The following is a 118,262-nucleotide window of genomic DNA, read 5'->3' as shown; positions in this document are numbered from 1 at the left end:
AAGGGATTTGATTTAGATCATACCTGCATGGTCTAGTGGTTTTCCCTACTTTCTTCAATTTAAGTCTGAATTTGGCAATAAGGAATTCATGATCTGAGCCACAGTCAGCTCCTGGTCTTGTTTTTGCTGACTTTATAGAACTTCTCCATCTTTGGCTGCAAAGAATATAATCAGTCTGATTTCGGTATTGACCATCTGGTGCTGTGCATGTGTGGAGTCTTCTCTTGTGTTGTTAGAAGAGGGTGTTTGCTCTGACCAGTGTGTTATGTTGGCAAAACTCTATTAGTTTTTGCCCTGCTTTTTAGTACTCCAAGACTAATTTGCCTGTTATTCCAGGTATCTCTTGACTTTCTACTTTTGCATTCCAGGCCCCTATAATGAAAAGGACATCTCTTTTGGGTGTTAGTTTTAAAAAGTCTTGTATGTCTTCCTAGAACTATTCAACTTCAGCTTCTTCAGCATTACTGGTTGGGACATAGACTTGGATTACTGTGGTATTGAATGGTTTGCCTTGGAAACAGAGTTCATTCTGTCATTTTTGAGATTGCATTCAAGTACTGCATTTCGGACACTCTTGTGGACTATGAGGGTTACTCCATTTCTTCTAAGGGATTCTTGCCAACAGTAGTAGATATGATGGTCATCTGAGTTCAATTCACCCATTCCAGTCCATTTTAGTTCACTGATTCCTAAAATGTCAATGTTCACTCTTGCCCTCTCCTTTGACCACTTCCTATTTACCTTGTTTCATGGGCCTAACATTCCAGGTTCCAATGCAATATTTTTTTTTTTACAATATCAGAGTTTACTTCCATCACCAGTAGATCCACAATTGGGCACTCTTTTTGCTTTGGCTCCATCTCTTTGTTGTTTCTTGAGTTATTTCTCCACTCTTCTCCAGTAGCATATTGGGCACCTATCCACCAGGAGAGTTCATCTTTCAGTGTACTATCTTTTTGCCTTTTTGTACTATTCATGGGGTTCTCAAGGCAAGAATACTGAAGTAGCTTGCCATTTCCTCCTCCAGTGGATCACATCTTGTCAGAACTCTCCATCATGACCTGTCTGTCTTGGGTGCCCCTACATGACATGGATCATGGTTTCGGTGGGTTTAACAAGGCTGTGGTCCGTGTGAGCACTTTGATTAATTTTCTGTGATTGTGGTTTTTATTCTGTCCAGCCTCTGATGGATAAGGATAAGAGGCTTATGGAAGCTTCCTGATGGGAAAAACTGACTGAGGGGGAAACTGGGTCTTGTTCTGATGGGCAGAACAAAAGCTAGTGGAGGTGATGGAATTCCAGCTGAGCTATTGCAAATCGTAAAAGATGATGCTGTGAAAGTGCTGCACTCAATATGTCAACAAATTTGGAAAACTCAGCAGTGGCCACAGGACTGGAAAAGGTCAGTTTTCATTCCAATCCCAAAGAATGCTCAAACTACTGCATAATTGCACTCATCTCACAGGCTAGCAAAGTAATGCACAAAATTCTTCAAGCCAGGCTTCAACAATACGTGAACTGTGAACTTCCAGATGTTCAAGCTGGTTTCAGGAAAGGCAGAGGAACCAGAGATCAAATTGCCAACACCTGCTGGATCATTAAAACAGCAAGGGAGTTCCAGAAAAACATCTATTTCTGCTTTACTGACTATGCCAAAGCCTTGACTGTGTGAATCACAATAAACTGTGAAAAATTCTGTAAGAGATGGGAATACCAGACCACCTGATCTGCCTCTGAGAAACCTGTATGCAGGTCAGGAAGCAACAGTTAAAACTGGACAGGGAACAACAGACTGGTTCCAAATAGGAAAAGGAGTATGTCAAGTCTGTATATTGTCACCCTGCTTATTTAATTTGTATGCAGAGTACATCATGAGAAACACTGGGCTGGAAGAAGCACAAGCTGGAATCAAGATTGCTGGGAGAAACATCAATAACCTCAGATATGCAGATGACACCACCCTTATGGCAGAAAGTGAAGAGGAACCAAAGAGCCTCTTGATGAAAGTGAAAGAGGAGAGTGAAAAAGTTGGCTTAAAGCTCAACATTCACCCTCTTACACTGTTGGTGGGAATGCAAACTAGTACAGCCACTATGGAAAACAGTGTGGAGATTCCTTAAAAAACTGGAAATAGAACTACCATATGACCCAGCAATACCACTTCTGGGCATACACACTGAGGAATCCAGATCTGAAAGAGACACATGCACCCCAGTGTTCATCGCAGCACTGTGTATAATAGCCAGGACATGGAAGCAACCTAGATGCCCATCAGCAGATGAATGGATAAGGAAGCTGTGGTACATATACACCATGGAATATTACTCAGCCATTAAAAAGAATTCATTTGAATCAGTTCTAATGAGATGGATGAAACTGGAGCCCATTATACAGAGTGAAGTAAGCCAGAAAGATAAAGAACATTACAGTATACTAACACATATATATGGAATTTAGAAAGATGGTAACGATGGCCCTATATGCAGGGCAGAAGAAGAGACGCAAAAGTACAGAACAGACTTTTGAACTCTGTGGGAGAAGGTGAGGGTGGGATGTTTCGTAAGAACAGTATGTATATTATCTATGGTGAAACAGACCACCAGTCCAGGTGGGATGCATGAGTCAAGTGCTCGGGCCTGGTGGGCTGGGAAGACCCAGAGGAATCAGGTGGAGAGGGAGGTGGGAGGGGGGATCGGGATGGGGAATACGTGTAACTCTATGGCTGATTCATATCAATGTATGACAAAACCCACTGAAAAAAAAAAAAACATAAAAAAAAAAATAAAGCTCAACATTCAGAAAACTAAGATCATGGCATATGGCCCCATCACCTCATGGGAAATAGATGGGGAAACAGTGGAAGCAGTGTCAGATTTTATTTTTGGGGGCTCCAAAATCACTGCAGATGGTGATTTCAGCCGTGAAATTAAAAGACGCTTACTCCTTGGAAGAAAAGTTATGACCAAACTAGACAGCATATTAAAAAGCAGAGACATTACTTTGCCAACAAAAGTCCCTCTAGTCAAGGCTATGGTTTTTCCAGTGGTCATGTATGGATATGAGAGTTGGACTGTGAAGAAAGCTGAGCACCCAAAAATGGATGCTTTTGAACTGTGGTGTTGGAGAAGACTCTTGAGCGTCCTTTGGACTACAAGGAGATCCAACCAGTCAATCCTAAAGGAAAGCAGTCCTGAATATTCATTGGAAGGACTGATGCTGACGCTGAAACTCCAATACTTTGGCCACCTGATGTGAAGAGTTGACACATTGGAAAAGACCCTGATGCTGGGGAAGATTGAAGGGGGGAGGAGAAGGGGATGACAGAGGATGAGATGGCTGGATGGCATCACCGACTCGATGGACACGAGTTTGAGGAAACTCCGGGAGTTGGTGATGGACAGGGAGGCCTGGCTTGCTGCGATTCATGGGGTCCCAAAGAGTCAGATGCTACTGAGCGACTGAACTGAACTGAACTGAGTGACTGAACTGAACTGAACTGATGGGTGAGGATATGCTCTATAAATCTTTAATCCAATTTTCTGTTGATGGGCGGTGCTGTGTTCCCTCCCTGTTGTTTGACCTGAGGCCAAACCATGGTGGAGGTAATGAACATAATGGCGACCTCCTTCTAAAGGTCCCATGCAGTCACTGCTGCACTCACTGCCCCCAACCCTGCAGCAGGCCACCACCGACCCACACCTCTGCCGGAGACTCCTGGACCCTCATGGACAAGTCTGGGTCACTCTCTTGTGGGGTCACTGTTCCTTTCTCCTGGGTCCTGGTGAGCACAAGGTTTTGTTTGTGCCCTCCAAGAGTCTATTTCTCCAGTCCTTCGTAAGTTCTATCAGGTCTATGGTGGAGTTGACGGTGACATCCTCCAAGAGGACTTATTCCATTCCCAGGTCTGTTGCACCCAGAGCCCCTGCCATTGCGGCCGGCGTCTGCTGACCCATACCTCTGCAGGAGACACTCAGACAGTCAAAGGCAGGCCTGGCTCAGTCTCCATGGGGTCTCCTGGTGCACACAAGGTTTGTTTAAGCCCTCTGAGTGTCTCTGGAGGGCATGGGGTTTGATTCTAAATGCACTTCGCCCCTCCTACCATCTTGCTGAGGCTTCTCCTTTGCCCTTGGATGTGGGATATCTTTTTTTTTGGTGGGATCCAACATTTTCCTGTTGGATCCCACCAGGATCCAAGCAGCCCTTGGATGTGGGATATCTTTTTCTTGGTGGGATCCAACATTTTCCTGTTGGATCCCACCAGGATCCAAGCAGAACCTTGTAGTTTTGGAGCTCTCGCAGGAGAAGATGAGAGCATGTCCTTCTACTCTGCCAACTTGTACTTATTATCTATTGTGTGCCAGGCACTGTTGTGAGGTGTGCGAGATCCTTCAGTTCTCCTGATCCAAAGAGCTTAGAGACTAGTAGGGAAACAGGCAATTAATAAATTCAATAAAAGCACAACGAAGCTTTTATTGAGGGCCTTACCCCATGTACTGGGAGTGGATAGAAAAGATTCCTTTCTAATTTAATGAGTCAGGCAATAGTTTTAACTAGAGAAAGAATTTAACTAGCTTTGCATGTTAGGAAGATAAGTCTGACTGCAGTGTAGAGAAACAATTGGAAGGGGCCCTGGGAGGAAAAGCAGTGAGGAGTCTGTGGCAGTGGCCTCACCTGAGGGAGAAGCAGTGGGGATGGAGAGAAAGTGGACACCACAGGACTTGGTGATTGAAGGGAAAGGAGGAAGCAGTGATGATTCCTGGGTCTCTAGCTCAAACAGTTGAGTAGATGGTGGGGTCATTTATCAAGATGGGAAAGTCTGGGGAACAAACAAGTTCAGGGAAAAAGGTCATGATTTCTTGGACTTGTTGAGTCTGAGGTGCCAGGAAGACATCCAAGCGGTGAGGTCTGTTACAGAGTTTGTTACATATTTGGGGTGTTCAAAAGACGAGTATGGGCCAGAAACACTAGGAGTCTTCAAAGAAGATTATATTTTAAACCAAGGTGGTGGATGACATCACACAGGGAAAGGGTGTGTGTATGAAGAGGGGAGGGTCTACAACAGACTCCTGAGAAACAATGTTGATGACTGTGTTTCTCAAATGTGGGCCATGTACTAGTTAAAGTATGTACAACTATCATGTGAATGATTGTGGCTTAAAGCAAAGATGTTCATTAATTTCATGACATACAAATTCTGCTGGTCATGCTACCAGAGTTGGTGCAGACTCGGAAGCATCATTTTAGAACTGGGTTCTTTGCATTTTTCTGTCCTGCCACCCTCAGTGTGTTGACAGAGGGGAGCCTTATGGTTGCATGATAGCTGCCATGACTCCAAGTACCACGAGCAGACTGGGTGGTGTGTGTATGTGTTAGACACCCATTCGTGTCCGACTCTTTGTGACCCTATGGACTGTAGCCCGTCAGGTTCCTCAGTCCATGGGGATTCTCCAGGCAAGAATACTGGAGTGGGTTGCCATTTTCCTCTCCAGGGGATAATACCAACCCAGGGATCGAACCTGGAACTCCCACATTGCATGTAGATTCTTTACCATCTGAGCCACCAAGGAAGTCCCAAGATTGGGTGGGGATGACTTCAAAAGCTAAAAGAGAGGGAGAAAAATTACCAAGAGAAAAAGGGGATTGGATTTAGGAGATTGGAGATTTACTTTGAGTCTGTTTATTGGGTGAAAGTTTATATTTAAAGGCTGTCTTATGCCTTTAAATACAGGATTTGAGTCTTGTGTGGAGAGTGGCTAAAAGCAAAGGCACAGATGAAGTGGGTGAGGAAAACCCCAGCCATTTGTTTGAGGTTCGGCACTGATAATTTTGTGTTTTTTTCCCCTCCTTTCTTTCCTCTTTTTAGACATGAGGACAACTTTAACAGTTCTAAAACAGCAGAAGGGACAGAAATGAAAGCTTCTAGGACTAAATGTTAACTAGAACTTCTAGGTGCTAAGAGTCAACTGCTCTCTTTTCGGGTGAATTTAGGGTAACTTTGGCATTGTATAAAAGGCTGTTTCCAAAAGACCCCATAAGGGGATTGAAGCTACTAAAGTTTCCAGTAATTTTCCCCAAAGCAATCTGTCTCAGTATTTGGAATGGAGGTGAATGAGGCCAGAATACCAACAGTATAACCAAGTATAAGCTGAATAAATGAATGAGAGAAACAGTGACTTAACAATTCACACATCATCAAAATTAGTTTGCACATTGGTTGGGGAAATGGGCACCATCTTCTGTAACACTGCAGACCTCATGAAGTGGCAAATGTGATCAGCTGGTGATCATTTACAAGCTTCCTTCCCATTCATGTAGCTCTGTTTGGTGGCTATAAGAGAATATTCCCAGTGTGGAAAAGTCAGTTACTCTTAAGGAACTTGCCATTATTTTCATTTCTCTTTGATCATTCCTTGTCTTTCAAGATGAAGGGTGCCAAGCTAAATCCCAGAGACTCATTCATTAATTTCCGAATGACCCCTAGGCAGGGAGCCACAGGAATCAGGCACAAGCCTGCAGAGCCACCGTCACACCTAGACAGGCAGGCCGCTGTCCTGAGCCCTGGACTTCAGAGGGCTCTGTATATCACAGGCAAGACAAACACCTAACTTTGTTAAAGGGCACATGGGCACTTGATCTTGAACTCAGTTTTGGGATAGCGGGACCTGCAACCCTAAACATCCACTCTCATCATAAACATCGTCAGGACCCAGGGGAACGCTTCTAGCCATCTCTTGCCCTTTATCTTCAGAACAAAAGATGCCTGTGACCACATGTTATAAATATTTCTGGGTTGTTCTGCTGCTAAGGTCAGAGACCCTGCTTTGGAATGCAGAAAGGACTGGGGCAAGAGCAGTGAGGTGAGAGGAAAGGGAACTTGTTAAAAAACTCTTAGAAAGTTTGAATGCTTGGATTCACCCATAATGAGATACTGTTTCCCAGTGACGCTGAGCATTCATTTTTGCTTCATGTTTTCATTTGTAATTCCACAGGTGCTCATATATTGGAGTGGTACTTGGCAAGAACTACATATTGTGGCTGAAGAGCATTTTGCAGTATGGGTTCCGATTATCTGTAAATATATTTATGTATGAAGGTCTAAATGGAATGCAAATGAATCATGGTGCGAATTGTTCACATTATTGTATGAATTTTGTGGTTGCTTTAAGAGATGGTGAAATAGCTGCAAAAGTGGTAGTGAATTAAATGAAATCAAAATACTTTGTAATTTTCTGGCCCGTTGTACTGCTTGAATATGATGTGAAATTCTTGCTTTTAAACAATTTTGCTGAGAAGGTAAAAAAAATTAAGTTTAACAGAATTAAACTTTTAAACATATTTGACATTTATACTTTTTTCTCTAACTCCTCACATTACCTTTGATGTGCTTCACTCACACTTCCTTATGCTGAAGAATAAGGAACTTCATGCCTGACAGTTGTGTTTTGGCATCTTTGGCAAACCTGCCCAACATTTTTTCATTAAAAAAAAAAATTTTGGAGGGGGGGCATTTTAGCCTTACTTCATAAAAACTAATGAAAAAAAGAAAAAAGAAAAACCAATACTAACATAACTCAAACATATAATAAAAACAGAAATGAAAGGCAACAGAATGCTGAAAGCCTCAAATCTTTAGCTTTAGTTCATCAGGTTTTTGAACTTCAAACACATCCACTCATAATCATTTGTGAAAGAAAACACAATCAAAGATGCTTGGAACATCACTAAATTATCTATCAAAGAAGTGGAGACTGATTTCTCACAAAATGCTCATATGAGCTTTAAAAAAATATAGCAGTTAAAATGTGACAGAGAAAAAAGAACATCAAAGAATCTTTTCTATTAAAATCGAACAATTTTCAAATTTAATTTCTTGGAAACACTTTCTAAATAGTTAAGTATCAGTAGTCAGTTGTGGACCAACATTAATGAATTGCTTCATACTTCCTGAGTTTTTTCAAATTAAGGATCTGCACATCAACAACTTTAGGTTTTATTTTTCTGTTGCTGATGCTTTGCTGAGGAAACAATATGGTTATTCTATTTAAAAAAATCTAAGAAAATACAGTAATATCTGTTTACTAACTCATGACTATCATTGGTTTGGCAAATAGAGCTTGTTCTCTGTACCCAAAACAACATAACAGAAAGGAAAGACTTCATGCAGGATTATCTGTGAAAAGAACTGGGACAAAACCACAGAAAGACAAAGGAAAATTTAAGAAGATACTCATGTTTATTATCTGATTTACATTCGACAAAGCAAAGGTAGGTGCACAAAGAGCTGTTTGACCAAGTCAAGCCCCAGATATCACAGTACAGTATCTCGCTGGCAGCCACCGCGGGCCCCACGCCACTCACTCCGGGAGAGCTGTGAAGGCAAAGCAGCCACTCAGCGCCGACCCTGCTGTGATGCGCTCAGGATCCAGGCTCACGCCTGTACAGGATGCAGGCATCTGCTATCCGGGGAGTGGGCCACTGAACACCAACAGCCCTGGTTCCAGATGTCAAGAGTCAATGTTTGAACAACAAGTACTAATTAAGTACCAGAAAAAATAACAGGCTTTGAATACTGTATAAAAATACACCTTCTCTAGAGAACAGGCTCTTGTGAGCTGCCAATAACATGCCTCCCTTTGTCAAAGTCTGTTTATTCAGGTCAAATCAAGGACATAGAGTACAAAAATTTTTTTTAAAAACTCCTTTAACAATGGTCATTAACTTTTTTCCCAAGACCCATGGGTAAAGCTATTTACATAAGATTTGGGATCATGATAATTCTGGAGAACTTTTAATTCTGAGTTCACAGGGGAGGTATCCCTCCTAGTAGGCAACAGGATACTCAGAAATACCTGAGGTATAATCATTGAGAACCTTCAGAAGAAAAAAGAAAGACTGGCATTTTCCAAACTGGAATTAAAGTACCTACACAGTGGATACAGGAAAATTAAAATGTGAACAGTGCTAAAGCATAACAAATAAATTAAGAAAGAACTTGCTTCAAGGCTCCAGTTCTTACTGTCCTTTACACACTATTTCATTATAATAGAGAGTCTCAGGCAGTATTCAAAAATGATTTTAGATGGAAATTTCAAAAATAACAAAACCCAATTTCAAAACGGGATTCATTTCTAGAGGCAAGCAAGCATCACTTTTTAATCCTCGTGTTTCTGGTGGAAGAGCAACATCAGTTTAATTTTCAAAAACCAAAGTCTGCTTTTCTTTAATCAGACGGGCTTATTTGGCTGTGAATACACTCTTGCCCTGCCTCTAAAGCGATCATTTTAGCATCAGTTATTTTACAAGTATACTAATTATACACAACATGCCCAAATCTTGCTTAATTTATAGCTGTTTATATAATATACATAAACTCTGATAATTTAACACTTTGTACTACTCTCTGGCCCTATATTTTTCTAGATTCTGATGTTTCTCGGCAACTGGCAACAGAAAGATTACTTTCTTAGAGAATAAATAAAAAGCTTAAAGAATTGTCTAAAATAAGCACCCCAGAGTTACTTTATGAAGCAGAAACTCAAATATTATCATTTAAAATGGGAATATTTTAGAAATTGAAACATCAGGAATTCTTCTGGTTCACATTTGGGACACTGACATTCACTTACATACCAGCTGGAATCCTTTCTGAACATCTACATATACAGTCTTCTGACTTCAGAAGGACTGAGCAAGGGGGAGAGAATAGGGAGAGGACACTCTCACTTTTTGTTTTTGAGAAATTTACTTAGAAAAGTCAATTTAAAAGATCTTTAAAAAGCACAGAAAACTCACACATTTTACTACTGCATGTGTGTTTTGAGCACATGAAGCAGCTCGAGAAGAGAGAAGGCCCTCCTCTGGTCTGTAACAGGTGTGCAGATGGGAGCCCCAGGAGCAACACTCCCATCAAGAATTCTTCAGAAAATGGCCTTTCACTTTAAGTCAGAACAAAGGGGCAAAACATCTGCTCATGAAACACTGAAAAGACCAAGTAATATGCCTCCCCTTTTCAAAAATAACTAGCCCCCTTCTAGCTTCTCTCCATTATGCCTTTCGTGTGATGGCATTTCTTTCTGAACTGCATGGTCAAAATAAAGACCGTGATCAGCAATACTCAAAAAACAGGTCTGTTTCTTCCTAATTCACAGCCTTGCATCACACTGCTGGAAGCTGAAACCTAATCCCGAGTTTCACTTTGCCAGGTCACATAGTTAAAAACAAAAACAGAATCCCAGAGAAAAAACAAAAGCTTTGACTTTCCCATTAAAAAGTTCATTCTCTAATTCTACAGATATCAAGAAAAAGGCAAATGTGTCTTAATTTTATTTTATATTAAAAAACAATCTCAAAGCAAGCACCTGGGTTTTACTTCAGTTTATAATAATAGACTGTGCCTGAGAATTTTTGTGCAAATACATGTCATCCTTCATTTAAAACATGCATAGCATATTTTGGAAAAAGTTTACTTGCAATCAACCTTCCTTACAAAAAACCTTACAGACATAAATACACAACATTCTCAAATTCTTATTGATTGCACTTCTGGTTTAACCCTTTCAGCCTCCAAGGAAATTTGAAAGACATGTAACTATGTTCATATGCCTTGGTCATTGATTTTATTCAGAAGAAATACTCTGAAAACGAGATTCCTTGGTTCCAATGTACCCACACTTCCCTTCTTAAAATAAATTCTCCCTACCCCCATCTCCAACTCACACTGTTTGAGGGGGATACTGTATAAAAATACAAATTAAAAAACTGAACACTTATTAATCACAAATGCAAAAGGAATGTGGATGACATTTGGGCTCCCAGGGGTTCAAAGGCCTGAAAACAGAAAGCAAAAAGGGAGTCTCCACTACTCTGATCTTATGAAAAAGGTGAAATTCCTTGTTTGATAATGCAGTGAGCTTACTTTCTGATGGATGTGTAATTTAACCAGACGTTAACGGGGGCCAACATAAAAGCCATATCACTGTCGTCTCAGTAACAGACCGAGTTTACCCCAGAAACCTTCTGGAATAGCCTTCTAAAGGCAGTGGTCCGAGCTGCTCCTTCTTCTATCCCATCTCCTAACCTAGGTTCTTCCTGCTTACGCTCACCAGAAGTAAGTGTACTAGGAAGTTCAGTATTGCTGCTGTGTCAATATTACTGGATTTATTTTCTAGTCACTTTTTTCAAGACAAGAAAAACCAACTGAAGGACTACATTCAACCTTTCTTCTTTCCCTAGCCTCCAAATACTCATGGACCATTCATTTATACTTCCAAGTTATCAGACAGACCTCATGCTAATCCTGTTTCCATTCTTCCACCCTCCCCTTTCTACATTCACAACCCCTCTGCGACATTCCTTTGCTCTCAGACAAGACTACACATAATCAGTGCAAATTGTTCCTTCATGTGCTAACTTGATAGGAGGTCGGTCAACTGCTGAACCTCAAAGCTCCTTCAGGATATCCATTTTGGGGGATGATGTGCAAACTGGGGTGCTGAAGCTACCCATCATGACTGGAAGACTCTGATTCCTTCTAAGTCCACTCAGTAAATTGCTCCCTGAATTTAAATAGACAGCAGAGTTTGGTCTTTGAAGACTATTTCCTGCCTCCTGGCTTCTTCCATCTGCCTGGGCCTTGGGGGTCTTGATCACTCTGGCTATCCCCAGTCTCTTCAGCCTGTCCACTAAGTTCATCTTCAACTGGCCAACATCAGGGGGGTTTCGGGATGGCCTCAGCCCATACATCTCTTGGAGAAATGTTTCCGCTGGTCGGGAGGCCAAAAAATTTTCAGAGAGATGCACTCGAGGCTCCACGGGCAAAGGAGAAGGGCAAGGGGAATGAGATGGTGAATTTGGTGGTGTGGAAGGGGTAGACAGGCCTCGAGGGAGGGGCTGGAGCAGGGGGTTCTCTGAAATTGGGCTGTGGTACACTTTAGCAGAGATGCCTCGCTCTTGGAGAAGTTTGGCCAAGCTCATGGTGCTGCTGAAGGTTATGGTGGAATCGCGTCGGTTGGTGATAGATTCGCCAATGCTGAGCCTGTAGGACATGGCAGGAGAACTCACCACCGTGCTTGATGAGCAGGTACCACTGCTTCCACAGGATAAGGAAGGGAAGCCAGAGCTTTACAAAGAAAAAAAAAAAAAAAAGCAGGAGGGAGTGCTTAAGAATAAAAAGCAATCCAAAGTGAGCATTTAAGGTAATTACAGTTATCCATAGCAAATGCAGAGGAACAAATAACACATCAGTATCTGAGGAATGAAAATTCTGATGTGTTACTTCAAAGATTAGTTATTTGCAATTTAGTCATTAACTAACTGAAACATATTGTCACAGAATATGAAAAAGTTTACTATACTCTTAGATAAATTTATTCTTGAATTTTAACTCTAAAATGTGTTACCTGTGGAAATATAACTAAAATTTATGATTAAAAAAATCAAACAAATTTAAATACTGAAGAAAATAAACTTTAGAAATTTTTACTAATATATTCATTCTGTAAAGCAAAATACACCAAAAGATGATAATCCACAGTTAAACAATTCTTCAACCCTTTAGAAAATACAGTTTTTCAAAATTAAATCTAAGATGCTCATTGAAGGAGAAACTTAATTCTTCATAATATTTTAATTATTCTAAATAATTAAATATTTTTAAATTATTTTAATAATTATTCTTCTATACTTCTAGTTAACATTATCCCTGCAATGTTCTAGGTATCTCTGGAAACTACCATAGATTCTTTTGGGAATTGGTAGGATAGAAACTGCAGCAATACTGCTTATTGTTCTAGCCTGTGTAGTACGTGATTTGGACTGCCCAGAAGTTTCTGCCTTTGCCCTCAGCTTCTGGGAGGTAATCTATGCCATGTTTGCTAGAAGTATGTTTGTTCAGGAAGGAGGCTGGCCACACTAGCTAGATGTTGGGGTGGACTTGGTCACAGCCTATAGTTGTAGGGTGGGGACTGGCCATGCCAGGAAAGCTAACCCTGTGATTCAGAGTCGAAGCTTTGGGTCAGTGGACCTGGAGGTGAGTTATTATACTTATAGTGAGGTATAACTATATGGGTAGTCAGTCACGCCTTACACAGTGAAACCTCAGTAAAAATCTGGACCCTGAAGCTTAGGTGAGTTCCCTGGTTGGCAGTACTCTGTGTGCACTGTCAAACATCAATTCCAGGAAAGTAATGAATCCTAAAGAAGCTTCATGGGTATAGTCTTCCCAGACTCTGACCTGTCAGAGTCTCTTCCTTCAGCTAATTTTATCCTGTAACCTTTCCCTGTAATAAACAGTAACCACGTGCATGAGAGCTTTGAGAGAGTTCTGTGAGTCCTTCTAGAATATCAGTCGAACAAGAGCATGGTTTCGGGAATCTCCTGAACTTGCAGGTGGCATCAGAACCGGGGGCAGTCTTGTACGGAGAACCAGGTCCTCCAGCTGTTCTGTTTGGCTAATTCTCTGTATGGGCTCAGTTGGGTCACTTACTGCCTCTCTATCCTTGAACCAGTCACCCAAACGTTCTTCGCCTCACTTTCTTCATTTAGGCACTACATACTTGCTCTTTGTGTACTTCAAAGAGTTATAATCATCAAATGAGAAAATACAATGTGAAAATATTCTAAAGGCAAATTATCACAGAACATTAAAATTCTAGGAATTAAAATGACAGTAATTAAAAAAAGAAATTTAGTAAAACATATTTGAAGAAAGAAGTAAGGACTCCAACTGCCCAGCCCTCTTACCTGGGGGTAACCTGGGTGATATCAGAGGGATGTAATATCCTACAGTTGGTGAAGGTAAATGTCGAGTTTGTGCAGGACAGACACTTGCCTGGGTTTGAGGTTGCAACTGAAGTGGAGAATTTTAGGGAATCAAACACAAAATTGAAAGACTAGGTTAATAATGTAGAAAGTTCATTATTAATAGTACAACATTTATCAACTGTTCTTTTATACTAAAATTCCACAATCTAGAAATGAAATGTACATACTGTAATAGTATCCACTGATCAGTACATAGCTGAATCCTTCAATAATTTGAAATTGTAATTCAAACGGATTTAAAACAGCTTAGAAACAAGAGAAAAACACATTCTGAAAAAAAAAATTAAAATCAAACCAAGAACTAGTCATCCAATCTTTCTAGCCAAACTACTCCAGTGGTTCTCAACGTGTGATCTGCACCATGTTATGGGGTCCGCAGGTCAGAACTACTGTCACGGCAACACGAAGGCACTGTCCGTCTTTCCTACTGGGCTGGCACTTGCACTGCTGACGCAAAGGTGACAGTGGGTGAAGCTACCGGCTCCTGAGCACAAAGCAGGGCAAAAGCACCAAGTGGTACAAGCATCTCCCATTGCTGTCCGATTATGGTGGCAAAAAAAGGCCAAATTCACACAAAAATGCCCTTGATGAAGAAGTATAAATTTGTAAATCTTGGCCCTTGAATCTTTTTAATATTCTGTGTGATGAAATGGGAAGTAAGTACTTCTTTGCAGTTTACAGAGATACAATGCTTACATGAAGGAAAAGCACAAGTGCAGTTAAGTTTTATATTTTTTGACAGAACACATTTTAACTTGAAAGAACAATTAATATAAAAACCACATTTATTCAGATTTGAATATGTGGCAACATTTTTTTTTTATATTGAGGAATACCCGACTAATAAAGTGAGAGTTTCAGGTGGAAAGCAAAGGGACTCAGCCAAACATATACATGTGTCCATTCTCCCCAAACTCCCCTCTCACTCAGACCATATAACACTGAGCACAATTCCCTGTGTTATACAGTATGGCAACATTTTCTTGAAAAAGAATGTAGTGAGCCTGTCTCTTCAAGAAAATAGCTGAAAGGATTTGCTGCCGGTGACAAAATTTGAGCTTTAAAGTGAAAATGACTGTTTTGGTAGACTTGAACCCACCACTGAGAGCTTGAAAACTTCCTAGTACTAAAAGACTTACCCAATGAGACAGATGGGTAATATTACATGATTTTATTGTATTATATAATGGAATGTGTCAACATTTGGAAGATCTACATAACTTAGTGAACCAATATTTTCCAAATGACCAGTGCATGATGTTATAAAGCATGCATGGGTAAAAGATGTATTCAGAGTATAGAACAGACTAGTAGATTTTAATGTTACAAAGTATGAAAAGTTTTAAATTTACATTGTTATAAACCTTAAAGAAACTACCACTTATCAAGTTTTGGTGTAATATTCACAAATATCTGAAGAGTCTGTTAAAACACACTTTCCTTTTCCAACCAGATATCTGTGTGAGGCTGTACTTTCTTTTTTTAAACTTTAAGTTTTTTTATTTTATTGAGGTATAGTTGCTTTACAATGTTGGGTTAGTTTCAGGTATATAGCAAAATGATTCAGTTACATATATAAACATACATTATCTTATACCCTTTTCCCTTATAGATTATTAAAAAATATTGAGTATAGTGCCATGTGCTGTAAACTTGGTCCTTAGGTCCTCGCTGGTTATTAATTTTATAAAATAGTAGTAGTGTGTCTCTGTTAATTCCAAACTTCGAATTTATTCCTCCCTCCCTCCTTTCTTTTTTGGTAAACACAAATTTATTTCCTACATCTGTGGATCTATTTCTGTTTTGTATATAAGTTCATTTATATTAATTTTTTAAAAATTCCACATATAAGCAATATCATGTAATATTTGTCCTTCTCTGTCTTGCATACTTCCCTTAGTATGATAATATCTAGGTCCATCCATATTGCTGCAAACACCATTATTTCATTCTTTTTATGGCTGAATAATTCTGTTGTATTATGTAATATATATGTATCACATCTTCTTTATCCATTCATCTGTTGATGGACATTTAGGTTGCTTCCATGTCTTGGTTACTGTAAACAGTGCTGCAGTGGATACTGGGGTGAATGTAGCTTTTCAAATTACCGTTTTCTCTCTATATATACCCAGGAATGGGATTGCAGGATCATATGGTAGCTTTATTTTTAGTTTTTTAAGGAACTTTCATACTGCTGTCCATAGTGGCTGTACCAATTTATATTCCCAACAGTGTAGGGTTCCTTTTTCTCTGTACCCTCTCCAGCATTTATTATTTGCAGATTTTTTGATGATGGCAAGGTTGTATTTTCTTCAAGTGTAGATGCTCAGTCACTTCAGTCATGTCCAACTCTCTACGATTCTATGGACTGCAGCCCACCAGGCTCATCTGTCCATGAGATTCTTCAGGCCAGAATACTGCTCCCCTCTAGAGGATCTTTCCAACTCATGGATCAAGCCCACATCTCCTGTGTCTCCTGCATTACAGGTGGATTCTTCACCCCCGGAGCCAACTGGGAAGCCTGTATTTTCTTCATACTCTCAATCAAAACAACATATTGTAATAGACTGAATGTAGATGCTGACACAAGAATCCTGCTATCTTCCATTAATCTGTAAATTAGGGACTTGCAAAATTATAAAACTAAACCATTTTTCTCACTACTTGAAAAAATACAGCTGTTTTTCATAAAATATATTATTTGTGTTAATATGTAACTACTTTAAAATAATGAGTTAATAAATATTTTTATAATTTCTCAGTTTTTATTTCTAATATGGTAAATTATGAGTAGATACAACCCACACAGACATGCTCTCTGGAATTCTTCATGATTTTTCAGAATGTAAAGATGGGATGGGGAGGGAGGTAGGGGGTATGTTCAAGTGAGAGGAGACATGGGTTAACCTATGTCTGATACATGTTGATTTTTGGTAGAAACCAACACAATACTATAAAGCAATTATCCTTCAATTTAAAAAAAAAGAAGAGTGTAAAGAGATGCTGAGTCCTAAAGGTTTGTGAACCATTGACTGAAGTGCTCTCTCCTCTCTGCCTGATGATCTATTTATGCAGGTTGGCTAAGACATGCAGAGAATCAGAAGGGGCACTTATGCCTTTAGAATAGGGCATATCTACTACCCTATTTTCAAGATGAGTACACTCCAGTAAGACTTAAGTAGAGGCAGTCAGCTGACCATACAGTGATGCAGAAAGCAAAGTACTACTGGCTACAAGCTATCCTCTTCTCACCTGTAACTGGACCACCAGTTGAAGTCATGGGTGGCAGGAAGATTCCTGTTACTGGTTGGGATATTGATGTTTTCTGTTCCACTTGAAGAGGTTGCTGAACCTGAAAAGTGATACCTTCCTCTTCATCTTCTTCTAAATCTGAGAGGTGATAGATGGCATCCTTGGGCAACTGGGTAAAGCCTTTAGTGATGACACCTGGTCGTGGGTCAAGAATGGTTCCTAAATTTGGTTGAGCAAGTTGCTGCCATTGATGCAGAGTTTGTGATCCTGAGTATGCAAACAAAAATAAGGAACATATTTTGAATTTCTCACAAATATTAAATCTTGAAAGAAGCTAAAATTACATGTGTAAAAAAGTAATGATAATAATAAAATTGCTTTTTCAGTCTTACTATTTTGGTAAAATTTGTACATTGAAGTTCTCTGTGGAAAACTAACAAGATACTAAAGGTAAGAATAATCATCTTTTTATTTCAAAAGTTAACTTTAAAAAGGACATCTAAAGCAGGGGTGAAAAAACCAACTCAACATGCTTAATAGCAACTAGGATGCTGAGGCAGTGATGAGAAGAAAGATATGTACAATGTGGGGTTGTGTTCTTCTAGGTGACAAAAGTCAATATTCTTTTGTTTTGGAACTATGCTTACGAACTTTGAACTCAAAAGCTAGGCTCCTAGGTTGGAAGGCATCTTGAATTACAGTGATTTTTTGAATACTTCTCCACTGTGTTCATGTCCTTTCACTAGGATCTCAGGGAGAGTAGGAAAGCGAAGGAAATGATAAAAGGAGGACATATCCCCACCGTTTCTGTCTGCAAATGCAGATCATCCCAAATGCCTGCACCAGATGCAGTTGCTACTTGTCACTGAGAGTCATTTAACCCTAAAAATAGCTGCAAACACCTGCACTGACCATTAATAAAGAAAACCAAAATAACACCTTTGAGTTTGAGAGGGCCTTCTAGGTTATCAACTCAAAATTCTGTCTAATGCAGACTCTTTTATGGTAACAGCAGAGGACCATTTGAAGATTGTCAATATTCCATAAAACAAAGAAATCTATTTTAAATTCAAGTTCCATTTTAAGAGAGAATAGAAACTGACCTAAAATTAACATTTTCTAACTGAAAAAAAGAAAAACACAGGCGCACACACCTCCAAGTAAAAGACACTCTTTGGGTAAAGACCTCTTTCTTGAAACGGAAGGTAGAGATGAAGTATTCCGTCTAGATTATTTTTATTTATCTGTCATATCTCATTTATCTTATCATGAAAACTGCTATCAAGGATGTGTGCATGCATGCTAAGTCACTTCAGTCATGCCCAACTCTGTGCAACCCTAAACACTGTAGCCTGCTAGGCTCCTCTGTCCATGGGATTCTCCAGGCAAGAGTACTGGAGTGCCCTCCTTCAGCGGACCTTCCCAACCCAGGGATTGACCACACATCTCTTACATCTCCTGCACTGGCCGATGGGTTCTTTTCCACTAGCGCTACCTGGAAAGCCCCACTATCAAGGATATTCCTCAGCAAAGGACAAGAAAAGATTACTTCTCCTCCCCCAAATTTGTATAAAAACAACATCTGTAGAAGAGAGCTGACAACTGATGGCGTGGAGAATGCAAATCTCTTCATTACTTTTCCACAAAGTTCTGCAGTGCATGGTCACATGAACAGTGAAGATTTAGGGATAATAAAGATAGCTCCTGCACATAGAGTTTTTATAATTACAAGAGACATTTCATTTCCAGGGGAAGGCAAAGCCATCAGCAACATGGCTTAGAAATGGCCCTCATTTATTACCTTCAAGGGGCTTAACAATTTGTAATTTTTCAGGCATAAAACCTCGAAGGCAGCTGGCACTGCTGAGGTCTGTGATCTCCGACTGGTCAGTGCAGAGGGAGGCCAGGCTCTCTGTGGGTGTGCCACGGCCACTGCCCTCTTCTTTCTGGTCAGCCAGAACTTGGATCTTCCGCTGCCATTCTTCTGCAAAGAACTGCTTCTCACTTAAGTAGTTTTGTCGCCGCAGACTCAGGCGATGAAGTGCTGTTGCCAAATCGCTCTCTGTAGAGAGTCCTGGTTGATCCATCTTCTGGATGTTCCTACGGGAAGATCACATTCACTGACTATATCTGTGAGGGTCAGAAGCACAGCAAAGAGTTCTCCTTTCCACAATGGTGAATGTTCAAGAGACTGATATTAAAAACACATATTTTTCTTAGATAGCTGGAATACAGAAATAGTAACAAACCCAAATCTCTAATACTACCTTGCAACATTTTTATAAATCATTTCTGATGACTTCAGATAGGCTATATTACATTGTATTTATTAAAATTTCTGTTCCACTTAATTTATGAAGCTATAGATAATGACCATCTATAAATTCAGTTTAGGTAGTCAAAAAACTAAATATTGTCTTATTTCACGGAATCTGTAAACCATTGAAGGCAAGAGGTACCATTATTTTATGTATTACTAAGAAATTAAAAATGCTACTCATTATACTATAACACATCATTAGCTGCAAAAGATAAACAATTTCAAAAATAGTAAAATGTGAAAAAATTTAGGTTATAGAATCCTCTATGAATACTGCAGACATTTAAAAGAAAACAAGATTCATAAATACCGCATTTTCATAGCTCTGCAACACACAGTTTTTCACTTCTCAAGATTAAAAAAATCAGAGATATCTTACAACTGATACCAAAAGTAAGAGTAGTACGCCAAATTTTAGGCATTCCACGTGTGAATTCACATAAACGTTCTTGTTAGATCTTTTCCTAAGGTTAACTGTGTACAGTGATAAGGCTACCATGGGTACAGAATCTAACCCTAAGACCAGACAATACAATCAAAAACCAGGGTAATGGATTTCTGCATTAGGAAAGACTTCTCTCAGGTGCCAAACGTCTAATTTTCAAAAACTTTCAGTTGACTTTCCAATAATTCTCTTTAATTTCTAGTTAAACAAAATTCAATGAACTGAATTAATAAAAAAAAACAGAAATCTCAATTTAAACAAACAGGAAATTAAGAACAATCTAGTTTTCCTTAATAGGTATGCAAGATTATTGTTTATCGTAAAGGCAACAAAGAAGCTGAAATCATGCTATGCATAACTGCCAATGACCAAACGATTCAAACAAATTTGATTCTGAACACAAAGATATAGACTCAAATTTTGCCAAACCAGAGAAGAAAGAAATAAAGAATTTTATAGTTCAATGCAAACTCCATTTTGAATATAATTAATTAAACCTTTTCACTCCAGTGATCCATCTAACAAATAATGATACAAGGCATCATTACTGAATGAGAACTGATAATTCCTTTCAGTGTAGTCTTCAGACAGCACATAACAATGCTGGAATCTGTGCGTGAATCCATGTTTCTTACCCTGGATCCTCCTCCAAGTTACTCTTCTGGGTTGTTTTGCCCTCTGTTGGTTCTAAGCCAGATTCAAATGGTTTTGCTGTCATGATGACACTTGAGCGATTGGAGCCTGGGATGGGCAGTAGAATCGGGAATGGGGCAGAGCGACCCCGGGTGTCATTGGCAACCTTGACAGTATCAAATACCCGTTTCTGTTGGGCTCTGTCAAAAAAGAAGTGTTCATTATTGCCACTACCTACCACTGGAGCACTCTAGAAAAGAGGCATGTAAATGCAGCTCATTAAAAACAAAGCCACCCTGAAAAGCCTCTCAAGTTTGGGAGAATCATTAGAAAATAAATTTCAGAACAAGAGAATGCTCTCACAGATGGGAGCACCATCAGGAAAGAACTGAATGGTAAGAAGATATACTACTGAAACTCATAATACTGGTCACTTTGGATTGCAGCTTCTTTTCAATTTTCATCCCAATGGTCTAGTAACAACACATGCAATCTGTACTTACTTTTGTTTAAAGAGAGAAGATTCCTCATCCAAACTCAACTTCTTACGCATGGTCCCCTCAATCTCAGCTGCCAGAGATTCCTAAGAAAAGAGTTTGAGGGTACTAACAGTCATTAACTAAGAAGCCTGTTAGGAGAAATAAATGACCTTTCAATTATTTAATAGAATTCCCAGAATCCAATACTTTCAGTGTTATAGTAAAACAAAACACAAGAAAATAGTCATAGGCTAAAATGCAGGGGAAGCAAAGAGACATTCTGGAAATGTAGCTTTTATACAAGAAACGACTACTTTTTCATCATATATTTTTACAGGAAGAAATGGGAAAAGCCAATTATGATACATAAAAATATTACATATACAGATACAGAGAAATAAAAGGTTTGAAAGGTTATAAACCAAGATGTTAACATTGATTCTGTGGAGGTCAGGATTGACAGTATTTAACAATTTCTGTTTGGTCCTCTGTAGTTTCTAACTTTTCTATAATGAACATGAAAACCTTTTACTAAATAAAAAAATGTTTAAAATAAAAATCAGCAATCTTCTCTTTCCCCTGGTCAAAGATGAAGATTCAATTAGCATGGATGGTAGACTCAATGGGGCTAAGTTGACAATGACTAGAATTGGAGGTACTGGTGTGAACTCATGATGTTAAATATGCATGTAAACATAAGATATGAATAGAAAGATAGATATACATGTGTTTATATGGGTGCATACATATTGCCTAGCTCTATCTGTTGAGAGGGACTGAAAGCAATGATAACTGTAGTGGCAAGGCATACCTAGCACCCAGATTTTGGATTCTAAGTATCATTCCTCACTAAAAATAACCAGAGTTCCTTGGAGAATGACTGATCTCAGGGGCTGGGCCAGGGAAAGGGCAAGAAGAGCCTGAACGGGATCCTACTGACCACATCTGGGACAATTTAAGTATCAAAATAAAAAAGAGTAATAATGGCTTATAATCCATTGATTAAAATAGGAATTCATGGGTCTATACTGCATAACCTAAATGAACAAATGAATAAATAAATGAGACAGAAAAGTTCTAACTTACAAAAGAATGCCAATTTTAAAAAGCTGAAAAAAATGATGGAATTAAAAAGTCACCATTTGGCAACTATCATAGTAATAACTGAGTCAGATACATTCCATTAATGGGTGCTAAAACTAGTGGGTAAAGATTGACGGGGAACATAATATTTAAACAGTATCAAAGTATCATCCCAAAATAGTCATTTTGATCACTTGGTTAAGGTAGTATTGACAATTTTCATCACTGCAAAGTTAATTAGTAATGTTAATTCAATTAACTTGTAATTAATTAACAATGGAAATTTTTACAGCGGGAAAAAATCTGGCAGATATTACCTTAACCAAGGGATCAAAGTTAATTAACATCATCAGTAATTCCCATCATCAGTAATGGGAAAAAAAGACAATGCGTGCCTCTCAATGCGATGCACTGAGGAGAACATGGCATTATTTCTGCTGAAAATGCATTACCTAAATCTAATTGTGGGGAAACAACAGACAAACCAAAACTGAAGACATTCTACAAAGGTCACAAATGACAAAACAAAGACAAAAGAACTGTCCCAGACTGTAACAACCCAATGCAATATATCCTTCAAAGGACATTGCTGGGACAATTGGCCAAATTTAAATGGGCTCTGTGCAGGAGACAGTGATAGTATTGTATCAATGTCAATATCCTGGAGTTGATGGTTGTATGTGGTTAGGTAGGAGAATGTCCTTGAGAGGGTCCTTTTTTTAAAATAATATACTCATTGAAGTATTAACAGGTAATAGAGTTACCTACAACCCTGTTACTCTCAAGGACCATCAAATCTTAAAGCAAGTTTCCTTAAATACATAATATTTTTCTCAGTCCCTTACCCCAGAGAAAACTCCATATGGCTGAGAGAAGTAGAGATGAGCTGCAGGGCTAGATCTACTGCGAAGTTCCTTTATTTCTTCTTGAGATTCATGTAGCATTCCCAGACACTCCATATTCCTGTCTTGTAACTCATGCAGCTGAAAGATTGGAGGGTGATTAGTGTACCTTATTATATTCCAAAGTGACAATAGGAAAAAAAATTGAGATAAGTTTAAATTTTATCCAGAGGACTAACTTTATGAATTTAAATTTTCTACAAAGACTTTGAAACAGCCTAGGCAAGGACAGTATATGTATTTCCAGCTGCCAGATTTAGAGGTGTCTTGGCCAGAATCAAAAACAAACACAGTTTCCTAAAAAGGTGAAAAGTAACTGAGACAACCATAGCTGTCAATTCAGTATTTAATGCTTCTTATTAAAAAAAAAAACTTATAGAGGAAGTATAATAGCTATGGTCAAGTTAAACATCTCTCTGAAATTTGCAAATGACAAGATCAAGTCTATCAAGTCTATAAGATGTCAGGGTGGGGGTTTCCCTGGCGGTCCAGCAGTTAAGAATTCACCCGCCAATGCTGGGGACAGCGGGTTCAGTCCCTGGTCCGAAAAGATCCCACATGCCATGGAGTAACTAAGCCCATGTGCTACAACTACTGAGCCCGAGCTCTAGAGCCCATGAGTTGCAACTATCAAAGCCCATGCTCCATAACAAGAGAAGCCAACCACAATGAGAAGCATGCAACAGCAATTTGGAAAGTAGCTCCTGCTCACTGCAACTAAAGAAAAGCCTGTAAACAGCAATCAAGACTCACCACAGCCAAAATAAATAAATAAATAAAATCTTAAAAAAAAAAAAAAGATGTCAGGGTACTCAATCGACAAACAAGTAGTTTCTTCTCCCTTGTTTCAGAAACTTTCTTTTATAGTTAGAATACATAAGCATGTTAAAACAGTACCTAATTTTCAGAGTACATTTTAACTTCAAAAATTTTTTCAAGTGTATGTATTATGTGGACTAGATGATCGGCATCACTAGGGCTAGAGGTGCTTATTAAAAATGGAGATTGCCTTATTTTAAAAACTGTTGGGTTAGTTAACAGAGGCCTGTAAAGGGGTCACACATTCCTAAAAAATCTTATAAACTCAAGGTTTCCCTGCTAAGAAGGATGTTGTCATGTTATTATTAGTTTTAGAGACAGAATTTTTAAAAAGCTTTATTTCATGGATCTCATAATTTCATTTTAATCTTCTGTGGTTATTTCAAACTTGGTAATCATCTTTAATCATTCTTATTCACAAAGAAGAAAGAAACTATTCATTCCTCTCTCCCATATTATACAAGATAAAGGCAGATCTCATTACCTCCATCGTCAATTGTCTTTGGGCATCTTTGGAAGCTTGGAGGTGAAGTCTCAGTTCTTCCTTCTCAATCACGTGCTAACAACACATTAAAAGAGACATGTGAAGCCTTCCCACGTAAAATAGAGGTTACTCTCTTTTTAAGACATCTGGAGAATGTTTTTCAGGGGATAGTCCAGAGGAATAGCAAAAGCTAACCTTTCAAAAGCCAAACTATAGCAATAAAATGGGCAGAATACAAAATCCATCAAGGTGTTTAAAGGACAAAGAACACGAGTCAGTAGTTCATATCACAACTTTCTGAGGAAAAGATAATTTCATTTACTGGAAAGAAATAATGATTTGAAAGCAGTTATTCATGATATTTCATGACAGAAGACTAAAACAGCAGTCAGACAGACTACAGCACTGCAGAAGGGCAGGGACTGTGTTTACTTTGCTGAGCACTGAGCAGAGTGCATAAGGACCAGGCCACTGCTTAACAAACGTCTGGTGAATGAATGAACCTACCTCTTTCAGTTTGTGCTGAAGATCTACAATCTGAGACAAGAGAGAGGAAATCTCTTCTTGGTATCGAATAAGTTCATCACTCTTCCCAGACAATTCTTCAGTCATTCTGGACATCTGAGCATTGGTCTCACCTGGCAAACAAAATAGGAATTTAAAAATTAATATAAATATAGGACATTAAACTATGGCCTGTGGGCCAAATCCTGTTTTGTAACAAGCACTGAGCTATCATGAATTGATTTTTCTTTAACATAAATTTAAAGTAATAAACCCAAAAAACCCAACAGAGAAAACTGAAGGTTCTTCTGAAATAGACGAATGCTGGGAATTTAATAAGAGGCACTGAAGCCAAAAAGAGAGAACTTATAAAGACAAGCAAGCTAAACATTTTGCCTCTGTCTTTTTTTTTATGAAGGATAAGACTGAAAAGAGATAGGTGAATTATACATGTTTGCAAGTGCCGAGACGTTATGTCTTTGAGTAATCTTCAGGGATATAAATAAGATCCCAAAAGAAATGAGAATCAAATTTAACAAATATAACAAAGGCTATACATTTATAGAGAGATTCAAACTTTTTCTCTAGTAAAGCTGATCATTTTCCAACTGATTGATTTTTTAAAATTTTATGTAATAATACATGAAAGCAAAATATATTCCTTTATAGAAACACAGTTTGCATTTAACAAATACTCACTGAATGTTATATTTTACACCATCATTTAAGCTCTAGTTTTGCTACTAATCAGTTTCCTGACTTTAGCAATCATATTCTCTACAGGATTATTTCTGCACCAACAATATAAGAGTTTTGGTTCCTTTCATTTTAATGTGCTGTAACAGGCAGAAATCTAGGTCTTTATTTAATGATGACAAAGATATTTCTTAAAAATACAAATGGAACTTTATTTAGAGTTGTGGGCTCAATGTTATAAACCAAGATTTTCAGCAACTATTTAAGTTGTTTCTTGACATGCTTTTATTGAAATCATTGATCTAATTTCTGAGTTAGTGATACCCTACCAAAGAATTACCCAGAGGCTATAAAACAGAACGCATTAATACTTACGAAGTTCTTTAACACAATCACTGACAAGCTGCTGTTCTTTCTCTTCATAGGTAATAGTTTCTGTCTTTATGTGACAAGCCTTCAAGGGAAAAAAATCAGTATGTGATAATATCTTCTAATTATTTTCTAGTATTAACTAAAAAAAACTTTTAATACTCACTTAAGATAATCATACTTGCAAAGGAAAACAAAAACTCATAAAGTTTTATCTATCACAAAATAAAGACTATGGAATAGGACATGACAAACATCTCCCCCTTATTCCTCGCAGGGCCTTTGCACATCTCCACCCCCAGCCCCTGCTCCCCATCATATATCTCTGATAGGCTAATCCTCAGCCTCAACTAAAATGTCACTTGTTTAAGTAGCACTGCTTTGATCCATTCTCTGACCCTCCCCCATTATATAAGCTCATGAAACATTTTCCAATACAGTTCTTACTTTGGTTGTAATGATTTAGCTATTTGTGCAAACTCCACAACATATATATTCTATGCTGCGGTTTCCCCTCTTTCACCTGTCAGCTTGCTATTCATTTTTCAGTGGGCTCTAAGTAACAGTGGAAGGTAATCAATCACCTGTGCCTTAGCTGCCACCCACCCCACCCCCATTGGAATGTCAATAGCAAGTCCTTAGTTATGCCATATTTCACCCCAATACTACCTAGACCTAAACCTGATAGCCTTTAAGGTAAAGGAGAGTGAGAAATAAGTTGACTGTGCCTTGGATCGAAGAAGCATATTCTCTTCTTCCAGTTCCTTGAGCTTTTCCTGCAGCATGTCCAACTGCAGCAAACCTTGAGATAAGCTAAAGGACTCATTGAAGCGAAGAGGTGTAGAGCAGCTGGAATCAGTTTCACTCTCTTCAGAAGCAATGGAGACAATTCGAAGCAACTCATCTTTCTTGGACAGCTCATGCTGCAGTTGATTAACCTGCACATCAAAAGGGCTTGATTTACAAAATAGTCTTTATTTTACATCATTTACAAGTAATATAGCTTCTAATTCATGGGGCAATTGTTTCTCACCATAAAACAAAATCATAAAATCAGCTTCTAGGTTCTATTGATTAAAGTAATAAGGGCTAAAAAGAGAGTCAAAAATCTCATATATTTCCTGAGCTATAATTTCAGAGCATTAACAGAATGAATACAGTTTTTTCTACAGTAGGTGAAAAGAAAAGCCAATTTCCATATTCAATATAATAGGGATATAGGAGGAAATTTCACATAAGGTGACATATTCACAATTCAAAACAAAACAGAAGAAACTTCAAAATATCAGAATAGAGCCTTACTTCAAACTCTCATTCTAAGGTTTGTATTTTTAAGCTGTGTAACTCTATATGACTTCCCAACTTTAATTCTGGGGAATTAGTACTTTAAACTCAAAGGCTTGACTGTTACTAAACACGATGTGTTTATATAAAATATAAATGAAACTAGAAAACAAATTAAAATTTTTTTCCTTTTCTTGTTTGGGTTTTTGAACAAAGATACTTTCTTTGATATCTATTACTTTGGGGTATATTTTAAAATATTAAGATAAGAAAATACAAAGAGTTTACACAAAGGAGTAAGGATAAAATGTTAGAATTTGCAACCCAATGGTCTATACAGTCCATGGAATTCTCCAGGGCAGAATACTGGAGTTGGTAGCCTTTCCCTTCTACAGGGGATCTTCCCAACTCAGGGATTGAACCCAGACCTCTTGCACTGCAGGTGGATTCTTTACGAGTTGAGCCACAAGGAAAGTCCAAAAATACTGGAATGGGTAGCCTATCCCTTGTCCAGTGGATCTTCCTGACCCAGGAATTGAACCAGGGTGTACTGCATAGCAGGCAGATTCTTTACCGACTGAGCTATCAGGGAAGCCATTAGAATCTAAACAAGATGCCACAAGTACTGTGGGTACTCAATATAGACTTTATATTGACTAAGGTAGAGTCACATGAGCACTCCTCTGCACATTAACATTTCATTTCTCTACTGGTTAGTTCAATGGATACCAACAGTTAACATGTGCTGGTATTACCTGTCTACCTATTGTCATCATTTCAGGGACACCAGGAAAGTAAATTCTCCATTTCCCAAATCTAACTGTTTCATGCTGCAAATACTTGATCCAAGACATACTTGATCAAAGGCTTGTCCCAGTTGCTCCTCCAGGGTTTCATTCTGCTCAGACAAGGCATGATTCCTCTTTAAGAGAGCTTGTCCAATTCGAGCAGCTAGCTCCAGATCACGATCCCTCTGTTAAAACACCAAATACATCTCGAGTACAAACAAAATTAAGTAGTAGTCTAGAAATCCTGTAGTCATTAAAAGCAATGTCCTAGAAAGCATCAAGGCCCATTTTAATGCCCAGATATACAAACAAATACAGGGCCTGACACACAAATGGTGTTTAAAATAGGTGGTCAAATGGATGACCACCATAGTTATAAATGCAAGGGAGTATTTCTTAATATTAAGTGAGATTTATTGATCACCCTATTAATTAGGATACAGCAACTCTATCTTTAAACTTATGACTTTGGAAACTTGGAAAACTAACATAGTCTTTAAAATTGAGGAAAGGGCCTGACACACAGTAAAAACTCAATAAATATTTGTTGAATGCATTTGTCTTTGAGCATGGTAGTGATACAGTAGGCATGCTGAAAACCAAGGCATGCTGGTCGGGGCCCTTGGCTAAGAGGAGACTCTGCCTTGGGCCCGCCGGTGCAATAAACTGCACTCCAGTATCAAAAAAAAAAAGAAAACCAAGGCAAAGTTTGTATGCATTCAGAGCCAGAGGCTCAGAAGAAAGCATAATCAAGAACCCTATTGTCAACTGGTATAAGAATCACAATATGAAATAAAATAGGGGATATAACAGACTGGACATTTCAAGGCTATAGGGTTCTTCTCAGAGTGTAGAGAAGAAGGGAGTCTGAAGGAATCGGTGGTAATGATGAAGGGAGGCCCAAGGCAAGAGTTACTCTATCTGGGTAGATGGTAATAACTTAGCAAGGGCATAGGGATTCCCGCTATATGGTGGGGGTGAGGCTTGTATTGTGTAGGATGGAAAACTATCAATATATTAAAACATCTATAAGTGCCTTATGGTATATGATTATGCTCACATTAATCACTGCAAATAAAATTAAGCTTCTTTTTGTTCCATAGTAACATGAAAACTGGTAGATGGGTTCTCTCTAAATTTTCAAGGCCCACTTATTTCATTTTCAATATAGGCTAAGTGGCATACACAAAAACATTCTGGGGAGCTGCCAGGGGTGAGGGGGACATGTGAGGAGAAGGGTATTTCGAAAAGAAAGATAATTCCCATAAGATCAACTGAACTTGAAGCATAGGGAGAGATCTCTAAGACCACCACTCGGAAGAGATACACCACATATACTAAAAATGTCATGGACAAAGTGAGCTCAAATAATAGCCTGAAGGAAAGTAGAAAAGGGAAGGTGCTCCAAACTGTTGGTGTTTATTTGCAAATGAGCTGCTTCTTGAATGGGAGCTCTGTTTCAGGGTAAGTGACAGCAAGGATTTATTTCAAAAAACATAATTTTTTTTAAAGATTGCTTTTCCAAGACAGTGAAGCCAGCCAGCATCATTATAACACAACAATAAAAAATTAAGTGCTGTGCAACTTTATAAAAATAAAATTCAGGAGCCATTCTACTTTGGAATACCAGTTGGTATGCCAGTTGTTCTAGCTGTAATAACCTTATACGAACAACCTAGGGCAAAGACATCACCGTTCTTCATTGATGTGCAAATTTAATAGCTCCTAAATGATCTTCAACATTCACATTTTGTACTGGAGAAAAAGGACACATTCCTACCTCTGCCAGGAGATGTGTAACCATGTCGATGTCATTGTAAGTTCTGGTCATCTGTTCCACCCTGTCTGTGCCTAGAACTGAGATAGTTAAAACAACTTGTTTATAGGATATAGAAATAACACAAAGTTTTAAATATTCATAAGAATTGAAAGATAACAACAAAACAAACAACTCAGACTTTTACGAAAAGTTATTTAGAATAAAAATACAGGTGAAAAAAGAAAAAGGAAAGAAATATTTCACACATTAGACAGTCAGTACAGACCAATGTACTACAAACAAAACGTATATCATACAATGAATTAAGAAAGTATCAACTGGTCACAGGGTAGTCACCTCCTGACTATCTTCTCTTTCTGTGGTAAGACTGGAATTTTGTCTCACTCATGTTAGAAGATGTAGGCCAGAGAATTAACTGAACTACCAATCATTTTATACCCTAATCTAAAGTTATTGAGGGGTGAGTTTGCGAGGAGTTATTAAAAAACTAAGATCATGGCATCTGGCCCCATCTCTTCAGCAAATAGATGGGGAAACAATGGAAACAGTGATAGACTTTATTTTCTTGGGCTCCAAAATCACTGCAGATGGTGATGGCAATCATGAAATTAAAAGACACTTGCTCCTTGGAAGAAAAGCTATGACCAACCTAGACAGAATATTTAAAAGCAGAGACATTACTTTGCTGACAAAGGTCTGTTGAGTTAAAGTTATGGTTTTTCCAGTACTCATGTATGAATGTAAGAGTTGGACCATAAAGAAAGCTGAGCGCTGAAGAATTGATGCTTTTGAACTGTGGTGTTGGAGAAGACTCTTGAGAGTCCCTTGGACTGCAAGGAAATCAAACCAGTCAATCCTAAAGGAAATCAGTCCTGAATATTCATTGGAAGGGCTGATGCTGAAGCTGAAACTCCAATACTTTGGCCACCTGATGTAAAGAACTGACTCATGGGAAAAGACCCTGATTCTGGGAAAGATTGAAGGTGGGAGGAGGAGGGGACGACAGAGGATGAGATGGCTGGATGGCATCACCGACTCGATGGACATGAGTTTGAGTAAGCTCTGGAAGTTGGTGATGGACAGGGAAGCCTGGCGTGTTGCAGTCCATGGGGTCACAGAGTCGGACACGACTGAGTGACTGAACTGAACTGAATGTATAAAGGAAATTAATTAGAATTCTGTTGTGACTATTTTGAACATCTGTGATCAGCTATCATGTAAGCTAATATCAATAATTAAGGAATAGGACTTGCAGGACTTTTTGTAGTTTTATTGTGAATCATAACCCTTTTAGCTTTAAAATTCTTTTTCTTTATAATAAACTTCATTATAGGTAGGCCCTTGCTATAAAATGAACTGTATACTGTTACATTCCTTGCATTACTGAAACCCATTATTTCTGACACTCCATAAATGCAGTAATTGCACTTGACTAATTTAGCAGTGGCCACAGAACTGGAAAAAGTCAGTTTTCATTCCAATCCCAAAGAAAGGCAATACCAAAGAATGCTCAAACTACCGCACAATTGCACTCATCTCACACGCTAGTAAGGTAATGCTTAAAATTCTCCAAGCCAGGCTTCAGCAATACGTGAACCGTGAACTTCCAGATGTTCAAGCTGGTTTTAGAAAAGGCAGAGGAACCAGAGATCAAATTGCCACCATCCGCTGGATCATCGAAAAAGCAAGAGAGTTCCAGAAAAACATCTATTTCTGCTTTATTGACTATGCCAAAGCCTTTGACTGTGTGGATCGCAATAAACTGTGGAAAATTCTGAAAAAGACAAGAATACCAGACCACCTGATCTGCCTCTTGAGAAACGTGTATGCAGGTCAGGAAGCAACAGTTAGAAGTGGACAGGGAACAACAGACTGGTTCCAAATAGGAAAAGGAGTACGTCAAGGCTGTATATTGTCACCCTCCTTATTTAACTTATATGTAGAGTACATCATGAGAAACTCCGGGCTGGATGAAGCACAAGCTGGAATCAAGATTGCTGGGAGAAATATCAGTAACCTTAGATATGCAGATGACACCACCCTTATGTCAGAAAGTGAAGAAGAACTAAAGAGCCTTTTGATGAAAGTGAAAGAGGAGAGTGAAAAAGTTGGCTTCAAGCTCAACATTCAGAAAACTAAGATCATGGCATCTGGTCCCATCACTTCATGGCAGATAGATGGGGAAACAGTGGAAACAGTGGCTGACTTTATTTTTCTGAGCTCCAAAATCACTGCAGATGGTGATTGCAGTCATGAAATTAAAAGACGCTTGCTCCTTTCTTTGGAAGGAAAGTTATGACCAACCTAGACAGCATATTAAAAAGCAGAGACATTACTTTGCCAACAAAGGTCCGTCTAGTCAAGGCTATGATTTTACCAGCAATCATGTACGGATGTGAGAGTTGGACTATAAAGAAAGCTGAGTGCGGAAGAATTGATGTTTTTGAACTGTGGTGTTGGAGAGGACTCTTGAGAGCCCCTTGGACTGCACGGAGATCCAACCAGTTCATCCTAAAGGAGATCCGTCCTGGGTGTTCATTGGTAGGACTGATGTTGAAGCTGAAACTCCAATACTTTGGCCACCTGATGTGAAGAGCTGATTCACTGGAAAAGACCCTGATGCTGGGAAAGATTGAGGGCAGGAAGAGAAGGGGACGACAGAAGATGAGATGGTTGGATGGCATCACTGATTCAATTGACATGGGTTTGGGTGGATTCTGGGAGTTGGTGATGGACAGGCAGGCCTGGCGTGCTGCGGTTCATGGGGTTGCAAAGAGTCGTACATGACTAAGCGACTGAGCTGAACTGAATTTAGCTCCAAAGAGAAGAACAGATAGGACCCAAATGATTCCACAAGCACAGTAAGCAATACCTTTTAAAGCCAATGATGCATAATAAGAGAGGAACTTTTGACTTTGGAGAGCATTAATGAAACCAATTTGTGTTTGATTTAGACTGATTTTATAATTTGCTTGCTGTGAAATGTGAAAAAGCAGAGGTTTGAAGCAGAGAAGCTGAATTCATGTATTTGAGTGAGCTTGAACAAGTCACTTACCCCTTCTGAGATTCAGATTCATATTTATAATATGGAGGTGATAGCATCTCACAAGGTCATTAGGAGGTTCAAATATGATAATTTACTAAGTAGTATTTAATAAACTGCTAAGTATTACATAACTATTCATAGCTATACTCTTTAAACACAACTGGTATGTATGAAACAGCCCCGATTTAAAATTCTCTGTAAACAATGCACTGAGTTGGCAGCACAAACGATGAGTTAAGTTATCTTTAGTTCCTTGGACCCATCTTAACACTTAAGATTGCTCAAAAGATACCAGAGACAGGTTTTACTTTAATCTAAGCCTTTAATTTTTCTTCCCAGCTTCACTGCTCAAAATGAAACTAGGGATTACCCAGAGCAAATTATTAATGACAGTCTTACTTCTAGTTAAAAGTAAAACAATGTGCTGGGTTGTCAGTATTAAGAGATTGCTGGAAAAGTTTTAAACTGAAAAGAAGAAAACTAACAACAGCAGCAACAGAAACAAAACTAGAAACATTTTTATTCCAAAAGAAGTTTTATTTACAAGTAGATAAAATGGCCCACACAGGGATAAAAGAAATAGGCTTTTGGGCCTAAGGAATCTTCACAGTTTAACTTGGTGGCATAGCTCAGGAACAAAGATGAAAAATTGAGGCAGATACATACAGTGTGTGGTCTCTTCTACTTCCTGTGTCAATAATATACGGGGGTGGGGGGGCGGAAATCAAGTCAATATAACCACACTCTACACTGCAAAAAACTAGCGAATGTTTGCAAAGACAAATGTAACACAGTGCAGTGAGTCTCAACTCCAGATTCTAACTTAGTTCATTTAGAGGGATCCCAGGGCACAAGTAGCAAGGAAAACACACCAGATATTCTGATGTGAAGCTAGGGATGAAAACCACTGAGCCAGGATTAACACTCAAAGAAAGAACCAGGAATCCTGGAAACTCAGTTAAAGACAGTTTTCATACAACTAATTTAAATACTGCAGGACATGGCTTATATTATATGACTAACAAGAGTTGAAGATGAAGTGGAAAATTTAATTTGAAGTAAAACCCGTAAATTAAGGCTGTAATAAAACACTGTGAGACACAAGTCACACACGATAAAAGGGGATTGAAAATGAAGGACCCAGTAATTACAGAAATGTCTGGAATAAAATATGTTTTAGTGAGGAGAAACTAAAATATATTTGCTATAAATGCTAACCATCTGTCATAGTCTGATAATTTCAAGCTGAACCTTAAGAAGATATTTAGTTTAATGATCTCATTTTCTTATATGAGGAGCCTTACTGAGAGGAATTATGTGACATGTCCACGATGGCAAAGCAAACAATCCAAGATATAATAAGGAGGTGATAACAGCTTCCACCTCACAAGGTCCTAAGAAAAAACCTGGGTCTGCTCATTCTCAGTGATGGGTCTTTGCACCATGTTGCTATTTCTACCTTAGTACCACCAAGGTCAAAAGGCTCTTATCTGATGAAATATTAGAGTACTCATCTGTGAACACAAGTTATAAAACAACATGGGTCCTGATTTTATTTTTAAGGTGTGAGTATATCTATACATGAACTTCCCAGGTGGTGCTAGTGGGAAAGAATTTGCCTGCCAATCCAGGAGACCTAAGAGAGATGGGTTCAATCCCTGGACTGGGAAGGTTTCTCGGAGGAAGGCATGACAACTCACTCCAGTATTCTTGCCTGGAGAATCCCATGGACAGAGGAGCCTGGCGGGCTACAGCCCATGGGGTCACAGAGTCAGACATGATTGAAATGATTTAGCATGCACTCATATCTATAAACTTCCCTGGTGGCTCAGACGGTAAAGCACCTGCCTACAATGTGGGAGACCCGGGTTCAATCCCTGGGTCGGGAAGATCTCCTGGAGAAGGAAATGGCAACCCACTCCAGTATTCTGCACTGAAAAATCCCATGGACGGAGAAGCATGATAGGCTACAGTCCATGGGGCCTCAAAGAGTTGGAAACGACTGAGCAACTTCACTTAGCATATCTATGCATATCTATACACAAGAGAGACTGAAAGAATATACATCAAAATGTTAATAGTGATTATCTCTGAGTATGGATTATAGTTGATTTGTTGTTCTCTTGTCAGTTTTTTGCTAATTTTCAATGAAGAACAAATGTTATCTTTGCAATAAAAAAATAGCAGCTCTTCTTCAAAGGCTCCGAAAAGGAAAAATGAATTTTCAAATGCTTAAGTATTTATTATGAGAAAGAAGTTAAGATAATGCAACCAGAATTCTCCAGTTTGTTTAGTCTGTAGACCACCAAGCCCAAAGGCTGGGCTACCTCAACTGCATAGAGTTGCTCAATTGATAAAGGAACACAAAGGATTCTTCTTTGCAGACTAATCAGTTCTGTCTTCTCTTCCTTAACACAATCCTCCTGATAAAGATAGGCTGTTTGGAATGATTCCAAAAGCACTCAGGGCAAGGCTCTTAAGTGTTCTCTTGGCATTTAGGCATGGTGATTAAATGCTTTCAAAGCAATAGACTAATTCCTCACTTTAATTCTGTAACCAGGAATGCAGGGCCAAAGAGACTGACTTTATTACAATTAATCCTATAAATTCTACTTTCCCTTCAGTTCTCAGAGGTTAAAATAAAAATGCGAAATGGTGCGGAAATTACCAATGCTTTGTGCTTGTTTCCAGACATGAACCTTCTAACTCTAAGAAAGAATTATTCATTAGAGAGACAATAAACATTTTTACAGAACAGCTTTGGTTTATGAAGGTTGTTAAGTAGTGTCCAGTATTTTTGTTTAATATTTGGAGAATCTAATGTTCCTGAAAAAACATGGGGGAGATGCTTTTTCTTCACTAATTCTTTTTCTTCACTGATTCTTACTTTATAACACATAATTTTACACCAACTCCCCCCAATCATTTTCAGGATGGAAAATGCCAACGTTGACCCATTTTGATATCCCTGTTATTTACATGAGATGGTGCCTGAATAGTTCTCTCAAATGTCCTTTATCAAGGTGTAGAGCTTTTACCACAGTTATTTGATTTTTAAAAGATATCTGATCTTTCATCACTCTCCAATTCTTCCACATGAAAAAACAAAAACAAAAAACAAAACGAAACACAAACACTTCCTCTGCGACAGGGTAAAAGCAGGAATAGCTCCTGATAACTACAGACAGGTTTTGAGGTTTTAACTCCAGAGAAGTGTTTTTTGCTACTATAATACAGAGAACATTTCTGCAATACAAAAAACTGCCTTCAAAAGAACCAAGATGGAACAAAAAAGAGGCTGATTATACGTATCATCTAGGACAGACTGTCTCAATGGGGTTCCAGGAGAGAATTAAACCTCATGGATAATGATTTGAGAGACAATTTTCTCACTAGTAATACCTAGATAGGACATGATGTATAAGTGATAAGATAACTCATTCTAGATGTCTTAGATGCATATAGATGTCTTAGAGCATATGACTTAATTCTTACATGGAACTGCTCAAAAGGAATTATAAATCCGCTAACCTCTACAACTAGACTTATGGTTATTGCTTCCTGAGAATTACCTGTTGTATTTCCTTCCTGCGGGTAAAGGTTTCAAAGGCAGAGCTTGAGGAAAAGTATAACTACCAACCAGAAGTAATAATCTCTAAAACTGTACTTCTCTGCAAAATTCTGCACCCTCCCTAGTTTCTCAGCTTCTCCAATTAACGTCACTGTGAAGTGGCCGGTGTTGGTGACACTCCTTCAGATCACTGGTTCTCTAATCTGTGTGCATCAGCACCAGCAGGAGGTCTTATTTAATTTAAACAGAGTAGGCTGCGCCCCCAGAGTTTCTGAATCAGTAGATCTGGGATGGGGACACAGGATCTGTGTTTTTAACAAGTACCAAGTGATGTTGATGCCTTAAATAAACTTATATAACCACCCCCCTTTCCTTATGCATTAGGAAGTGGTAAGGTGATCTTTTATTCCCAAATAAAAAGTACCCTGAAAAGCAGATTAGGTTTCTACTTTGAGCCTTCACATGAACAAATGGTACTTTCTGTCACGGTGTGACTGATTGATTGCACTGCTTGTCCCACATGTCACTGTGGGACTCTCTTAATAAAATCAGAAAACCCTGCAAGCAAAACACATTCTTTGAGTATCTTAAACTGTGTGTGTATGGCAGGCACTGCCTGTGTGCTCCGTCGCTGCAATCATGTCCGACTGCTTGTTACCCCATGGACTGTAGCCCACCAGGCCTCTCTGTCCATGGGTTCTTCAGGCATGAATACTGGAGTGAGTTGCCATGTCCTACTCTAGGGGATATTCCCAACCAAAGGATCCAACCTGCATCTCCTGTGTTTCCTGCATTGCACATGGATTCTTTACCACTCAGCCACCAGGGAAGCCCATGGCAGGGACTAGGAGGGAATTATTTTTCTGGACCAATCCACTGTTTACTTTTAAAACACATGAAAGCAATCTCTTTCTGGTTTGGAAGGGGCTTTGGAGAACAACCAGTATCCTTTTTATTCATGTGAGACAGGTTCCTATCCCAAAACTTCTGCCCGTTTCCTTCCAAATTTCATCATTTTCTTCTTATGGTACTTTGAACTTCTTTGTGTGAACTAAGAAAAAAAGTGCCTCTGCTTGGCACCTCTTTTATTAGTTGTCATAATTCATTTTAGTGAGCACATGTCTACTGCCATGTGAGGGAACTAGGGACATGAAGGGGCTGAAATAGAACCAGTGAGCTGAATCCTAGGATCGCTTGCCACTGTCCATAGTAAATATTCAAAACCAAAAAATCTTGACATTTCAGGGGGACAGAAAACAGTGGAAAAAGGTGAGAGAATGGTTTGTATCATGCTTTTTAAGACCCTGGTCAATGTGCTAAATAAAGTAAATCACTTATCTTTTACATTCATAAGATACAAATTCATAATGAAGTCTATTTATAGTTGTGTGGACTGTTAACCAAAGAATTGATAACTTTAAAATAACAGTGAAATTAAAGTACAATATAGAGAAAAAGTGGGCTTTCCAGGTGGTTCAGTGATTAAAAAGAATCTCCCTGCCAATGCAGGAGATGCAGGAAACACAGGTTCAATTCCTGGGTTGGGAAGACCGCCTGAGGGAGAAAACGGCAACCTACTCTGGTAAATCCCACAGACAGAGAAGCCTGGTGGGCTACAGCCCATGGGATTGCAGAGAGTCGGATATGACTTAGCAACTAAGCATGCAGTGACACAGAAAAAGTATTAGCGAACCAATGATAATTCTAATTATTTGCTTCATGATCTTAGTAAATCATATGTAGTTTAATTTTCAAATTGTTGAAGTGAAAACAGTACCATTAGATGAAAGGAATAGGACAGTTTTCTAGATCCTGGAAGTATGGATCTTGTAACATCCTATTAACCTCTAGTTTTAAATACACTCTTGTTTATCTATAAACCAAGTATTTTAGAATCTGTTTACCTTTTATTTTCTAGTCTTTTCATGTAAAGTTCATCCTAACAGCAGCTCCATTAAATCATAACCTAAAACACCTTTCTAGCTAGCCTCCCCTCTCTGCCCCCTCTAGTGATGTACAGAACAAAGAACATGTAAACTAAGTGCACTTTCTGTACCACTTTATGAAAATAAGACAAACTAAATTTATCCTGACAAAATTTCAGTTTGAAATTTTCTCACAAATCTAAAAACTCATGGAACAAAGGAAAATGGAATCTAAAAAGGTGCCTTTTAAAAATCATTTTCCAGAAATCTCAAGTAAGTAATTTCTCAAACTAAAAAGTTAAGCAAACCTTAAGAACACTAATTTAATATTCAGCTACTTAATAGAATAAACTGTACAGAAACAGTTTTGTTTGAGTTCCTAATTCAAGTTTAAACAAACTTTACAATTCTTTTTCTGAGCAGTAAGTAACCTGGTTGTAGGAAAGTACCATTAAAAGTTAATGATTACTATGAAAATGAGGATTTCACAACAATCATTCTCCAGCTAGAATCTTTAAAACATGGAAACACTCACTGGGCAAATATCTAAGAGCTGATGCAATCTCACATCTAATTCAAATGAAAATAGTTTTATAAATATATCAATATTGAATTCAGAGACTTACTATGTATTCTAATAGCTATTATGCATACAACATCTTTATAGTGAACACATTAAAAAAAGGAAAGCTCAGCCTGAACGCAGATTTTTGGAATAAGGTAAAAAACAACAACAAAAAAGATCACTCTAAACTTTAAAATATAGAGTTCTATTTAATTTTGTCATTTTTTAAGGGTGTGGGATAAAACAGATCTATATTTAGGACATATCTGACTTAGTTTCTCACTGAAATATTCTCTCTGAATCCTTATGTAAATAATGAAGATGACTATATAGTGTGCATGTATTTCTCCTTGGCATTATTAAAACTACTTACGTATCCAAGAACTATGTTTGTTAATGACTTGACAAGTTCCTGTGACTATGTCAGTTTAACGGACTAAATATTATATTAAGATAACAAATATAAAGGGATATTAAAAATTTAAACACGTTCACTACTTTTTAAAAAAATGTTTCCCTTTCTACTCAGTTTGAGGAAAGTATGAAGGAAAAGAGGAGAGAATTGGAAACCTCTGGGTATGCTCACAACCATGGACACTCAGATTCTTAAAAACGATAAACTTTCTGCATTCAGACACAACACAATTAGAGTCATCTCTTCATGTTGTTAAAGCAGTTTGAGTTAAAAGTAGGTACAAACTAAACAACATTTAGGGATGCCAAAAATTGTAAAAGTCAACAAGATACTCATGATCTTTAGTTCAACGGATAAATGCAAATACTCACTCATATAACGGAAAGTCTCTTCAGCAAGTACTGGAGAGAGGGTGTCAGATGCATGTTGCTGCTGGTGTGGGGACTGAGTCCAATCTTGATTTTCATAAAGAAAGAGAGAGTCCACCCTGAGCTTATACTGGGGCAGCTGTTCTTCTAGCAGGCTCACAAGCTCAACTTCAGGGACATCTTCATTGGAGCAGACATCTGAGGAGAAGATTCCATGTAAATGAATCCAGTATATTCCAATTTACTAGGCTACAGAGAAAAATCAGTGAAATTAGTTCTGTGAAAGTAAGACAATCAGGAAACATTAGTCAAGATCATGTCGCCAATGATTTTTATCGCTGTGTCCTGGAATTCCAGGTGGTCTTTCTCTAGGTTTCTTTAATATAAGAACTTCCGCAATAGAAACAATACCATGACTTTTAATTATACTCTATTTAAAATATATTGCTTAGGGGACATAACTACGTCTTTAAGTTTAGATTTTATTATTTCCTCCTTATCAATCTATTTAGTGCTGCTTAAAAGACATGTGATCTCAAATAACTCATACGCTTGAGGGAAAAGAGGCAACAAGACAACCAGCAGAAAATAGAGTTCGAAAGGAATAAAACGATATGTTCTTCAATAATAGAATTTGACCTCTGTGGAGGATTCTTCAAAATATGGAAAAGTTACATTTTACTATATTCTCCCAGAAGCTAGGTATAAAAAAATCAATATTTACTGGTTAAATGTTAAACAGTAATGTTAACATTCCAGCACAGTGTCCTACACTGGTACTAGAATAAGTACACAATCACTTCTGCTTTAAAGATGTGATACACTTAAAGTCTTGAATATCTTTTACATCACAACTCTCACCTGTACACCTCTAACTGTCCCTCTATACACTTCTCTTGGGCTTCTCTATCTTCATGTGTTTGCTCCTGGCTTCTTATTCCAAATGCTGCTCATCATTTAACACCTTCCATATTTAGCAGTTTACAAAAAAAAGGTTACCCTTTTTTAATATGCTTAAAATACTAGGGCTTAAAATACAGAAAATACAGGATGTCATCTCAACCCTCTCATCTTTTAAAGACATTGGGTATTTCCTTTGTGGGTGGCACAGAGAAACATGTTCTAACTCTGGCAAAGAACAACGAAGTTTATTTTAAGAAAATGTACCTTAAAAAAGTAAATTTCAACTACTTGACCTTAATTCAAAAATGAGGAGGTTGACATTAATCAAATATGAGGGGGCTGACCATATTAGAAAATCCTCTCCATATAGAAAGACAAGCAGTAGCTTCATAACCAAAACATGAGGTACATAATCACAGATATGAGGTACATTTAAAACCTTAAATGTGGGTCTGAAGAAGCTCCTTTCAACCCTTAGCAGATCGCTTAAATAAGAACTCCAAAAATACATCCAAATAATATTACTATGAATTATATGTGACTATTCAAATTTTTCCTGCCATGAATATATGACATACATATTATTATTGTTACAATATGTGCAGGAAGAGAAGTTGACTATCAATACATGCAGAGCTGAAAACAAACTCTGAGACACTCAAGGGTATAATGCAAATGATGAGCAAAATTAATATCCATTAAATAACTACTATTCCCTACAAATTTTCTTTTAATAAGCATTAATGAAATTCTGTGAAAATTCACGATTACCAGTTGCCTACTTCCAAAATGAGTATACACTCAAGGTTTAGTAGATTCGAATAATATCCTTCAGACTAGTGCCTCCTATTTGCTTCCCTATTTCTGATAATGTACTATTCAGTGATTTTCTAATTGTCTAGTCCTAATATTTTTATCCTCCAAATGTTCTTTTCTTGTGTTCACTTCTTTCTAGCTACACTGCCCCATTTAGACTCAAGGAAGGTCTCCTCTTGTTTCTCTTGAATATGGCCTCAAAGTGATCTGTTCTCATTACATTCATATTTTCCTCCACATCTTTATATCTTTCTTATGTTACTCTCCTATGCAAAGCTAAGAAAGGCTTGAATTTCATCTAGCCAGAGTGTAAAAACCTAATGAACAGTGTTGTTGTTCAGTCGCTCAATCATGTCCAACTCTTTGCAACCCCATGGACTGCAGCATGCCAGGCTTCCCTGTCCTTCACCATCTCCCGGAGTTGGCTCAAAGTCATGTCCTTTGAGCTGATGATGCCATCCAACCATCTCATCCTTTGTCGTCCCCTTCTCCCCCCACCTTCAGTCTTTCCAAGCATCAGGGTCTTTTCCAATGAGTCAGCTCTTCACATCAGGTGGCCAAAGAATTGGCACTTCAGCATCAGTCTTCCAATGAATATTCAGGAATGATTTCCTTTAGGATGGACTGGTTGGATCTCCTTGCAGTCCAAGGAACTCTTCAGAGTCTTCTCCAACACCACAGTCCAAAAGCATCAATTCTTCAGTGCCCAGCCTTCTTTATGGTCCAACTCTCACATCCACACATGACTACTGGAAAAACCATAGCTTTGAATAAATAGACCTTTGTCAGCAAAGTAATTCCTCTGCTTTTTAAATATGCTGCCTATGTTTGCTATACCTTTTCTTCCAAGGAGCAAGCATCTTTTAATTTCATGACTGCAGTCACTATCCACAGTGATTCTGGAGTCCAAGAAAATGAAAAGTTGAGACAATAAAAAGATCCTAGAAGGGTTGTGCCTGCTACTAGTAGAACTAAATTAATGCTAGAATAAAGCATAATGGAATATGGTCTTGTGATCTACAAACTCAGATAGCAAAGATTAAAAACAAGACTCAAAAGAACTGACCTTACCAGCAAGTAATTTAAGGACCTGCCAAAATAAGTTTTCCAAATAAGACAACAAAATTCAAACATCAATGTAACATTCAAAATATTTGATAACAAGTTACTAGAAATGCAAAGAATGAGCAATTTGTAACCCATTACCAGTTGGAAAATAAATCAACAGAAACAAGCCCAATAATGACAAAAATGATAAAATTAGTAAAGAGAAATTTTTAAAAAGCCATTATAAATATGCTCAAAGATTTAAGAGGAAAACCTAAATTTGATGAAAAGAGAAACAAAAAGTATACTTATACTTCTAAAATTCAAATAGAACTAGAGTGAAAGAAAGTGAAGTCACTCAGTCGTGTCCGACTCTGCCACCCCATGTAGCCTACCAGGTTCCTCCGTCCATGGGATTTTCCAGGCAAGAATACTGGAGTAGGTTGCCATTTCCTTCTCCAGGAGATCTTCCCAACCCAGGGATTGAACCCGGGTGTCCCGCATTGTAGGCATATGCTTTACGGTCTGAGCCACCAGGGAAGCCGCCCAGAACTAGAGTACAATACCTAAATTAAAAATTCACTGGATAACATTAACATATTAGACACGCTCCAGAAGAAAAGAAAAGTAGACTTGAAGGTACAGCAATGGTAACTATCTCAAATGAAAAAAGACTAGGGAAAAAACCCAGAGCACCAGTGACTTATGTAGACAAAGTTAATAAAACTAAGTTAAGCAAAGTTGCAGAATACAAAGTCAATACATAAATTTCATTTCTACATACTAGTAATAACACCTGGAAAATAAAATTGAATAAACGATGCTATTTATAGTAGCAGGAAAAAAACAACAATGTAGGATTAAATTTAATAAAGTATGTGCAAGACCTGTATAACAAAAATTGCAAGTACTATTTAGAGAAATTAAAGAAGGCCTAAATAAATGGAGGATTAGATGACTTAACAGTCTTAAGATGTCAATTCTTTATCAGGTTTGTATCATTCCATTCAAAATTCCATCACTCTTTTTTGGCTGAAACTGACAAACTGGTTTTAAAAATTTATATAGAAATGTGAGAGGTCAAGAATGGCCAAAATAAGTTTTTAAAAAGAAGAGCAAAGTTAGAAAATGTATACTACCTGATTTCAAAATTTACTATAGACTTCTGTACAGGAGCAATCCAAATTAATGCTTTTAAAATCCAGATTGTACTAACACTGTGTTGTCTTTTCAGTTGTTAATAACTTCTTAAATTCCAAAAAATAACAATTAGCATTGGATCATTTGTATAAAAGTTTAAGTAAAAAGAAAGAAAAGAAACAAATTAAAAATAATAATAAAATGGTTTACTATAGAGTTATAGTAATCAAAACATTGTAGTATTTATGTAAAGATAGACTTAGGGATTAAAGACACGGAATGGAGAGTTCAAAAATAGACCCACACATATAAAAATCAAATGAGTTTTCAATGAAATTACCAAAGTAATTCGACAGCATAAAAGATAATGCTTTCAACAAATGGTGCAGGAACAATTAAATATTTAATTGGGGAAAAAATCTGGACCCTAACTTGATCACATCTTCAAAATTAATTGTAAAATGGACAGGTGACCTAAACGTAAAAGCAAAAGCTGTAAAACTCTTAAAGGTAAACTGAAGAGATATCTTTGTGATTCTAAACTATGCAAAGATTTCTTAGAAATGACACAAAAAATATGAACTATAAAAGCAAAACTTGATAAACTGGGCTCCACCAAAATTTTAAACTTTTGCTCTTCAAAGGACACCATTAAGTAGATGAAAAGGCAAATCACAGTCTGGAAGAAAATAATTGTACCCCTTTACCTAACAAAGAATTTACATAGAATATATAAAGAACATTTATAATTCAATAGTAGGACAAATATAAAAATGAGCAAATGATTTAAACAGAAAACTCCAAGTATCTAGAAAGAGCTGATAAGCACAAGAAGAGACTGAAAATCATTAGTCTTCAGGGAAAAAGAAACTGAAATCACACAGAGATACCAGATACACGCCCACTAGAATGGTCAAAACAAAAACACTGATGTTACCAAGTGTTATGTTGTTGTGAAGAGGTCAGGAAACTGTGGCCCAGAGGCCAACTTTAGCCTACTGCCTCTGCTTGGCTTTATAAATTAAGTTTTATTGAAACAATTATATATGTTCCTTTATGGATCATCTATGACATCTTTATTGCTGTAACAGCAGAGTTGAGTAGTTGTAACTTGGCAATAAAAACAAATGAACTGCTGACACATACCACAATGTTGATAAATCTCAAAAGCACTTTGCTGCATAAAAAATCCAGACACAAAAGACAGATTAATTTATATGACCTTCCAAAACAAGCAAATTTTTTCTGTTACCATAGTAACAAAAAGCACATTGACTGGAGTTAGCAGTTGAGGGTTGGAGAGATCTGGATATGAGGGAACTTTGGGGGGATAATAAAAATATCTTACAACTTGATTTATACTGGTGGTTACATGAGTGTACATATTTGTCAAAACCAAACTCTACACTTAAAATGGGTGCATCTTAATACACATATCTCAGTACTGGTGAATAAATAGCAGGAAAAAAACCCCTACAGATTTAGATGCGTTTCAGAATTTTATGGAGTTTTAGAAAAGCAGTCCTGTGCATTTACTGTATGTTATATAACACCTCCAACTGGTTTTGTAGCAGTATCCCATATTTAAACACATTAATACATTTTTCAGCAAACATTCAAACAAAGTGGGATAAATCTAGAAATAACTGGACAGGTCAGGTTTTGTGGACCAGTATTTTAGAAACAAAGTTTAGGAAAAAAATTGGGTATACAGAGTTTTTAAAATTTAGTCTTGCAGATGAGGACTTACGGGGTTGTACCTGTTTTGCAAACTTATATGTCCTGAGAGCCTTATGTGCCAGATACTGTTGTTAAGTGACTGCAGGGTATAGGTAGCAACTCTGTCTTTTCGGAGATAGGAAGATGGGAATAGGAAGATAAGACAAGGAAGATAAGTATGACGCAGTTTCTACTGATCAGGGCTCACAGATATAGGGAGTCAGACATAGACAAGGATCAACACCCAAGGCAGATTTTGATAATGCAGTAAGAGGGATCCCCAACCTCTGGGATCTAATGCCTGAAGATCTGAGGAGGAGCTGATATAATATTCATAGAAATAAAGTGCACAATAAATGTAACATGCTTGAATCATCCAGAAACCACCCCCTACACCTGCCCCAATCCGTGGAAAAACTGTCTTCCATGAAACCAGTTGTGGACCAAAAAGGCTGGGGACCACTGTGATAGGAGACCTGAGTACAGAGAGATTAATTCAGAGATCTCTCAGAAGACGAGGCTGGAGAGAGAGGCTGAGTTTCATCATGGTGGGTCTTAAATGCATTTTGTCCTGTAGGCAAGAGCACTTCATTTATTAAACTGGACTCACCAGTGATGCTCTCTGAGTCTCTGTGATTGATATTCATGAGGTTTTCTTCACCCATCGGTGCTGTAAAAGTGGCATCCTGGGATTGACTCATGCAAGATCCTTTTTTGTTTTGGTTGAGAAGGATAGCTTTGGTTTGAATCAGAGTAAAGGAAATCCATCAAGCCATTGAATAAAGAAAGGTTCTGGTCAAAGGGATGTTTACTTTTAAATAGATTTTTGTATGATGAGACAAATGACATCAGGAGCAGAGTGCTCTCATGTGATTATCACACCTTGGATGGTCATGACCTAAAACAAAGAACACATCACCAAGTGACTTTAGAATTCAGCGTGCTTGTTAATAACAGCAATTCAATTACCTGGAATACATGTCTTTAAGAATGTTTTCCTAATGATACACACACCACGTGGATAAATCTCAAAATAATTATGCTGGATGAAAGACACCAGACAAAAAAGGTACATAATTTGTGATTCCATTTACATAAAATCAAAAAAAATGTAAACTTACCTACAGTGACAGACAGCAGATCACTGGTTGCCTGGGGCTGGGGAGGGATTACCAAGGGACTGGAGAAAAGTTTAGAGGATGATAAATACGCTCATTATTTTGATGGTGATGGTTTCACAAGTATATACATGTCAAAACTTATCAAATTGTATATTTGAAATATGTGCAATCTAATGCAAATTATAGGGCTTCCCAGGAGGCACCAGTGGTAAAGAATCTGCCTGCCAATGCAGGAGACACCAGAGACATGGGTTCAATCCCTGGGTTTGGAAGATCCCCTGGAAAAGGAAATGGTAACCCACTCCAGTATTCTTGCCTGGAGAATGCCATGGACAGAGGAGCCTGGTGGGTTACAGTCCACGGGGTCAAAAATGTCAGACCTGACTGAGCACGCATACACATAGAATGTATTAAAATTCATTAAAGCTGTTTAAAAAATGTAATCTACTATTTAAAGTAAAATAATAATAATATATGGTGGGGGTCTATAACATATATAGAAGTAAAATGTATTAAAACAATAGCACAAAGGCCAGGAAGAGAAAAATGGAAATTTACTATAGCAAGGTGTTCATACCATAGAGGAAATAGTAAAATACTACTCAAAGTTTTTTTTTTTTTTTATTTTTTTTTATTTTTCAGTGGGTTTTGTCATACATTGATGTGAATCAGCCATAGAGTTACACGAATTCCCCATCCCGGTCTCCCATCCCACCTCCCTCTCCACCCGATTCCTCTGGATCTTCCCAGCCCAACAGGCCCGAGCACTTGACTCATGCCTCCCACCTGGGCTGGTGGTCTGTTTCACCACTGATAATATACATGCTGTTCCTTCGAAACATCCCACCCTCCCCTTCTCCCACAGAGTTCAAAAGTCTGTTCTGTACTTCTGCGTCTCTTCTTCTGCCCTACTCAAAGTTTAACTCCAAAAATGTATACTATAAATTCTAAAGCAAACAATAACTCAAGAATTAAAGATCTAAATGTAAGAACAGAAACTATAAAACTCCTAGAGGAGAACATAGGCAAAACACTCTCCGACATGAATCACAGCAGGATCCTCTATGACCCACCTCCCAGAATACTGGAAATAAAAGCAAAAATAAACAAATGGGACCTAATGAAACTTAAAAGCTTTTGCAAAACAAAGGAAACTATAAGTAAGGTGAAAAGACAGCCCTCAGATTGGGAGAAAATAATAGCAAATGAAGCAACAAAGGATTAATCTCAAAAATATACAAGCAACTCCTGACGCTCAATTCCAGAAAAATAAATGACCCAATCAAAAAATGGGCCAAAGAACTAAACAGGCATTTCTCCAAAGAAGACATACAGATGGCTAACAAACACATGAAAAGATGCTCAACATCACTCATTATTAGAGAAATGCAAATCAAAACCACAATGAGGTACCATTACACGCCAGTCAGGATGGCTGCTATCCAAAAGTCTACAAGCAATAAATGCTGGAGAGGGTGTGGAGAAAAGGGAACCCTCTTACACTGTTGGTGGGAATGCAAACTAGTACAGCCACTATGGAGAACAGTGTGGAGATTTCTTAGAAAACTGGAAATAGAACTGCCATATGACCCAGCAATACCACTCCTGGGCATACACACTGAGGAAACCAGATCTGAAAGAGACACGTGCACCCCAATGTTCATCACAGCACTGTTTATAATAGCCAGGACATGGAAACAACCTAGATGCCCATCAGCAGACGAATGGATAAGGAAGCTGTGGTACATATACACCATGTACTCAGCCATTAAAAAGAATTCATTTGAATCATTTCTAATGAGATGGATGAAACTGGAGCCCATTATAAAGAGTGAAGTAAGCCAGAAAGATAAAGAACATTACAGTATACTAATACATATATATGGAATTTAGAAACATGGTAATGATAACCCTATATGCAAAACAGAAAAAGAGACAGATGTACAGAATAGACTTTTGAACTCTGTGGGAGAAGGCGAGGGTGGTCTGTTTCAAGAGAACAGCATCGGAACATGTATATTATCTAGGGTGAAACAGATCACCAGCCCAGGTTGGATGCATGAGACAAGAGATCGGGCCTGGTGCACTGGGAAGACCCATAGGGAGCAGGTAGAGAGGGAGGTGGGAGGGGGGATTGGGATGGGGAATACATGTAAATCCATGGCTAATTCAAGTCAATGTATGACAAAAACCACTACAATATTGTAAAGTAATTAGCCTCCAACTGAAAGAATCTGAAAAACACCATGAAATTCCCTGGCCTGTGTAAATTTTCCACTTGCGCAAAATTTTCCGTTTGCAAAATAAGGATAGAGAAATGTAAGCGGAACGTCTATAGGTTTCCCAATAACTGCACAAACAAGCCTGCGGTTTTCCGGAACCAACTGACGTCAAGCACATGTACTCACAGATAAGATACCCCCATATGATACACATTATGTTACTCATTCACTGTACTGGATGTGCTAACAATGTGGCTTCTGCCCATAAAAGTCAGCTTACACTGCTATACGGCGCGACTCTGCCTCCGAGGAGACTAGAGTTGCCCGGCTTGTGCAAACCGACAATAAAGCCTCTTGCATATTGCATCTGCTGGACTGGATTACTGAATCGCGGGAGCTTCTCTCCGGAACAGAGACCTGACGTTTGAGTCTTACACAACTAATAAAAATAAATGAAAAAAAAAATTACTTACATGAAAAAAATAAATAAAAGCCAAATCAAGGGATGACTTTTAGTGAGAGAGGGTTCTTCTGTAAGTCCTACTGAAGGTAATGAGTGCCTTGTGGGAAGTTAGGAGAAAACCAGACTTCTATTTGCATGAATAAAATCTCCATATGGCTTAAAAAAAAAAGAAACATGTATATTATCTATAGTGAAACAGATCACCAGCCCATGTTGGATGCATGAGACAAGTGCTCGGGCCTGGTGCACTGGGAAGACCCAGAGGAATCGGGTGGAGAGTGAGGTGGGAGGGGGGATTGGGATGGGGAATACATGTACACCCATGGCTGATTCATGTCAATATATGACAAGACCCACTTCAATACTGTAAAGTAATTAGCCTCCAACTAATAAAAATAAATGAAAAAACAAAAACAAATCAAAAAAGAAGAAGAAATGGAATAATATTAAGCAGAGTTTCTCAACCTTGGTGCTACTGCTATTTAGGGCTGGATAATACTTCGTTGCATGCACTGTAGGATGTTTAGCAGTGTGCATTGTAGGATGTTTAGCTGCATGCCAGGAGAATCCTCTTCCCAGACCTGTTTCCAGTTTTAACAGCCCCCTCCCCCCAATTCCAGACAGTATCAAATATCCCCTGGGCACAGGGGTAAATTGCTCCCAGTTGAAAATTACTGATATAAAAGATGCTCAACCTTACTTATAATTAAAATAAATTAAAATGTAAAGAAAATATTTTTCATCCATTAGATCAATAAGCATTGTGTTTGTTGTTGGAGGGGATATGGAGAAAGTGGTACTCATACCGTTGATAAAAGTGCAAACTGATACAAGCTTTCAGAAAGGTTATTCAGCAATGCCTACTACACTTTTCAATGCATATACACCATAATTTAACAATTTTACCATTAAGAATTTATACAATGGATATACTCAGAGTATGCTAAGATATAGGCATAAGGATGCTCGTATAGCATTTTCTTTAAAAAAAAAAAATACGCACACAACTGGAATCAAAACATTCATAAAGAAACAGTTTATAGAGGAACACAAAACAATATAATGCATTAAATACATGTGTGTACTTTAAAAAAGCCCAATTGTTGCCAATTAAAAAACTGTTTAATATTAATTTTAAGCCTAGCTTTATATCAAAAGACAGTCTCTACTAAATAGTGTCTACTTAGCAATGTGCAGCTTCTATTTATGGTTAAATCGTTCTCATGCCTACTATTTACAGGCATCATAAACACTGTGGTTTTTTTTTTTTTTTTTAACAAGAGTCGCAACCACGAAATAGAGAAGACCAAAATAAAAGCAGTAGGAGGAGACTGATAATGGTCGCTGAGGTGCCACAGACACACAATCCCAGCAAATACTAGGAAAGAGGATTTCAGAGATAGAATGGGCAAAAGAATTAAACATACAGAAATGTCAAAAAAGGTATTTGGTTTTTAAAAGGGGGTATACAGAGACCATAAAATTAACAGTAATAATCTAGAAAGCAGTCCAACCAAGAGGTTAGGCCCAAAGCCAGGCTGTAAGTAATCATGAAGAAGGTGGTAGGAATGGAGAATAGTGAGCATGCACCAAGGTCTGTAATATCCAGGCTTTCAGATTATCATGGACAAGTAAAATTTAAAAAAACTTCTGTGGTTATTGGCATAGGGTTGCTGTTTTTCTAGTTCATAAATGGAAAAAAATGTATAAGAAAAAAAACATAATAAACAATAGCATTTACCAGAAAAGTTTATAATTTTATGTTGGTATAAGAAAAAATTTCCTATACTTGAATTCAGAAAACTTTAGTAAACTTTTTAAATTCCATCTTATATAAACAATTATTTTCTTGAAACATGTTGGTCAATATAGTAATCTGTACAAGCCAGTGCAACATGAAGTAAAGCTGAAAGTATTTATTAGGTACTTTAATTTTAATTCCAGTTGTCAAAAACTCACTTTCCTATCCAAGCTCATTGCATTTGCATGCAATTTAATTATCCCCCATATGCTATCTTACTGTCCAAGCTGTCATTTCCAAATTAACCACTGCAAGGGCAATGGAACTAAAATGGGATCAAACCAATTAAGATTTACCTACACCCACCCCCTGAAGTTGAAGGAAGGAAGAAAGCACCTTCCCTGAAGAACTCAACCACCAGGAACCTGAACACAATCTCAACTAAGAGTTCTGTCCACAAAGAATCGACAACTGTTGAGCTGGCAACTGAGAATCACATGTTACGTAAGTCCTTATGGCACATGTAATTTTTATCAAGTTCTTTCAAATTACAATACTCCAGAGATCTGAATTTATAGATTATGAATCTGGTGCTATATTTAAGAAAAATAGAATGGTAATGCAAATATGAGAATAAACATGCTACTGTCTAATAGGTCATCTAGTTCAGAGTCAGCAATGTACTGACTGAATTTGACCTGCCACCCATTCCCTGTAACCTGTGAGCTAAGAACAGGTTTCACATTTTTAAACGGTTGGGGGAAAGAAAAAGTCAAAGTTAAAATGTTTCATGATGTGTGACAAATATGTGAAATTCAAATTTCAGTTTCTATGAGTGAAGTTTTACTGGAGTAGAGCCACACTCCCTTGTTTATGTGTCGTCAACTGGTTGCTTTCATGCGACGATGGCAGAGCTTAGTAACTGTGACGAAAACCTTATAGTCAGCCAAAGCCTAAAATATTTACTATCTGACTTTTTACAGAAAAAGGTTTGGACTCCTGATCTAGTAGTAAAATAATTCAGACATCAAATAACCATCTGTATACATCAATAGTTTCCTAGTTCAACTTCTGAAATAGGGAACCACCTACATTTAGGTATACTTGTAATTAGATCACTATCTCTAAAGAATTTCAGTAAGGAATAGACTTCTATTTTCTATACCTACTAGTATACTTAAAAATTATTTTCAAGTTCTAAGAAAATATTTTTTAAAACTCATAAGCTACAAATTGCTTGTGAAGAAGTGGAGAGGAAAGGGAAGGTGAAAGAAGGAAGAAAGAGAAAGAAGAGAGGCAGGAGGAGAAGGAGGATGAAAAGGAATAAAAGCAAATGCCTCTCCTATGGTCCTAATGGGTTCTTAACCAAAACTGTGGTCCTTAATCACACTGTAATCAAATACCATTGTGGAAATCTAATGATAACGTCAGGATCTTCTGCTTGCTACTCTGTTACACACTGACTGGTTTAATCTCATATTTTCATTATAATTCCCATTTTTTGTTTTTTATATTTACTATGGCACACAGGAACACAAAAAACTGTATGTGCGTGTTCACTACAGGTGCTAGATCTTCAGTCTAGAGAATTGCTTTTAAATTAGTTTTAGAGATTTTGTTAATGATATGGTCTTAACTGTTATACACAAGAATAGAGAAAACCCAGGTGAACACAGAACTAAGTCCATTTCCACAGTCATGCAGGAAGAATCTAGGTCTCCAGGGCAGTTTAGAAACCTGACCAACCTACACACTGTGCATCAGGTCAGGGGTGATCTAGAAGTGATATGTTCTTCCTGATGACTCTTTAAAACTAAGGAAACCCTTTGGACATGCCCTGGCCCAGATCTGAACTCCTCCCTAGGATTAGTTTAGAGTAGCAATTCTGACATATAGGACATATATATATATATATAGCAATATAGGACAATGTATACACCTTGGCATTAGACAAGCCTGAATTTTATCTCATTTACTGGTTTTCTGATTCTGAGCACATTACTTCCCAGTTCATAATTGTTGAGGCGGAAGTAATAATCAATTATTCTTTAGAGGGAGGGTCAAGTATGATGAGCACCAAAATGAATAACAGAAATGCCTAACTCGGTAACGGACAGGGAGTGGGCACTGAAATGTGACACCCATCCCTCCAGCTATCCCCTTTAACCTGTGCCTGAAGGAAAATGATGTCTTCTTAATATTTCTAAGGTTTCTGACCCAACAGTCAACTCTGAGCTCAGAATGGCTACTTTGTTTAAGTATGTATTAGATGTAAAGATTACCTCTGAAAAATCTTCATTTAGAAAAAGAGAAAGATTAAGCAATAAAGCAATAAGTGCCATAAAGCAGGACCACTGAAGGAGATTATTACTGAAGTTGATTCCTTCATGGATTCTGGGGAAGGGCTACTGACCATAAAAACTGTAACTAGCATAGTAGCTGCATTAGCTTCCTATTGCTGTTCCAATGAATCACCACAAATTTCAGTGGCTTAAAACAACACCAATTTATTATCTTACAGTTCTGGACCTCAAGGAATGAAAAACTTTCAGTGGATCAAAACCAAAACCCAAGGTGTTGGCAGAGCTATGCTTCCTCTTTCGGCTCTAGGGGGAAATCCCTCTCCCTGTCTTGTCCAGCTTCTACAGCTGCAGTCCTTGGCCCAGGGCCCCTTTTTCCATCTTCAAAGCCAGCATCTCCAGATCTCTCTCTCTCTGCTTCCCCTGTCACATCACCTTCTTCTGCTATCTCCCTCTTATGGACATCGATACTTTTATTTAAGGCCCAACTGGATTAGCCAAAATAATCTCCCCCTCTCAAAATCCTCAATGTAGTCCTTTCTGCAAAACCCCTTTGGCTATAACAGGTAATATTCACAGGTTCCAGGAGACTAAGGTCTAGGTATTCTGGAGGGCCATTATTGAGCCTATCACAGAAGTTAAAAACATGGATTCTGAATCCCAGTTCTACTACTAGTTGCATGACCTTGGACAAGTTACTTAACCTCATTTCTTCATTTGTAAAATGGCCTTAATAACATGTCTCCTTTATGGAGATTAAGTGAGTTACAAGAGGATAATAGAAGAACCTGCCTCAGATGGTCACTGGGAAATTCCATGAGTTACTACATGTAAAGCTCTTAGAACAATATCTCAGAATACAGTAAATGCTATGCAAATATTAGTTATTATTATTTCTATCACCATCAAATAGTACCATTTTATCACTATAATTATAATTATTCAAGCCTACAGAAAGCTGCACACACTGTAGAACCTACTGCCGATTGCTTTATGGCATCGTCTTGCAACTAAGAAGTCACATTTCCTTCCCGTCTTCTGCTGAGTGATGCTAGTGTAGCGCCCTTTGTCATTTTCTCTCTACCTCTGCGATGCATAAAGAGAAAGCCTGCAGAGTCACAGTCCTAAATGCAGTAGAAACTGAAGTCTGGCAAGCACAAACAGTACATACCCAGTGCTTTTCCTAGTTCCTACACACAGATTCAGTGCTTCCTAGAGTACTTTCTACTTGCTATGCTGGATTTATATTCATTCTTTTTAGGAACAACTTCACTGCTTTTCTCCATAAAATAATCAACCAAGCATGCATTATTTAACAAGAAGCCAGCTTTTGTAATTCTTGCACATTTAGGAGAAAATAAACTAAACCAGCCCAGTGACTTATTTTAATAACAATGAGACATAAAACGAACAAACAAAACATGTCATTGATATAAATACTGCTGGCAGAATACAACAGGCGGATGACTTAGTTTAGCCTAGCCATGGAAACTAAATGATCAACAGTGAGGGCCTAAATATAGGCCCTGTGCCTTAAAAAAAAAAATCTTGCTACTTCCTTAAAGCAGGATACTCTGGCCAAAACAGCCTTACAGGATAGGCTAAAACAATTCAGGGACACTTCACTTTGACAAGAGTGCAGAGCCTACAATACAGTAACTATAATGATGTGACAAATATTTAAATTGAAAAAATATACTTAAAACTTTTACTGTACAAATAATACTTTGGGGATTAATTTAAAATACATGTTGGCTGCTGATCTGCCTGCAGAAATGGGAACAGTGACAATCACTAATTCCAGCAGCAGCTCTGGTAGGCAGTGAGAACCTTAATCCAGACCAAAGATAAACTGCAAAATTTCAAACATAAAATAAATGTACCACGTTCTTACATTAAACAACAGACTTTCAAGAGACTCACTAATTTTCTGCTACATCAAAGATAAAACTTACTGAAAAACCCCACTATAATCTTAAAGTCAGATACTAAACTACAAAAAAGTCTACAGGAAGATTTCAGTGCTAAAAGCTGAAAAAGGGATGGCGGCGGAGGGGTGTACCCCTGAAATCCACCCTGGATAGCGAGCAACAGATCTCACAAAGGCAGAGACCACACGAGACACCAGGACCAGCTGCTCGGGCAAGCCACAGTACACCACCTCCAGCAGCTGTCAAGTTCACCCCAGGAGCTACGTGGTCCCGGCAAAATTTTGACCCCTTTTTTGTGTGTCATTCAATTTAACGACCAGTAGGGTTTCCAGAGTATAAAATACAGAGAGGCAGCTCTACTTACAAACAGGGTGAATTCCAAAAGGCTGTGAAATCCATTAGTCTAAAAGTCCAAAACTATGAGTGAGATTTAGGTTTTTGGGGTCCACATTTCCTCTGAGCTGGTATATTTTTGGCATCAAAAAAAAATAAGTGTTCTGTTTTGTTTACAATGAACATTTACAAGGGAGGCAGTCAACCCCTCCCTTCCATAATCTCCAGCAACAGAAGGGAGGGAGCCTCTGGCAGCTAAGGAATCCACACTAGAGTTTGACCTGCAGATTAGAAATGGCCATGAACCCACGGTGCCATCTGTGAGGTTTGATAAGTTTCCACAGGACCACTTTCACTCATCATACCCAGCCTTCAAGTTCTTGAACTCCAACTTTAACCTGAATTAGACTTTGACTAAACAGGCATCCCATTTTAGACATTCATATTTCTTCACCTTTGGCCGCCTGTCAACTGCACAGGCACATCCTGGGACTGTCCTTCATAATCATTTTTATTATCCAGTCATAAATTTAACATGCGTAATTTTTTAACTTTCAGTTTTTTACGCAATTTGTATTTTCATGTTGATCCATCTATCACCAGTGCTGCTTTCAGAGACAAAATGGGGCTTTATAATATTTACAAGATACCTCAAAAGTATACACATATAAAATAAACATGTTATAAATAACAATGGTTGAGTTGGAAATGATTTAATCTACTGGTGATCAGCGGAGCTGAACTCCTTGATCTGTAGCATCCATTGCCCCTATCCAGAAACTTTCAGAAGTTACAGGTTTTAAGCAGACAAGCTTATGTTTCAAAGGATTTATAAGAAAGAAAATCTACCATGCAAGGACAGGGCTCTTGATCTTAGCCAAAAGGCCGGGAAGCGATTAGAGAAATGTACTTTTAGATGTCGCTTATGCTTGACATTTGGTTTCAAGCCAAATATTGAAGAAGGTTTGAAGAAAAAATTAGTCTGCTGTCTTGTCTGCAAAGATAATGAATTTATATTTCAATAATCCAGTCTGAACTATGGCAGTAGAATGGGATACTGTTTCTCTATCCTTCCTCAACAAACAGTAAATAGCAAGAGAATGGGTGACTGCTAATAAGTATCTGATTTATCAGGGTCATCAAATCACTAAGAGCTAAAACCACCATGGTTGGATGGCATCACCAACTCGATGGACATGAATTGGAGCAAGCTCCGGGAGTTGGTGATGGACAGGGAAGCCTGGTGTGCTGCAGTCCATGGGGTTGCAAAGAGTCAGACAGGACTGAGCGATTGAACTGAACTGGAAGCCACCACAGCAACACTGAAGAAGATTTTCCAGGCAAGGAACCATCTGTGAGTCAATGGTTAATTTTACCACAGTTATACAACTGTGGTTGTATAGTCCATATAGTACCTCTTACAAAATTAGACAAACAATCCAAAAAACAAAACCACAAAACATTAGGGACTTTTTCAAGAAAGCCAGGTCTAGTCATTATTAGAAGGCTTCTGTTTCATGTTTGACACCTACATCCTCATCAAAGTACAATGACAATTATTAAAATATGACCCCAATCATGAGGAAATGTTAAATCATGCTCTCATGCCTACTCTTCAAGAAGTTAGAAAAGCAGGATTTAAAAGAAAATGTTAAGAAACAATATTTTATGGTGTTTAAATAAGTAAGTTTTACCTATCTGGAAAATTCACACACCCAGGTGTGCCAGAATAATAACTATGGCATCTTTATTCTTAACTTTTTTAAAAAATTTATTTTTAATTGGAGGATAACAGCTTTACAATGTTGTGTTGGTTTCTGCCATACAACACTGTGAATCAGCCATAAAGATACGTATGTCCCCTCTCTCTTGAACCCCTTCCCCACCCCCCTAGTTTGAACAGCTATGGCATCTAATAAAGATTACCACTACCACTGGATTTTATTTTCCAATTCTTGGAAGTATAATATTAAACACGTTAGCATATGTGCTTCCTTTTTCCATTTGGCATTTCAATGAGCTACACACACTGGTATTCAAAAGTTAAGGTCAGAAAAGTTAAATAACACCTTTCTATTTATAAAGGATTATGAAATAAGATAAATTACATACCCCATTTATTTTTACAGACTTTTCATTTGTTATCCACATTCACCAATTGCTAATATTAAAATAGTCTTTCTGTGCCTCAGTTTTCTCATTTATAAAATGGGAGCAATAATGAAGTGAAGTGAAGTCGCTCAGTTGAGTCCAACTCTTTGCAACCCCATGGACGGCAGCCCACCAGGCTCCTCTGTCCATGGGATTCTCCAGGCAAGACTACTGGAGTGGGTTGCCATTTCCTTCTCCAGGGGATCTTCCTGACCCAGGGATCGAACCCAGGTCTCCCATATTGCAGGCAGGCGCTTTAACCTCTGAGTCACCAGGGAAGCCATAGGACCTATTTTATGTGGATTAAATGGGCTAATATTTATAAAGCATATATAGTAGTATTTGGTATACAGTAAGCATTAGTTATGTGTTTAACAAATGTAAAAGCTAAATAGATATGGAGGTAGAATTATAAAATACAAATCACACCATTTCATGGTACCTGGTCATGGCACACAGACTGAGAAGAAACAGGACTCAGATCCCCTCCGCATGGTCAGCAGCCCTGGCTCTCATGAAGAACATGCTTTTATAGAAAGCATGGCTCTATATCTCATTGCTCTACATCTCTCTAGATCTATCTGGGCGTGCCACCTAGTAATAATTCAGGAATTATTAACAATTATTCTTACCCAAGGTAATCCTTTCTTGTCACTAATTACTGGCCTTAGAGGAACTGTTCTAATCCTATAAAAATTTACCCAAATAAAAAGCCCTTGGTGAGAATGCAGGCTAGTACAGACATTCAGAAGACCCACAGAAACTAGGCTGTCAAATTAAGTACCCTTCAGTCCAGCAGTTCTGCTCCTGGGTATATCTATCTCGAAGAGACTCTCATATCACCACGTAAAGAGACAGGCGTGAGACTGTTTCCTGCATTTGCTGTTTGTGATAACAAGGTGAGGGCCTGCTCCCTGGAGGGTAATAGGTCAAATGTGGACACACACCATGGAGTAACGCAGCTCTAAAATTACAGTGCTGAGTGAATAAAGCAGGATAAAATGAGAGATACCATAAAGCAATTCACATAAATTAATGTTTTCTGCACTATAAACATTAAAATGCTTGCCTTGATGAGAAGAGAGTGGGAGAATTCGGAGCAAGGTATGGAGATACAAGGGAAAAAAATTTTAAAGTCTATGAAATCCTACTGCTGTTTGGGCAGACTACTTATTGTATCATTGCTACTGCATCTCTTCAGTCCTTAATGTCTGAACATGTGCCTGGACATGAAAACACTTGCTGGAGAGAGTATATGCAGAACTAGCAATCTCTGCAATGTAAACTATGTGGGGCACAGTTCCTGACAATTTCTTAAAAGGCCATGTAACTTCTCTATTACTACCTAGCTGCTCTAAATCTGTATAATTAGATTTCAACTAAAAAAGTGGTTAAAAATACAAAGTGAGATTAAGACTTGATGTTGACATCTTCAGGTGTTTGATTATCTGGTAAAAAAAAAATTTGAAGGGAAAAATGCTTGAAGTTCAAAGATGACAAGAGTTTAAAAGTGGCATATAATAAGTTTATATTTCTTAAACAAACCTATTTACCATCTGATGAATAGCTCAAAATTACTAAATGCACACCTCAAAAGGGTAGACTTCTCACATTCACAAAATAGTCTTGATTTAGTTCTCTAAGAGAAAGAGCAACTTGATACTTAACCTCTGTCTGAAACTATCTTTTTAAGAGTGCACCATCTTTGAACCACCTGACTAAAGAACTACATAAGGTTACATACTACAATCAACTCTAACGCTGCAAAAGTCTTTTCAAGATAGGTTTTGTTATAACTTCTGTAAACAGTGGAGACTAAGTTTGATATGAAAATTTTATAAAGTTTTCTAAATGGAGAAAATAAGCTACTGGAAGAATTATTATTATCAAATTAAACCTAATAAGGCACATATTTCATCATTTTAACATACAACAGCAGAGTTCCTCTTAGGAAAGAAATGCTTTTTGTTCGGAAAAACACATGGAAAATGCACTTTCAGCAGAAGGTAAGGCCTCGTAGCATCAAAGGAAGGCAAAGGGGCTCTGCATGAGCCCAGGGAAACAACTTTATACTTTTCCCTCCTCTGGAGGGGAGAGAGAAGGGAAGGGAAAGAAGTCCCATCCAGATGGCAGTAACTCAGAGGTCACAGAACACTAGAATCTGCAGAAATCTTAGGGAAAGTTTAGGCTTCTTCATAACATAAAACTGAAGGCTCTTGAGCCGACTGTTTAGTTCTTAAAGGGTCTGTCTGGACACTCAGATGACATTTGGGTATAGATATATTAAAATATTCATTCATAAGAGCAGCTGCTGTCAGGAATTTATATTCTAGGATATTAATAATGTCATCATAGCTACCATATTTTAAATTTTTTTTTAACATAGAAAATTATGTCCTTTTGACTAAGTGAAAGTGTTAGTCGCTCAGTCCTGTCCGATTCTATATATCCATGGACTGTAGTCTGCCAGGCTCCTCTGTCCATGGAGAGGCAAGAATACTTGACTGGGTAGCCATTCCCTTCTCCAGGGGATCTTTCCAACCCAGGGATCAAACCCAGGTCTCCTGCACTGCAGGCAGACTCTTTACCATTTGAGCCACCTGGGAAGCCCTTTTGACTAAAGTAATGGCTTAAAAAAAGATAAAAAACAATTACAGGTCTTCAAAGATGGATAATGCAGAGTAAGTGGCATGATAGAGTTTGTGGTTTTCCTGTTCTCTTAACCAAAAATGAGGGGAAACACCTCAAGCAGAGGCATTTTATATAATAGATTCTGTGGGTACCAAAATATGTACAATACTTGCAGAACCAAATAAGTTCTTCCCTAACAAATCAGAAAGCATTTTCTTTCAAGGTTGACTGGTAAAATTTAGGTAGTAGATTAAATCAAAAGGTACCATCACCTGAAAATCTACAAACGTTTCACGTAAGGTTAAGAAATAAATGGAACAGATATAATCATGCTGGCAACTTAAGAATATTCCTGTATAATCTGCTCTTCCAGACTTATCTTCAAATCAAACAGCCAAGAAGACACCTTGAAACAGACTTTCATAGAGCAATGAGGTAAATTCAAACTTTAAACACAGGAACTCAAGGAGAGGTTAAAAAATCTGTCATTTCTTTTTTAAAGATTTTTACTGGAGTGTAGTTGATTTACAATATTGAGTTAGTTTCAGGCGTACAGCAAAGTGAATCAGTTATACAGATACATATATATCCACTCTTTTTAAGATTCTTTTGTGTCCTCATTTCTGTCTCCTCTGACAATAAAATATAAATTTGCCTTTGGTGGCTTTAAGATGATCCTAAATCCTTCAGTTATTTTAAACTTAAATACTTAAAGTCTTTTGAAGTAAAAAGTTTTCAAAAGCTGCCACAAGAAAAACCATAGGCAAGACAGCTCTTCAGATCAATGAAGTAATCAGTGGCACCAGAACATGCAAGCTTACTTGACCAGGAATAGGGTATAACTTAAAATAGGGGTGAGTGACGGTCAGGATAGAATATTTATCATAAACATATTTATAAACATATATAATTCTAGAATTCTGCATAACTAAGACATTTAACCACTTCAATAATATAATTCTACTGCACAAGAGACATTCAAATTATATTATGGTTTAGACATTAACACTCATTTTCTAAATCAGTTGCTACAGTCAACTCCAGGACTTTGAGATAAGATTACCTTTTGAGGGAGAACTGACATGCGGTAGATGATTTTGATTTGCTGTGAAATTCAGGAATCAAATAAGAACAAATACATTTTTTGTGGGGGGTTGACTATTGGCTATCTGCAACACAGATAGACATTAGATTCTGAGTTTGATGTGTACAGTAACTAGGTGGCTGAGGAAATTCAGTAATTCTCTTCCTCCATCTGTCTTTAATAGCCAATATCCCAAGTTCCTCAGGATTTTGATCATGAAAAAAACCCTCCTCTCCTTTATCTCCTCAGAAATTGCATCTGCTTCAAGGACTTAACTTCTAATTATACAATAACTGGTCCTGAAGGCCCTATTTTCAGCCCAAATTGGCATTTCTTAGCTTTAAACTGGACTTCTAAATATCAACTTATAATCAACATCATAAATTCACCACATTCTAAACCAAATTCATTATCCTTCTCCTATGAAATCTGCTTTTTCCTGTTTTACTAACGAGTTCATACCACAGATCCACCTGATAAGCAGAGTCAAAAATGTCAAGAATCACCTTTCTTCTCCCCTAGTCCGCACTTCCCAGTTCCTGTCAACTTATTCTCCAGGCCTATTGCTCTGGCATGTTCCAAGCCCCTCTCTCTGTCCCTGGCTACTGCAATAGCTTCTCACCTGGCCCTCCAGCCTCAGTCGGCTCTCCTCTGAGCTAGTGTGGTTCCTGGAATGCATAATACTACTCAGCCCAGTAATTTTCTGGTAGAGTCTTTAGGTTTTCTATGTAGAGGATCATGTCGTCTGCAAACAGCGAGAGTTTCACTTCTTTTCATATCTGGATTCCTTTTACTTCTTTTTCTGTTCTGATTGCTGTGGCCAAAACTTCCAAAACTATGTTGAATAGTAGTGGTGAGAGTGGGCACCCTTGTCTTGCTCCTGATTTCAGGGGAAATGCTTTCAATTTTTCACCATTGAGGGTAATGCTTGCTGTGGGTTTGTCATATATAGCTTTTATTATGTTGAGGTATGTTCCTTCTATTCCTGCTTTATGGCGAGTTTTAATCATAAATGGGTGTTGAATTTTGTCAAAGGCTTTCTCTGCATCTACTGATATAATCATATGGTTTTCATCTTTCAATTTGTTAATGTGGTGTATTACACTGATTGATTTGCGGATATTAAAGAATCCTTGCAAATATAATAAAGTTGCAGGATATAAAATTAACACACAGAAATCCCTTGCATTCCTATACACTAACAATGAGAAAACAGAAAGAGAAATTAAGGAAACAATACCATTCACCATTGCAACAAAAAGAATAAAATACTGAGGAGTATATCTACCTAAAGAAACGAAAGACCTATACATAGAAAACTATAAAACACTGATGAAAGAAATCAAAGAGGACACAAACACATGGAGAAACATACCGTGTTCATGGACTGGAAGAATCAATATTGTCAAAATGGCTATACTACCCAAAGCAATCTATAGATTCAATGCAATCCCTATCAAGCTACCAAAGGTATTTTTCACAGAACTAGAACAAATAACTTCTCAATTTGTATGGAAATACAAAAAACCTCGAATAGCCAAAGTAATCTTAAGAAAGAAGAATGGAACTGGAGGACTCAACCTGCCTGACTTCAGGTTCTACTACAAAGCCACAGTCATCAAGACAGTATGGTACTGGCACAAAGACAGAAATATAGACCAATGGACAGAATAGAAAGCCCAGAGATAAATCCATGAACCTATGGACATCTTATCTTCAACAAAGGAGGCAAGGATACACAATGGAAAAAAGACCTCTTTAACAAGCGGTGCTGGGAAAACTGGTCAACTGCTTGTAAAAGGATGAAACTAGAACACTTTCTAACACCATACACAAAAATAAACTCAAAATGGATAAAGACCTAAATGTAAGACCACAAACTATAAAACTCCTAGAGGAGAACATAGGCAAAACACTCTCCGACATGAATCACAGCAGGATCCTCTATGACCCACCTCCCAGAATATTGGAAATAAAAGCAAAAATAAACAAATGGGACCTAATGAAACTTAAAAACTTTTGCACAACAAAGGAAACTATAAGTAAGGTGAAAAGACAGCCCTCAGATTGGGAGAAAACAATAGCAAACGAAGCAACAGACCAAGAATTAATCTCAAAAATATACAAGCAACTCCTGACGCTCAATTCCAGAAAAATAAACGACCCAATCAAAAAATGGGCCAAAGAACTAAACAGATATTTCTCCAAAGAAGACATACAGATGGCTAACAAACACATGAAAAGATGCTTAACATCACTCATTATCAGAGGAAAGTAAATCAAAACCACAATGAGGTACCATTACACGCCAGTCAGGATGGCTGCTATCCAAAAGTCTACAAGCAATAAATGCTGGAGAGGGTATGGAGAAAAGGGAACCCACTTACACTGTTGGTGGGAATGCAAACTAGTACAGTAGCTATGTAGAACAGTATGGAGATATCTTAGAAAACTGGAAATAGAACTGCCATATGACCCAGCAATACCACTCCTGGGCATACACACCGAGGAAACCATATCTGAAAGAGGCACGTGCACCCCAATGTCCATCACAGCACTGTTTATAATAGCCAGGACATGGAAGCAACCTAGATGCCCATCAGCAGATGAATGGATAAGGAAGTTGTGGTACATATACACCATGGAATATTACTCAGTCATTAAAAAGAATTCATTTGCACAAAGACAGAAATATAGATCAATGGAACAGAATAGAAAGCCCAGAGATAAATCCATGAACCTATGGACACCTTATCTTTGACAAAGGAGGCAAGGATATACAATGGAAAAAAGACAACCTCTTTAACAAGTGGTGCTGGGAAAAGGTCAACCACTTGTAAAAGAATGAAACTAGAACACTTTCTAACACCATACACAAAAATAAACTCAAAATGGATTAAAGATCTAAATGTAAGACCAGAAACTATAAAACTCCTAGAGGAGAACATAGGCAAAACCCTCTCCGACATAAATCTCAGCAAGATCCTCTATGACCCACCTCCCAGATTATTGGAAATAAAAGCAAAACTAAACAAATGGGACCTAATGAAACTTAAAAGCTTCTGCACTACAAAGGAAACTATAAGTAAGGTGAAAAGATAGCCCTCAGATTGGGAGAAAATAATAGCAAATGAAGAAACAGACAAAGGATTAATCTCAAAAATATACAAGCAACTCCTGACGCTCAATTCCAGAAAAATAAATGACCCAATCAAAAAATGGGCCAAAGAACTAAACAGACATTTCTCCAAAGAAGACATACAGATGGCTAACAAACACGTGAAAAGATGCTCAACATCACTCATTATTAGAGAAACGGAAATCAAAACCACAATGAGGTACTATTACACGCCAGTCAGGATGGCTGCTATCCAAAAGTCTACAAGCAATAAATGCCGGAGAGGGTGTGGAGAAAAGGGAACCCTCTTACACTGTTGGTGGGAATGCAAACTAGTACAGCCACTATGGAGAACAGTGTGGAGATTTCTTAGAAAACTGGAAATAGAACTGCCATATGACCCAGCAATACCACTCCTGGGCATACACACCGAGGAAACCAGATCTGAAAGAGACACGTGCACCCCAATGTTCAACGCAGCACTGTTTATAATAGCCAGGACATGGAAGCAACCTAGATGCCCAGCAGCAGATGAATGGATAAGGAAGCTGTGGTACATATACACCATGGAATATTACTCAGCCATTAAAAAGAATTCATTTGAATCAGTTCTAATGAGATGGATGAAACTGGAGCCCATTATACAGAGTGAAGTAAGCCAGAAAGATAAAGAACATTACAGCATACTAACACATATATATGGAATTTAGAAACATGGTAATGATAACCCTATATGCAAAACATAAAAAGAGACACAGATGTACAGAACAGACTTTTGAACTCTGTGGGAGAAGGTGAGGGTGGGATATTTCAAGAGAACAGTATCGAAACATGTATATTATCTAGGGTGAAACAGATCACCAGCCCAGGTTGGATGCATGAGATTAGTGCTCAGGCCTGGTGCACTGGGAAGACCCAGAGGGATCGGGTAGAGAGGGAGGTGGGAGGGGGGATCGGGATGGGGAATACATGTAAATCCATGGCTGATTCATGTCAATGTATGATAAAACCCACTACAATATTGTAAAGTAATTAGCCTCCAACTAATAAAAATAAATGGAAAAAAAAAATACTACTTAGCCCACCCCTGTCCATCCCCTTAGAATACTGTTCCTTCTATTTCAAATGTCCTCCACCTCTAAAGGCACATACATGAAAAAACTTTTGGTAGCTTGGTTTCTCACGCACAATTTCCTGTAAGGGAAAAATATACTAACTGTGGGAAGTAAAACATGCAGTTTGCTATCACACATTAAGAGCAACATCCGGGTTTATTCACCATTCTTCAGTGAGGTCGCCTGGTGCGTCTTTTCCTTCAGGCCTGATCAACCCTGAGCACACTGAGAAAACTTTAGTTTCTGGGCCTGAATAATTGAAGCAGAGAAACCACCGCTCTGTGAAACTTTTCCTGAGAAGAAACTAGCTCTTTTGACACTGAAAGCAAAGACTCAAACATCTGCTAAATTCATGACTTTACTGTAGAATATACCACATGAAACTCGTCCTACAGAAGTCTTCTAAAATTGGTTTCTGTAAACAATTGATAATAGATACAAGAACTTTCTGTATTTCAAATGAAAAACACATGATAAAGAAATGTATCATCAACTGTACTCCACATTCAGCCTTTCCTACTAATAGCTAATACTGATGGAGCACTTACTAAATGCTAAGCATTGCATTAAATGCTTCATGCACATGATCCTCACAACAAACCCATGATGTGAATATTATTATTTTCACCATTTTATAGATAGTGAAACTGAAGCTTAGAGATTAAGTGATTTGTCCAAGATATTAAGAGCCAAGAGTAAAACCCAAGAGTGTTTTTCCAAAGTTGGGCCCCTAAACTCTGAGTTCTACTAATGAGAGACTGGGAGTGTGGGGGAACAGTGAATGTGTATAGTTTGAAAAAGTCTCAGAAATAGTTCTAATGCAATCCTATCTCACTTTGTGAAAACAGATATTGGTTATTGTTCTTACGTGGTTTACATTTGCTTTTAGAAATGAGTCATCTGATCCCAAAGTTGGCTGTATTTACAATGAAGCAAAATGACCTGTGTTTTCAAGTCTATTATGATTTTTTTAAGAAGACAACTCCAAATATGAGACTGATTTTGCCTTTAAATGGGCTAGTCTACAGTATCAAGAAAAGAACACAAACATATTACCATAAATTGGGAATACTTCTGTTTCTTATTCTTGGCTGCTAAAAGATAGTAAGTGGACTATAGATCAAAATAAATGCTTATTCCAAAAAATTAAGTCCACCTCTATCTTAATATCTTGCAAATGGCAGGCATTCAATAAACATCTATTAAATGAATGAATCAATCTGTAGTCAAGTTACATCCTTGCAATCTGCAGTAGGGAGAAAATGGAGCCACGTGAGAAATAGAAGACTGAGAGCATTTGAAAACTGAAGGCTTTCTTAGCCTGATTTACAAAGATCTGCATAGGCCTCTCCTGGGTTTCCGTAAGAAATGTGAGCATACAGGTAGGGCTTTATCAGTTAAGCCTATCAGTTACACTGAAGCTGAAAACATCCCCTAGAGATGGGTTTGACAGCAGTGTGGCAAAAAACCACAAAACTTTTAATACCTGTATCCCCTGCTTCTTGAATGTTGACTTTACATCACTTTGCTTTTATGAAGGACCTACATAAGTACCTGTTTTCATGAACGAAAAAAATTCAAAGAGGATTTTGCCTTTATGAAAAAAGGCATTTGTTTTCCTGAGAACCGTTCCAGAGGCAGTGGGCATCCCAGGCAGTGAGTGGGGCACCGTCCAGCTCCTTCCCAGGGAACTACACTCAGCATCTCATCTTCCAGCCACTATGGCTTTGAACTGTGTCTGTGACCATCTGTGCTTCATCCTGACTTATTCTGTGCATCTGTTAGCAAGATGTGTCCTGAGGTAACTGCTTCATGTTACTCCAGCTTTCTAAAAGGTTTCACAGGAGTGCTCTGCTTTCTGATATCAGGGAACCCTTGTACCCAACTTTCCCACACCACCCGCATTTTCTTCTCTTAGAAATATTGATAGTAAGATGTTTTCCCCCTAAAGTTAATACATGGTAATGAGAAAGGTCCAACAAATGCAATGGGCAGGGGGAAAAGTCCTTAGACTAGAATAAAATAAAAAGAATTTGATGACACAGGGGCATAACTATGACCAGCAATTTATGGTGACTATGGTGATATGTGGGTTCCCAGGTGGCAGTGGTGGTAAAGAACCCGCTTGCCAATGCAGGAGACATGAGAGATGCGGGTTCGATCCGTGGGTTGGGAAGATCCTCTGGAGGAGGGCATGGCAACCCTCTCCAGTATTCTTGCCTAGAGAATCCCATGGACAGAGGAGCCCAGTGGGCTACAGCCGATAGGGTCGCAACGAGTTGGATATGACTGAGGCGACTTAGCACGCACACACATGGTGGTATGCTCCAGGATTACGAGCTTTTAAAGACTTCTTTCTCCCAAAGCTAAATGGTCTCAAGTGGCTCCTTTTTTTGAGCTATGAAGTCCACTTCTAATTTTCTCTTCTCCCTCACTGGGAGGCTATCAACCTTTGCTGCCAGTGCGCCTCTCCCTCTCTAACCTGCTGTTGGCTGAGAAACCAGATAACCAGGTTATCAGAGAACCCAGAAGGTGTCTGCTTGAGACTGAACCCTGGGACCTGTTTTTTGACCCCTGGTTCACTCTTCAAGCACCTCTTTTTTCACCCCTCCAACACTAGGGATTTAGCTGGCTGGCTTCTCTTCCTTTGACACTGTTGCCAAGTGCTTTTCTCAACCTGGTGTTCTTTTCTCTAGGCTGGCTATGAATATGTTCTGTCTTTAATCTTTACATTCCCCTCTGAAAAGCATAGGTCCTTGTCTCTTTTGTGAGAAGTTTACTATGAATCACTATAGAGAAATACAGGAAACAAGGAGAAAAAGGTTCAGGAAATATTATAAAATCTGTATTGTGATTTTGCTCCTTAATCAGTGTTTACTGACTGCCCTACTTGGATACCCGCAGCAGATTACATGCTCAATTCTTTCCTGACTACATCATGAGCTCCCTGAATGAAGGTATTTTACTTTTGTATGCTCCAAACCAAACTGACACAGAGTAGGCTTGCAGTACATGCCCAACTATAACTTAATGATTAAAAATGTCAACACACTGAATTAAAGATGTAATTGAATGAAAGAAATTGATTATTGGTACATTTCACTCCAACATCAACTAAATGAATTGCTTGGGAAAGCAAAATCAAGCTAAGATTCAATATTTGAAAGAAAACACTATATTTGCTTTATGAAAAACTCTGTATAAGAGTTTGCTGGTAAACGGATGATTTATCATCTTCATAGCAATAACACAGTAACCACTTTCCTTGTAATAACTAAAAAGAATGAGTTGTCAATTTTGTCAGAAAGCTAAACCTGAACCTTTGACTCATTGCTTAGTTTTATCATGTTTTTCGCAAATAGCATTTGCAGCTGTTTATGAACGCATTTAAAATGAGTTCTGTATCAAATAAGAAATGATCGAGTATCTTCTTGAAAAGCCTAGCTACTAAAATAAGTCTCATTTGTAATCTTTTCAATTTTGTGACTAAAAACAAAACAAAGTCACACTTAGTGCTTTAGCCTAGAACTAGTTAAAAAGAGGAGAATGGTTGAAAGGAAATTTTATTTTTTTTAGGTTGCTAAATTATGTGCTTTAGGAACAGTAGTGCCATCTCAGAGACACTGTAGTTGGTTTCCAGTCTCCTCTTCCTTTCCTTCAGACAGAGACTGTTCTTTCGTAACCAACAAGCTTCCCTTTGTCTTGATCTATATCACTGGCTGAATAACCCCAAAGCACCACACAACATGATGCTGCGTGAGATGGAAGACTTGAAATGGAAGACTATGACTGAAAGCAATTAAGAGCTGCAGGCAGAGTTTTGGCACTCAGAACCCAAACGCATACTGACTTTCCACAAGTGATGGATTTTTGAGAAATCCATTTTCGAAGCTGACATACATATTAAATGTAAAGAAGAAGTTAAGTTCTGAAAAATCACAGAAGCTTGTGGGGAGAGGGTGTTGCAGGTTCTTCAGCTACAGGCATCACACCATAAACATGCCCTCTGTTATCCTGTTAAATAACAATTGCATATCATATCTTTCTCAGTCTTCTCTGAACCCCTATCTGTGCTCCATCTCTCTCTCATTCCTCCCACCCATAAACCCACATAGCCTACAGGAGCTGTCTCTCCAAACTCTGAGAATTTAGTACAAGCACAATGCCAATCATACATTTACACATTTGATGGCAGTACAAATTAGCAATCCTCTAACAAGAGGAACTGCGTGGCTGGAAGACAAAAGGGGGAAAGAAACATATTTTTCATCATTTCCTTCATTTCAACCCATTAAAAAATAATGAAACGTACATTACAAGTCTCTACTCCTGCCTAAACTGCTCTACAGGTTATCCCTATATGCCATTAATTAGCTTCACCTTCTTCCATGGCCTATTATCATGCCTCAAGTCTTCCATTTCATTAAAAACAGATAAAATAGAAATTTGAAAATCTCCCTTCCACCAGACTCTGGGGTCCCTTCTAGCTGCTGCCCTCTGTCCTCAGCCAAGTTTCTTCACAGAGTATTCACTCTCATGCTCTCCTTGTCTCTCATTGCTACCTCAACCCCACTACAATCTGATCTTTCCTGAACCCAGTTTCCCTTCAGTTGCCAATAGTCTCTGCTAACCAATCTAATCAACCTTCTTAGGTGTTGTCTTGGGTTACCTCTGATTCAATATTACTGACCACTCCCTCCTTGAACTTTCCTCCTGTGGCTCTCCCAGAGCTTACAATTTTACAGTGAATGCTCTTTCTCAAATGCTCCACTCATCCAGCTCCCTCCTTTGATCCTTAAATGCTGGTATTCCCCAGAGTTCCAGTATTGACCATGTTCTCATTTTTTCGTCCATGTATCTTTGTACAAACCATTCACTACCACAGATTAAACCACTCTTTCATGTTAGTAACTCCCCAACAGGCTCTTCAGGCCAGACTTCTTCCTGAGCACCACTCAGATTTTTCACAGCTGATCATGATCCCATGAACTGACCCATGGAACCACAGATACCTCCTTTCTCTCATCTTGCTGCATTCAATGAATTATCATTTCCTGTGTAGTATAATACCTATATATATATATATATATATATATATATATATATATATATCTCAAGTGCACCCACTTCTCTTCATCCTCTTCTCCACCATCCTAATTCAAGTCATCACCATCTCTTAGAATATGAAAAACCTAACAGACTCTATTCTTAATCTCCTCTGTATTCTCCAAAAGGCAAAAGAATAAAGTTTTAAAAATTAGACTCCTTTTTTTAAAAATAATTCAAGGATGTCCATAATATACAGAATAAAATTCACGCTTCAGATCTCCAAGGTCCAGCCCCGCCTGGCCCCTGACTACTGCTCTTCCCTCATCTTGCACCACTCTCCTCCTTCCTCATACTCAGCCACAGGCCTTCTGTCATTCTTTCCACTTCCTCATCACACTGTCTCCTATCTTGGGCCTTTGCAACTGTTCATGGTACCCAGGATACTCTTCCCTCTTGCTCTCTGTATGTTAACTACTTTTACCAGCTCACCTGATCTGAAGTAGACTCCCCTGCCACCTTTATTTTCTAACTTCACATTTAATGCTTCTTTCACAACATGTATTCCAATTTACTTCCTGGAAGTCCTCTTCCAGATAGGAAGGAGAAAGGTGCTATCTTCTCCCTTTCCTCTCACTCGCTGACCAGAATGGATATATAATAGCAGGAGCTCAAGCAACTCAATAAATATTTGTTGTTGAAATGAACTATTAACTGAACCTGGTGGGTGAATTCTTTCACCACTAACATGCATAACTATCAACTTCATTGTTATATAACATAGTGTAACACTCTTAAATTAGACTCTATTTTATTTGAACTATTCCTTCATTCTTCATGACTTGTCAGAAAGCTTTCTAAAGAAAAAGAACTCACAGTTTGGCAAACTGACAGAGATATATGGATAAACTTCAAAGACCTCAGTGATCTTTACAACATGAATTAGTTCCACTTTTATACCACGGGTAGACTTTGTATGCTCATTTTCTAGCATGAATAAGCCATAATACAGAGTGTAATTAATCAGAATGTCCCCAAGGTTATGTGAATCAGTAATAAAGCTACAATAAAGTCAGAACATTACGTATTAAGAAGCCAATTATAAAGGAAATTTTAATAAAATGATCACTATTAACAACTGGTCAACTAGTTGCTTATTGGACTGCTTTCAATAAATGCTTCTTGAATTAAACTATAAGTACTGAAAAGAGATAACAAGTAATATACAACAGTCTCCGTCTTAAAGGGAAGATAAAGATCTAAGAACTCTAATGGGGAGAGTTCTAATGATCTCCATGATCTAGATTAGATCTAAGATTTGATGATCTAAGAAATCTGAGAATATAAGATAACACCACCAGATAAGAAATAAGTATTTAATGAGTATTGGAACAGAACTGTTGTATAGATAGTGAGTGGGGTGAGTTCTTTTCTAGCTGAAGTGGCCTGGCTTCACACAGGAGTAACATTTAGTACAGGGTCACTCAAGGAACACAGGGTTCCTCAAGGATGGAAAGATTTCAGTACCGAGAATGGGGGTGTCTGGTAGGCAAAGGTCAAAGAAAAAGAGGCCTCAAAGCAAACAGCAGACAGAGCCAATTTGGCAGCAGTGTACAGACCAACAGAAGTGGGAATGATTATCAGGAAGGTACTTGGAGTTTTAAATTAGACTAGTTCAGATTAGGAAGTGTGAACTTGATCCCTCAGGGAACAAGTTTCTTTCTTTTTTCTTTTTTTCTATTAAAACTTTTATTCTTCCTACCATGAAACAATATTGTTTGGTCAGTTGGTCACATCTGTGTTCTAACTCTTTTTTTTAAAACTTATTTTTTATTGAAGCACAGTTGAATTACAATGTTAATTACTGCTGTATAGCAAAGTGACTCAATCATACATATATGTACATTCTTTTTCATATTCTTTTCTGCTATGGTTTATCACAGGATACTGAATATAACTCCCTATTCTATACAGTAGGACCTTTGCTGTTTATCCATTCTATATATATCTGTTTGCATCTGTTAATTCCAAACTCCCAATCCAACCCTTTCCCACCTCCCTCTGCCTTGGCAACTACCAGTCTATTCTCTATGTCCTTGATTCTATGTCTGTTTCATAGATAGTTTCATATGTGTTGAATCCAGATATAAGTGATATCATATGGTATTTGTCTTTCTGACTTAATAGGATAATCTCTAGTTTCATCATGTTGCTGCAAATAGTATTGTTTCATTACTTTTTATGGCTGAGTAGTATTCCACTGCATGTATATCTTCTTTACCCATTCACCTGTCAATGGCCATGGTTGTTTCCACGCCTTGGCTATTGTGAACAGTGCTGCTATGAACATAGGGGTGCTTGTATCTTTTTGAATTATAGTTTTGTCCAGATGTATGCCCAGAAGTGAGATTGCTGGATCATATATTAACACTATTTTAGTTTTCTAAGGAATTTCCATACTGCTTTCCACAGTGATTGCACCAATTTACATTCCCACCAACAATGTAGGTGGGGGAACAAGTTTCTAAGTGGAAAATGACATTTGAAAAATAAATTTGGAGTCAGAATACAGGATAAATTTCAGGAATGGAGAGATTAGAGACAGAAAATTAAGAAATTTTATTGCATTATGCCTGAATTATTGTAATAAAGGCATAAATTATGTATATAGAAGCAGTAAGAAGGATGTGTGCAATTTGTGAAATGATAAAATAGGACTTAACAGTTAAGTAGGGATGAGATGAACTTTATCCTCGCCTAAAAAATAATTACTTCTATTATACACCTCAATTATTTGGTTTTAAAAACCTTTATAGGTTTTTATAATTAGGTTATATATAGGTTTTGTATAATTTTTCTTGCCCCTCACTCCTTAAGAGTTCTTTCTCAGACATTTGCTGTTCTCTGCCTCCCATCCCCCAAACTGGCGTCTCCAACCACATAATGTATTCCAGCCAAAACAAAGGACTGTATTTACTAGTTCCCTAGACACACCAGGAAATTCCCAAACTAATGACTTTGTTCATGCTATGTCTTCTTTAGCGTCCTCTCCCCATTCTATGTATCCAAAGTCAAGACATTATTCACATCCGAGGTCCATGCTACTTTTCCTATCTAGCTCTCCCAGAAGCCCCAACTCAGAGCAAGCATTGCCTCCCAATACTCTTCATTTTCCTCTAAAACACTTTTTTCAAAAACCTTACACTTGTTCCTTATCTCTTCTGACAAACTGTACTCTCCATGGCAAACACACCCAATTTATTTCCTCCTCCTTTCATACATAGCTGAAGATCTTAATAAATAATACATGGCAACAGTAATGATCTTGATAAATAACATATGGCAATTATATATAGCTAAAAGCACAGACTCTGAAGATGGCCTGTTTGAGTTTGAATCTTAATACTGTCATTTATTAGCTAAGTGACCATGGGCAAGTTACTTAGTCTCTCTGTGTTTCAATATCTTTATGCATAACATAGAGATAATAAAAGTAGATCCTGGAGAAGGAAATGCCAACCCACTTCAGCATTCATGCCTGGGAAATCCCATGGACAAGAAGTCTGGTGGGCCACAGTCCGTAGAGTTGCTAGGGTCGTACACGACTTAGCAACTAAACCACCACAGCAAGAGTAGATATTTCATAAAGCTGTCAGAGGACTTGGCTGAGAATAGAATAAGTACTATAAAAGTGTCTACTAAAAGTGGAAAAATACTAAATATTCTGTGATAGGTTAGTGAAGCTTTATTTACCAAAAGCAAAATGTCAAAGCAAAGCTAGTCTCTAGGTACAAAATATGTACATACAGATTCTTCTTAAATCTTATGTATGCCCTAAGGGCTCAATTCAGTTCAGTCACTCAGTCGTGTCCAACTCTTTGCGACCCCATGAATCGCAGCACGCCAGGCCTCCCTGTCCATCACCAACTCCCAGAGTTTACTCAAACTCATGTCCATCGAGTTGGTGATGCCATCCAGTCATCTCATCCACTGTCGTCCCCTTCTCCTCCTGCCCCCAATCCCTCCCAGCATCAGGGTCTTTTCCAATGAGTCAACTCTTTGCATGAGGTGGCCAAAGTACTGGAGTTTCAGCTTCAGATACCAGTCAGAATGAATTATACCCTAAAGGTCTCATTTTAACTTAGTTACCTCTTCAAAGGCCCTATGTCCAAATATAGTCATATTCTGAGGTTATGGGGGTTAGGGTTTCAATTTACAAATTTTGGAGGAAACACAACTGAGCCCACAATAAGGCCTTCTCCTTTTCCTTGGTCAGGCTAATTCCTATTTGTTTTTCCAAGATTGGCCCAAGTCTTCCTATCCAGGCAGATTTTGTTGTCCTGTCTTTGTGTTCCCACAGTACTTCTGTGTGCTGCTCACTCATAAACACACAATTGCAATTGTCTCTTTCCTTCTTCAGACTGTATTCCTTAAGAGCAGAGACTAAATCTCTAGCACTTAGCACAGTGTCTGTCCCATTGAAGAGATTTACTAAAGATCTGATTATTTAGGGAACACAGAAGAAAGAATATGAACTTTGAATAAAGGCAAGCATGAGTTCAAATTCTGGTTCTAATATGCACCTATGATTTTAAACAAGTCACTAAATGTTGATCTTCCATTCTACATAAGGTAGTTATAAAAAATAATGACTTGATTATAATAAAAGCATCCATTTTTAGGGTTGGTACATAGTGAGTGAGTGAAGTTGTTCAGTCGTGTCTAACTCTTTGTGACCCCATGGACTGTATGTAGCCTACCAGACTCTTCTATCCATGGGATTTTCCAGACAAGAGTATTGGAGTGGGTTGCCATTTCCTTCTCCAGGAGATCTTCCCGACCCAGGGATTGAACCCGGGTCTCCCGCATTGTAGGCAGACGCTTTACTGTCTGAGCCCCCAGGGAAGCTGGTGGTACATAGCAGGTGCTCGCTAAACATCAGAGTACAGATTCTGGGATTGCCTGGGTTTGAGACCCAATTTCCCCACTTAGTAGCTGAATGACCTCAGGTATGTTAACTTCCCCTCTGCTTCAGTTGCTTATCTAGATAAACATCTCTCACTGCTAATGTGGGGATGTTTACTATTATACGATCACTTAAGATCTAAACAAATATGGCTGGATATCATGAGTCATTTAGCTCCTTCAATTATAAAGTTATTTTAAATGTGAATATTACTTAAATGCCTCAGACTTCTTACCAACCACATAGGATAGTAACTAAAGAGGTTCAAAAACTGGTATGGATGGTATAACTAAAGATAAAAATAAACATGAAATAATCAATTTTCACGTGCCTCATTCCTTATTTTAGTGTTTAAACATCTTGGGTATTGAAGTAAAAATCTTAAACAAGTTTTTCTACCCTCTGTGACTACGGATGCTAATCATTTGTAATAAAGAATACTACTCCTTGGCTCAAATTTTGAACTTCAGAACCACTAACCCTTTGAACTAGAAAGGCCAATCCTATCATGGCTTACCTAAGTAAACAGGTGGATTTGTAATGGGCTTTTAGGGTCTTAATGAAAAGCTCTGTGAAGGACAGGCATCGCAAGGGGAGAGAACACCTGGTTTAAAAGTACTTGGGACTTCCCTGGTGGTCCAGTGGCTAAGACTGTGAGCTCCCAGTGCAGGAGGCCCAGGTTCGACCCCTGGTCAGGGAGCTAGATCCCACATGCTACAACTAAGACCCAGAGCAGCCAAATAAATAAATAAAATTTAAAAAAAAAAAAGTACTAAAGCAGGGTTCATGACTTATTCTAGATATTCAAGGTATGTAGTAGGAACTAGTATTAGAAAATAATGCTGGAAAATGCTTTTTAATCATCCAACCTTTAAGGTCAGCAATTTCTGAAGTAGGTAAAAGTTATCTGACCTATAACTTTGAAGTAAGGCAGATCTAGGTATGAATCTCCACTTGTTACATAAGCCCAGTTTTAAAGCCTTAGGTTATGCAATGGGGTTATTATAGTGATTAACTGATCAAATGCACATAGAGCTCATAACTGAGATGCCTGGCTAACTGGGAGGTACCTAGCCACACAGTGACCTGTGTGGACAGTAACAAGGCAGGCTCCTCTGTTCATGGAACTCTCCAGGCAAGAATACTGGAGTGAGTATCCATTCTCTTCTCCAGGGGAATTCTTCCTGATCCAGGAATCAAACCCAGGTCTCCTGCATTGCAGGCAGATTCTTTACCATCTGAGCCACCAGGGAAGCCCCAATAGTGATTAACCGATCAAATGTACGGAGAGCTCATAACCGGTATGTCTGGCTGATTGAAAGTAATCAAAAGTTTGTCTTTCTGACACCTGTAATCATATGAATAAACACCTGTAAAATAACTTAAAACCATCTTTCACATAGCATGTATTTGCTGAGTGTCTGAGGCTTACTGAAAATGGCTTAATTTTAAAAACAAAAAGCTGGCCAGTGCTTTCCCCAGCCACCCAGGCAGCCTTCCAGCTAGAGCCCCCGCCTCCACATCTCCTCCAGAAATTGAGACCAGATCATCCTGCTCACTCTGCAGCAAGAAATCCAGACTTTCAGAGAGAGGAAGGAACATCAGACAGAAAGTCTGCAAGGACATATTCTCATCAGGAAAAACTCTCCCGAAACTGCAGAGCCTTAGGTCAGGGGGTAGTGGGTGTGGGATGGAAGAGGCTCCTCTGGTCAGTTGGGTGAGGTGAAGAAGGTAGGTGGAACTTCCAAGTTCTGGAAACACCTTGGAATCTTCCCCAAGTAGCTGTCAACGGGTCTCCCCTTCACATAGACTGCTGCTGCTGCTGCTGCGAAGTCACTTCAGTCATGCCCAACTCTGTGCGATCCCATAGACGGTAGCCCACCAGGCTCCCCAATCCCTGGATTCTCCAGGCAAGAACACTGGAGTGGGTTGCTATTTCCTTCTCCAATGCATGAAAGTGAAAAGTGAAAGTGAAGTCACTCAGTCGTGTCCTACTCTTAGCGACCCCATGGACTGCAGCTTACCAGGCTCCTCCGTCCATGGGATTTTCCAGGCAAGAGTACTGGAGTGGGGTGCCATTGCCTTCTCCGTCACACAGACAGAAGTTAACAAAAAAAGAAGTCTGCGTAATTAAAAGATAAAACAACAACAACAACAACAAAAAAGATAAAACAACAGAAAGCTGGGATAACTGCCGAGATAAACAAGTGTCTTCATCCTTGCCCTTTCTCCTCACCAGTATCCTTCACAATTTCTTCCCAAGTATCACTACACAAGCAGTAACATGCTATTTGGAGATCACTGTAGCTCAGACTTCCAAGTCTACAGCAAAGACTAGAAGACCAGGGGAAAAAAAATCACTGAAATAGATAAAACAAAACTGGAAGAATTAATTTCCTTTTTTACCCTATAATCCATTATAGCTTGATGAATTTCCAGTGAAAAGTTAGTTTTCTACGCAGAAACTGCAGGCTTAAATAAAAGGTCCTTGGGCAAGTAACTGAGTTCACAACAATTATAATGACCTTCCCTCTGGTAAAGGTAGTCTCCTAAACACTTAAAAGATTTCTAGGTCATTATAACTGTCCTTTTAAGGACGTCTGCTAATATCAATTACTTACTTACGCTTCAAACTGAAGGTAAGCGTCTTTCTTTTAAAAGACGTTTGGTGTCTGGCTCAAAATCAATCGCAAGAAAAGCCCAACTCAACACAGAAAGGGCTCTTTTCCACACCCTCTCGTCTCTCTCACATCACAGATGGTAACCAAGGGTTGAGGTTTAACATCCAGACACTAAAGCGGCTCATCGCTCAACGATGGGGCACCAGGTGGGTGCTGTCCGGCACAGGATGGGATGCTGCCAATCCTGAGAGGTGCAGCTGGTGTGAACCCCGAGGCCAGAGCCTAACGCCCATCACTTAGCACTTACACTTGGGAAACCACCCGCTTCCCATCGCGGGGCTAAGACAAGTGGAGGACCCAGTCCTCCGGTACCCCAACTCCGGGGTCCGCGCGTGACCTCCGAGGACCCGGAGGAGCGCAGGGCGGGGAAGCTCCTCCGCCTTCAAGGGAAGATGGCATGGGCAAGTCGGGTCGTAAACGGAAAGGTTACTCACAGGAATGACCCGGCGTCCTCCGTCCAACGCCCAAGCTCCCTCAGGGAAAAGTCTCCAATGAAGCGGCAGGTGGAGAGCAGCAGCCTGAGCGGCCGCCGCTGCCAAAAACTACCTGGGCGTGGCAGGGACGGGCGGGCAACTTCACAACATCATCATTCAGCGACTTCGGTTTTGCAGCGACGCCAGGTCAATGACAGCCCCCACACAATCGGGGAAGAGAGGAGGAGACCCATTCTCCCAGCAGCCTGCACGGCGCCAGCGCACGACCTGCTGGGAATTGTAGTTTCCTCTCGGCCACGCCCCTTAACTCGAAGGCCACGCCTCTCCCTGCTAGCCCTGAAGCGGGAGGCGGGAGGCGGGAGGCGGGGCAGCGACCCTGGGGCCGGGGTGGAGCGAGTCCAGTCCCGGCGGGCTGCGGGGCTTTGGGGCTGAGTTCCAGGCCCACAGCCCCAGTCCGGGTCGCGCCGCCCCCTTGGCTCCGCGGCCCGCGCAGGGAGCGGGCCTTGCGCTCTCGCTTTGCCCCTGGGCGGGCCGGGCGCCCAGGCCCCGCACAGCTGGCCGCCTGAGGAGAACTGCTGGCCGTGGTCGCCGCCAGGGTAATGAGGGGAGGCCGGGCAGGGAGGGGAATGGTCAGGGGCCGGTCGCGAAGTGAGGGAGCGCGGCTTAGTCCGAGCGCGCCTCGGGAAGCTCGAGGCTAGAATTCGCCGTCCTACCTCCAGCCGGAGCCCGGGCGGCCGGCGGAGCCGTGGCGGGGGTGCGGCTCGGCATGAAGAGCGGCCCCTGTGCTCCGCGCAGCTCCGGTTCTGCCCGGCGTTCCGGGCCGCGCGGCGGAGAGCACCTGCGTGTGGGTAGGCTGCGCCTGCTGGGCTCGGCGGCGCCAGGTGCGCGGGGCCGGCCGCCCGCGGTGCTCTCCGCGGTCCCGCCACCCCCACCCCGCTCTCACCTTTGGCCGCACTCACCCACGCGTGGCGTTTCCAAACCCGAGACGCCCTCCGGCCCGGCTCCGTGTGCCACCTTCTGCGAGTTCGCTACAGAGTCCCCCAAAGCAGGACTCGGAAGGAAACTTTTATAGAATTGAACGCAAGCTGTGTTTTCTTGTAGGTAGTTAAGTTCAGGGTTGTGTTTTTCCCTCATGGATTTGTTGTGTCAAGCACCTTTTCCCTCAAAACGCGATTGGAATTTGTGACAGCGCGTACCTAGCAAAGAGCCTGGCCCACAGTAGGCGCTTAGTAAATATTTTTTGAAAGCTTGAGTCACGATGCTAAGTTTGGAAAATTCTACCGAGTTGTGCGACGCTATAGTTAAGATTTTATGGGTTCCCAACATCGCTTTGAAAAGTACAGTAATTTTAAGGCTCCACAAAGAGTTAAATCGGGCCTTTTAACATTCCCTTTAACAAGGGCCTCTGTTGGATGCTTAAATTAACTCAAAACCCGAGTTCTGTAATTTGCGCATTCTGTTTGTTCCAGAAAGTGTTAACCTTTCAGATTAAAGTTTTCAGAGGAACCATTCTTCATTCAGATGAAGTAATTCATTTGATCTGAATCACCTATAATAAATTTATTTACAAAGCTTTTTCTTGATTAGCTTTTTAGATACAAGTATGAGAGATCACACCAGTGATGTACGTGTACATTCAGAAATACAAGTCTCAACTGTGAATTTTTTCGAAAAGATATTCATACCTAGTGAAAGCTTGCAGGAGAAAATTATAACAGCAAATTTGCCCTCTCCCCCCGCTTGACCTCAAAATGTCTTATAAAATTATCTCTTAGTAGTCTGTCACATCTAAAGCAAAATCCTCTGGGATTAAGCCAGGCACAGGGGCAACCCCTTTAGTACTGACAGTTCTCACAGATTGTGTCAGTTTCTTGTGAGTTTTCCTGAAAAATAGATACTCTAGTTAAAAATTTTTTGTTGTTGTTTAAGAAAGAACTTACTGTTATTATGTGGAAAAAGCAGAAAACAATCATGAGAACTAGAAATGCAGTTGATCACCACATCTCTAATCTTGGCTTGTGGGAATGTATGCTGCAAGTGGTCTGGACCTTGTTTGCCTGCGTCATTAGTGAGTGTCCCCAGTGCCCAGCACAGCACCTGACCCATGACAGCCATTCATTAAACACTGTGGTAAGAATATTTGACTGTTTCAGATAGCAGTGTAATTACTTTCTGCAGGTGAATGGTTTCTTCATTTACTTGGATATTTTTTTTAGATTACTAGAAGTGAGAATTTTATAGGATCAAAAGGTATGAATGTGTTTATGGTTATCAAAACATCGCCAACATGCTTTCCAAATGAGTCCTACCATTTGGTACTGCCACCAGTAATAACTGAGTGTACCTTTCAGAGCATCTCCTTAAGCTAATCTTATATGGATACAGTATTTGATAATTCTAAGCACTTTCAGATGAAGCATTTCATTTGATCTGAACCACCTGGAAAGTGGGCAGGGCAGGTATTGCATTATCCCTTTTGTAACACAGCAAACATCAGTGCCTTATATTGATGATAATGAATGGCAGGAGACAAAAATAATCAAACCCTGTCAGGTCCCTGCGCCCCCAACATACGCACCTAATTCTTTACCTTTGGTCTGTAGTGAATATCATGAACAAATTGACTTCTTTCCTTAACAGTAAAATTAGATGCTGGTCTATAATTTCTGTGGTGTACAAAATCCTTTTCTTTGCCATTTGTTCAGATGTTTGCAGGTGCCTTGATCAAACTTGGGAATTTCATTAAAATGAAATAATGAATCACAATTTAGGTGAAAGAGAAATTGGGTAGGTGTAAGGGAGCACCTCGCACTAGGAAGTTTAGAACACTGCCACCCTTTCTATGCAGAAAGATCTGGGAAATTTTGGTGGTGCTTTTGTAGCTTCTTGAATGTAAATCTAGTAAGTTACTATTTTAAACCTCTGCATCTGTTGGAGTCTTCATAAACGATTGAGATTAATAGGCCTTCAGTGAGAGTGGACAGGAATTATTTGTGTAATAATCAGCATATTTTTCATATCTGTCAATAAATTCCAAGAAGAATGGAAATGAGAACTAAGAATCATAAGGTAAAAAAATTCAACCTACAGAAAATATTTTCATATGAAAACTGAAAAAAAATTTTTTGTAAACATATGGCAAGAAGAAAATATTATTCCTAGTCTGTTACTAATCCTGATTCTTTCCCAAATTTGCTGGTCAGTGACCCTAAATGACTTAATAGGTAATGAATTGATAAGGAAGCTTTAGAAGATTCAAAGTTTACTTATAAGTAGAAGCATTGGAAATTCTTGGGCATCATTTGTAGTAAAAGTGGGTCCAAAATTGCCTTTTTGTATTGTTTTTACATTTTGTTTAGGGTTCTTTGAAAAAAGTAGTACAGATAAGGAAGAACAGATGCAGGTAATCAAGGCTTTGGAAATATTCAGAACCTCCTTTCAACTGCACTTTGCCTTTGTGATAGAAATCTGTGAGAGTCGCTCAGTCATGTCCGGCTCTTTGCGACCCCATGGACTATACAGTCCATGGAATTCTCCAGGCCAGAGTACTGGAGTGGGTAGCCTTTCCCTTCTCCAGGGGATCTTCCCAACCCAGGGATCGAACCCAGGTCTCCCGCATTGCCAGTGGATTCTTTACCAGCTGGGCCACCAGAGATGCCTAAGAATACTGGAGTGGGTAATATCTGATATCTTGTGATATCAGATCTGAAATGGCGTTCGGTAAACAGAAGTGCTCTTTAAGAACGCCTTTCAGAAGTGTTGGTAGTCCTTGTGTCAGAGAACAGTTGCCCAAATAGTGGTGGGTTTTGGCAATTATATCTTTAAGAAATTTTTATGTAAATATGTTATTTTGCTTCTGTCTTTTGCATTAGGATATTTCAGTGTCTTGAAGATAAAGCAGAAATCTTCTTTGGAGTAGATGGATTTTTGTTACTTTCTGTGATCTAAAGCGATTCAATGTCTCTTCTGGTAAGTTTTTGTAAATGTGGATCTAATTTTGTATCAACAGAGTAGTTAGATATTAATGTAAAGCCATAAGAAAAGGCGTCCTCTGATGGAATATTCTTATGCTCTGAGATGTTATTTTGATCTGAATGACTTCTGGTCTTTAGACATAAGCTAAATGCTCACTGAGTTTTTGTCTTTTTAAAAAAGAGCTTCTCCTATACTTTTCTGGTATATTCCCTCTATTCCTTTGTCCCATGCACACTTATTCTCATACATTTACTATCCTTAGATATACCTCTTTCATCCAGCCTTATTCTTTAAATCTTTCAGAAATCCCTTTTTACAGATTTCCATTTGACTAAAGGCAAGCAAAATAGTAGGAAAAATAAGCCCCTTGACTTAACAAGACAAGATACATTTGAACCATTGTATAATATGATGTATAGATACTAACTTGGTTTTTGTTTATATGAAGTACATGGTATCTAGCCTAGATTAAGTAGTTTTAAGACTTTCATTATGTTTTATATAGAATATAATACATTATTTGAATATTTAAATTGTTAAAGCAGTGATCTTTTAAAAAGTGGTGGGTACATATGTAATTTTCAAATACTTTAATATATTTCTCTTAGTCTTCAAACTTGTTAGTGATTGGCAAGGCAGGTGGTATAATCCTCATTTAGAGTTTGGCCTAAGATTGCAAAGAATTAGAGGCAAGGATCAAACTCATATCTGCCAGTTCACTCCATCAGTTGTCAAATCTGAGAGGCAGAACTATGAAGTTAGGAGACTATATTGTTGGTTATTTGGAAAATATAGAATGCATTCACTTTGTGTTTAAAGTAGAGTTTAACTACCTGAAAGGGGAGCTTTATATATCTGGAAAATACATTGAGGTGAAATATTACCTCATTTTTCTAAAGCAGGATCTGCAAATTTTTTCTTTAAAGGGCCAGGCAGGACTTGTGTGCTATATGATCTCCATTAAATTACTCTTCTGTTATCAAAGCAGCCATAGGCAATATGAGTTAAATGCAAATGAAGGTATCTGTGTTTCTATAAAACTTTACACACTAAAACAGGTGGTGGGTCAGATTTGATTCATGGACCATAGTTTCTGCTCTAAAGGATTATCTAATATTTAACAATTTTATGTCAGTTTGTAGGCTGGATGAGATGTAAAAGGTCATTTGATAGATGAAGATCCTGAGATTCAAAGGGCTATGTGGTTGCCCAGGTTTCCAAATTCGGGGGGAAAGACATCTTACTTAATCTATTATTTCATAATTATGGATTTTTTTTTTGAAATCTAGAATTTGATAGTGAGTCATTTATATTTTTTCAGTTTGTTAATAATTTTAGTTTATATTCTTCTTGCAATGATGAAATATTTAGACTCTTTTGAATCAAAACCTTCATGTTTTCTCCTCAATGAGATATTTGTGCAACTCAGATAAAATTAATGAAGGATTCTTCCCCGTTCAAAGTTTACCATCTGTTTGACAGGTAGGAAATGGTGTTTTCAAAGGAGCAGCAAGTAACAAAATTCCACACTATTAGAAAAAAAGCAGGTGTTCAGCATAAACCATGTTGTTTGCACAAACAGTTTAGGCACCGTGATCCATTCTTATCAAGGAATGGTGGGAGCCCTCCCAAAATCCGAGTCCCTGTTCCAGCCAAGTGTCAGCCTTACAAGCAGTCCTCTCCAAGGAGGGCAGTTTTAGGCCTGCTGTGTTAACCCTTTTTCACACAGAGTATTAATGATTATTGTGAAAGATTCAGGGTAAATGTTGGAAAATATATTTAAGTACCAAATAACATATAAATGACCTAACTGGTGATTATTTTTTATATGAACAACAATGGTATCTTCAAAAACTGTTTTATTATAAATTTTATTCACCCTACACAAACCAATAGAAATTTGCAAAGGAAATGATTCTACAGCTATCAAGACACTCTTAGCTCCTGTTCTTCAGGGGCAAATTTTACATAGAATGGTGGGGATCTATTTAAGATTATTGTAGTAAGATTGATAACATATACATACTATAGGAATTCAACTTAATCAGTAATTTAGGCTAACTGGGAAAATTATTAGCTTGATTAGTGAGAAATTATGGCATATTTTTAGAGAAGGGAAGTTTAAGTAAGTGACTGAAACCGTTAAGTAGACATGGATGGATTTATCTTAAAGACTCAGTTGATATTATACTTTAGTAGTGAAAAGTGAAAGTGTTAGTCACTCAATCATGTCTGACTCTTTGTGACCACATGGACTGTAGCCCACCAGGCTCCTCTATCCATGAAATTCTCCAAGCAAGAATACTGGAGTGGGTAGCCTTTCCCCACTCCAAGGGATCTTCAGGACCCAGGGATCAAACCCACGTCTTTCGTATTACAGGCATATTCTTTACTGTCTGAGCCACCAGAGGCCCAATTATATGTTAATGTTCATATAAAAATGAATGTTCATGAGATGCTTGACATTAGTTAAAAATCTCTTTCATATAGCATGTTTATACTTTTTTGGGGGGGGGGCACATTTTCTTCCTAAATAATGTAAAATCAGCTTCACATCACTAACATGTTTAGGTGTTTACATTTATTTATTGACAGTATGTGATACTAGAACCTTGAGTTAAAATGCAGGAAAATGTAAATTGTGATAATGGAACTAAGTCTCTTAATTTGATTTGAGTCCGTTAGAGATCTTATATCACTTTAGAAAACAACATTGGTTGCAAATATACTCAATATGTGGTTTAAATATAGATAAACATGGTTCCTACGCCTGAGGGAAAAAAATCTGAGGATCAAGATAAAATGATGTGAGTATAACGAAATAATCTCCAGCTAAATACTCAGAAGAAAACTGCAAAGATGATGAAAAAGTTAAATACTAGCACCTGCAGTAAGAAAGAATTGATTTTACCTCCAGGGTAGAGAGCAAGAGTCAGAGAGAGCACCAAGTAACCCTGCAGCAGATGTGACGTTTGTCTTCTGCACACCCAGCTGCTTCTCCCTTCTCCCCAGGCTGTGTACCCCACAGTATTAACCCTGGCTCCAGTTCAGGCTCCTGCAAGTTGCCCTTTCTCTCTGTTCCTCACCCTAGTCAACAAACTTTTTGTATCCGTGTGCCACCCTTACAGTGTGACTGATTTTTCACTTATTTAATATATTTCTGACTTTACAGGATTGTTTCTGCACTTCACGAACACAAGTTGAATCACTCAGACCTGAAAAACAGTCTGAAACCAGTACCCATCAAAATTTGGTAAGAAAATGGTTGAGTACAGATGTTCCTCTTCTGCCTCCAGTAATGCCGTTTTACAGAATGTAATTCTTGGTTCTCCTTTACCTCTTTTTCTTTTCTTACTCTTTTTTCTTCCTCTACTTAAGCTGTTCTCCAGAAGTCTACAATTGATATCTGCTCTTCTGCCTAAACAGACTCTCCCTAAGCAGTCTCACAGGCTCCTGTGGTTTCAGTTGCTCAGATTTCAGATTGTCTAGAGGTACCTAAGGTTATCCTTCAGGTTGATAGGAGACCCTGTCATCAGGCAGGACTGATGATTCTCAAATTTTTACTTGCATCTTTGACTGTTTCCTGGATATCAGATGTGTCTATAGAATACCTCTGGCTAGACTTTTCAAAGCTATCTCTATAGCAATTTGAATAAAACCTTAATCTTCTCTCAGACCTCACTGACCTATTGAATTTCCAGCTTTGGCAAATGAAAATCCATCTGCCGAATCACTCTCACTGGGAACTTGGTAGTTATCCTCACACTTTGCCCTCATATCTAGTTATATGCCTCTTCCTATGCCCTCATATCTAGTTATATGCCTCTTCTTCCTTTGCCCTCATATCTAGTTATATGCGAAGTCTCTGAAATGCCCTTGTCCATCCCCTCCTTGACCTGATCACTATTACTACTCAAATCTCATCATCTCTCACCTGGACCATTGCAGGTAAACTCATTGCTTCTAGTTTCGTAGTCATGTGTATAACCTCTTATGATCTCCCACGTAGGTTGGTATTCAACACTGTTACCTGCACAGGCCTGTTTGTGCCACTTTCCGGCTTTTAAATTGCCATTGATTTCCTAAAGCCTATGGGATAAAGTCTAAATTTCTTAATGTGGTATAAGGACTTTTAATGGTATGGAATATGTCTGATTTTTCAGTTTCATTTATTACTGCAGAGTCTTAGCACATACTTTTATTTCTGCTTGAAGTACCTTTCTCGATTTTCCGCCTCTAAAATTCGTCCTGTTATTTAAAGAGTTGGCTCAAATATCACATCTGAAGCCTTTGCTCTTGTATCTTTAATTCTGGTATGCTCCTGCAGATCTTAGACATCCTCATAAAAGGCATTTACTATATTAATCTCACAGTGATTGATGTATGTCTGTCCACATGAGCCCCCAAAAATAGGCATCCTGTCTTCTTTATCATCCCTAGGTAATAACTGATACATTAAATAATATTTAAAGAAACATGCTGATATATTAATGTTTCTCTGGGATTTTCCACCTTTAATCTCTAAATCTTTATTTTATAATTATTTCTATAAAATAGAACCTGCCTTGCAAATACCTTAGTCCTACAAAATAGAGTAATCTTAATTTTGTTTATAAATTTATCCTGATCTTATCTTCCGTTGTCATCACTTTTGTCATTTCACTTTTTACTCACTGGTACTTTAAAGTCTTCTAGTTACAGACCCTTTTGTACAATAGAATACAGCATCCAGTCCTAGTTTCCATTCAAGTATTACCCTTCAGACTGAGGTAGAGTTTAGAAAGTAAAGTGTCTGATGTTGGCTCTTTGCTGTTACTGAGAGATGCCTAGAACTCAGGAAACTTCCACAAGTGCTGCTTTTTTTTTTTCAGCAGGGGCAAGGAGTAGGGGAAATATTGTGGTAGGATACATATAACATAAAATTTGCCATCTTAACCATTTTTAAGGGTATAGTTCAGTGGCATCAAATAATTCATAATATTGTACTACCATCACTGCTATTCATCTCCATAACTCCCCACTTCTTGGAAACCACAATTCTATTTTCTATCTCTGATATTTGACTGCTCTAAGTACCAATATAAGTACTGTATTTATTATTTTCTGACTGAGAATTTTCAGTTAGCATAATATCCTCAAGGTTCATTGGTATTGCAGCATATTGCAGAATTTCCTTAATCTTTAAGGTTGAATAATTCTTCATTATATTTGTATACTACATTTTGCTTCTTCATTTATTTGCTGTTGAAAACTTGGGTTGCTTCCACATTGCAGCTTTTGTGAAGAATAGTGCTTCTATGAAAATGGGTATGCAAATCTCTTTGAGATTGTGATGTCAGTTCTTTTAGGTACATACCCAGAAGCGGAATTGCTGGATCATATGGTAATTCTATTTAAATTTTTTAGGAGCCACCATACTGTTTTCCACGGTAGCTGTGCCATTTTACCTTCCCACCAGCAGTGCATAAGAGTTCTAGTTTCTCTACATTCTCTCCAAAACTCATTATTTTCTGCTTTTTGATAGTAGCCATTGTAAACGATGTGAGTTGGTGTCTCATGGTAGTTTTGATTTGCATTTCCCTAATGATTAGATAAGAAAGGCAATGCCAAAGAATGCTCAAACTACTGCACAGTTGCACTCATCTCACATGCTAGTAAAGTGATACTTAAAATTCTCCAAGCCAGGCTTCAGCAATATGTGAACCGTGAACTTCCAGATGTTCAAGCTGGTTTTAGAAAAGGCAGAGGAACCAGCGATCAGATTGCCAACATCTGCTAGATCATTGAAAAACCAAGCGAGTTCCAGAAAAACATCTATTTCTGCTTTATTGACTATGTCAAAGCCTTTGACTTTGTGTGGATCACAATAAACTGTGGAAAATTCTTCCAAGAGATGGGAATACCAGATCACCTGACCTACCTCTTGAGGAGCCTATATACAGGTCAGGAAGCAACAGTTAGAACTGGACATGAAACAACAGACTGGTTCCAAATAGGAAAAGGAGTATGTCAAGGCTGTATATTGTCACCCTGCTTATTAAACTTATATGCAGAGTACATCATGAGAAACGCTGGGCTGGAGGAAGCACAAGCTGAAATCAAGATTGCTGGAAGAAATATCAATAACCTCAGATATGCATATGACACCACCCTTATGGCAGAAAGTGAAGAAGAACTAAAGAACCTCTTGATGAAAGTGAAAGAGGAGAGTGAAAAAGTTGGCTTAAAGCTCAACATTCAGAAAACTAAGATCATGGCATCTGGTCCCATCACTTCATGGCAATTAGATGGGGAAACAGTGGAAATAGTTTATTTTTCAGTGGAAATGACTTTATTTTTCTGGGCTCCAAAATCACTACAGATGATTACAGTGATTACAGCCATGAAATTACAAGATGCTTACTCCTTGGAAGGAAAGTTATGACCCACCTAGACAGCATATTAAAAAGCAGAGACATTACTTTGCCAACAGAGGTCCATCTAGTCAAAGCTATGGTTTTTCCATTGGTCATGTATGGATGTGAGAACAGGACTGTGAAGAAAGCTGAGCGCCAAAGAATTGATGTTTTTGAACTGTGGTGTTGGAGAAGACTCTTGAGAGTTCCTTGGACTTCAAGGAGATCCAACCAGTCCATCCTAAAGGAGATCAGTCCTGGGTGTTCATTGGAAGGACTGATGTTGAAGCTGAAACTCCAATACTTTGGCCACCTCATGTGGAGTTGACTCATTGGAAAAGACCCTGATGCTGGGAAAGATTGAGGGCAGGGGGAGAAGGGGACGATAGAGGATGAGATGGTTGGATGGCATCACCGACTCAATGGACATGAGTTTGAGTAAAATAAACTCCAGGAGTTGGTGATGGACAGGGAGGCCTGGCATGCTGTGATTCATGGGGTTGCAGAGAGTCGGACGTGACTGAACAACTGACTTGAATGATTAGTGATGCTGAAGACCTTTCATGCGTCTATTGACCATATACATGTGTTCTTGGAGAAATGTCTTTTCAGGTTCTTTCCCATCTTTGAATTGGGTTGTTGGTGGGTTTTATTTTGTTTTGCGTTTTAGTTCAATTTGTACTCTGATTAACATCTTATCAGAAATATGACCTGCAAATATTTTCTTGATCTATCTTGAGATAGATTTTGTTAGGTACGGGTCCAGCTTCATTCTTTTGCATCTGGATGTCCAGTGTTCTTAGTACTGTTTGTTGAAAATACTGACCTAGCCTTATTAATCATGCTGGCACACTTGTCAAAGTCATTTGACTATATACATGAGGGTTGATTTCTGAGGTCTCTGTTCTCTTGCTCTATGTGTCTGTCTTTCTGTCAGTACCACATTATTTTAAGTACTGTAGCTTTGTAGTAGATTTTGAAATCAGAAAGAGTGAGTCTTCCAATTTTTTTTTCAATGTGTTTTTGCTATTTGAGGTGCTTTACATTTTAATAATAATAAATCTTACTGTTTTTAAACACGAGCTGTTTCCATTCAGTAATGTCTTCTTTAATTTCTTTTCGCAACATTTTGTAGTTTCCATTGTACAGGCCTTTCACTGCCTTGGTTAAGTTACTTTCTAAGTACTTTATTCTTTTTGATGCTATTATAAATGGTATTGTTTTCATCATTTTTTTCTAGACTATTCATTAACCAGGTCTTTTGAATTTTTAGAAAGTTATTTAAAAAGTTTGAGAAGGACAAGGACACTGCTATGATTTTTGCTTTTAGTTCTCTAATTATCAAATCAAAAAGAGAGCTGCAGTTAAAAATGATTTACTCGTAGTAAACCTATTTTGTCTTCTTGTGACTGCTAATATTGTTTTCTTAACTGTCCATAACTGTCTATGTAGTCATTTGATACCAGACCTTACTGGGCAACAGTATCAAGCTTTCCCTTTTATAATTTTTCCCTTTTCTCAAAATTGAGTTAATGTTTGACTGTTTCTATTCTGCCCTGAGTTCTACTGTATTTGCAGACTTAATATCCTAGATGTAATTGTCTTTGATCTGGAGGTTTGAACCTATTTAAAACAACCTGTTTTGGTCTTTAGCTACTTAATTACAAATTAAGTGCATCTTCTAGTTTAAAGAACTGTTTCCCTAATGGAGTTGATGGATGCAAAGTAGAGGTTTATTAGCCTGATTTCAACCCATCATCTGAAAATCTGATGCCATATTTTTTCTAGTGGTAAACTGTAAGTCTCAGTTCATTCTGTGCTCTAGCCTTCCTGACAGACTTACAGCTTATCACTTTGAGTTTTTAAAAAATTGCTATATGCTCTTCATTCTCTCTCTTATAGTGTTCTTTAAATCTGAGTTTAATAAGACTACTATTCTAAAGAAATTGAATTGTTTTTTTAGGTTTCTTTCTTTGTTGGGATTATTTCCAGTCATATGGTAGAATTTCTTTTTTACAGCCTTTTATCCATATTGAAGACTATTCACCTTTATTTACCTTTTGCCAGGATCTTATAATTATATTCTCATCTCTTAAAAGTTTAGGGGACATGTAGAATCAAATGTAAAAAGTGGCTAGCAGAATTCCTAGAACATAGTAATGTAATTTCTAACTGCCTTCTTCATTCTCTTTACCTTGGAGGTGCAACAAGACTCCTGCCACCTGCTGGTGCCTGTAAAGGCTACTAGGTATCTTCTGGAAATCCTCTTGGCTGTCATATGGCACCAGCGCTGCTGGTCGCTTCTTTCTCCTGCATGCATGTTATTTTACTCTCCCTGGGACCTGGTGCAGACTTGGGATTCTTGACTGCATAGTACCCTGTGAAAGACCACAGTGGTGCTTGGTCTTGGTCATTAACTCAGGACTTCTATACCCTATTCTTTTCTCCCGTCTCTTGAGGTTTATTTTTCTTTCTGACCTTTCTTCTGATTCACCTCATCTTGTGAAAAACTTCTTCAGCTTCTTTTAATAAGCCACAGTGTTCTTTGACTGTTAATATCTCCACTGGTTGAGCAGAATAGCTGTATGTGTAATGATTGTAACTGGCAACCACTTGAAGCAAGAACAACAGAATAGAATATTTTTCATAGGTCTTTGCATCTCTTCCCTTGATATATTTGTTAGATACCCCAAGGGCTCAACAGCCAATATTAGCATCTCCTGACAATGCTTCCTGAAAATTGAGCTGAAAACTGTTCTTCACTACCTGTAAATCTGCTTCTGTAGCCCTATCCTTCTTCACAGGCTGATAGGCATAACTTGTTAGCTATTGTGAATCCTTTTTGGATCTTATAATAGTCTCTTAAGCCACCTTTCAGTACCTTCCTAATGAGCAGTGTGTGTTTGAAGACAATATCAGTATTTTATATTGGAGTAAGAGACTCAGCTGGGGCACCAAAAAAGTTTAAAAACCTGTTTTGTTTCCATGTTTTCAAAACAATGCAGGTTGATGAGCCCCCGCTTTCCTTGCTGCCTTCATCCACTAGCGCCAGTCAAGTGATCTGTTCTACCGATGTTTCTCACTATGAACTCCAAGTGGAAATAGGTAATAATTCTACAGTGCAGTTATTTGACGCATCATTGTTAGAAATGAAATTGACGACAAATGATTATTTTGCAGGCAGTCTTTTTCTGTTGTTACCCACAGCATAAAACTAAATGTTAATTGTGTCAGTCAAATGGATCTATTAATTTTATTTGTCCTAAAACAGTAGCCAGATTTTTTTCAAAATTACCTTCTAGAATTTTTACTTTTTCACTGAAGTACTTGTAGAGGAGGAGGACACTGAATAAGTATTTCTTATTTGTGTCTTTATTGTAGGAAACTTCTAATCATTTGTCTGAGTTAAATCAAATCATGTAAATCTTTTCAGTCACAGTCCTTTTACCAGATTACTTTTTTTTAACTTAAAACCTTACCTAAAATTCCATTTGTAGTAGAAGCTTTTTTCAGTTAGGTTTGGAACAGACTGATTTATTGTTTATAGTCTTATACATGTGAAAATTTGCTTTGACTATTCAGAAACATCTGATAAGCACTGCAAAGAGGTACTGTGTTAGGTGCCAGGGATATAAAAAGCCATGTAAAACACTTGAGGAGTTCACATCCTCTCTGGGAAGATAAACATGAAGGACAGCTTTGTCTCATGCACTGGAGAGTACTGTAGTAGAGCTGTGCTAAGTGTTATGGGAACAGAGAAGATGGAGCATCCCGCTGTTCATCTTGACTCTTCTAAGAGTCAAGGAAGATGGCAAAAAAGGGGCTGGATCCTGAAGCATGAGGAAAAGTTTACTAAATATTCTGGCAGGGTTTTTGTTCAAACAACAGAAAGGAGTCTTGACTACTTAATCAAAGAATGAATTTCTTGAGCAATTTTGCTAACTCACAGAATCATTGGCTAGAAAAATATGCTTGGAAGAAGCCAAGAGAAGCTCCATGACAGAGCCTCAAGCAGGGTCACAGCGTAAGAGCAGCCTTGCTAACGGACATGAGCAGATGCTCTTACCACCAGACGCTGGACCCCACTGCGGAGTTCCACACTTAACTGAAAAACACTTCTACTAAAAATGGGATTTTAGATCAGTTTTAAGTGAATTCTGATCACCCCTGCTTCCTTTGTCACTCACTTCATCCTCCAGTTGACTAAGCTTAGATCATTGACCCTCACCTGCCAGGGTCAAGGTGACAAAGAATAAGGATTTGACTTTTTCTACAATATAATAGCACTGGTAGAAAATGCTCCCCACATTAGAAAGAACTTTCAGATGATGTCAGTAAAAAAAAAGATTAAAAAAAAAATACTCCAGTAGGTGACTAAGGACTATCAACATAGTTGCTCTGTGCCTAGATTCAGGAACAAAGAGAATGTAGGCAGTAGGAGGAGAGAAATCTGAAAAATAAATGGATACAACTGAAAAAGGAGGTTTGGAACATATTGTGGAAGACCTTATATGGGGTGTATAGAGGTTCACACTCTGTGCTAGAGAGACATTGTGGAATAGTGATGATGATAATAATAGCATCCAATAGGCATTAGGCTGAACATTCTGTATGAATTTTTTCATCTCATTTATTCCTCCCATTTTATAGATGAAGATACTGAGACTCTGAGAATTTAAGTAATTTGAAAGCAGACTTTTGTCTTCATGAGGTCTAAGCTCTCAGCTGCTGCACTGTAGTACCTTTCTCTTGATAAAATGTTAAATTTAGGACAATTGGCAGCAGTTCCACGCAATAACCTGAAAGACAGAGAAGATCAGTGGTTTAAAACCGGAAGTATTCTCATCACCTGAGTCTTTTTAAAAATAGCAGTGTATGAATCCCATCAGACCTACTGAATCAAAATTTCTGGTGAACAGGACCTTGGCGCAGGCTTTTGAAGTCGCTCCATCAGTGGTTTTGGTGCATGTGCTGGTTGAGAATGTAGGGCAAGTGATGAAGTCAGTCTATCCGGAGAAGGAGGACAGGACTCCCGCAAGTGGTGCTGATACTGGGGAGAAAGGGATGAACCTCAGATTAACTTCACTTCAACAATAAAAGTGACAGAATTTGGTGACTGGAGAGAGGGAGGAAACTAACATTTATTAGATGTCCGTTAATAGATTACCATTCTAGATGTTTTTAGTTTAAAAACTAACAGCAACAAATGCTGATAAGTATGTCAAGCAACTGCAGTTCATACACATCGCTTGTGGGAATGCAAAGTGGTTCAGCCACTTTCAAGAACACTTTCACAACTTCTTATAAGGCTAAACATACATGATCCAGCAATCCTGCTTGAAGGTATTTGCCAAAGAGAAATGAAAACATATGTCTACTTAAAGAATGTTTTTGGCAATTTTATTTCCATAGTCACCAAAGACTGAAAACAACCCAAGTACCTTATCAACTTATGAACAGATAAATAAATTGTGGTATGTACATATGATGGATTATTACTCTGCCAGGCTTCTCTGCCCCTGGGGTTTTCCAGGCAAGAATACTGGAGTGGGTTGCCATTTCCTTCTCAAGGGGATCTTCCAGACCCAGGGATCGAATCTGGGTCTCCCACACTGCAGGCAGATTCTTTACCATCTGAATGCTGGAGTATATTGCCATTCCCTTCTCCAGAGGAACTTCCCAACCCAGGGATTGAACCCTGGTCTCCTGCATTGCAGGCAGATTCTTTACTGTTTGAGCTACAGGGAAGTCCTGTTATTACTCTGCGATAGAAAGAAATTAACTACTAAAACATGGATGAATCTTAAAAGCATTATGCTCAGTGAAAGAAGCCAGACCCTAAAAAACTGTACTCCTTATGATACTATTTACATAACAAACAAATTATATCAGTGGTTGCCAGGGACTGAGACTCGGGGATTGCTGAGTAACATTCCATTGTTGGAGTATGTCACAACTTGTTTATCAAGTCACAGTATTAGCCATTACAATAGGTATGTAATGGTATATTGTGTTTAATTTGTGCTCCTCTATCTTGAGCATCTTTTCATGTGCTTATTGGCCATTTCTTTTCTACTTTTTTGGCTTGCCTGTTTAATCTTCTGCCTAATTTTTAATTGGGATGTTTGTCATTTATTATAGAGCTGTAGGAGTTCTTTATGTCGTACCCTGGATGTGAGTCCTATCATACACAAATATTGTTCATACTTTGAGTCAGTGGCTTGCCTTCTCATTTTCTTATCAGTGTTTCCTTGAAGAGCAAAAGTTAATTTTGATAAAGTCCAGGTATCAGTTTCTCTCTTTGATTTTTAACATGAGTTTTATGTCTGATTTTAGGAAGGGGATTTGACAACTTGACTTCTGTCCATCTTGCACGGCATACTCCTACAGGAACACTGGTCACTATAAAAATTACAAATCTGGAAAACTGCACTGAAGAACGCCTAAAAGCTTTACAGGTAACAATACGAAAAAAAAAAAAAAAAGATACATCTATTTTAATGTCTATTTGAAGAGATGTATTTGTAAAAACTTTTCTTTTTCACAAATTAGTAGTTCTGCTAGAAAAAGGTAGATTTCTTTCTTTTAATAAACATAAAATTACAGAATTGGAAAGAAAGGAAGCCAGATCCATGAAAGAACAAATAAATTCAGACTTTGGTATCTACTGTAAGTTCCTTCAAATGAATGTCATATTTGAAAAACTGGTCTGAAATTTATTTAAATACCCCTCATCATTCCGGTTACAAATAATAGGAAAATAGAAAAAAACAAAAGCAAACAGTTTCTTTTTCATACAGCTAAGTTAAATTAGCTTCTGAATTGATAAATTTTAACAGATTGCATTTCAGGAATATTATAATACTATTTCCATTGTCACTAATCATTTTTGATATAAAGAGAGAAAGGATTTCATTTTGATATTATCTCAGTTTTTAACGTATTTAACATATTTGTGCACATGGATATTGAACAGAAAAAGATTGGAAGAAATTATACTGAAATATTAACAGTGGTTCTATCATTTAGTGTTAGAAGGGACTTTATCTTCATGTTTTAATGTATTTTTTAAATGTTTCTGTCATGAGAACACAGGACAGTTATTGAATATGATCTCTGGAGTCAGACTGTCCTACTTTCATTAATTAGGTGCTCTTGAACAAATTTTCTATCTTGTTTTTAAATAGCCTTTTCTATAAAATGGGAATTATAGTGCCACATACTCTGTGTAGGGGCTGTGAGATTGAAAGGCTGACTGTACAAGAACAGTGCTTAGTACTAATAAACTCCGTTACTAGTACTAATAGCTGCCGCTACTGCTGTTACCTTCATCATGAAGAGAAACCATTGTTTAAATGTCTTGTCTCTTGTGTGTCTATACTAGAAAGCAGTGATTCTATCCCACTTTTTCCGGCATCCCAATATTACAACTTACTGGACTGTTTTCACTGTTGGCAGCTGGCTTTGGGTTATTTCTCCTTTTATGGCCTATGGTAAGAAAACTCATTTTAGGTAAAATAACTCATGGTTTAGCCTGAATGATGTAATTATAAGGATGAGTGTGATCTTAGATTTATGATTTACTACTTTTAATTTATAAACCTGGCCAATTCTAGATTTCATGATATATTTCTATATCTGGTTCTTATTGAATTTTAGTCTTCAGAAAAAAAGGTATAATGGCTCTCATGATCAGTGAAACCACCACTGATTTCTCCAAGAAATCCATGCCTTTTTACAAGCTGTCTTTTTTCCCTTCAGTTTCCTTCCTCTCTGTCAATGGAGAGCTGCTATTATTCTTCAAGCAGAAGTAGTTTTCCTACTTGTGTACACCATCCTTGTCTTTGTTTCTCTGCATCTGTAAACTTATTTAACTGCATTGTAAACATCTGTGTTTCTGTCTCCCTTCTCTGGATTTGAGCTTCTCAAGGGCAGGATCATGCATGTATTTTTCATTTTGGTGTCCCCAGGTACTCATAAAATGCCTAGCATAAAGTAGTGTTCAGTAGGTGTGTTGAATAAATAAATGGATTTTAGAGGTTTGATTTTTTTAGAATACTTTTGTGGATTGCCTTTGGGTTTAAAAATATATATATTCTCACACAGTATGTATTTTTTCAGTAATATTGAGTATTATTAATTCACTGTCCTAATCTCTAGCATGTTATTAGAAGATTCTTGAAGGAAAATTACCTTTGCATAGGAAAATGGTTAGACTCTAAAATGTAGCGTGTGTGTATGTGTTGATGGTTGATAAGAACATTTAAAACATAGAAACAAAGTCATTTTAGTGTTCACCTGAGGATTTCAGGGGTTTCTTTCAGGTTCAGCAAGTCAACTCTTGAGGACTTACTTTCCTGAAGGAATGAGTGAAACTTTAATAAGGAACATTCTCTTTGGAGCAGTGAGAGGGTTGAACTATCTGCATCAAAATGGCTGTATTCACAGGTATTTACTTATTTGTCTTTTACAAAATGAAAGAATTTGAGAGGAAGAAATATTTTAGGGAGATTTTAGGAAGAAACAGTTGAGTGTTAAAATGGAGGATAGGAAATTTGCAAATGAATATTGGGGGAGGAAGGGACCAGTAGTTATAGTAGATGCTTACATTTTATAGTTCATTCACCAGAAACGTTCAGCCCACCTCCTCTGTGCCAAATGCTTTGCTCAGCACTGGGGTGGAATGCCTGCCTTCGTTGAGCTCAGGTCTCCCTGATGAAGGATACTAGAAGCTGCCTGTTTCAGCTATAAGCTGTGGGGAGTGGGATCCTAGTTAGCTCTTGTGTTTTGTTTTTTTTTTTTTCTTAAGCCAATAAAGAGCTTCTTTACCTGCTTTTCAGCTTTATGTTGTGTTTATATCATATACAGGTTGTAACTAAACCTTTGATTTCTTAAGTGTTTTTGTATGTAGCACATTGAGATTACCATACTAAATATCAGTTCTCTAGTTGCCAAACTGTAGGTACAGAAGTAATTGGTTGAATGTTGAAAACAGTGCTGCTCTGAGATACTTGGGAATTTTTTTTTCCTTTTTAATTAAGTTACTTTTAAATAAGCTTGTTTTCTTATTATTTTACCTCCTTAAAGCTTTTTTCCTTACTGTTTATTATTTCTTAGCAGCATTCTGGTTAACTGAGGATTTCTAACAGACAGTATTCTAATTAATCAAGCTTTTATTATACTTTACCAGACTGTTGGCCATCCTGCTCTATTAGTTTCCAATTTTCCATGTTTCAAATGAAAAACAAGGCTCTTCTATAATTTATTTGACAAAGGAAATTTTTATATTAGATGTGTCTTTATAAATTTTGTTAATACCATCAGAGGCTATCTTTTGTTGGATAATACTGCATTTAACTTTAAATTATAACTTCATGCTTTAAACATTATTTTATAAAGAGTATTTAATTTCCAAGGGAATACATGAATTTATTCTCACCATATTTCTATTCTTTCTTTCTTGGCCAATTTCTTAGTATTTAGGATTGTTTCTTTTTGTTCTAGGAGTATTAAAGCCAGCCATATCCTCATTTCTGGTGATGGCCTAGTGACCCTCTCTGGCCTGTCCCACCTGCATAGTTTGGTTAAGCACGGACAGAGGCATAGGGCTGTGTATGATTTCCCACAGTTCAGCACATCAGTGCAGCCGTGGCTGAGTCCAGAACTACTGAGACAGGTCAGGTGTGGCCATTGCATTGGGTTGTCTATGCGTCTTGAGTGTCTTCTGAGTTTGACAAAAGGACAATTGTGCCCTTATATTCAGACTGATGAAAGGCCTACTGCAAGACTTTTTTTATTCTTTCTTGTCAAAATTATTCTGTTAGGAATTTTTAAATGTATACCAAATATTAGGTGTATCTTGATTTCTCACGAGTTTTTTCCATTATTATTCACCATACTTTATCAAAAAAAAGCATATGTATGTAACTTTTTAAAGGGTATTTACACTAAAGGACTTCAAATTAATTGTTCTATAGGATTTACATGGATATAATGTAAAGTCAGATATTTACAGCGTTGGGATTACAGCCTGTGAATTGGCCAGTGGGCAGGTTCCTTTCCAAGACATGCACAGGACACAGGTAAGTGCTGCCAAAATTCCTGAACTACTTTCCCTTCATGAGATCCCTTACATTCTAGATAATTTCTTCTAAACATCTTTTAAACTCTTAGGATCCTTACTGTCATTGTTACTGTTTTAATATTTTGCCTGAAAAAGGTTGAAGGAAAATTTTCTTCTTTTAGATGTTATTACAGAAACTGAAAGGTCCTCCCTACAGTCCATTGGATGCCAGTATTTTTCCTCAGTCAGAATCCAGAATGAAAAATTCCCGATCAGGTGTAGACTCTGGGATTGGAGAAAGTGTACATGTCTCCAGTGGGACTCGCACAGTAAATAGTGACAGATTGCAGACACCCTCCTCAAAAACATTCTCTCCCGCCTTCCTCAGCTTGGTACAGCTCTGTTTGCAACAAGATCCTGAGAAAAGGTAACACTGGTCAGATCTCAATAGCATAAAACATCCATGTTTTGTAAAAGCTTTTGTGATATTTGCTTCACGCCAAATTCAAATCTTCTATAAGTCTTTTCATCAAAAAACTATAGACTAACCCAGAAAATACCAGTGCCTAAAGCAAGTAGAGACAGTGAAGAAATGGGAAGAATACTAGGTTTGAAGTCAGAATACTTGGGCTTCAGTCTCTGCTGTATCATTTCCTAACTGAATCTCCTTACAAAAATTAGTTAGTGTTTCTGGACATAAGTTACTATGCTTATGTTAAGCCATGTTAGAAACTTCCAAGCAGTACAAGAATGTTAGTTGCTGCTATTAAAGTAATTATTATCATAGATAACTATTAGCATTAATATTTTAGAAATAAGGTGTGTGTCTTTTTAATCCTTTTTTTTTAAGCTCCTTAATGCCTAGGATAGCTTGTTATAATTAGTTAGTGCCTAATAAATGTTAGTGAAAGTGAAGTCGCTCAGTCGTGTCCGACTCTTTGTGACCCCATGGACTGTAGCCTACCAGTCTATGGGATTTTACTGAAGGTCACTGAGTCGTGTCCAACTCTTTTGACGCCATGGACTATACAGTCTATGGAATTCTCCAGACCAGAATACTGGAGAGGGTAGCCTTTCCCTTCTCCAGGGGATCTTCCCAACCCAGGGATCGAACCCAGGTCTCCCACATTGCAGGCGGATTCTTTACCAGCTGAGCCATAAGGGAGGCTCAGAAATATTGGAGTGGGTAGCCTATGGAGTGGGCAGCCTATCCCTCCTCCATTGGATCTTCCCAACCCAGGAATCGAACCAGGGTCTCCTGCATTGCAGGCAGATTCTTTACCAACTGAGCTATGAGGAAAATCATGGAGTAGCTGAAGACTATCTAGAATTAATTAGTCAAGGTTGAAGCTAAGAATTGGGCCTCTCTACATATATTCTTTCCTTTCAATTTTTGTGTACTGAGCTTTATAGCTTTAAACTTATGTTCTAACAGTTTAAAGCAAAATATCTACATTCTAATAGGTTCTTTTTTTATATTTTTTTCAAAAAAATTTCAGGCCATCAGCAAGCAGCTTACTGTCCCATGTTTTCTTCAAACAGGTGAGCTGATTTATCTTTGTTGTCTAGATGTTTCTTAATACTGTTAAAGTCACATCATTTTGTTAGCTTAATGGGACAGTTTGGTTACTGAGATTCTTAATAATAACTTTCTCACAAGGTAAAATTAAAAACAAAACAGTTTTGTAGACTTTCTAAAATAAAACAAATGGAATATCATCACGTGTTACTTTATTCTAAGTTTATATTTTGATTAATTTAGAGGTATTTTTCTATATTGGTTAGAAATGATGTAAGGGCAAAATAATTCTCTGATAAAAATCAGTTTATTTGGTTAGTGCTACTTATTTTCAGATGATAAGAATCAAAGGCATGTTTAAGTGAAAATACCTAAAACAATTTAAACACTTCTAACATGACTTCTTTAAAAGTTATTTATTATTTAAAAAAAAATTAATGTATTGAATTTATGTGCCTTCAACCTTATTTTGAGTTTATTTAACAGATGAAAGAAGAAAACCAGAGTTCAATACTTTCACTGTTGCCTCCTCCTTGTCACAAGCCATCAATATCACTGTCTCCAGCATCACCTTGGACTGAGCCAGAATGTGATTTTCCTGATGAAAAAGACTCAAACTGGGAATTCTAGGGTTGCCAGATCCTTTTATGTCCTATATACTTGACACTTTCTCCCTGCTGCTTTTTCTCTCTGTATTGCTAGGTACAAGTACTAGAATTATACTTGAAAATACAGTTGGTGCACTGGAGAATCTATCATTTGAAACCACTCTGTTCAAAGGAGCAGGAGTTTATAGCCCCTTCGGTTAGCTCAGAGTGCTCTGACAACTCCAGGGAAACTTTGGAATTATTACTCTAACTACATTTAGTGTCATCTGTAGATGACAGATGACATGAAAAAAATATTCTTCCCCAAGCTGTGACTAACTCTTCTTTTTGATCTCTCAGTATGATTTTTGAGCCAGTTAAATTTTTCAGCATTTTGCTGCCCTCAGGGGAATGAGCCCGCAGAGGACAGTGTTTCCAAGTACATTTTTTACTTCCAGATCCTAGCCTTTTTGATCAGCCATTGTTAAAACAACAGGGTTTTATCCTGGCATCAAACCCTTTTCTGATAGAAGGGAAAATGCTTATACTTTCCCACTTTCTTCTGTTAATATTTCTGGTAATATCAAACTGAGCCTCACTCACATTAAATGATTCACTTGAAATATACACAGAAGTTGTAATTTGCTTTTTTTAAGGGGCTAAAGTAACACTTTTCTACTTATGTAAATTATAGATCCTAAATTCATGCACCCAGTGGGAGCTCAATAAAGATTTATCGAATTGAGTTTATACTTAATAATTTTGTGTGGTTTGACAGAGCTAAAACATAAGATTCTAATTTGTTTTGTCAAGGAAAGCTTTTTCTCAGAGAAATAGATACACTTATATAACCTCTTGAATTGGGGACAACTTGGTATTTGATTCAGTGGAAGCAGATCTTCCAGCCCTTTATATGATTATTCTTGCTCCTATAGGGGGTACAACATATAAGGACATAGAGAACTTGAGGTTTTACCTTATTAGCAAAAAGGGATATGCTGTCTTAAAGGGAGTATGTATTTTGGACTGTGATAAGTTGGGTTTACCTCAATTAGCAGATTTTATTTGCACACACTTGACATTACATTAAAAATTATGTTTAAATGATTGCTTTATGACTTGACACTGAGACAAATAATATACAAATTAAATAGTTAAAAACACAAACCTTTTCATGTTTATTGGCTAGCCTCCCTCAAGGATGTTTGGGTTACTCCATCAGGAAGACTCCAAGACTAGTCAGCATGGAGGAGAGAGGAGACGAGTACCAACTGAGGCCTTGAGGTGGGGCCGTCGTGGGGGGCAGGGGGCGCTACAGTTCATACCACTAACCTAAATTCCCCTCCGCAAGAGACACAGAACCATGGAGGAAATTCTCCCCCATCTGTGTGGAGAGTCAATATGTGTACTGCAAAAGGTGACCGGAGGCCAAGGAACAGTACCTCTGAGTTCCACTGTATTAGGGTTCTCCAGAGAAACAAAGCCAGTGGATTTTTTTTTTAAGTATTAAATATAGTTGACTTACAATGTGTTAGTTTCAGATGTGTAGCAAAGTGATCTCTCTCTCTCTCTCTTTCTCTCATGTTCTTTTTCAGATTCTTTTCTAGTATAGACTAAAAGATATTGAGTATAGTTCCCTGTGCTATCCAGTAGATCCTTATTGTTTACTTACATAGAGTGTATCTGTTAATCCCAAACTCCTGATTTATCCCTCCACCTGCTTAACCCTTTGGTAACCGTAGGTTTGTATTTATTTATAAGGTATTTTTTTAATTGGAGGATAATTGCTTTACAATGTTGTGTTAGTTTCTGCTGTATGATAGTGTGAATCAGCTATATGTGTGTGTGTGTATAATCTCCTTCCTCCCACCCCAGCTCCCCATGCTACTCCTCCAGGTCATCACAGAGCTTAAAAGGAACAAAAAAGGAATGAAACTGAATGAGGCTGGGTCAGCTGTAGTGATGTGTATGAACCTAGAATCTGTCATACAGAGTGAAGTAAGTCAGAAAAAAATATTGTATATTAATGCATATATATATATATATATATGGAATCTAGAAAAATGGTGCCGATGAACCTGTTTGCAAGGCAGGAAAAGAGATGCAGGCATAGAAAGTGGATTTGTGGACACACGGTGGGAAGGAGAGGGTAGGGCGAATTGAGAGAGTGTCACTGACATTCACACGCTGCCGTGTGTAAGGTGGATAGCTAGTGGGGAGTTGCTGCATAACAGGGCGCTCAGCCCCATGCTCTATGCTGACCTGGAGGGGTGGGGTGGGGCCTGGGGTGGGAGGGGACATACGGATACTTACAGCTGATTCACGTGGTTGTGCAGCAGAAACTTAACACAATATTGTAAAGCCATTATATCCCATTTAAAATAAGTTTTTAAAAAATGATTAACTTTTTTAGTTAATGATTTGAGAGAATAGCATTGAAACATGTATATTATCATATGTGAAACAGATCACCAGTCCAGGTTCGATGCATGGGACAGGGTGCTCCGGGCTTGTCCACTGGGATGACTCTGAGGGATGGGATGGAGAGGGAGGTGGGAGGTGGGGTTCAGGATGGGGAACACATGTACACCCATTAAAAAGAAAAGAATTTTTAAAAACAAAAAAAAATGGTTAATTTTTTTAAAAAACAAAAATATTAAACATCCCATAACCAGTTAAAGCTATGGTTTTTCTAGTAGCCATGTACAGATGTGATAGTTGGACCATAAAAAAGGCTGAGCACCAAAGAATTGATGCTTTCGAACTGTGGTGCTGGGGAATACTCTGGAGAGTTCCTTGGACAGCAAGGAGATTAAACCAGTCAATCCTAAAGGAAATCAACCCTGAATATTCATTGAAAGGGCTGATGCTGAAGCTCCAATACTTTGCTCACCTGATGTGAAGAGCTGACTCATTAGAAGAGACCCTCATGCTGGGCAAGATTAAGGGCCTGAGAAGGAGGAGTGACAGATGAGATGGTTGGATGGCATCACTGATTCAATGGACGTGAGTCTGAGCAAACTCTGGGAGATAGTGAATAACAGGGAAACCTGGCATGCTGCAGTCCATGGGGTTTGCAAAGTCCATGGGGTCGCAAAGACTCAGACATGACTGAACAACAACAACAGAAGTAGATATGGTAATTAATAGCCTCACCCTGAGAGTGAATGCCTTAAATTTTGTTCCTGAGGATTCTGGAATGCTGTATCAGGTTTTTTTTTTTTTCCCATCACTGTTATAACAACACAAATTTAGTGACTTCAAACAACCACAAGTTTATTACCTTACAGTTCTGGAGGTCAGAATTGTAAAATGATTTGGCAGGGCTACATTCCTTCTGCGAACTCTCAAGAATTTGCTGCCTTTCCCAGCTTCTAGAAACTACCAGCCTTCCTTTGCTTCACAGGCATTACTTCAGCTTCTGTTTCAGAGTTCGCACCTCTGTCTCTCTCTGACTGACCCTTCTGCTTCTGTCTTATAAAACCCTTTTGATTATGTTGGGCCAATTCAGATTATCCAGGATAGCCTATCTCCATATCATTAACCACAGCTGCAGAGTACCTTTTGCCATGTAAAGTAATATGGTCACAGGTTCCTGGGATTAGGTTGTAAATATGTTGTTGACTGGGGGTGGGGGGGACAGTTATTCTGCTTACCATACATGACTGATCTCATATTGGTATCTGCTTTCTGAAGGATCCAAACTAGCCCAGCCACTTTGGCCAAAATGTCCCCCCATGAGTTTCTACAGTACTTTCTGCAACAACACTTGTGACTAATTCTGTGTTTATGTCCCCAGTATACTGAGGATGTCTTGAGAACATTGTCTTATTCGCGAGTATATAGTGTTTAGCAAAATGTTTGTCATTAGACATTTAATAAATATTTAAGGGATTCTTTGAATAAAGGGCATGGGTCTTCTGCTTTTGCTGTTTCTTAAAAAAACTTGAAAAAAATGTATTTCCATGGTAGATTTTTTGACTGTGTCATAGTATTGCCATTAAAAGTTTAATGAGGCAAAGTGACTTGAGATTTCCATCTAGTAAGTTATTTCCTCCTTTACTGCAAGCTAATAGTAGTGAAAGTCACTCAATCATGTCTGACTCTGCGACCATATGGACTGTCACCTGCCAGGCTCCTCTGTCCATGGAATTCTGCAGTCAAGAATACTGGAGTGTGTAGCTGTTCCCTTTTCCAGGGGATCTTCCCAACCCAGGTCTCCTGCATTACAAGTGGATTCTTTATGGTCTGAGCCATCAGGGAAGCCCAAGAATATTGGAGTGGCTCATCTATCCCTTCTTTAGGGGATCTTCCCAACCCAAGAGTCAAACCAGGGTCTCCTGTACTGCAGGCAGACCCTTTACCAGCTGAGCTACCAGGGAAGGCCTTACTGCAAGCTAGATCAGTGGTTTTCTCCATAAGTGTTGTTTAGTTGCCTCTTAGCTATCAAATACATTTCTCCATACTTCCGCTGCTCTGCCTCACTGGAAAGTAAACATTCCATGCTGCCTCATTCTCTCAGTTTCCAGGACTTTCCTGATGGCTCAGATGGTAAAGAATCTGCCTGCAGTGCGGGAGATCCAGGTTCAATCCCTGGACTGGGAAGATTCCCTGGAGAAGGGAATGGGAACCCACTCCAGTATTCTTGCCTGGAGAATCCCATGGACAGAGGCTGCAGCCCATGGGGTCGCAAAGAGTTGAACTGAGCTACCAACACTTTCAGAGGGCGGAAGGAGAGAAAACAGTTCTCACCCCCCGCCCCGCTCTGCTGTTTCTTGTGGTGTCTCTCACTGGTCTGGTCTTTGACTTCTGGCTTTAGGACGCAGGTCACACCACTGCTTCCTGATGTCCTGAGGGCTGGTATTTTCTCCTCTTGCCCATCTCTGGATTGCCACATCATCCCTTTTAGTTTCTTAGCCTTGTTTTCCATTACCCATGAAATCAACTCCCTATGTTCCTTCTACTTGGAAGATCCCAGGGTATTTGTGCTTTCCTAGTCATACTCTGACTGATACGTGCTCGCAACTTTGAGAAATTCTTGGTCTCCCTCCCAAAATTACTACTTTGATTATGCTATTAAATGAGTGATCGGGAATTACCTTTTACATCAGCCAATTCTATTTGAACTCCATAGACTTTATGATTTATGGTAGAAAATGGAAACTGACAAAAATTCCATAAATTGAAATTCTTTTCAAGAGTAAAGCAAAGTTTAACAGTATTCAGATATTGTGTTTGGTAAGAATAGAACCAATCTCTTGGTTTAAATCCTATGCTGATTAGCTAGATACTTTAATGCAGTTTCTGTTTTATACAGTTTCTTCTTGAGTTCTGTGTTATCAAAGAGGCTGTTTCATAGTCGAATTTAGAAAGTCACTCCAGTGTATTAGATGCCTCAGGTCTTAGTACCATTAAACCTGTTCTTTATTATCTTTATAGTGTAAAAAAGCTGTGGTATCAGATGATATTGAAATTGATAGATGTTCTGCAGGTCCAGGGAGTTGCATACTGTTGAGTCTAGAGCTCAAGATTTAAAGTATATTCATACCAAAGGCTAAACACACATAACTGCAAATAGAGACCCTGAAACTGGGTGTTCAGGGATAATTCAGAGCATAGCAAAGATTTGGGAAATAAGAGACTAGTGGAAAGGGGGAAAGCTGGGAAATAAAACTTTACTAATGAATATGTATTTCTGAGTTTGTTCCCTAAGGTTCATAAACAAAAACACATTTACATCAAAAGTGTTTCTTTTTCATTTTAATTAAAACAAAATGGTTCTAACAAGATGAAATTTGGTTACTGACTCCTATCACATAAAAAGGACTGATCTCCAAACCATTTTGCTAATTGGAGAAATGCTATTCTGTTGGCCTCACATATTCTGAACTGTTTAACATTTGGATAATATCACAAATGAGCAAACATTTTTCAATATTCTCTTTAAAATTTTTTTTTTGGCCGCATTTTATGGATTTCATACCCTGAGATTGAATCATTTATATGAACTAAGCCTGCTGAAACCATTCGAGGACTTGTAAATTTTCCAGTGTAGCTTTCTCCTCTTTTGTTAACCTCTGGAGCAGTATATGGTCTTGCAAAGCGTTTGAACTGATTATGGCTATCATCTGGGCTCTTTTCTAAAAGCCTTGCTCTTGATTTTGCATTTTCAAGATGCTTAAATGAAGTCACATGTAATTCCTCAAATCTATCCGAACAATCCTAAACATTAAAATAAAAGATCAAGTTGGTGAGTTAGATTTCTTAAGAGTACATTTTAGATTTACAAGGACTAAAGTTTATAATACCAACAAAGAATGAGAGCATTCAAATGTATAGATGGTCCCTAAATTCAGACCCTACATTCAATGCCTGCCATCAGATACCATAGAAACCATACTTTAAATAATCTTATTGTTTCAAAGAATCTGTTGTTTCAAAAGAGATGCAAGATATCAAGCTGGAAACCAGAAATGTTGAGGGAGCTATCTTCAGGGGCCAGACTCCTAGGCAAAGCCAGCCCTCCTTTAACTCTCCTCTAAATTAGCTCTTCCCCAACCCCAAATATAAATTATGAACTCATTTCACTTTTTAAATCATCTAAACATTCATTCTTTAAAAATTAACACCTTTGATATATCCATACACACACACACACACGCAGAGCTCAGCATCTATATGGTTATGTTTATTGTGATTTTTGTTGTTGTTCAGTGGCTAAGTCATGTCTGGCTCTTTGCAACCCCATGACTGCAGCATGCCAGGCTTCCCTGTCCTTCACTATCTCCCAGAGTTTGCTCAAACTGATGTCCATTGAGTCTAAAATATTAAAAATTTGTGTGTACATTCTGAGACTAAACAAATTTTACATTTAAGAAAGTAACTGGAAGGAAATTTGCCATAATTTTTTTTAAATGATGGTTGTTTTAGGGTGGTGGGATTATGGGCTTTGTTTTCCTTTTTTTCCAAATTGGTATAATATGACTATATTAAAAATATAGTCCAGGTTTGATGCATGAGACAGGGTGCTCGGGGCTGGTGCACTGGGATGACCCAGAGGGATGGGATGGGGAGAGAGGTGGGAGGGGGGTTTCAGGATGGGGAACACATGTACACCCGTGGTGGATTCGTGTCAGTGTATGGCAAAACCACTACCATATTGTAAAGCAATTAGCCTCAGATTAAAATAAATTTATATTAAAAAGTAAAAATATATAATAATCTATAAGTACCCATAGGAGGGTGTGGACTTATTAGTAATTTCTCAGATTATCGTAAACTAGTTTCCTTTGCAGTTTGAGCAGTTTGTCACTTAAAACCTTGCACCCCAAGGGAATGGCCACCCCAAGTGAATAAGCCTACTCTGATCTGGTGAGAAGGTGGGAGTAGATTAATACAACTGCCAAGTAAGAAGAACTGAGGCAGGACTAAGAAGAATTAGGGCAACCTAACACAAACATAAACATAATTTCTTATTTTGTTTGGAAAAGTGATATTAAAGATTCCACTTATCTGAAGGAACTTCAGAAAGTCTTCCCTCTCCAAAAACTATGAACACCTTTTACTTACTTTTTCCTGTACACGCACACACACACTCTAAATTACTGAATTTAGAAAAGAGAAATCCAAAGTTGAGAGAATAAGCTATGTTGATAATATTTACCCTGCAACTGATTTGCCTTACTATTTACTAAAGCTAATAGTTTGCTTTCTATTTTCTCATTCAGAGATAGTTATGCACATCAAATTATCAATATTTTAGAATTTGTGTTTTCCCAACTGTTAGTCATGCCTATTGATATATACTAACAGAGAAGAGCAATGTTCAGAAAATTAAAATAAGTCCCTTCCATTCCTAGATTTTAACTCTGCTTTTGAATGGTTTGTATAAAGCCAGGTAGTAGAGGTACCTTCCTAACTGCTTTATGTTAGTATCAAAAATAGATTTGAATTCCCATGTTTCTCAGCACAAGGCAGAGGGGTGGTGATAGAAAAAAGAAAAGAATAGAAGCTAAGCTAAACTGTAATTCATAATTCAAGACTAAATTCTGCATATCTCTAAGGCTTAGAATAACTGGCATGTAATAGGAGCTTCATATTTGTTTTTAAAACAAAGAAAATTAAGAGATCTGAAAAAAGACTATATATTTATACGTATATGTGCATGAAAAGACAGTCCCAGCCTTTCTGTAGTATACAGCCACTGCCCGTGGTTGCACAGGTGTGGCTGCATAACAGCCCGTGGCCGAGGGGTCAGTCAGGGCTGAAACAGCCGCTCTTCCCTACACATAACTGTGTACCCTGCACTGTGCCAGCCTGGAGTTGGCCTGGAGGAAAGAGTACTTTTTTCTAATTCATGATCTGGAGCAGGGGGTCCCTTTTATCTATTTTATACAAAGGCACTAAGTATGTTAACAGTCCCTTGATTTTCTGACTACCTTTTGAATGAGGCAAGGTGATATCTGAATGTCAAAAGAATTTTTTAAAATTTGGAGGTCTGTATATTTTGGGGCAATTAAGGTTACACACATACTTGCATGAAGACACATACACTCTATGTTATCTAAAGAACTTTGCCAATAAAGAAATAAAAGATTTAGAAAAATATTATTACATGTGTAGTTCTTCTTGCAGTCCAATGAAGCAATGTCCTTGGAACAGATTTTCTTGGATGGATTCCTGTGCTGGGCGGTGTAGTTGGTAATACACTAACTATCTTGTTAAATGACTTTTTTTTGCTGACATGATCTCTTTCTTTTCGGACCTTGGGCTTTAGATTTTCTCTCTTTGGTACTTCTGGGAAGAGAGATGGTTTTGAGTTTTTCTCAGCTATCAAAATTTTAAGCAATTGTGATTCAGGCACCCAGGCACATGTTTCATTGCAAAGTTCATTTGGTTTGGTGTAAAGGGTTTGTATTTCTTCTTTGTAATGTGCAAATATTTCTAAATGCTGTTTTTTATTATTGTTATTATTTCCTTTAAATCTCTGATGATACTGGTCTTCTAACTTTGATTTCTCTCCAGCCTCTGAATTGAGGCAAATTAGAATATTATTTTGCCTGGAAGGAAAAGTGAATTTGTTTACATATTCCTCATCTTCATTTGGCATATTGCAATTAGGAATTCTTTGATATGGTGACAATACTGCTTCAGGTTTTTCCTGTACCATCAACTTATAGGTGTTATTGTGATCCTTTTTGTCAAGAGACTTCATTTTTAGTGTCTTTTCAAAGCAAGCCTTTGATTGAGTTATTTTTGATTTACCACTCCAATTATGTGGGTCTTGAGTCTCTGTTTTAAATTCAAAATTTTCTTTATGAGGAAACTGCATGAAACCATGTTCTTTCTTTTTTTTCTTAGGCACTGTATCTGTAAGTCTTTCTGAAGACTTATTTAGTGAACTCACCTGAGTGTTTTTGTTGGAACAGGGTTGTACTTTAATTAATCTCAGTATTTTAGCTTCTTGAGAATGTCTTTTCTGTTCCCGAATTATTGGTGGATTTTCTTTAATATTTTCTAAGGAAAAAAGTTCTTTTTCTTCCTTTTTGGTCAACTCTGTTTCTACAAGTCTATCCTTGGGAACTTTTTGTAAAGTGGTTTTCTGAGCAATTTTTGAATATTTATTTTGCTTTTCTGAATGCTCCTCCACAAACTGATTTTCATCTCTTAAAGACAAATCTGGCTTTATATATTTTAGTGGTGTGGTACTAAAATTAACCAAATTTATGTGCTGGCTTATCCCCTCTAATTGCCTTTCTGTAATTAGTCCTGATTTTGACAGTTTTTCTATAAAAAGGCTATGGAGGTGTTTGCTTAAATCAGCTTTTAGATCTAATATTTCATTTTCTGATAACGCTATAAGATAGCTTTGTAGAGATTTACTTAAGGGATATTTCATGTTTATTTCAAGTTTACTGCCAAAACTCCCGCTTGAAGTGTCTTGTCCTAACTCGTGGAAAGATATTGAGGCACTTTTAGCTCTTAGAGAAGATACTTTTGAGCACATAGGGCCAGATTCTGTCTCCTTAAATAAACTGTTGTCTGAAAGGTTTTTCAGGAAATAGTTTTGGAGAATTTCACTTAAAAAAGATCTTAGTTTTATTTCCAAATGTTTATCTATGAAATGATGATTAAAATTATTTACAAAACACATGATTTCTTTTACAGTTTCTGAATATTTCTCCAGAAAAATATTTTGTCCTTTTGGTTCTACTTTCTCATTCATCAAATACAGATTTTGATAGATTTTTGGTAAGTCTTCTTTGGTGATATGTCCTGATTCTGAAAGCCTTTCTACAAGGTAATGCTGGACATGTTTACTTAATTCAGATTTTAAATTTTTTATTTCTGACTCTGAGAGTTCTTCTAGAAATATACGCAGCTTTGGATTCAAAACAGGTTTTCTGTCCAATTTGTCTGCTTTATCAAAATTCTCTTCGATTTCTTCAAAGTCTTCTGTCTTATTTGGAAAAGGATGTTGAATTAGTCTTTCTAATTCTTTTTCTGGTGGTCTGTTTTCAGATTGATTATATTTGAAAAAAAAGTTAAACATGTTTTTCAAAAAAGATTTTAACATTATTACATCAGAGTCATTAAGTTTACCCATTAATGAGGTACTTAAGTTTTCTAAAGTAGAACTTGTATCATTTTCTTCTCTATCAAGTCTCTGACCATTACTTGGCAAATCTGGTTTTTTATCTGGTGTCGACTGGTATTTTGATTCATGTGGGGATGTATTTTGGCCTTTGTCTATGAATTCAACTCTTTTAAAAGAAGAAGTGGTTTCTTGGTGAATGATAGCTGAATTCTGGTCTGAAAGAGGTTCTGCTTTGCCTCTGATTTCTGAATAATATTCTGTAGAATCCTTTGGCTTTTCTTCAGCAAAAGTTGTCTCTGTATCAAGCAAAAAACCTTTCTGGTATTCTTTATCTAATTCCATCACTTTGATTATCCCTGAATCTAAAAGAGTATCTACAGGAAATGCCTGTATTATCTGGCTTATAACAGAATTGGCTGGTGGAAATTCTATTTCATTATTGCTTTCTTCATAGTGGGGAACTGGAACATTGGAAGAGAGCAAACTCTCCCAAGCTGTGGGTAGCTGACTCTGCGAGTCTATCTGTGTCTCACTTGCTTCTTTCACTCCTCTCGCCAACTCTGAGAAGATCGGTGCAGTGAATATTTGCTTTATAACATAATCGTATACAAGGCTATTCAAATCTGGTTTTGAGCTAGATATTTCACTTTTTGAATGTTTCTTTTTGAAACTACTCTTTTTTTTAATTGGAAAATCTATCTCACCAGGCTGTAAGTGTTTTTCAGAGACAGGTTCTTCTGCCTCAGGAGAATTTCCTGGTCTGCCTTCTGAAAGTGAATCTGCGGGAATATTTTTAATTATTTTACTTAAAAGAGACTTTGAATTTAAAATGCCTCCTTCTGAAAGCTGGTTACTTAAATCTTGAATTTTTTCAAATACTTTATCTTCCAAACTACTTGGTTGTTCATCATGGATAACCGTTAGAAGTGGAGAACTGTAACTTTTCTTTCTTGCTGCAGGGTCCATAGGAACTCCTGGTGTAGAAAATAATCTATCTGAAAGGTCTTGCAGATTTTTACTTAAAATTGACTTGAGCACCATCGATTGTTTTAAATTTTCTATGTGGGAAGTAAGACTTAATGATTTTGAGAGGCGACATTTATGTACATTTACTTTTTCAGTCACTGATGAGTCTCCCTCAAAGTTTGGTAAAGAAACATGTGGTAGTCTTTCCTGTAATATATTCTTAGTGTCTAAAGTCTTTATTTTGGTGATACTAGGATGATGAGCTAAATTATTCGTAGTGTCTAGAGTCTTTATTGTGATGACACCTGGATCATGGGCCACATTATTCTCAGGGTCTGAAGTCTTTACTGTGGTGATACTGGGATCACCAGCTAACTTATTCTTAGTGTCTAAAGCCTTTATTGAAATGATATCAAGATTATGGGGCCAAGTTTTATTAGCAGGTCTTGCAGTTTTTGAATGTGTTGGGTAAGGAGGATCTTGATCTTCATGTTCTATAATCTCTGCACTTAAAATATTTCTACATTTGAGCATATCTTGGTCTTTCCTTTTTTGAACTGGCATTTTGTTGTTTATATTCCTTAGAAAAGGATCAAAACCATTCTTGATGTTGAATTTCTGGAATTATAATATTTAAAAAAAGGTAAGAAATTCTGAAACATTTGAAATTTATAATAAAATTTCTATTTAATTTTCTTTGAGCAGTCTTCAAATTTATTCATATTCCTACCTTTTTACCAAGAGAAAACCAATTTTAATTCCTTTAAAATATTTAAAGTTGGAATAATAATGAGAATCATAATGCAAATTTTTCAAATTCCTAATTCTTGTACTATGTTGTGTTCAAGAGCTTTTTGCTACCTGAAAGATTTTGAACACTTAAAAGGCACTCATCAATAGTTTTTCTTTAAGAATTCCATTTCCAGTATTAGCTGAATTTGCTTAGACAAAAGCTAACATCATGATCTAAGTCCTATCCATATAAATATTTTAGTCGCAATGGGGGTAACTTTTTTAAAATGCAAAGCAAGTAATAGATACTCCATTAAAAGTATCATAAGTATTCTCTAAAGATTGATTTGGGAGCACAGATCATTTGAGAATTTAAACAATGATGTCCTTAGCATGTTACAGTAGAATCTTGCTGTTGGATAATTATCATATATGCCTCAAAAACTATAGAAAACAGTACAGAAAGTTCCAAAGTACAGTGAAATGTCAGTGTAATAGTCACGGGCAATTTTGTAGCTCTGAGATCAGGCTATTCTATTATTGAAATAGCCTTTCAAAATGAAGTCTCTTATTCAAACTCTTTGTTCATACAACTTCTCCATTATTCAATTTAAAAGGAAAAATGTGAAATAATCAACCTAGTATTTGTTTTAGTTCATATGGTTTTCAAATGTTAATTGATACCCAGGTGACAGCATCAGAATCCCTGGGTTTTTTTGAAAAATACAAATTCCAGGCTCCATTTCCAAATTGAGATTTATTAGGTCAGAGATGGGACCTGGGAATGTGTATTTTTGTAAAGATAGGTGAGTGTTTCCAATGGGTAGTCTGGTTTTGGAAACACTGAATTATACAAAGTATTAGAGAAACCTATTATTAAGTATAATTGCTATTGGGATAAGAAAACTCAGGACTCACCTGATATGCTGGTTTGAATTCTGTATATTCTGGTTTGAAACACGGTGAAATGTATTCTTTTGGTGAGAAAACCACCTTTTAAAAAGAGAAGCTTTAATTTTAGACTGCTTGTAATGAAAGAATATTTCCCAAGATAATTTTACTCATTCAATAGTTATTAAAGATATTAAACATTTTAAAAACTAAAGAAATATTTTCCTCATAACTACTGTAATTTGCTAATAATCAAAAGAAGTTTATATCAGACATATAATCTTCACTTCCCTGACACTACAACACTCTCTCTATTGAATCTGTAAAACCAAAATAATGCTCAGCAACTTTAAGCAGAAACAAAAGTAGAAAAGAAAACAGAACTGTTAAAACAAATGTAATCTAGTTTTAAAAGGTTGTGAAATACTTTAGATAATAAGTGGCATCTGATATTATATTGAGACAACAATTTCAGTGACTCTCAACCTGTAATTGTTAAATGGGTAACTACTCCCTAAGGAAACACTTTATGCTAAATCAAGGTGTACAGGAAAATTACAGAAACACTTAATTTCTGGAGATGGAAGACACTTTGTATGCGTGTGCACCCAGTCGTGTCCGGCTCTTTGTGGCCCCTGCTCTGCAGCCCGCCAGGCTCCCATGCCCATGGACTTTTCCAGGCTAGAATACTGGAGTAGGTGCCATTTCCTACTCCAGGGGATCCTCCCAACCCAGAGATTGAACTCACATCTCTTGCGTCTCCTGCACTGGCAGCAGATTCTTAACCACTAGCACCACCTGGGAAGCCCAGAAGACACTTTAGCGATAATCAAGACCTACTCTCTGTTTTACACAAGAATCTGCAGTTGAAGTTATTGCCCTAAATTACCAGATTAAATCCTAGGCATTCTAAACTTTTATCTGATGTGCCTACTACCACACAATGAAAACTGCAGTGAAAGACAGTGGTGCTTTGAAAATATCATAAGATGCATGTACACTTCCAATTCATTTAGAGAAAACGATACTATCTCTTTGCAGAACACTTAGTATTATAAACCACTTTTCTATACACTGCCTCCTTTAGTCTATAGATGCTTCATTATATATCGTCAGTTAAAATAATTCAAGGAATGATGCTTTCATAAGAAATACTTTTGGTTTAAGTGTTCGTTAATATTAAGCAGTCAATAACATGACTTTATTCTTACATCTTCAGCAGCTTCCCATGTTATGTTATTCACTACCCTCAGACACTGACTCCAAAGGATTTCTCCAAGTATCTCAGAATTACCTACTACAGTTTCTCTCCTCCAGAAAAATGTGTCTAACTCGGAGCTCTAAAATACATCTCATTCTTTTCCACACCTGTTCTTTTGCTCATTTTCTTTTTCTTTGAATTTTCCAAAATCTCCCTTAAAAAGTTTAAATTCTAACATTTGAAAGTTTGTTGCTTTAAATGAATTTAGTAGAAAAATTAAAGTTAAATGAAATATGTCTGACAAGGAAGTGGAAGAATAAGTAGTAGGAAAAAAAAATCTCATTTTGGAAAACAAACAAACAAAAAAAAAAACCAAATAAAAACTCCCCCCTAATATATAAGCATGGGAAAATATATGAAAGGATACAAAATGTTAACATTGTTTTCTCAAGGGAGAAAACTCTGGACAAAAGGAAAGATGAGGACACTATTAACTTTTAACTCTGTATTATTGATTAGGTGAACATCCAATACTTTTGTGAGTTAAAAAATCCAGGACAGTTGTTATTCAGTCACTAAGTCAATGTCCAACTCTTTGTGACCCCATTAACTGCAGCACCCCAGCATTCCCTGTCCTTCACTATCTGAGTTTGCTCAAACTCATGTTGAGTCAGTGACACCACCTACCCATCTCATCCTCTGTCACGCCCTTCTGCTCCTGCCTTCAATGTTTCCCAGCATCAGGGTCTTTTCTAGTGAGTCAGTTCTTAACATCAGGTGGCCAAAGTATTTGCATTTCAGCTTCAGCACCAATCCTTCCAATGAATATTCAGGATTGATTTCCTTTAGGATTGACTGGTTTGATCTCCATGTTGTCCAATGACTCGCAAGAGTCTTCTCCAGCACCACAGCTCGAAAACATCAATTCTCTGCCTCTCAGCCTTCTTTATGGTCCAACTCTCAACATCTGTATGTGACTATTAGAAAAACCACAGCTTTGACTATATGGATCTTTGTCAGCAAAGTGGTGTCTCTGCTTTATAATACATTGTCTAGGTTTGTCATAGCATTTCTTCCAAGAACCAAGTGTATTTTAGTGACTGCAGTCACTGTCCACAGTGATTTTGGAGCCCAAGAAAATGAAATCTGACACTACTTCCCCAAATACCCTCCAGGGAAGCTTGCCTGTCACACAGAACATGTCTATACAGCCAACATACTCCTTCATTCACAAATATAAAGCAAGTCAACAAAACTCATCAGATATGTGAGGAAAATCAGTATATGTAAGTGAAAGATCAATAAGAATAAACAGAACTAACCCCAGAGTAAATAGAGCTATTTCCGAGGAATGCAGGGGGAGAAAGACCCTTGGAAAGATTCAAAATAGTATCCTCAGAAATATTTAGAAGGGCATTGATTTCCACTTAGCTATATAATAGGCACGTCAAATTTAATGTATACCTAACAGCATTCTAGATTACCTCCCTGCTCCTCTCCTCCCTCAAAACAAACAAACAAACAAAAAAAAAACCCACCCACAAAACCTTGGCTTTTCTCTGTTTTTCCTCATCTCAGGTAATGGTGCCACCTCTACTGAACTGTCAGACCAGAATCCTGCGTCAATCTTTCTCTCCTCCTCCTCCGTTTCATGTATAAGCCAGCATTTAGTCCTGTGGCTACTGCCTTCAAAATATATTAAATATCCAATCATATGCTACCACCACCTACTACCCCTGCAGCATAAGTCACCATCATCTCTTCCCAACAACAGTCTCTTAAGTAGTCTCTTGCTCCCTGTGACACAGACTGAGAGTTACTTTCCCAAAATACATATTATTTCAAGAACCTCAATTTTTTGGAGCAAAAATGCTGCTGCTGCTAAGTCGCATCTGTCGTGTCCGACCCTGTGCGACCCCATAGACGGCAGCCCACCAGGCTCCCCAGTCCCTGAGATTCTCCAGGCAAGACCACTGGAGTGGGTTGCCATTTCCTTCTCCAGCGCACGAAAGTGAAAAGTGAAAGTGAAGTCTCTCAGTCGTGTCCGACTCTTTGAGACTCCATGGACTGCAGCCCACCAGGCTCCTCCATCCATGGGATTTTCCAGGCAAGCGTACTGGAGTGGGTGCCATTGCCTTCTCTGGAGCAAAAATGTCCCTTACTCAAAAAGCTACATCTTCCAGCCTCCTTTAAAAGACAGGAGTGGCCATGTAACAAGGTTCTGGCCAACTACATATAATTGAAAACTGTTGGACGAAGCTTCTAAGAGTACATCTTAAAACAGGCAGACTGAGCTGACAGGTACTTGGTCAACCTTTATTCCTTTCTTCTTCCTGCCTGGAACACATCGTGACTCCTAGAAGTAAGAGTTCATTTACTGTTACTCTACACTAACATGCATATGCTGGCAATAGATTCCAGAAAGAAAGAACAGCTGGGTCCAGGATGACATCATGAAAACCACTGCACCACTATTTAAGGCAGTGTTTCTAAACTTTCGTTTATAATTCTTAACTGATTCAACAACTTCCACGCATATTAAGTCTATTCATCCACAATGGAATGAAGCTAGAAATCAGTAATAGAAGGAAACTGGAAAAATAACAAATATGAAGAAAGTGAACACTTGTAGCAACAAGTACACTCAGTGCCCAGAGCTTGATTTACAAATATCATTCAGTAAAATAACCAGGACTCCATGTAGAAACTATTGATATTATGACCGGGTAAGAAAAATTCAGTATAAGCCTGGAACATCATAGAGCACTAAAAACTATGAAAATGCTCAAAAAATGAAAGGACATGAGCATGTCACTGGGACA

At 38.1% G+C, this 118,262-nt stretch overlaps 3 protein-coding genes across 8 annotated transcripts; 1 reads left to right on the top strand and 2 right to left on the bottom strand.

The window, feature by feature from the left end:
• Positions 1-8,561: 8,561 nt before the first annotated feature.
• On the bottom strand, positions 8,562-78,738 carry TRAK2 (trafficking kinesin protein 2). Of its 6 annotated transcripts, XM_065930824.1 has the most exons (18): positions 78,515-78,738; positions 48,990-49,139; positions 46,299-46,357; positions 45,788-46,075; positions 39,556-39,750; positions 29,663-29,739; positions 27,951-28,067; positions 26,539-26,748; positions 25,817-25,895; positions 24,749-24,879; positions 24,242-24,316; positions 22,882-23,019; positions 20,978-21,057; positions 20,477-20,674; positions 18,878-19,176; positions 17,077-17,343; positions 13,741-13,846; positions 8,562-12,118 (listed from the first exon to the last, which is right to left on the bottom strand). In XM_065930824.1, the coding sequence occupies exons 4-18, from the start codon at positions 45,876-45,878 to the stop codon at positions 11,440-11,442; spliced, it is 2,742 nt and encodes a 913-aa protein (XP_065786896.1). In that variant the 5' UTR covers positions 45,879-46,075; positions 46,299-46,357; positions 48,990-49,139; positions 78,515-78,738; the 3' UTR covers positions 8,562-11,439. The 6 variants fall into 6 exon arrangements, with proteins under 6 accessions (XP_065786896.1, XP_065786895.1, XP_065786897.1 ...); XM_065930823.1 differs by lacking the exon at positions 46,299-46,357; XM_065930825.1 differs by lacking the exon at positions 48,990-49,139.
• Positions 78,739-78,881: 143 nt separating this feature from the next.
• STRADB (STE20 related adaptor beta) lies at positions 78,882-102,220 on the top strand. The gene is made up of 12 exons (XM_065930829.1): positions 78,882-79,110; positions 82,387-82,483; positions 85,662-85,742; positions 91,890-91,989; positions 95,221-95,342; positions 96,269-96,377; positions 97,209-97,332; positions 98,389-98,560; positions 98,862-98,966; positions 99,130-99,374; positions 100,447-100,489; positions 100,953-102,220. The coding sequence occupies exons 2-12, from the start codon at positions 82,472-82,474 to the stop codon at positions 101,094-101,096; spliced, it is 1,257 nt and encodes a 418-aa protein (XP_065786901.1). The 5' UTR covers positions 78,882-79,110; positions 82,387-82,471; the 3' UTR covers positions 101,097-102,220.
• Positions 102,221-109,649: 7,429 nt separating this feature from the next.
• Positions 109,650-113,180, bottom strand: LOC136164133 (cation channel sperm-associated targeting subunit tau-like). The gene has a single exon (XM_065928931.1). The coding sequence runs from the start codon at positions 113,178-113,180 to the stop codon at positions 109,650-109,652; it is 3,531 nt and encodes a 1,176-aa protein (XP_065785003.1).
• Between the last annotated feature and the right edge of the window lie 5,082 nt (positions 113,181-118,262).

Source organism: Muntiacus reevesi, chromosome 3 (assembly GCF_963930625.1).
Source record: "Muntiacus reevesi chromosome 3, mMunRee1.1, whole genome shotgun sequence".
Taxonomy (NCBI): Eukaryota; Metazoa; Chordata; class Mammalia; order Artiodactyla; family Cervidae; genus Muntiacus; species Muntiacus reevesi.
Note: the sequence above shows the minus strand (reverse complement) of the source record. Positions and strands in the feature narration are given on the sequence as shown.

What these genes read in the sequence shown, in the direction of transcription:
- TRAK2 (XM_065930824.1), bottom strand. Translation starts at nt 45,878, where the DNA reads ATGAGTCAATCCCAGGATGCCACTTTTACAGCACCGATGGGTGAAGAA. An exon ending in AGACTCAGAGAGCATCACTG is followed by an intron (nt 39,751 to 45,787) that starts GTGAGTCCAGTT and finishes TCTTCTCCTCAG; the next exon opens with ATGTCTGCTCCAATGAAGAT. An exon ending in TCTTCTCTCTTTAAACAAAA is followed by an intron (nt 20,675 to 20,977) that starts GTAAGTACAGAT and finishes CTTTTTTGACAG; the next exon opens with AGCCCAACAGAAACGGGTAT.
- STRADB (XM_065930829.1), top strand. An exon ending in TGAACTCCAAGTGGAAATAG is followed by an intron (nt 91,990 to 95,220) that starts GTAATAATTCTA and finishes GTCTGATTTTAG; the next exon opens with GAAGGGGATTTGACAACTTG. An exon ending in GTCCAGAACTACTGAGACAG is followed by an intron (nt 98,561 to 98,861) that starts GTCAGGTGTGGC and finishes ATTGTTCTATAG; the next exon opens with GATTTACATGGATATAATGT.
- LOC136164133 (XM_065928931.1), bottom strand. Translation starts at nt 113,180, where the DNA reads ATGCCAGTTCAAAAAAGGAAAGACCAAGATATGCTCAAATGTAGAAAT.